Source organism: Phodopus roborovskii, unplaced genomic scaffold (genome assembly GCF_943737965.1).
Source record: "Phodopus roborovskii unplaced genomic scaffold, PHOROB, whole genome shotgun sequence".
Classification (NCBI taxonomy): Eukaryota; Metazoa; Chordata; class Mammalia; order Rodentia; family Cricetidae; genus Phodopus; species Phodopus roborovskii.
In genome coordinates this window covers 774771-918949 of record NW_026125281.1, presented here as the reverse complement: position 1 = coordinate 918949, position 144179 = coordinate 774771, and the positions used below count along the sequence as shown (strand labels likewise).

The following is a 144179-nucleotide window of genomic DNA, read 5'->3' as shown; positions in this document are numbered from 1 at the left end:
ACCTAAAGGTAAACATGTTTCCTTAAAAAGACAGCTCCTTTTTAAAACACCTAGTACCACCCCATTTGGTACCAAATGCTGATGGGCTGTGTTGGGAATTACCTTGCAACACAGGAGCATCTTTGCTTTGCAAGCATGTCTAATCTGATGCCTTCTTAAGTCATATTCTGAAAAGACTACAAAGTGCTATAATCCATTTGTAGAATCAGTTTCCAGAAATTTTACTTATTGACATGTCTTTCACCTGGAGTATTTCTTTCAACCACGTAAAAAGCAAGCGTAATTTGGAGTTCTCCATTCACAAGAATAATCAGGAGCCTTTGTTTAGTCTGTTTTTAAGTGATATGTATATTCCTCAGCATGTGTGTACTGGCTCAGACCCTGAGACAAGTTAAAGCATTCTACTGCTGAGAATGTCACCTGCATTCAACAAAAGCAATGATATTCTATTTCCTTAGGTTGTTAGTACTGTCACTGAGTGTCAAAAAAAAATAAATGTGTAAAAATAAGACATTGTGGAAAGAAGTTCTGAAAAAGATGACTTGGGTTAAATGTATTAGTTACAAAAATGAAGCTACATAATTGGTAGTAATTGTGTAAACTAAGGTAAAACAACCTTACCTAATTTGCCTATACATCTCAATCCAGTAAAGAATGTTAAAAGGAATATGTTAGTTTCAACGCATAACCCTGTAAGTGCTCAGTTCTTAATGCCTTAATACCCTAGAGTGTTTTCTTTCTTCTTTCAGATTTAGAGACAGAATGAAACTGGATTCTGACACCCTGATTGAAGCAGCAGATGGAAGTGGATTACCTTTGGATGTCCCCTGCAGTCCGTGTTCCTACGACTCATGGCAGCCTAGCAGAGATTCCCCAGAAGACTCTCCTGTTGACTGAGATATTAAACTTGACACCCCCAAAATATACAAAGGAAAACAAAAGAAAATTTGTTATGACACCAAGGAGAAATTTTCCAAAGTTTCTCACTTCTCCGCAAAATCCTGGGATCAAATTAATAGGTTGATTTTCTTTGACTAGAAATTGTGATTTTCTTTTTCCTTTCTCTCAAGTGGAAAAACAAGCCTTTAGAACACAGAGGCGAGGAGATATATATATATATATACTTACCCTATAACGATGTCCTCAAAGTCATGTGTTAATCCAATTGGTGGTCTCATTTTGGTGCCCTCCTACTTGAGCTTTTAAAAAAGACACACAATTCATTTAACAGAGACCGCCTGGCTCTTTTCCTTTCAAAGTATTTGATACAGAATCATAAGCCATAATTACGTTTCATGACCATCAATTCTAGGTAACTCTTTTCATGCTGTGTCGATGTGAAAATTCTACAAATATCTAATTCAAATCAATATGACCAAAATGCAATTTTGAAGTTGTCTAAATTCCTCTGCTTAATTCTTACCCCATTAGCTAGCCACAGCACTTACTGTTGGCTCCCTAACACCTGAAATTGGACTACTCCAGAACTCCAAGCAGGAACTCTGTGAGCACATAGGATACCAAGTTCTCAGGAACCTGTCATCCCTAACTTCCACAAACTTTCTGGATATTTATGGAGAAACTATGCTCTGCTGAAATCCTGCCATGGCCTCTCTGTGCTAAAGCTACAGAGTAACAACAGAGTACCTGAGTAACAATAACCATGTGTCATCAGGAGAAATAAATCCCCCCAAATGTAAGAAATATAAATTGCCCCTTATTTATCTGTAATTAGCTTCCCATCTACTTGAAGATCATTTAATCTTGCTCAACTCAAAGTCCAACTCTTCAGAAACCGCTAAGTAATTTGGACTTTTGTCTCTTTGGTTGGTAACAGTGGTGACTCCCTGGGATGAGGTTCTTGGAGACTAATCTCCAGGATGTGAATGATAACACTGCGCAGGAAACAGCCTGATGCTAAGAATGAAGGCTTCTCAGCGGATACTGCCACTGAGGTTACCCAAAGAGACGAAATTACCCAAAGTGGTTTCATTAAAATCTCACAAATAAGATAAAAGATTATAGGGGAATGGCTGAAAAAGTATGCATGTAATGTGCACTGTGTGATCTCTAACTTAAGTATATGTTGAAAATGATGAATGTTGTATTAGTTACTTTTCTGATGCCATGACAAAGGACCATTCCCAAGGAAACTTCTAAAGGAGAAGAGTTATTTTGGACTCACAGTTCCTGAGAGATAAGAGTCCATCACAATCCTTGTGGGGAAGCCTAGCACCAGGCAGACATGGTGGCTGCAGCAGAAGCTGGGGCCTTGCGTTTCTTTTAATAATACATTTATTTACCTATTTGTTGTACATCCAGGCCACAGTTTCCCCTCCCTCTTTTCCTCTGAGCCTCTCCCCGCCTCAACCCCACTTCTATTCCCTTCCTTGATCTGCTCCTCTGCTATCTCTGCCCAGGAAAGGGCAGGTCTCCAATAAGTATCAAATAAACATGGCATATAGGGCTGCAGCAAGACTAAGCATACCACTGTAGGGCCCTGCATGGACCCCCGAGGTCCAGCTGTTGGCTGGGCCATTCTGCGGCCTCAGCTGGAACATCTTGCCCCAGAGTTGTTACTGGTGCTCTTCCTGATTTGCTAACACACATCTGCTGGGGAGGAGCTAAGCCTGAGAACATACCCTCTTGACTCTGGATTGTTTTCCCACTGTGCTGTGAGTCAGTATATAAGCCATCAATAAATTGCATTTGGCATTCCTGTTGCACAAATGACCCGCTGTCTTGTCTTTTATTTAAATCTCTAGGCCTTTGGCCAATTAATGGAACAGATTGTAGCACGGGCACTACACAGCACCTAGCCCCTACCTCTACCCTAAAAGCTGGGCAAGGCAACCCAGTATGGGGAGTAGCATCGCAAAATTCAGCAAAAGAATCTGAGGCAGCCCCGTTCCCACTGTAAGGAGTCCCACTAGGGGACCAAGACCACTGATTTAGCAAGTAGTAGATTATGACCATCATAAATCAGAGGACACCCACATTCAAAGAAAATTAGGAGATCTGAAAAGAGTGTGCTCACTTTTTTTAACTTGGAAAGCACTTTTAACTGCCTATCACTGTCATCTTTTAAAAGAAATGGGAAAGACCTTATTTCGAGAAACAAGGATTCCTACAGTTTTGTATGTGTTATGATCTCTACATGCACTGTGATGTATGTACCTGTGTACACACACACACACACACACACGGAGGGGTAAGTAATGGCTTAATTGTTCAGAGGGAAATAGTTAAACTTCGGAATGATTTAACCTATCAACAATTATTGACATCATTATAATGTGTATTTGTAAAAAGATAAAGAGAACTCCCTTTCTTTTGCTTAATGGCAGAAGTCATACTCGGTTGACATTTAAGGGAGCCAGGCAATAACTTCCTACAGGCAAGAATGTTGTTTGGAGCTCTAATTGTGCCAAAAATCTAATTTGCGTGCTAAAGTTTAATATTGGCTTTTGTGCCAATGAGGTGGCAAACATAATTAATTCCCACTTTAAAATACTCAGAGGCCGAACCAGCAGAGTTTCACGCAAAAGCCACAAATCATTAACATAAGCATGGCAGCGAGGCTAAATGCCAATACTACAGCATAAGGCCCTAAGAGCCTCAACACTGGATGCTGACTTGATCACACTGAAAATTGTATTGCTTACAAAAAGAACAAGAAACAGAGCCTTGGAAAAGAAGAGGCAGGACTGCTCTTCTTAACGTGTGTGAGACAAAGTTGAAAATAGAAAATTCCACCAGGAGAACAATATACCCAGAGATACAAGATAACTTGTCTGTCTTGGAGTAGGTCTGTGCTAGAGTGAAAGAGGTTTCTATTCAAATACATAAGGACAGACCTGTTCCTGTGTAGACTGGGTGTTAAGTTTAGGCCATTTGAGTACAGATCAAGGAATCCTCCTCTTAATCCCTAGTTCAAACGTGGCTGCAACCCCATGATAACCCTGGAGTGCCTCAAAAAAGCAAAATACCCCCAGCAGAACATATTGTCAGTCTGTGTTATGAATACTTCCCACAAGAACAGATTACCAGAAAAGCCACAATAATAGTTAAATTCTATAATGGAATTTCTTTCAAGGAGAAAGTCACCATTAGAAAAAAACTATTATTATTAATGTCCAGCCAGACAGGATGGCACACGCCTCCGTCTCCCATCCTAGCACTCAGGGGACAGGTAGGTGGCCTGGGCTACACAAAGAATTCCAGGATAGATAGGGAAGCTTAGTGAAGTTCAAAAAAAAAAAAAAAAAAGACAAATAATTCCCCAATAATGCTAGGTTCTCTAAATCCTCCAAAATAAATACATCAAAAATCATGGTACTAGAAAAATGAGTTGGAAAAGGTTCATTAACATTTGAAAACTTTTTAAATATACTCTATTGACATTAGAAAACTCTTCATTGAAAATAGCCAAGTATGATTTCTAACTTTTAAAAAAAATCATTTTTATAATGTTGAATTCAATTATTTTTTAAGGAGACCAAGCATATAAATAAAGAAATCTTGGAAAGCACAATCTGGAAACATACTGAATAGATTTTACAATTAATGAAGAATAAATTCTCAAAGAAAAACTGAGGTAGCAAAAACTTTAGATAGCATTAATTTAAAAATATTAAAAAGAAAATAATTAGAGAGGATACAAGACAAAATTACAGAAATTTTGTAGAAAATTTCCCTTCACAACAGAAAACAACAGTCAGTACTGAGGAGATGGTCTGCTCTTCCAGAGGTCCTGAGTTCAATTCCCAGAACCCACATGATGCTCAAAGTCATCTATAATTGACTGGCCGGCACAGGCATTGCATGCACATGGCATGCCGGTGTACATGTAAAAACACTCAGACGGGTAAAATAAAAATAAATCTCAGAGCTGCGGAGATGAGTCAGCAGGTAAGAGCACTGACTGCTCTTCCAGAGAACCTGGGTTCAATCGCCAGGATCCACATGACAGCTAACAACCATCTATACTCAATCTCTTGTGGCCTCTGTGGACACTATGCACAGAGAGAGAAAGAGAGAGAGAGAGAGAGAGAGAGAGAGAGAGAGAGAGAGAGAGAGAGAGAGAGAGATGAATGCAGGCAAGACACTGGTACATATAAAAAATAAAAAACAAAAATCTCAGAATCTTCTTTCAAAAAATACATACATAAACACATAAATAAATAAAATCTCAAAACAGGTAAGACAGCAACAGTAATCAAGTTATTTTAATATTAGCCCAAAGATATGAAATGAGTCAATGGAACAGACAAGAGAGCCTACATGTTGGCACATATTTAAAAAAAAAAAAAAAGTGCTCCTGAAAAACAGAAGTAAAAAGATTAATTCAGTGGCACTAAAATAATTGATCTTCCACAGGAAAAATATATCAATTTATAGCTTGACTACCTGTACAAATAAAAAAGAAATCGACAGTGACAAAATTAGGTAGATTTCAGGCCTATTTATGAAGAAAAGAGAGAACATTATGTATTTTGGATGAAAATATTTTATGACATTTTTGTATGGAAGATATCTTAAATCACAAAAAAAGCAAGAACCCAAAATTTAAAAAAAAAAAACTACTAATATTGAATACATGTTCAGGGGATCTGAGTCTGTCTAATGCTGGTTCCCCAGCTGTCAGTCTTGGGGTCCCCCTTGTTCAGGTCAGCTGTCTCTGTGGGTTTCTGTAGTCTGGTCTTGACCCCTTTTCTTATCACTCCTCCCTCTCTGCATCTGGATTCCATGATCAGTCCTAGGATTTTTACTGCAACTGACGCAGCACCTTCAGCAATAGCCTCTGGTGGTCTTTCCTTGTTCCAAGAGTCAGCTGTTCTCTATGACCGCTATGCCTTCAAAACCAGCACCACCCGGAAGACTCCTACACATGATCAAGTTCAGCTGCCAGGACAGGGCGCAGTCTTGAGCATGTCTAGACCACAGCTCCTGTGTGCTGACCCCGAGGAAACATTTCCCAGAACATTTTTGCTTCAATAATGCTGGGCTCTTCTTAATCAACCCCAACAGACCATCATTGATTATTCCAACAAAACAGAAGTCTCATTTTTGGTGACTCTGGCTGACCAGAACCACAGATTCTTCATCCAAAACATTGAATGGATGTTCAATGAAGTTTCTAAGAGCCTCAAAACTTCCCTCTGGCTTGACCCCCAAATCCGGGCCCTGCCAAAGAACGAGGTCTCAGCTGGAGAGCGCCAGTTTCCAGTGAGATCCCACTACCCTGCAAAACCTTCTCAAGTTCCAGCCCAGCCCTCGTCCTCTTCTGCCGGCTATTGGCCAGAGGTGAGTCTGGGCCCAATCGGGGCTGCCTGTCCCCTTCAACCTCTTTACCCCCTCCCCCCGCCTGAACTCCCTGGATTGGCCCCTGATCCTGCTGCTCCTGTCTCCGGTCCCCTTTGAGAGCACCCTTGGAGCTCTGATACACCCCCACCCATCCCAACCTCCAGCCTACCCCCCCACCCTGTGCCCTACCCCACCTACGGTCCTGCCGCTCTGGTTGAGCACTGGGACAGAGGGTGGAGCCAACAGTCCACCCTACTTCGGAGACCTCTCGGAGCAACTCCGAACAAAGGAGACCTGACTATCCACGTGGGACCACCTGTAATTTCCACCGGCTTGGTCCCTGACCCCGCCTCCAGTCCTCTGCTGGAGTCCCAGGCCCCTCCCAGAGATCCGCCTATCTCTGCGGGTCCACTTGGAGTTCCTGCAGGCAAGATCCTTGACCCCCAAATCCGGGCCCTGCCAAAGAACGAGGTCTCAGCTGGAGAGCGCCAGTTTCCAGTGAGATCCCACTACCCTGCAAAACCTTCTCAAGTTCCAGCCCAGCCCTCGTCCTCTTCTGCCGGCTATTGGCCAGAGAGAAGCCTCCTAGAGAGCTTGGACCACACAGAGATACAGACATTGAATCTTTGATCCACATAAGCCCATCTGGGAAGGACCATAGAGAGAGGGAAGAGACACCACCAACACCTACAGGAAGAAACTATGGGAAGAAGGCAATACAAGAGAACACCTAACAACAGAAAGACAAACATGACACCACCAGAATCTAGGGAATCTACACCAACTAGAATGGAACACAACAACAAAGCAGAGGAAGCAGAAGGGTATGACTTAAAAATCACCATCATAAAAATGATAGAGGCCCTCAAAGAAGATATGAGAAAATCCCTTAAAGAAATAGAGGAAAAAACAAACAAAAAAGTGGAAGAAATGAACAAATTCCTTAAGGAAAGTACAGAAAGCCAAGAAAAAACAATTAACCAGGTGAAGGAAACGGTTCAAGATTTGAAAACCGAAATTGAGAAAATAAAGGCAACACAAATGGAAGGAAAGCTGGAAATTGAAAAGCTGGGCAAAAAATCGGAAACCACGGACACAAGCATAACCAATAGAATTCAAGAGATGGAAGAGAGAATCTCAGGCGCAGAAGATAAACTAGAAGAAATAGATTCATCGACCAAAGAAAACCATAAATCCAACAAATCCTTAACACACAATATCCAGGAAATGTGGGACACCATGAAAAGGCCAAACCTAAGAATAATAGGCATAGAGGAAGGTGAGGAAGCCCAGCTCAAAGGTGCTGAAAACATATTCAACAAAATCATCGAGGAAAACTTTCCAAATCTGAAGAAGGACATGCCCATGAAAGTACAAGAAGCATACCGAACCCCAAATAGGCTGGACCAAAGAAAAAAGACCCCTCGACATATAATAATCAAAACACCTAGCATACAGAATAAAGAAAAAATATTAAGAGCAGCGAAGGAAAAAGGACAGGTAACATATAAAGGCAGACCTATCAAAATTACACCTGACTTCTCCATGGAAACCCTCAAGGCCAGAAGGTCCTGGATAGATGTTCTAAAAGTATTAAGAGAACACGGATGCCAGCCTAGGCTACTATATCCAGCAAAACTCTCAGTCAATATAGATGGAGAGAACAAGGTATTCAATGACAAAACCAGATTTTCCCAATATGTATCTACAAATCCAGCCCTACAGAAAGTATTGGAAGGAAAATTCCAACCCAAGGAAGGTAACTACACCCACAAAAATGTAGGCAACAGATAATCCAACTACACCAGAAACCTAGGGTGAAGCAGAACAAATATATTCACAATACCACTGCCAACAACAAACCTAAATCAAACAACCATCAACAATCAATGGTCCTTACTCACCCTCAACATTAATGGTCTTAACTCACCTATAAAAAGACACAGATTAACAGAATGGATACGAAGACAGAATCCATCCTTCTGCTGCATACAAGAAACACATCTTAGCTCCAAAGATAGACATTACCTCAGGGTAAAGGGTTGGGAAAAGATTTTCCAATCAAATGGAAATAAGAAGCAAGCAGGCGTAGCTATCCTAATATCTAACAAGCTAGACTTCAAACCAAAACTAGTCAAAAGAGATGAAGATGGTCATTTCATATTCATCTCAGGAGAAATCCATCAACACAAAGTCTCAATTCTGAACATCTATGCCCCTAATACAAAGCCACCCACATTCGTAAAAGAAACACTACTAAAACTCAAAGCTCATATAAAACCTCACACACTTATAGTGGGAGACTTCAATACACCACTCTCAACACTAGACAGGACCACAAATCAGAAACTCAACAAAGAAACAAAAGAATTAACAGAAGTTATGTCTCAACTGGGGCTAACAGACATCTATAGAACATTCCATCCAAAGACAAAAGAATATACCTTCTTCTCTGCTCCACATGGAACCTTCTCTAAAATCGACCACATACTAGGAGACATAACAAACCTCAACAGATACAAGAGAATAGAAATAGTCCCCTGTATCTTATCGGACCACCATGCTTTAAAATTGGAATTCAACAACAATACAAATAGCAGAAAACCTGCAAACTCATGGAAACTGAACAATGTGCAATTGCACCACTCCTGGGTCAAAGAAGAAATAAAGAAAGAAATTAAAGACTTTCTAATATTCAACGAGAATGAGGATACAACATACCTGAACTTATGGGACACCTTGAAAGCAGTGCTACGAGGGAAGTTCATTGCACTAAGTGCCCATATGAAGAAAACAGAGGATAGTCACATAAATGAATTAACAGCCCAACTGAAAACCTTAGAACAGAGAGAAGCGAATTCACCCCGCAGGAGCAGACGCCAGGAAATAATCAACTTGAGGGCTGAAATCAACAAAATAGAAACCAGGAAAACAATACAAAAAATCAATGCAACAAAGAGTTGGTTTTTTGAGAAAATCAACAAGATTGATAAACCTTTATCCAAATTAACGAAAAAGCAGAGACAGAACATGCAAATTAACAAAATCAGAAATGAAATGGGGAACATAACAACAGACACAGAGGAAATCCAGACAATTTTCAGGTCATACTTCGAAAATCTGTATTCCACAAAAATTGAAAATTCAAAGGAAATGGACAAGTTTCTGGATAACTATCACTTACCAAAATTAAATCAAGAACAGACAAACAACTTAAATAGACCTATAACCCGAAATGAAATAGAAGCAGTCATCGAAAGCCTTCCAACGAAAAAAAGTCCAGGGCCAGATGGATTCAGTGCAGAATTCTACCAGACATTCAAGGAAGAACTAATACCACTACTCCTCAAACTGTTCCACAAGATAGAAACAGAAGGTTTATTGCCAATCTCTTTTTATGAGGCCACAATAACTTTGGTACCCAAACCTCACAAAGACACAACTAAGAAAGAAAACTACAGACCAATATCCCTGATGAACATCGATGCAAAAATACTCAATAAAATAATGGCAAACCGAATTCAAAAATACATCAGAGAAATCATCCACCATGATCAAGTAGGCTTCATACCTGGATTGCAGGGATGGTTTAACATACGAAAATCTATCAACGTGATCCACCATATAAACAAACTGAAAAAGAAAAACCATATGATTATCTCCCTAGATGCAGAAAAAGCCTTCGATAAAATTCAACACCCTTTCATGATAAAGGTATTAGAGAGGTCAGGGATAACAGGAACATACCTAAACATAATAAGAGCAATATACAGCAAACCAACTGCCAACATCAAACTGAATGGAGAGAAACTTAAGCCAATTCCTCTAAAATCAGGAACAAGACAAGGCTGTCCTCTCTCTCCATATCTCTTCAATATCGTACTAGAAGTTCTAGCTAATGCTATAAGACAACAAAAGGAGATCAAGGGCATCCAAATTGGAAAGGAAGAAGTCAAACTGTCTCTATTTGCAGATGATATGATAGTTTACATAAGCGACCCAATAAACTCTACCAGGGAACTCCTACAGCTGATAAACACCTTCAGCAAACTAGCAGGATACAAGATAAACTCAAAAAAATCAGTAGCCCTATTTTTTTCAGACGACAAAGAGGCAGAGAAAGAAATCAGAGAAACATCACCCTTTACAATAGCCACAAGCAACATAAAGTATCTTGGTGTAACGCTTACCAAACAAGTAAAAGATCTATATAATAAGAACTTTGTGACTCTAAAGAAAGAAATTAAAGAAGATACCAGAAAATGGAAAGACCTCCCATGCTCTTGGATAGGTAGGATAAACATAGTAAAAATGGCAATCTTACCAAAAGCAATCTACAGATTCAATGCAATCCCCATTAAAATCCCACCACAATTCTTCACCGACCTTGAAAGGATAATAATTAACTTTATATGGAAAAACAAAAGACCCAGGATAGCCAAAACAACCCTATACAATAAAAGAACATCAGGAGGCATCACCATTCCTGACTTTAAGCTCTACTACAGAGCTATAGTTCTGAAAACAGCCTGGTATTGGCATAAAAATAGACAGGTAGACCAATGGAATCGAATTGAAAATCCTGATATTAATCCATGCACCTATGAACACCTGATTTTCGACAAAACAGCTAAAATGATACAATGGGGCAAAGACAGCATCTTCAACAAATGGTGCTGGCACAATTGGATGAGGGTGTGTAGAAGACTGCAGATAGACCCATGTCTGTCGCCATGCACAAAACTCAAGTCCAAATGGATCAAAGACCTCAACATCAATCCAGCCACATTGAACCTCTTAGAAGAGAAAGTAGGAGGTACCCTTGAACAAATTGGTATAGGAGACCGCTTCTTGAACATAACTCCAGGGGCACAGACACTGAAAGAAACAATTAATAAATGGGACCTCTTCAAACTTAGAAGCTTCTGTAAGGCAAAGGACACAGTTGACAAGACCAAACGGCAGCCCACTGACTGGGAAAAGATTTTCACTAATCCTATATCCGACAAAGGGCTGATCTCCAAAATATACAAAGAACTCAAGAAACTAGTCAACAAAACACCAAATAACCCTATTAAAAAATGGGGTACAGAACTGAAGAAAGAATTCTCAATGGAGGAAATCAAAAAGGCTGAAAGACACTTAAGAAAATGCTCCACATCCTTAGCTATCAGGGAAATGCAAATCAAAACAACTTTGAGATACCATCTTAACCCTGCCAGAATGGCTAAAATTAGAAACACCAGTGATGACTTATGTTGGAGAGGATGTGGAGAAAGTGGAACACTCCTCCACTGCTGGTGGGAGTGCAAACTCATACAGCCACTTTGGAGATCAGTATGGCGGTTCCTCAGGAAAATGGGAATTAGTTTACCACAGGACCCGGCAATCCCCCTCTTAGGCATATACCCAAAGGATTCACATCAATGCAACAAAGACATCTGTTCAACTATGTTCATAGCAGCACTATTTGTAATAGCAAGAACCTGGAAGCAACCTAGATGCCCTTCAATTGAAGAATGGTTAATGAAGATGTGGCACATCTACACAATGGAATACTACTCTGCAGAAAAAAATAATGGTATCTTGAAATTCGCAGGCAAGTGGATGGCACTTGAAGAAACCATCCTGAATGAGGTAACCCAGTCACAAAAAGAGGAACACAGTATGTACTCACTCATATATGGATTTTAGACCTAGATCAAATGATCACCAGCCTATAATTCACATCACCAGAGGAACTAGGATACAAGTTGTATTCTAAGAGATTCATATAAAGTCCCTCACAGAACTGGGAAGGGACAAGTCCCCCAGACCTCAGGTATAGTGGGGGAGGACAGCTAATGGAGAGAGAAGTAGGAGAAAATGAGAGGGAGGAGAGGAAGGCATGTGTGACTAGGAGGATTGAGCCTGGTTAGGAATGGAAAATAGGAAAGAGAGAGAGAGACAGAGACAGAGAGAGAGAACATAAAAGAGGGAGCCAATATTGGTTTGAAGATAAAGTTGAACACAAAGAAAGGTCGAGGGAACTACAAGACTGCTCCCAACTAACAATCTCAGCTTCCGTGGAAAGGCTATCATAAATGCCCTTCCCGGAGAGTGAGATCAACAACTAACTTCTCCATGGAGTCCTCAACTAATGCCTGTTGAAAACAGGAGCAAACACCCATACATAAACACTGAGTCAAACTAGAACCCAGAAGCAGATGGAGAGGACAAGACCATGCGGTAGAAGTACATAGAGACAGCTTACCTGAACAAGGAGGAGCTAAGGGCCACTAGACTGATAGCTGGGAAGCCAACAGAGGTCTGACTCGGACTCCCCTGAATATGGGTCTCAGCCAGAAGGTCTGAGCAGTCTAAGAGACCTCAGACAGTGGAGCCAGGATGTATCCCTGGTGCACAAAAGGACTTTGCAAACATATCCCCCATGGAGGGATAACTGCCTTATTCTAGAGATAGGAGAGAAGCCCTAGTCCCTACTTCACAGGACCTGTCAGATCTACATGACCCCAACTGGATGGCATTCCCCTACATATTGTATTGTGGTGGGGGGTTGGGAGGGGAGGGTGTTTAGAGTGCATGGGAGAGGGTAGAGAGGGCAAAAGGGAGGGAAGGAGGGAGGGAGGGCTTGGGGGGAGGGAGGGAGGGAGGGAGAGGGAACTGGGATCGACATGTAAAATAATAATAATAAAAAAAAAAAAAAAAAAAAAAAACGCTTTGACTCCAAAATTTAAGTTGAAGAACAAGTTACTGGGGAAAAGTATTTCTATTTTTGTTTCCACAGAAAATGAAAAGATGTGGATTCCTTCCAGACTAATGTGGTTTGATCACACCAGACCGCCTGAAACAGAGTACAAGCTGATCCTACATTCCAAACAGCTGGACAAAACAGCCCTACAGACTACAGCTAGGATATCTGAATCTTCTTCGAATCCCCCAAGACAGCGCCCCTTACCAGCAGGAAGTAGTTTGGAAAGAACGACGCCCAAATTCCCAAATATTGTGTATAAATGTTTGTTTTCATTTAATTGGACTTTGTTATATAAAATTAAATAAAAAATACTCTATATGCAAAAAAAAAAAAAAAAAAAAAAAAAAAAAAAAAAAAAACTTCCCTCTGAAACTTGACCAGCCATGTTCCCATCATCTGCAGCTTGGGTTCAATATCTAGCTTTAGACCATTTGTCTGTGTATATAAAGACAAAAATCACTGGGGATCTACCTCTTGTCTTACGTCTGATTTCCAGAGCTCAGTAATTAGGAACAAAAAGGCACTGTCTTTTTTTAGGCGATCCATGCTATGACACAGGTCAGATGAGGACCTGTATGCTTTTCATTAGCAGTTCAGAGAGTTTCATTCTGGAACCCTCGCAATAGGATGTATTTTTAAAACAATCTCAAATATTTCTTATTCTTAACATCCTGGAGATGGTTTGAACTCATTAATATTTATGTGCTAATGTCGAGCCACAAATTGGAGTATTTTCTCCCATTGGTCTCATAACCCACTGGCAACTTTCAATAACCAGAAATATTTATTTCAAGCTACTTTTAAAGATTGCAATAAACTTTTTATGTGATAGCCTAACAAACTGAAGAAAATGTGCAGAGAATTCAAAGTATTGACTTAGGATATTTGAGAGACACGAGGTAGAACTATTTCCGAAAGCCTGGCTTTAAAACTCACAATGGAAACCCTGGCTACCAAGTCCAATGTTAGCACATCACTGAAGATTCGCATTCTTAACACTTGAAAGCCAAAGACTTCACTGATTTTGTTTTTTGAGGGGGGTACTCAAGAATAGCAATGGCTTGTTCTGTACAACCACTCTAGCTGTACGATTTGAGACTCAGGAAGTTAGGGTAGCTAAGGGTGTCCAGAGGAACCAAGTTCTTTCTGTTCCCAGCATCCATATAAGGCAAATCACAGCTGCAAGTAACTCCAGCTCCAGGGAATCTGATTATTTCATCTGGCCTCTGTGGGCACCCCATACATACACACCACTAAAAATAAAATAAATGTTCCAGGGCTTTCTATACCTGAACAAAGCATCTCCTTTCTGATTGGAGCTTCGCATTTGAACTGGATGGAGTGACAAATACAGCTAGTCACAGACTCTCGCTACATGTTGATTTGGAATCGCCACTGAATGGACACGCATGTGTCTTCCAATGGGTTGGTTTGCTGAGACTCCCGGAAAGAGGCCTGCTTGGCTCCTCGGCGTTCATCTCTTACTCCAGGCTCGTATTTATAATACACTGTGCTCACCACCCTGTCCCGGGTAAGAGCTACAGCCCTGCAGATTATCTTCTTGCTATGCATTTCTCAGTGTATTGAGTTCTGTGTCATATCTCAATCCCTTAAAACAAATTCCTAAGAAGTAGTTTGTTCTTGGCTTTTTTTTTTCCCTCCCAGATTATTTTCATGTAGAATGAGAACAGTGTTGTGCTGTTTATTTTCCAATTAAAGAATTAAAAGGCAGAGAAACGTTACTAAGAATCTTATCTTGGCCACTCCCAGCAGAACCATTATGTAACTGGGCACGCCCTCTTTTGGGGTTCTTGATCTCATTAACAAAAGAATTTCAAGAACAAACAAGGATGGATGGTCCAGGACAAAGGATGGATGAAAGCAGAAGTTTGAGGGTAATTTATTAGAGTTTAAAATGGAAACCACCAAGGCAGGCAGGCTGTAAACCTCACAGCTGTCTAGAACGAGGAGAATGGAGATGAGAAGGGACAAAACCATGCTCCTTGTGGACAATGTGGAGGTCAGCCATTCAGGGCTGACTTTAGAAGGGCAACTTAGGAACTTTAAGAGCATACTTAGGCTCTGGCTAGGACCTGAAAGAAAAAAAGATAGAAAACAGTAATGCCTTCCCTACTCAGGCCTCAGAAAGATGGGCAGACTCAGCCGATGGTGGCTCATGGGACCGCAATAGAGGCCTGGGATTCTGAAAAACATACTATGTTGAGGTGAACCTGCCTCCCGAGGTGTGAGAGACTCCAACTTTTTACACTTGATTAACCCTAAAAATAGACAAGGGCAAGTATCTACCCACAGGTAAAGCCTGCTCTTTACAGTATCATGCAACAAGCTAACTATTCTTGAACACATTCAAAGAACAATTTTAGGAGAGTATGCCAAGTAGACAAAAAAAAAGTACAGTGGAATTTCAGATCCATCATAAAAGGATAAGAATTTGGAAGATGCACCTTTGTTTACATGAAGTCATCTTCTTAAACTTCTGCATGAAGCCACTTGTTGACTCTGCTGCTGCCTGGAGACCCGGCAACAGATGCGGGTGATCCCTTTAGGTCACAAGAGCAATTTGTAAAACCATACTTCCCATGGAAGGCTAAGCCTGAGGGTGTAATATGAATTATAACATAATATATCTGAGTTCATCAGTGACCCTTTGCCTCAAAAGTTTAGCCATGTCTGCTAAAGACAAATAAAATGAAAACTCATGCTACATTCCAAGTCCTGTCTTTTTATTGATCGTGGCTATAATAATGAAACCTAGTACAGATTTTTCTATGTAATAGATAATATAATTTAATAGCATTTGATTTAGCAATTATCATAGTTAGGGTTTCTATTGCTATGAAAAGACACCATAACCCTGGGCAACTCTTACAGAGGGAACCATTTCACTGGGGCTGGCTTGCAGGTTCAGAGGTCTAATCCATTATTGCCACAGCAGGAAGTATGGTGGCATGCAGACAGACATGGTGCTGGAGAAGAAGCCAAGAGTTCTATCTGCAGTTCTGCAGACAGCAAGATGAGAGGGTCAGGCAGTGAGCTGGCTTGAGATTAGTAGGGTATTCACTAAATAAAATGAAAATGTCACCTATGGTTTCTAAGGCACACAGGTACCTACATCTGAAGTGGGATTTATTTGATGGAATGCAATAAGTTCTCAGAACATTTGTTGTAACTCGGGTCGAAATAGGCAAGTATTCACATTAGTCTGTATTCCAGAAGGTTATTTCAGCTAAAATAAAAATTTTTGATTCCTCTTGATTGAGACTTCTTATACTTCCCAATCTTTAGCCATATCTGGGAATCCCAGGACACTCTCTCTGTGATACAAAAAAAAAATAATAATAACTAAAAGGTATAAAATTAGGTCTTGTGGCAAGAAGGGAAAACTAGAGAGAACAAGAATTTCTGCCAGTAGATAACCCCTGACTATAGAGTATAGAGCTCACATGCTGTGCTCAGGAGATAAAGAAAAAAGCCAGAGCCCACCACCAGCATCCTCCCTGCCCCATTATCTTGAGAACAAGGCCACTGAGCCTGCCGACCTTGTAAAGAAACCTTGTACTCGATGAAATGCCTGTAACCTTGGAAAACTTGTGAACTGAAACTGGGGTCTCAAGCCTCCCTTTTCCTTTTCCCTTTTAAAACCCCTTCACAATTGTAATTGGGCGCCTTCCTCTACTGATAGTGTGACGTCCCAGCCAGCTTGGTTCTTAGCAATAGAAACCTTTTGCTTTTGCAGTTGGGAGTCATTTCCTTGGAGGTTGAGGAAACCCGGTAGGCACAACACTCTCCACAAGTCAACTATACTAAATCTTCTCTGGGCATTTAACAGAACTCATTGACTTGTATGTGTTGACTTTCTTTGTTTCATCTTCCATAACAGCAAATTTTCAAAACTCTTTGTAGTTTTGTGCAGTTTTACGTTTGCAAAATCCACTGAACATCTTTTCTATGTGTTTACATTGTCATTCTTCCGTTCCTTTTTATGGACAGATTATGTTTAGTATTTCATTTGGCTTAATGTTTAAATTTCATATGTCTACTGTGATTTCAACCACCCCACTTGCTTCTCTTTTCAGGTTTCTATTTTTTTTATTTATTCTTCTCCCATAGGGCACATACAGATTACCGTTTCCCCTCTGCCCACTGCCCCCAGTTCCCTGCTCGCCTCCCCTCTTCCCCAGATCTACTCCTTCACTGTTTCCTTTAAGAAAAGAGCAGGCCTTACGGGGATATCAACCTAACATGGTACAACAAATTACAATAAGACCAGGCACAAACCCTCATATCAAGGCTGGACAAGGCAACTCAGTAGAAGGAAAGCGGTCCCAAGAGCAGGCAAAAGAGTCAGAGACACCCCTCACTGTTGTGGAATAGTGCTTAACTAGGCAAAGATGTGTTGCATTTGTTTATGCTGCATTTGTTTAACTATGTAAAGATGTGTTGCTTTGCCTGGGTAAAGTGCCTAAGGCCTAAGATAAACAGCCAATAGCTAAGCAGTAAAGGGGCAGGCAGGACTGGTGGGCAGAGAGAATAAGTAGGAGAAGGAATTCAGACTGGAGAATGAAAGAGAAGAAAATGAGAAACACACACACACACACACACACACACACACACACACACACACACACCATCACCAAAATAACAGAAATTAACAGTTGTCCATGCCCATTCTTTTTGGTGTTTTATAAGCTTTCTGTACCTTTATAGGCATCTCCTTCTTTAGGTTAGGAAAGTTTTCTTCTAGGATTTTGATGAAGACATGTTCTGGGTCTTAGGAACTTTCCAAGAACTATGGACTTTGGTGGCTTAGGTTTTTTTCCTCATTTTGGCAGGTGTTGCTGCCTACGTGCTAAGTTCCAAGGGTTGCATGGTAATTTCATCATGGAGTCAGTTGTGCTAAGGTTAGGGGGCCTATGAGGTCTGAGTGCCTGTTACACTGCCAAGGTGTCACTTTGGTAATGGCTCTAGAAATGTAGTTCTCTGAGAAATTCAATTTCTCGCTGATTAATGGAATGTGCATATTTTATTTGGTACTTTCTATTAATAAAAGCCAAAAAAAATCCACTACTGTAATTTTTTACTGTTGCCCATCTAGAATTCATAACACTTTTTTTCCAAGATTGCCAACCATAAAGATTATGTCAGCAGACAAAATTACACCATGTTGGTTGTAAGAATAAGCACACACCTCGGTTCAACATGATCAACAGCCACAATCCTGAACTAGTTAGTTGGTCAGTGCTACCAAACACATTATATGAAAGTTCTACCTTACCTTTGAAAGATAAATCATATCTTGGCACATTAACATCAGGGACTTCATTGAACAATTGTTGGCCAAAAAACACAATTGCCACTAGGCATAACGGCACGCTACTGCGTGGGAAGTATAGGTAGGGGATCAGGAAGGCAAGGTCTGCAGTAACTTGGTTGCTGACCTGGAATCTGCTGTACTTGATGCCCTATGTGGGAGGAATCCATGGTAAAAGTCAAGGCTCCGGGATCAACTGGTATGAATTGTGATGCAAATGTCATCACCATCCTTAAGCATCATCAATTAGTATAGAGGTAACACACTATGTCAGTCAGCATTTGGTCTCAAACGCCGACTTCAGAATTTTCTATTAAGTGATCTTAAAAGTGTAGTCAATGCAGCCCTTTCATGTGTGCTGCTGTAAAGTAAAGCAGCCTTCTGTGGCTTTCCTGTAAGTGACCAGCTGTTCATTCAGGCAAATCCCTTGTTTCAGACAAGGTTTCCTGGGTATCACAGCACAGTATGTGAATGCCGGCCCTGTGAGAAGGACATGTGTGTTTATAGGGGCACTCCAAAGTAAAGTCTCAAGCACAGAAAATAAACAGTGTTCTGGGTCAATGTTTATTTATCATTGCTAACCTAGAATGCGTTAAATGCCGCTGACTGTCCCAAATTTTAATTTAGTCACAGATAATCTTCACATGGTGCCAAGTTGCTGAAAAGTCATGTGTACCACACGGATTTTTGCCTTGTCTGCCTTTCAGCATCTTAGAGTTACAGCTCAGCGGCTATTAAAAACAGCATTTCACTAAGATAAATCAGGTGAGTGGCTGGGATGGCTCAGAGCATGAGGCTCTGGCAAGCAGTTAGCTTTGTTTATGCCAAGGGATTTATAACCCTACATTAATATGGTCTTGAAAGCCGATGAGGCTACTGACATTTATTGATTCCAATGTATTTTTGGCTCATTGGAAAAGCTCATGTGGAAATTCTCACAATGTGTATCAGCCCCCCAGACATCTCTTCTTTGCCAGAAAACACCAGTTTCTATCCCAACATCTCCTCTTAATGCTCTTGATGTCATATTAATGATGGGCCTCCAGGGCTAGCGTGCTGAAATTCTACTCCTTAGGATGGATTTCACCCTCAGGACATGCAGTCATGTTTACGTTCCTAAATTTCTCCCCATTGCTGAATGTTAGGACTTACTTTCAATTCTCCTATTTCAACATAAGTTTAGCAACTTATATAATGTGATGTCTAGTCACTGAAAAAAAATTATAAACCCAAGAAAAAACTTGAGCTCATATATCACAATAGTAAATTTGGAGTAAATTAGATCATGACAACAAGTAGGAGATACTATCCAAGCATCCTTGGTAGGCCAGGGCAAGCCAAGGCAATGATAAACTTGAGTTTGGTTCAACAAGCATACTATATCATCTGAACCCCAATAAAAACTCCCAATGGCTTGAGGAAGATGCTGGGAAGAAGAGACAGCTCTGACATTGATGTAAAGGTCCCCAAGGAAAGGGAAAGCTCTCTCTATAGATCGTCTGGCTCAGATGCAAAGGAGTCCAGGTTAAAACCTATGCTCCTTGCTTGCCTGCCTTTGAATTTGTTCCGTTTCTGATGCAGAAGTAGCAGTTAAAACAGTACCCTAATATCCCCTTCAAGTTCTGGAACTGTAGCTCTGATGGAAATTAGCAGTGTTTAGCTACGTATCATCCACACGCTTTATTTCTACCTGACAGGGTGCAATTCTAAGACACTGGTAAGCACATCAAACTCCTCCTGGTGCACTTAAAGCTCCTTTCAACGCTGCATCATTCACTTGTGACTTGGCATATATCCACACCTCTACAACACTGTTCCTTTGTAAGCTATAGTGTGTGCTTTCAAGATGTAAAGTCAGTCCTGGGTGTGAACTGTAGGGGTTCACACCTGTGTGTGCCGGTGGGCATGTGTGTCGGAGCAGGAGAAATTGGAGGTCCGAGAGCAGCCTTCAGATGTTCTTCAGCCGCCAGCTGCCTCATTCTTTTGGGACAGGATCCCTCACTTAAGCTAGAGATCACTGATTAGGCTCTCTGTTGCAAGTGAACCTCGGGGACCCACCTGTCTCTGTTTCCTCTTATGATGGAATTATGAGTAGACACAAGCAGACCAGGATTTTTTTTTTTTTCATTGTGAATTGCGGAGACCAACTCAGATCCTTATGTATGTAAGGCGAACGCTTTACCAATCCTACAGCCTGTGAGTTAGAACCATATACTTTAAATGTTCATTATTCCGCCGACTGTAAAACACTGGAGACTTTAAGCTTTAAGGCACAAATTGGGGTGGCTTTATGGTAACACACAGACATAATTTTTTTTTTTTTTTGCAACACACCATCTTTCTCCAGAGTTGCTCAATAGTTTTTAATGACGTTATATTGAATTTTTGCCGTGAAACTTAATACCAGATGGTGCCTTCTTGATGTAAGGTGTATTTCTATAGGCTTAAGGTTTCTCTATAAACTCCAAATCCACGTGTGGTTCATAGGAAATGCTGGTATGATTCAATCAGCTTTAGAAAACCTAGATAGAATTTCAAGCAATTAGGAACAAGAGAATAAGCGTGTTTTGTTTACTTTAGACCCACTCTGTGGGTTTTGAATTTAGAACTGAACATTTGGGGTTTTAGTTCCATTCACAGGAAAAACATGACTTCCTGATGGAAAGAGGGAAAAAAAACTTGAAGAAAACAATTTTACCTTGGAAAAACACAAAAGTGGTGTATACATGGATCCTGAAGCCCAAACTCATTGGCCAAGAAGTCATCTGAGACGAATTTGAAGAAACTGAGAGCACAGTGTCTTACAGCTGGTTGTTGCTCTCCAGTGAAGAGAACTGTCAGAATATGGAGAGTCATGGAAGCGGCCTTTGTGGGGGATAACATGCTAACCTCAGCCAAATGCTATTGGGCAAAATTCAAATTCTATTTTTTAAAACAAACAGAAGGCCTTACAAAAGTAAGCAGTTGGATATCCAAGCATTGTCTGCACTCGGTGAGCGCACTCCGAGTAAGGAGCTCCCTATGGGACAGGTGATGGGCCATTGCTCCATCGCTGAACAAGCGGGAAATCTGCAATGTGCTGTTAAGGGCAGAAGCCAAGAATGCCACACAGCAGTGTGAGCCTAGGGTCTGTTTGCATGCAGACATCTACAACTACCACTTGGTGAGCTGATTGCCGTAGCTGAAGAGCACTCCTGTGGTCTCAGCTTCCAGCTTATATTTTTTTTTTTCCTTCCTGGAATTTCATAAATTTTGATTGGAATATTTCATGGAAGAAGTAAGCCTCTGCAAAGTACAAGTTTAAAAAACAAATCTCCCTAACTGGAAAACTGAAAGGGAAAGCCTTGTACTCATACAAAGAGTATGGAAAGGAGGCTGTCCGTGAGTGCAGGAGGATATTGCTGAAGAGGTGGTTAAACCTCAGACTGCGGAAGGATGGCAAAGAAGATTCAGAAATGAGATTTCCACCGTGGCTGACGTATAGACTTGGATGGCCTCCCCCTCCCAGAGAAACCTATTTTAAGCTTAGGATAGAAATATGTGTGAAACTTTAAAAGCAGATTATTAAACCTCAAGCTTTGCAAATAAGTTCCACTACTTAAAATACAGCCAGATGCCTCTCTCACAAGAGATAAGAGCGAAAAGCCCAGCATGTCTACAGATAGGTTTGGGTTAGCGAGTCTACAGCCAACGAGTGCATCTGGTGTGTATTTTAGCCTGAGTAAATGAGGCATATCTCTTCCTTATTCTAACTGTAACATTTCAGTCTTAGAGACTTAAATATGCGAAATGAAAACTCATTTGTGTTGTTTCTTTTAAACGGCTTATTACAATGTCCTCAGAGTTCATTCTTGAACTACCAAAATAAGCAAATATACTGAATTATTTCTACATTATGTTAATGCAAGAGGATGGTTATTTTGTTCTAGAAGGAGCTCTAGATATGAGTGCTGCTGCCCACCTTTTATCCATCCTCAGCGATCCCAACTGACAGGTTGATGCCATCCACATCCAGGGTGGGTCTTACCTATCCATCCTCCCTGCTGTAAACAGACCCACACTGTCACACTAGCACCCTATGTGTTTCTTAACTCAATCATATTAACGATCCAGAACCACCATCAAACTAGCTGCAACAAAAAAGGTTAGGAAATGAAATGGTAGCCACTACACCCTCTCAGTACAATCCTTCTCTTAGAAAATACCTGACCTAGCAGCAATGTCTTTGTTGACTTTTGTTTGCCTCCGGTGATCCTAAATCTGTTTCATAAAATAAGAAAAATAGACATATAGTCTCACCTCACAAACAAGGTCCCCAAGATCTGAAGCCAGGCCTTTCCCAGCAAAGTCCAATCCTCCCACAGCTCCCTCTACTGCCCTGCCTCCAGTCAAAACAGATCACCAACTGCAGGTCAATTTGAGCAGTAACCCAGGCTTCAAAACCCAGACAGACCACTGAATGCTGGGCCTGTCCTGAATAAATGCTCTTCCCCTATAATGAGATTGATGACTACCTTAAATACCATCCAGTAGCTGATAGAAGCAAAAGCAGATACCCACAGCTAAGCACTGAGCAGAACTCCTGAGATCCAGTTAGAGAGAGGGAGGAGTGATGAGCAAAGGGGTCAAGACCAGGCTGGAGAAACCCACAGAATCAGCTGACCTGAACAAGGCGGAGCTCATGGACCCCAGACTGACAGCTGGGAAACCAGCATAGGACAGACCCAGACCCCATGAATGTGGGTGTGAATTGTGAGTCTTGGACAGTGTACGGGGCCTCTGGTAGTGGAACCAGTATTTATCCCTACTGCATGAAGTGGCTTTTTGGAGCCCATTTCCTATGGAGGGTTACTCTCTCAGCCTAGATGGGGGGGGCGGCTAGGTCCTGCCCCAAATGATGTGGCAGACTTTGATGGTCCCCTATGGGAGGCCTCACCCTCCCTGAGGAGTGGATGGGGGTGGGAAGGAAGAACGAGAGGGAGAGGGAAGTGAGATTGGTATATAAAATAAAATAAAATAATTTTTTTTTAAGTTCCATGACACAACAACCGGCCCATTCCGTTGGAGGTGATATCCTTCATGGTCTGTTCCACCTGACCATTAAAATTCTACCACTGAGGGGGCTCTATGTCTCTTTAGGATCTACCTTCTCCACACCTCTTTCTACTTTCTCGGGCAAGTAGAACACTTCCCTCTCTCCAGTTCCATTTAGCCTGTCACCAAAAGAAGGAACTTTGACGTTCCGCAGAATGTTAAACTAACCAAGGTCTTTGCTGTATTAAGACACCCCTAAGGCTCTCAACCATTTTCTACTGGTGGAGTTTGGAAGTTACTGGCTGCATTTGAAATGCCAGACACTTTGATATATTTCAATAATGAAACAATTATGGTTAATCCTCACTGGCAGCTTGGCTGGATTTTGAATCACCTAGAAGACACGCCTCCGATGTGTTTAAAGAGGTTTGACGGACGACAAAAGACCCTCGCTACTGTGGATGGCAGGTGCCACGTGAGCCAACCACCTGAACTGAATAGAAAAGGAGAGATTAGTGGCCTGATTAGTGGCAGCAGTTTCAAGACCTGTAAATGTGAGGGGAGATCCAGTACATGCCCCCCACCCTGCTGGAAACACTCCTGGGCCTCTGGGCCATAACAAACGCACATCTTTACAGTGCATTTACTTATTTTGTAGTTGAAGGTATGTGAGAAGCAGGGACTGAGCTCGGGCCATAAGACTTAGAAGCCATTCCCTCGCCAGACCGTAACCGTAAACCATAAAGCAAAATCAGCATTTCCTTTCCAGGAGTTGCTTTTTTGCCAGGTATTTGGTAGCAACACTGCGAAAAGACACTAACCTGCATATCAGATACAATTAGATCTGCCGCGTGGTTAAATTTAGCTTAATAACGCAGTTAGTGTCTAAACAAAGAATCAGGTTCCACCAAGTCTCAACAGCTAATGTGAACAGGGAGATATCGCCTCTGTATTTGTTATGGTTTGGAGAACACTAACCTTTCAAAGTCTTCTGAGGGTGCAAATGGTTTCTGATTTACCATTTGGGCTGTGAGATCGGGGACACCTTGGCCATTTCAGTATCTTCTACTTGGCCATCTATAACTCAGTGGCCCTTATACCACAAACCATGAGATGAGGACTTTGTTTCTCAAAAATTATGACCAGTACTCTTCCCAATGCACACAATTACCCTGGGACAAATGGCAGCCTTGTCTTAGACCCCTTTGAAACCTCAATTTCATGGAATCTTGCTCTGGTTTCCAGTCACAACCTCTCTGCATGACATCAGAACCAAGGGGACATGGATGGGCCCCAGTTGCCATTTCAAATCCATTGCCATTGCCCGGGTAGCAGGAGTATAAGATTCCCTGCACTGTTCTAGAACGGTGTGTTCTGAGTTTGGACTGGCAGATTGAGGTGTATGTGTAGGAGGTTTCAGCCCCCCCCCCCCATGTGAAAAAGGACAGTAGTTCCAGGCCAGGGCTTCCATTTGCATATTTACCTCAAGTATTGTAAAGTAAGGGTAGACCCATCCGTGGAATCATTGGAGAAAAGAAGAACATATGTGTCACAGACCCTTGTATTGAAACTGTTGGTTTTGTTGGGGGCTTTGATTATGTTTGTGTCCTTCTAAAGAACACAGTCTTCCTTCAGGTAACTTCATCTTGGTCTCAAAATTTGTTTAATCTAGAGACGAAGTGGAAGATCATAATTTCTCTTTGTAATAGCTGCTGTCAGTTTCTTTGTCCATGTTTACAAGAGATAACCTGACAGACTGATGGGAGATGCCATTCTGTAAATATGTTTCTCTTATCGGTTAATGAATAAAGCCCTGTTGGGCAATAGGAAGGCAAATTAGGCGGGAATAAGAGACAAGGAGGATTCTGGGAGATGTAGTGCAGGGGAGTCAAGATGTAGGGACTTGGGAGAAGAGGTCTGGACACTCTGTACAGTAAGAGCACATGGAAACACTTAGATTAATATAAATGGGTTAATATTTAAGGCAGAGCTAGCCAATAACTAACGCTAGTAACAGGCCAACATCTTTATATCTAATACAGCGTCTGTGTGTGTTATTTGGGACTGATGTGGCTCTGGGACCAGGCTGTCGGGAAACAGCTCGTAACAGACTGCCAATACACTGCTCATACAAAACACATGATATATATTAGCTGTTAAACTTTCAGTTAAGCTACCAGCATTTCTATTCATGTTATTAATTATCTATAGCTTTCCTCTATCAGTTAAATTCTGTCATCTGGCCTACCAGAGTCCGACTCTCTAGGAACTGACACATGATAACACTGATACTAGTTTGATAACAGTGTCTTCATTGTTAAGCCTGGCCTAACAGAATAGACACCACTGAATTTTTCAACATTTCCTCTTTAGATATTGCTTTGGATCCAAGAAAGCAACCAATGTGTCATCCTTCCTGAAGGGAGAGAGTTTGCTGGATATGCTAAATGGCTTTATATTCACCTGACACAAGCTAAAGTCACCTGGGAGGAGGGAACCTTAATCAAGAAAATGCCTCCATAAGGTATGGCTATAGGCAAGCCTATAGGACATTTTCTTGCAGTCTTAGAAGATAATTGTGGAGACATTCCACTCTGTTTTCTAAAAAGTGTGTGTAGAGCTTTCCTATATGGAGAAATTATCAATGACTATATCTGGGCTTTGAGTCTTCGCAGAAAAAAAAAATAATACTACTATGAGTTAAATTTCTTAATGGATACAACTGAAAATTGCTGTTTAATAAGTCACACATCAAAACCTAAATTAAAAATTGGGGTATGACTTTTGTACTCGCAATTGTAGGTCACAGAAATAGAAAAGTGATCCTGAGAGAGGAAGAAATTATAAGGGATATGGGAAACGGGGCTGCAGCCGAAGCTCGAGGACAGCCCAGTCAGGAGAGTGCCTGGCTGGTGAGGAAGAGGGCCTCGGTTCAATCCATGGGCGGGCCTAAGGGAGGTGTCCCCTGAATTCTCAGGCACCTAAGTACTTAGTCCCCATTGGTGACACTGTTGGGCAAGTTGAGGAGGTAGCTGAAGGAAGTAAGTCAACAAAGACAGACTTTGACACCATTTTTAGTCATCTTAATAAAAATGTTTTATGAACTAAAATTAACAATCAACAAATACAGAATGTTTGCAAATGTCATATGCTTAATGACTGTATGGGAAACTTTATTGACTACCAATTTCTTAAATTCAAAATGTAGTTTAATCTCATATTTAAAAAAAAAACTATACAAACATCCCAAAGCCACATCTCCCCAAAATGACTTGATTGGGCTTTGTTCAGTCCAGTGCTAGAATGTGGGTACCAGTTAGGAGATCTGGGCCATCTATGGGACTTCTAACAGTAGAACCAGTATTTGTTCCTAGTGCACAAATGGACTTTGGGAGCCCACTCCCTATGGAGGGACACTATTTCATCCCAGATACACTAAAGAGGGCCTAGGCCCTGCCCCAAATGATGTGACAAACTTTGATGATCCCCCATGGGAAGCCTCACTATCCTTGGGGAGTGGGTGGGGGGTATTTTGGTGGGCGAGGTCAGTGGGGGGGAATGGGAGAATGAGAGGGAGAAGGAATGGAGGGATTAATATGTAAAGTAAGATTGCTTCTAAATAAAAACCGATGACTTGCTTGGGGATTGAAGCGTGAAGACCAATCAGTTTATATTATATTTCACTCAATGTCACATTTTCATTCATTCTTCTGGTCTCTTGCACTGCAAATCTGAGAACACTATAGCGCTGTGAGGAGCTAATGTTTAAGTGATGAGTAAAGGCTAAAGACGGAGCACACCCACGCTCCCCGATGTGGTTTCCCGATGTGGTTTCCGGTAGGACACCTGTGAAGGAGATGCCCTCTCTACTGGCACAGGAGCCGATCACGGCCCATCACGTGTGTATGCTGTCTCAGGACCTGCACAGCTTTGCCATCTCTTACCAGGGAGTCCGTTCTATATCACTCTCTTCCTTCTCAGCTGATCTTCAGTCTCCTGTCCTCAAAATCGGGTTTCTGCTCATGTCAATGACAAAGGAGACAACCTGCCTGGGTGCGCAGCCTTCCCAACCCTCCAGTGTGCTCCTCTTCTCTGATTCACCTTCATAATGTAACAAATAATTGAAACAAACTATCCGTGTCGTCCATTCAATTTACTCAATAGCTTTAGAGTCCACTACCTCATCTACTAACACTAGCATTCCGAAGCGAGATATTCTTTTGTTAGTGCAGATAACAAAAAAACATTAGCCAACATTTGATATAAATAATATGCAAGCCAAGTCTAAACACTATTTCTATTGCATCAATTAGCCTTTTGAGTCTTTATGGCGGCTGCCTTTTCCATCTCTGAGATGAGTTACACACTCACTTTCCGTGGGTGCTGACTTTTGCTTCGTTTGTGAACTCAAGGAAGTTGAGGACAATGAGACCTCTGCTTAATTTGCTTGGGTCAGGGTAACACTAAAATAGTACTCAATTTCTAGTTGACGTTTAGAACTTTAGCTGGGCTTACTGGGGTTAGAAATGCAGGTGCCAGTTTGTACATTCACAATCCCTACCCAATTAAAGGAAGAGAAGTAGCTGTGTCAGAAACATAAATGATCCTGAGAGCAGTACATGAACCCTACTAAACACTCCATGTTCATCACGGACGTTACCTAGGTGCCCAGCTGCAGAAGACCTATTTTAATAACCAAGACCAATACTGCTCTTTAGGCTGCCAGTCGGTTTAGCCATAATCTCTGTATGTAAATGGACTTGGTGACTTGGAAGAAAAGCATGGCATAGCTGTATGTCTTCAAAGACCACACCACTCACTTTCCTCTGCTCACTTCTAATAGCTTGTGTTTCATTACTTTTTCAGTGCAGGGACTGAGTCCAAGCCTTCGGCATACAGACAGGTGCCCCAACCCCGAGCGACATCCCCAACCCAGATGCTTTCGTTCTAAGTGAAAACATGTCATTATAAAAGATTTTTTTAATTAGTCCTTTCTTTACCAGAAGACATTTATTTTTAAATTGTTTTATTGATCTTACAGACAAAATAATATCTTGATTTACCCATGACAGCCAACAACACCATCTACGAATTGAACATCAATAGCAATAACTACTAAAACTTGAGCAAGCAGTTCACAAGTTTTGAGAATCAAAAGGCATGTAATGGCAATAACAATAAAATACTATGCATGTGTGTCAAGATGGAAATAGATAACATTACTTTTTTAGTGCCTCAGGCATTTTCTAAGTGTGGTATTTAAGCTGTTTTTGTTTTGTTTTTACATGAGAAGCACATTGGCCTCAGTTACCAATGACCCTGGAAAGGAAGACGCCTTACAGTGCATCTCTGGCTAACAGTGGCTCTGCCCCTCCTTAGTTTGACATCATAGGGTGCTGTCATCACTCACAAAACATAAGAAATCAATGCTGCATTTGCCTCAAGCTTTTTCACAGATGAATAATCTTGATGAAGATGCCCTCACTTTAGAAACTAAGGTCATTAACGTTTATCTTCACTTGAAACCTTACAGACATGCCGAGCCGAATGAAACACAGATCATGAGACTCCTAGGTGAATAGCGACACCTAGTGGTCAGGTTGCTACCACTGGACAAATGGTCACCCTTACTTAACATGATACACATTTGCCTCCAGATAAATTGCGTAAGAAAATTATAGTCACTTCCCAGTGGTTTCATAATTCCATGATAACATATATTAAAAGAAAATTCATTAATTAACATCCATGGCTCTTTCATAAATACACTGACATCAATGCCCAGAAATCAGCGAATTGAGACATTGTATGACATTCTATGGGCAAATTAAAACAGCATATAAAGGTACACATATATTCATTGTCAACGAGTTAACAGTGGAGTGTTATTAGTGCTTTTCACAAACAGGGCACATCCAGTCCATGAGGGTTTTCTATCTTCTATCATCTAGATTATGAAATGGGTTTATAAAACAAAAGTGGAATTACAGAACTGTTTTTGCCATCATTGTTTCGCTAGTCATGACATTTTCCTATTAATGAAAATCAGTACATCCTTTGGCCGTGTGCATAGCCTAACTGAGGCCATCAAACAGGCCTTCATTACTCACTGGTATCCGGGTATCGAACTCCTGAATCTGCTCCTAAGGCCTTGACAGCCAGCTCCACACAAACTGCCTCCTTGTTTTAATAGGAGGTTTTTCCAGAGCACAAATCAGGCATTATAGTACCATGGCTGTTCCTTGGTCATACTAGACCTGTTTTCCATATGAACTGAGATACCCCCCCATACTTGAACATACATAGATGAATATGAATGGGCATCATCACTAGCTGTAAATTTTATCTCCCCCAAATTAACTGCCAACCTCTAATGCTCTAATGCTAGACTTCCCTCTTTTTCTTCAAGCTTTGTTGATAATCAAAAAAAAAAAAGCCTGACCAAAAACTTGTGTATCCCAAATAAAAATGGGTATATTTGGCTCTCATCAAATCATACACTACCAGTGATGAGCCATGATATTTACCTGAGACATTCATCTACATATTACATGCATAAAGAAGGCTGTAGAGACTAAGACTCCCAGGACTGGACTTCAGGGTCCATAAGATCATGTCTCGCAAGGTCATGGGAGCCATGAGGACACCTTACTATCCCTTTAGATATTCATATATGTGCTAGACATATATGCTTTAGTGGGCATCCCATGGTCAAGTGCATAATTACCTAATCTTATCAGATCAACATGTGTGGCTCATAACTAAGGCCAAACAGGTGTTTTGTATGTAATGTATAAGGTCCTCCCCAGTACACTATACCCAATAACTTCTCAGCCCTCTCCTCCTAGGAGTCTTCAGTTACAGAGTGGGCATGACCAAGAGAAGTTCTATGTGAAGTTTACCAAGGAGACAGGCAGCCATGAGCAGCCACGGAGGCCACTGGAGTTGCAGCCTACTGCTCTATCCTAGAGGTACTTCATTCTCCCTAATTTATGCCAGGAGCTGGTAGTGGAAGGTAATACAGTACTGTTTCCTGATGCTCTCTGAACCCTGCCTAGTGTAACAAAGATGACTGTTGAGTTCCAAGGGAGGACCTTGTAACTGCTCAACTCTCAGAACAGTGGTCAATCTCAGCTGAGGCACTATGAACATTCATTGGTTATTATTATTGTCTGCTCTTAATTACAACCACGAAAAAAGTAACTGAGAACGTGAACTGACAATCTCCATTAAAAGTCTACTCCCCGCCTGTCAGCATTAACAGATCTTGACCTTTTAACATTCTTGCTTTAGGGATGAGTAGCAGTAGGTCATCTCATGTTTAAAAAAAAAAAAGGAGGAGAAAGAGAGAGGAAGAAAGGAAGGAAGGAAGGAAGGAAGGAAGGAAGGAAGGAAGGAGAAAGGAAGGAAGGAAGGAGGAAGGAAGGAGGAAGGAAGGACCATGTCATTAGTCCCATTCCTCACATGAACTTCCCAAAGAATAATGTAAAGTATGCTTTCTATTAGCTGCCCAGGATAAATCTTCTCTGGGTCTGGGAGAGAGGACGGGGGTCTAGCGCTGTGGTTGGACGGAGTTGCTTCCACGGAGCCCAACAAACCTAGAAATAATGTGGTCTGGGTCTGAGTGCTAATATCATACTGCCAAATCTCCTTCTGAAAAGCATAAATGCAAAATATCCCATTCCTGCAAGCAAACCAACCACAAGGGTGGTGCCAAGAACTTTTGGGGCCCTTTTCTTGGCCACCCTGAATGCTGTTGGCAACACGGCAGAGATTAATATATTGTTGACATGTCCTAAAACCTTGTTAAATGTTTTCCTTTTCAAGACACGCTCATAATAGGCTTCCAAGTTGGGCCTCTTTCCATTTCCCCAGTTTCTCCTTGCAAACCCCAGGAACTTCAGTCGATGCAACGTGACAGCCAGTGAAGCATCTGCCAGGGTAAAAGACTCTCCACAGAGCCAAGGCTGGTGGCCCTCTTCTAATCTCGGAGAAAGGGAATTAAGAATTAGCGACAAGTACCAGACAGCCCCCATCTGCAGTTCTCACCCTAAGGGAAAAGATGACCACACCTGCCTTGACCATCACAGTCATGCAAATTTATCCCACACTGAACTGACAGAGACGTGTTTGACATCTGTCAGCCAAAAAAAGTCCCTCAGTAAACTAGGAAGTGCTAGATCTCAAGGACTCTGTATCATTTTGTAAAGGGCTCAGGAAATAAGTGCCTACAATCCAGAGGAATCGACAGACAGCTACTTCCTTCTGGCTTAGGAAATCAACCAGAGTGCTTTAGAAAGATTCATAAAGTTATGTTCAAAACATCCCTAAGAGGCCACCATTCCTGTCTGCAGGACACCTTCATGCCAAGAACTGAATCCACAGGATGCAAAAGACATGAAAAAACACTCCATTTTTACAGAGCAAGTACTGACTTTGTTTCTTGTTATTATCCCTTATGCACACAGTACAAAAGCTATTTGCATGCCCTTCACATTGTACTATGTATTAAAGTAATTAAGAATAACTTCAAGTATATAGTAGAACATGCAGTACCATATCATTTTACTTAAAGGACCTGACCATCCAAAGGCTATGGTATACTCAAGGGCTCCCAAAACCAACTCTAGTGCAGACCGAAGGAGAGTTACATCTCCTTAAAGTAGAAGGGGAGAGTCATTCTTTCTTTTTCTTTCTTCCTTTATGCCTTCCTTTCTTCCTTTCTTTTGAGACAAGGGCTTACTCTCTAACCCTTGAATGCCTTCAGCTGCTGGCAATGCCTCTCTGCCTCAGCCTTAGAAGTACTGGGATGACAGGTCAAAAAGCCATCAAACACAGCTGTTTCCCTGTTGTGAAAGAAGTTTCTGGGTAACAGCTTCTTTAACTATCTTCTGTTAAGATACACCAAGGGCCCCATGTATAAACATGGAAAATAGCTGGCTGCTGAGGAAAAATCCAGAGTGGGAATAGAGCAATTACTCAGGTTATCCAACCAGACTACTGACTTGTGGAGCTGGGTAAGTAAGCATCTTTCCATCATCAATTAAGAGGTGTGGAAACCTTTCCAGGGTCATATTTCTCATTGATACAAAGTGGATTACAACCAGACACTAGAGTTCTGCGTGAAGTCGCAGACTTTAAACCTGCTGCGAATAGCAGCAACCACAGAAAGAGGCTGCAGGACATGTTCAGTGAGGCCTAAGAATGTCCCTTCAATGCCCCTGGTGTTTCGGCAAAAAGAAAGCGATTGAGAACCTACCTGGAGTTTCTTCATTTCTCCTTTGTAACTCAGTTTCCACCTGATCCAAGACTTTCTCCAGTTCATCTAGAATTTTCTTCAAGTATTTGACATTGTCATGATCAAGCAGCTTTGACTAATTAACAACCAAAAAAAAAAAAAAAAAAGATGCTATGTACGCTTTCTAACAACAGCAACAAAGCTATATAGCACAAAGTCGATTTATACACACACACACACACACACACACACACACACACACTCTCTTATTCATTTTAGACAATCGGGAGGTAAAGAATAATTTTGTAAACCCAGAGCAAAATGAGGAACTATTCCAGCTGTGAGATCACCTCAGGAGCAGACCCGGTATTTACTGGAAACTCCTAAGAGGCCCAGTTTACCAGTAAGGACAACATGAGAAACAAAGATTCTCTCCTAGAATTCACTTGAGAACAGAAGTTGATAAGTCTTGGGGCACTAATGAAATGGTCAAGGAAAAAGCAGGTCTCATTGGAGGTAGATAACTCAGGCTGTAAAATGCTTGTCTTAAAAGCATGATGCCCAGAGTCCGAGCGTCAGAATCTGCTTTTTAAAAGCTAGGGGTTATGGCACACATTTGTAGCCCCATCTTAGGGAGGCAGAGACAGACAGATCCCTGGATCTCATTGTCCAGCTTGCCTAGCCAAATCAGTGAGTCCCAAGTCAGTAGGAGACCTTGTCTCAAAATAAGGGGAGACAGTCCTGATGGTACCCGCGGCCTCTACATTCAAAAGCACACACAGACACACACACATATGCATATACCAAGAAGGAAAAGGAAGGTGAGGAAGGTAAGTGCCGAAGCGTGTACTCTGAGCCCACTCAGCTACGATGCGATAAAGGAAGGTAGGAAGTTAAGGGAGAGTTGGAAGTTTGCTCTGTGTGTGATGAGGGGTCAGCTTCCATGTGTTGTCTGGGCATGGGCAAAGAACCCATGGGAAATGAAAGGCTGTTAGTGATGCCCCTTATGATGTCAGAGCAAATCAGCTAACACATGGAGGCCTTAAAGTGGTCAACTTCCTGCCATGAGAGATTCCTGTATTATGTTAACTGGAACTTACATTTGTCACCTTCCATGGCAACCAGCATGATTAGTATCTGTTGATCAGACAATAATTATCACTGGGTCTGACTATCAAAGATATCAAAGATTCTTTATTAAGAATTTTTTTCTTTTTGGGGGGCATGAGGGGGGACAAGTTTGGGAGTTTGTTTTTGTTTGGGATATTTGAGTTTCAGACAGTATCTCCCTTTGTAGCCTGGGCTGGCCAGGAACTCTGTGACCCTCCAGGCTCATATGCTACTACAATGGATTCAGAGCCTCTCTAAAAGCAGAGCACAGGCCATGGATGCCGCGTGCACCAATGGTCTGCAATAGCAGAAACTTGTTCTAGAAACAGCTTTCTTCTTTTTTCTTTTTTTTTTTTTACAGCCAGCCTGGTCGCTTACCTTGATTCGCTTCTGTTTGGCAATGTATGCCTCTTGCAAGTCAGGGTTCTCTTCAGCGAGTTTCTTCAGTTCGGATTCTGTGTTACCAATCTGGCCTGATAATAAGAACACTTTTGAAATGGAAAACTATTTCCCCCTCATGTCTCAGGCACTGGGAGAAGCAGGGGACGCGAACGTCTTGATGAGAGTATGAGCTCCGTGACTGGTAAGATAGCCCGCTGCTATCTTGGTCATACTTTGTCTACCCTAGGGTTCCCCCATTTAAAATGCAGCTAGGAAACACCTATCACACAGTCTGAGGAATTTCCTGAGCATCTTCTGTGGGCAGCCACAGCAAGGCTCAACACCTTGACACCTTTGTGCTCTCTGCCGCTGCACCGCCTTACCTCTCCGTGGTTCGTCCACTTCCTCTGCTAAAAGGAAGGGAAACCCTCGGTAGAGTTGTAGTCAGACACTGTGTTTCAAATCACATCACAAATACATGGAAGAAAAGGAAGAAGAATACAGGGGGAGATAGGGGAGGGGGCATCGGAGAGGGAAGAAGGGAGGGAAGAAGGCAAAGGAAAGAAAAGATGGTAGAAGAAAACATCAAAAAGAAATTAGGGGAAAAAAGTAATAAAACAAGGCCGAGACACCATGTAAGAGAGAACCGTGGCTTCTGGGTGTAGAAGACACAGGATTCGGAGTCTCCAAACACTTGCAAGTGTGACTAGTGCATCTCTGTCCTTCCTACCAACAGCCAACTATACTGCAGAACAGACTCTCTCCTGATCCACACTTCACACGCGGACCCAACAGATCCTCCTCACAGGAAGCAGGAAGAACTTCTCCACCTCAGAAAATCCCCGGTCACTGAGCACAAAGGTGATGGCTAGACATACTCTAATCCATCTTCCTCCCGTCATGAAAAAAACAATTAAGGTTCAGAAATGTGAACCAAGCAGCCAGCCCATCACCCAAGAAGGTGCCAGCTATTGACTGGCTGAGGGACAGATTAACCTGGCAGGTTACTGAATTGATGCATATCGATGAAACAGACTCAACAATCCTGTTTTCCCATCTTCTCTCAGTGACCAGAAGATAAGTCAAGTCTCAACACCCTCCCCCCCCCCAGCCTTTAAGATTTTTACATACTGCGAATCCTTGTGGTTGCATAAGCAGGGATCATGGAATCCACGGTGAGTTCAGGATGTAGAATGCAGCCATGTGTGTAAGCGTCCATCGGCAAGGAGTCGAGAAGCTCTCGGTAATGCTGCACCCGTGGGTAATACATGCTCCCTTTATCAGGCATTAACCTGGGTGTTCTTTCTGAAATACACATAGAAGATATAAATACAGACACTAGTTGAAAAGCTACATACAAATAAGACACTGCATCCAAAAGCAAAACCTGCAAGGCCTCATCGCTAACATTTCATTGTAGTATTGCATTCTCGAAATAAAAGTCTTTCCAGCCCAGATATTCAACATTTGAAATAGCCTGATGTACCAAAGCAGATTCCAAACCATGACCTACTAGTGTCCCCTTTCTCCACCTTGTAGATTCCTACTCGACCCTCAAGCCCATGCTTCCTCATGAAGCATGCCCTCGCTTACGACACCCAACTGGCTCATTAGTGCCTTCCTCTACATGCCATAAAACACAGATGTACATAGCCCTCACCACTCTGCACATAGTTGTGTATTTTCACTTTGCCAATATCTTTGGGATAAGGAACTATGGTGTAGGTCTTTTTGTTTTGGTTTTTTTTGTGTGGGGGGGGTCTTAAACTGTACAAGTTTAAGACAAGGAATTCCTGTTTATTACAAGAAGGTAATCAAGGATCACTCTTTTCTATGTGTCAACTAACGGCAGGAGTGGCCCCACTGACTCTCAGTGACTATGAAATAACAATTTATACATACCTGTGATTTCCATTGGTAACCAAGTCACTGCATTCTGACTGTTTTGTATTGTGTGTATTGTTAATAAAAGAATGACAGATTCCTGTTAGAGTTAAGTAAAATTATAAACACCTTTTTTTTTTTTTTTTACACCCATCTAAGATTTCAATTCCTCTTCTACTCATGGATCCAAAGGCTTAGTTCTTAACGTGTGAATTGACGATCTACAGGCTTCCCAAAGACAGTTTAGGTGAAGCACTAATTCTAAACTTTTTACAGCAACACCATGATGTTAATGGCTTTTCACTTTGTTACCTCTCCAGTCATGACAGAGCTTTCCAGAGGCCACACAAAATACACTGGCTCCATCACATTCACAGCTAGTGGAATAGTGACAGCCCTACACTTGAGTGCTCTAGGCCTTTATGCTTTCCAGGTTCACTTCTCAGTAGTAAATATTGACCCACATAAACCAATGTTCTCAAGTCTCCTTAATAATTTTTAAGAGGAAGGCATCCAGAAACCTGAAGCACTCACTGCCTTCGCAGTCCAGGAGCCTCAGGTTAATAACCCTAAACAGTTCATTTTTGAACGCTTCCCAAATGACAAGTTTATGGCTCCTGGGTCAGGCAGGTTTCCAGTGCCAGGCCCGGAAACTTTCTCCAAAAGAACATAGCACTTCCTTCCCAGAAAAGTGAAAAAGGAAGAACCGTAATATTAAATTGTTTCCTGGGAATGAGCCATCTGGCTCAGCCTGACTTCTTCAAAGGAGAACAGCCATCGACATACCGCTCTTCTATTCAGCGCTCCATGGGTATCCATTACCTGCGCAAGTTCTATGCCAAGCACAGCATAAGATGTCCACTGCACCCATGTCCTCTTCCCAGCTCCCTTTCCCTAACTAAGCACTTCATGGCGTCCCGGCCAGGGTCACATAGGCCACCTCCTCTCACACCAAAGCACATAGCATTCATCGCCTCTAGAAACTTTTTCAAAAGACAACCAAGTCCAGCCAGTAACACACGCCTGTATTCCCAGCACTTAGAAGGCTAATCCGGGATAATCATGACTTCTAGGCCAGTGTGAGCTACCTGCTGAGTACTCAGACAAGCACAAGACAATCGTTTTCATCCTGAATTACACATCCCCCCCACCTCATCTTACTTTAATTTCTAGCTCTTCCTTAGAGTGTCAAGATAAGAATATTTTTAAAAAATGTTTTTCCTTGGCATTCTACCTCAGTTGAGGGTGTGGGTGTATAAAGCACATGAGTCAGGAAAGGACGTCAGGAGAGTTTTTGAAAGCAGGTGATGAGCGCAGGTACAAGCATTGGAACAAAGGTTACAATAATGCAAGCCAGGTTTAGTGACGACAAATATTAAGTAGGAGCTGGAGGAATGGTTCTGTAAGAATATAGTACCCTAAGTCATCTACCAGGCCCTGGATTTAATCCCAGGTATCTAAAACACTCAAACATATAAAATAAAGTAAATACATCTATAAAATGCTTTAAATAGAACAAAATGATGATTTCAAATTGATATTCTTTTAATGTTATGCTTACATTGCAATGTATGGTGTCAAATTGTGTCGAAAAATGAATTTATATTTCCTAATCATATTTCTATAATATTTTTAATATTATACCAGAGTAACTTAATTCCAAACCAAATCCTACTTTTTAACAAAACTTTAAATGATGGACATAAGACATCAGACATGATTTTCAAAGAAATGTTTTATGTCAAATTATAAAAACACCAATTAACAGCCAGGATTCTGGGTTACTACTGAGCTATTTGGCAATAATGAGTATCATATATTCTAATATCTTCTACTTATTTAATGATTATTTGTTTTTTTTTTACCTAGTGGACAAATTAAATTTTACTGAAATATTTAGGGTATTAGAAGAAATGGTTCTATTTAAGCATCATCATTAATACGTGTATTTGCCTTGCCCTAGCCCCCCCCCCACGTCTAAATATGCTCACTGTCATAGCTCACCTAGCTTATTTAGTGTGTCCCTTTAATACAACTTTCTTCATTATATACCAGGTTGAAAAAAGCTTCATGGACACAAAACACTCTATTAAACTAAATAGTAACAGCATATGCATATGTTAAGGACAGAGTCTTGTCAAACTGGTAGGTAGAAAATATCTGTGAAGACTAATAACAAGTTTCTAATAATTTGAGGCCTTTGAACTATCTCTGCATAGCCCAAGAGCTTGCACCTAATTAATGCCAGCTGCTTGCTAATGGTCCCGTGAGAACCGATGCAGAGAGCGCCCTCAGCCAGTCCTCAGATGAGCAGTTATTACTGAGAACTTCTAAATTCCTCCCTAACCAAAGTCTTGCCCTTGGGAATATCACTCACATCTCCATGAACTTGCTTTCAAAAGCAATAATCATAAAATGTAGCTTAGATAATCACTATTTTAGGATAAGACTTTTAAAAAGCGCCCCGATTCAAATTTCTTCTGTACAACTGCTGACTATTTAACAGATATCCCAAGGCCCAGGAACAAATATATGAGTGTGAAGACACAAAATGACTGAGCAAGACACTATTTTTAACACAATCCTCGATGACTAACAAAGGAAACTAGCAGCAAAGACACCAGTTCACAACATTCTGGCCTTTAGTAAGATAGCTATGCCTAAAGGGCTCTTAGCGCAACCATTGAAAATGATGCGCCTCATAAAAACCTCTCTCATGCTTCTACTCCTCTGAATCCCATTTATAGAGAGACAAAATGGCAAATATTAAGACCAGCTCAGGATGCAGAGCACTAAAGTTTGTGCAGTCTGGATAGAACCAATACTTAAAAAAAAAAAAAAAAAAAAAAAAACTCTAAGCCACTCTAGTCTGGCAACTTACTAGCCAACAGGTCTCTCACCCATTTTAATTGCAACTAATTTTTAAAACCAAAATTCACATGTTACATTAGTCTTAATAAACTTCATCTACGTCTTCTGCCTTATTCTTCTTCCACAAGAAGCACTTCATAAGATAGCTATCATTTTAATGGCTTTAGCTTTCCATCACTCATAAATATGATACGATTTCTTTGATGTCTTTAGTCATCTGTATGTTAAGCTCAAGTCAGGGAACAGGCTTGGGAAAGAGAACACCACTGGTGACTGACAGTATAGCTTAATGATAGAGTACTTCCCTACCATGAAGCCATTGGTTATCCCTAGAACTTCAACCAGTCAATAAAATACACTGGAGAGCCCCATCCAGGTGAACAGAGATTTCAACCAGAATCACACAGCTACAGCTTTCTTGCAAGTGAATTTGGAAGTTCTGACATTAACATTTCCACCGACTTCATCTGAAATTTGTGAAAGGTGAATATTGGTGGGCTTGTGGAAATGGGGAAAAGGTTTTTAAATCACTGAACCACCACCACAAAACAGAGAGGAAGAGGGGGAAAGAGAGGAGGAGAGAGGGAAGGTTGAGGAAGCAGCTCATGCTGAAAATAAAACCGAGAAATCACAAATAGCCTTAACATTACCATCCAGGAAAGTCTGTTCGAGATAATCAATGATCTGGGTGGCCTCACAAATGATGTTCTCCCCGTGGATAAGGACAGGCACTTCTCCGGTTGAGTTCAAGCGCATAAACCAAGGCTCATTGTGCTCACTCAGGGGCAGGCTTACATCATGTTCCTGGCACTTCAGTGCCTTTTCTGCGATTACCAAGCGCACCTGGAAGAGTTCACAGAGGTCACCACTGTTCTCCGTTCCAAAAAAAAAGCCTCCTCTGGATTCGGCTAAGCCGCAACGGTTGGCTTCCTGAGCTGGCAGCACTTTTTAAACTGTCGTTTAATTATGCCTGTGGCTAGAAGGGTTACATGAGCAGCACTCTGGCAGACTATAGATTATAAAAGGCGAGGAAGGAAAATTACGCTGTCTTCATTACAACCTCTGTGTGTGTGTGTGTGTGTGTGTGTGTGTGTGTGTGTGTGTGTGTGTGTGAACCAAACCATGTGTCCTCCCCAGACAAAACCCTGAACTAGAGGGCTGGAGAGACAGCTCAGCATTTAAGGGAACGTTTGGGTCTTGCAGATGTACTAAGCTTGGTTCCCAGCACCCATGTTGACTTGCTGACAAACGCCTGTAACTCCAGCTCCAGGTGAACCCACACAGGACCACCTTAATTTAAGTACAGTACAAATATACGTTTGGACCTTTGCCAAAGAATGCAGGCATGGGAAAATAAAAGTAATGTCTTTCCCTTGGGGTGGGGTAGTGTCTTTACATGATTTTGCCTCCCCCCCCCTTTCTGATGCTAGAGATCGACAAACCCAGGGCCTTGAGCTTGCCAGGCAAGGATTCTATCTCTGAGCTGAATACCTAACACCCCCCCCCCAAAGGAACAGCTAGCATGGAGACCCAAGGCTGCAATCCCAACAGTATGGGTAGCCAAGGCAGAAAGGTTGCCGAAAATTCGAGGACAGCTTGGTCTACATAACAAGTTCCAGGTTGGCCAGGGTTGCCCTTCGAGGCTGGAGAGATGGCTCAGTAGTTAAGAACACCAGCTGTTCTTCCAGAGGACCCAGCTTCAATTCCCAGCACCCACAGGGCAGCTCATAACTGCCTGTACCTCCAATTTCAGGGGATCAGACATCTTCACACAGACAAAACAGGAGCGTGCATGAAATAAAAATATTTTTGTAAAACTGTATGTGTGTATATCGTACGTATAACATATTTCGTGCGCATTTATTTATGCAATCTTTATTTATTCGCAGCAGGAAAGCAGATCAAGGCGGTTGCAGGAAAGCACTTTTTTCCTGCCCTACTCCCCAGGGCCCAGAGCTCAAGAGGGCAAAACCTCTGGGCCAAATGCTGAATGTGACGCTTCTTAGTGTCGCCTCCCGAGTGCCAGTGCCTGCGTCACTGCCTTCCCGAGTCGCCCACCCTCAGTGCACCCCAAGCAGGGGGTCAGGCTGCAGCAGACCCGCCGCCACCCCGGGGAGCTGTCCCGGTGCTGAACCCGAGCGCGGCCCTGGGCTCCCGCCGTTACCTTTTGAGAGCTGAAGGAGTGCGTCCAGTGGTACAGAATGAGCTTGACCTCCGCGTCCGGCCGGCCTTCCGCCCTCCCGGGTGCGCCCAGCCGCGCCTCGTCCTGCCGCCGAGACATTCCGGGGTGCAGGGTCAGGCAGCCTCGTCAGTGGGCACCCTCGCCCGGGATGCTCCCGCAGCGTCCTTCGGTTTCCCAAGGCACCCTGTTGCAGGAAGGGCGCGCTCCGCAGACGAACTCGCTTCTGGGAAATGTAGTTTCTCCCCGGGAAGCTAGGGCACCTGGTCTGCAGAGGCCCTTGAGAAGTTACTTGAGACAAGAGTAGATGATTTTTTTTAGGCAGGGAAAATTTCTAAAATATGACTGTCTGGTTTGGAGGACGAGGAAAAATTTTGATAGCAAATTGTTTGTGGGCTTTGGATGTTGCTTGGACATAACAGCACCAATTTTGTAAGACACCCAGGGGTTTTACTTTGGCGGAAAAGTTATAGTGGGCAAAGTAATTGGATTGAGTATCAATAAATCTTCATTAGAAGATATTACTGTGGAGTCACAAAATATGTATCTCGTCAATAAATCAACAACGTCAATGTAAAGTTGCCGTTTGGTTAAATATGGACATTTATAGCGGAAATACCTGGGATTGAGTCCTGCTTTTTCTATTTTTGGTGTAAAGATCATTTTATTTCACTTATAGGGACTTTGTGTAAACTGAGTGCATATATTAACATAGTACAATCAACGTCAATACTATTCACACAAACCCAGTTGCCTTTTACGAACTAGATGAGATCTCCTGTATAAACCGGGGGTCAGGGGGTCAGTAAGAGGAGGCGATGGCGGATGAGAACATGAGGGAATGGGACGGTTGAGTAGAGCAAGGAAAGATAGAGAGAGTCACTGTGGGGTTAGGAAGAAACCTGGTGCTAGGGAAATCCCCAAAAATCCACAGGCTAAGACTCCTAGCAATAGTGGAGAGGGTCCCCTGTAATCAGATTGGAGAATATATACCCCAGCTACCATCATAGAGCCTTGGATGGAACCAGGTTCGGAGAGCCACGGCAAAGCACCAGGCCGAGCTCTGGGAATCCAGAAGAAGAGAGGAAGGAGGGGATACACGAGCAAGGGAGGTCAAGATCGTGATGGAGAAATCTACAGAGACAGCTGAACCAAGCTCGTGGAAACTCATGAACTCTGTAACGACAGCTGTGGAGCCTCCGTGGGACCCGATGAGGCCCTCCGTATGTGGGAGGCAGGTGTGAAGCTTGGACTATCTGAGGAGCCCCGACAGTAGGATCTGGATCTTTTCTGGTGCTTGAGCTTGTTTGTGGAAGCCCTTTCCCTATGGTGAGATGCCATGTTCAGTCGTAACGCAGCGAGGAGGGACTTGGTCCTACCCCAACTTAATGTGCCAGACTTTCTTGACTCATCATGAGAGCCCTCGCCTGTTGGGAGGAGTGGATAGGAGTGGACTGGGAGAAGGAGGGGTGGGAGGAAGAACTGTGATTGGAATTGTAAAATAAAATAATAATAATATGTACAGTAGTCTTTTTATAACCATGAGCAGGACTTCAGACTCTATATTCTAACTCTACGTATAACTGCATAGCTCTTAAAATCTGTAAAAATAGCAAACTAATAAAATTTCTCTTCCCAGAAAATTTGTACAAATATGGCTGTGAAGTAAATTCCTTTATAATTAATTATCAAATATTACTTGAGCACTATGTTGTAGGCATTTTGCTAGATACTGGAACTACAAAGATTTGCCATGTAAGATCTAATGACTGGCATACAATATAGCTGACTAATATGATGCAGAAAAGGACCATGCCTGGGGGCTATCACCTGCTGGAGTAATAATAGTTGGTTGTGAGCCACCTTGTGGGTGCTAGATTTGAACCCACATTCTGGAAAAGCAGCCAGTGCTCTTTAACTGATAAGCCAACTAATTCTCCAGGCCCAAACCACCATAGTTTTACTTACCGAGAGACAGAGAAAGAGTGACTACAATTACATTTAACACACTGTCTTTAAATCAACATGGTGTTCTAGATGCTACTTAGCATTTATTATCTGTCCTCTCTAACATATCAAGCATGTAAAATATAGATGGTCTCTCTGTCTCCTCCCCCCTCCCGTTCACCTTTAATTCTTCTCTCCCTCTCTTCCCTTCAGTGTTTTAGTTTAGGTAGCTTTGGCTGACCTGGATTTCACTATGTCAACCAGGCTGGCCTTGAACTCATAGAGATCCAAATGCCAGGATTAAAGTTATGCACCACCACATCCAGCTCCTTTTTAATTTCTTTCAACATTTTATATCCTAAATATCCTATAATGAATGTTGTTTTTACCTCTTAAAAAGTAAACATAAAAGAATACTATTAAGTGATAAGGAAAGTTGTGAGATTTGTTCTGTTTTGTTTTAGGTGGCAGGTATAAACTACTGTTTCTAAATTCTATGATCCTAAGATTCCTTTTAGTTTCCAGACTAATTAAGGCCACTTCAAAGTAATAAAATACTTCATACCTGTGTACATCATTGTATTACTGTGGCAGCTGGAGGACAAGGGCCAGATCCAGGTAAATCACTAGGATAGATAAAATGGAAGAGAAAACATAGCGACTTGTGGACAAAGCAGGAGAGTCAGGTCAGTCAGTCAAAGAAAATGTTAAATCTAAAACAACAACAACCAAACGGTGGTAGCACACAGGCAGGCAGAGGTAGGAGGCCAGCCTGGTTTACAGAGGAATTTCTAGGCCAGCCAGGTTTATATGGTGAAACCAAACAATCAAACAAAAAATAGTATATGCCTTATAAACTCTCAAAAAATAAAACAGAAAAAAAATTTAAGTGAATTCAGAATGATAGTCCTGTAACCTGGCAGTCTCTGGTGAATTATGTCTGAAGTTCCTAGCCACTTAATTAATCCTTAGTGAATGAGGTCCAGTTGGATTTGATATTGTAAAAAAAAGTACATCACACAATTTCTCTGAGATTTAGTCACCTTACCTATAAATTATAATGAAAATTTACCATATATCCTGGTACACAATTATACAGAACTTGGAAAAGTTCTTTAACAAAAGTTATTATTTCTATACTTTCCTGTGTTTGATGACTTGATAAAGTTTTAATGTATTAGACAGTATCCCTATCACTGGAATATATGTATTTCATTCACACACATATGTACACACATACATACATACATGTTATGAGTGTAGAACCCTATTGCTTCTGTGATGTATTTTTGTGGGTTTTAGGCAATACCTCTATTCTTAAATGAACATTACCTAAACCAGAAATCTGGAAATTTGACAAATTTGAATAAATCTGTTTTTAAAGTATTATTATAAATGACCACAAGAGGTCTCTAGCTTTTAAGAAAACAACATTCCTTGCTATTTTTCTTTCTGGATAAATTAGGAAACAGATACAGTGATATTCTCCAGAGAATATATTTAATCAATTAAACAATTAAAGGCAGATTTTTTCCAAATTTAAAAAAAAAAACATGGATTGTACATGTAGGAAAATAAGATTCTTTCCACTCTCTCTTGAGGGCAGTACCACTAATAAATAGGAGGCACCCAGGAACTGGGTTGTCTAGACCATGGGAATCATGATTTGCAAGTGAATTTGCACTTGCACTTGCAAGGATTTGCAAGTGAAGTCCGCACAGGAAAAGAGAAGGGAGCATTCATTCACGCTGACTGGCATGTAGGCACAAGCAAATATCACATGACCATGACATTAGCTGACCAAAGGGACTCTGTGCACAAGGTAAACATTGATGAGTGCCGGGGCAAAGCTGCTGCACACCAAAGGGATTCTGTGAAGAATTCAGTTTAATATTAACACTACTAGTCGTTCCTGGAAGACGGAAAATGAATCAGATCCACGGCAAGTATCAACAGTCACTTCAAACTAGGGCCTCTTGAATCAATAAACCATAGTGGGGAAATAAATAGCATTTGCTCTTGGAGGAAAAAAGGATCAGAGGAAATAATTTAGAGATTCCCTCCAATAACAAATCTTACATAACTCACAGGGACCCAGTTAATGGTGCCGGCTAAAGCAGAGCTTGGGCAAGCCAGTCCCTGGGTGTTCAGTTGGTATTGATGCTGCTACTGTCAAGAGAAAGTGGAGATAATCCTAATTTTCTATGTACATAACAGATTTTTAATTTTTGAAAGTCTGCTCTTAAAGTTGCATAAGTTTTATCTCAGTAAGATGACAGAACACATTGATTTCATGAAGAATTTCAATGGTTTGGCATAGGGAAGCTTCCATATTTCGTTCATCACAGCAGTTCTTAAAGAGCGGTCCCTCTGATGAGCTGTTCACCTGGGAATATGCTACCTGTATCCATTTCAATGAGCCTTCATCTCTGCCAGCAAGACTCAGCAAAGGAACTGTAGCAAGCCTCCACGTTTCTCCCATTAACATCAAACTGGACAACTACCTTCCTGTCTCCTTGGTAGAACTTACAGAGCAGAAAAGCAGGTTAGAGGCAAAAGACTGACTTCATATCAGTCATAATAGGCAATAACTTGGAACAGTTTCAAAACGGATAGAAAAAGCCACCAGGTAGAGTTCTCAGGCTGTGGGTCCCAAGAGCCACCCTGGAAAAGCACAGAAGTTCTCTGCCTGTCACCTGTGAAGCAAAAGCCATCCTAACTGAAGAATAATAATAGTGGATTCTGCTTTGGGGTTGACAAACTGTCCTCTTTCAAGGGTCCACAGGAAACAATTATATTTACCACCAAGTACAGCTTACCAATTCAAGAAGCCCTGATTTTTGAGATTACTTCCTTTATAATAACCTAATTTTCCAGTCTCCCAAAGAGTTGTGTTAGTAAGTCACTAACCCCCCCCCCCGTTTTGTTTTTTTGTTTTGTTTTGTTTTGTTTTGTTTTGTTTGTAGAAAATTCACTCTGACTTCCATTTCTGCTGGGAAGGATTGGGTTTCTCTTGTAATGGTGGTCGTTTTGTTTTGTTTCTGTCAACTTGACACAAACCTAGACATATCTGAGAACATAACTGAGAAAATACCTCCATCAGATTGGCCTGTAGGCAAGTGTGGTGGATACCATCTCGATTCACGATTGACCTGGGAGAAGCCAATTCCCCGTGGGTAGTGCCACGCCCACAGGTGGTCTGGATTGTTGGAGGAAGCAGGCTCAGTGAGCACACCATCAGGAGCACCGGTCGGTGGCCTGTACATCATCATCAGCTCCTGCCTCCAGCTTCCTGCCCCGACTGCCTTCAACAAGGACCGTGATCTGTAATGAGCATGTGAGCAGAAATTAAACTCCTCCTCGGCTTGCGTTTAGTCGTGGTGTTTGATCACAGCAATAGAAACTCTGAGACATTTCTCACCCCCCTCTCTCTACAGTGAAATATGATGCACATGCTCAGAATAAATGCATGGATATGAACAACAGGAAAATAAAACAAGGAGATGTTTGCACTGCTTGACTGTTAATGATTGTGTTATGTTCACCAAATACCGAGACACACTTCAGGGGCTTTAGACATGGTGGCACATACTTGTAATCCCAGTAGTCATGAAGCAGAGACAGGAGAATCACTGCAACCTCAAGGCCAAATACAGAAAGATTATCTCAAAAGGAGACATTGTTTTCAAAATAAACTTCAGGCATTCATAATTTTAAAAAACACGTTTGAAATAATCATAGTCACTGGGAAGTATTAAAGTTTCTATCAAAATAGATAACAAATGATGATTAAAAACTCTAAATGCTATTCGTAGCTCCTCGTGAGTTCCTTCATGCTCGGTTTAGTAGATTATTAAACAAGCACACCTCTGGTGATTGTGTTAATATTCTGCAATGTCATTTATAATGTGAAGATAAGAGACACCAGGGTCATGTGGAGAAAGGAGTGTCTTTCTAATGTGTTCTATTGAAATAAAACCAGTAAGTTCATCCATCCACCTTCCCTTTGTTGGTGTTCTGGGAGTAAAGAGGTCTATTCACAGATGGGGGCAACTGTGAAATCTCTGGGATACAATCTTGCGACAAGCATATTCCGTAGAGGCTACTTAATGCCTGTGTTGTAAACTGTAGCTTTTAATTGGTTGTTTCCCAAAGTGTTTTCCTACTAATTTAAAACGTGCTTATGCATATTTTAACTATCCTTCCGTAACTGCACAATGCCAGCAAAATGCCTATGTCTTACTATTTCCCCATAAGTGATTCGGGAGTCTTCCAAGGTACTTTATCATTTCTCTTCTTTTGTGTTTAAAGGAATCTTTTCAGAGACTTAAGATCATTTGTGCATGTCTCTGTAACTCAAATTTACACTGGAGTTTATTTTTCAAGCATCTGTGGAGTGTGTTCTTTTCATTGCTAAATAGAAAGCAGAGGGCTTAGTTTGTGTCTGCACAGTCTCTAGGCACAAGAAGGAAGGGAACAAAATTCAGAGACGCAGCTTTACGGAAAGAGCTAATGTTGTAAGCATTGCTTGATTTTCCTCTCTGAATATAAAAATAGGACAAGATAAGATTGTTGGAAGAGCAGAGTCTGGGCATCAAATGGTCATCTTGGTTCCTTTGGCATGAACTACAACATATTGGCATGATTTTTTTCTTATCCACCTAACGTCACGAGGGATGTTGACCGAATAAGCACAGGGGCTGGTGCTATCTAAACCTACTCCACTCATCTTCTGGGTCTTAAAAAGATCCTGCAGAAACTGAGTTAACCATTACAACAGAATACAGTGCTGATTTTGTGCTAACCCTGTATCCAAACTCTTTGTCCTTTTAAAAAAAAAAAAAAAATTGGTATTTTCCAAATAAACACAACACTGTGGTCTATAGAGAAGACATGAACACAAATGCTCAGCACATAACAGAGGCACATGACAGCCCAGGGTGGAGCCTGCGCCTATAAGAGAAGCAGGTAACATGTGTCCAAGATGAACCTACTTCCAGCACTCCCCTGTGGGGAGAGATTGGAGGGATCAATGAACTGCAAAAATCACACAAAGAAGGAGCTTGGCTTTATAATTTCAGAGCAAAGATGTTTAACAGACAAAGAGAAGAGGTTAGATTCAGGTTACGCTTTGATTTTGGAAGCACAAGGTGAGAACCGGCTGCCAGGCTTCGCCTAAAAACTGCAGCCCAGACTCCTCTTGTGTGCTGGTTATGAAAGCGTGAGAGCCTGGTCTCGACAATTCCAAGGGGCAAAAGAAGGTGAGGTTGGCAAAACCACAAACACAAATGGCCATGCCACTTGTGAGAGTGGAATAGTTATGAAAATGGGCTCATGAAAGCGAAGCATGTAGGTCCCAGAAACAGCTGGCGTCCACTGGCTTAGTCTTGTCAAGGGAAGAGGAGGGACTTTCAAAGGAGAGAGACATAGTCCTCCCGGACCTCCCAGGGCAAAAGGTGCTGATTCCGTTCAATCAAGTGGCTGAACTCCAATGGGCTTTCTTTAAATAACCGATGACCAACCAGCAGGAGTCCTTTTTCCACCGTCCTCATTACGCATGTGCCTTGATGGCTGGGGCAGCTGCAGATAACAGCAAGTTCTCAGACCAATGGGCAAGGAAGTTCTGGACTCAGGTCTCAAGAGCCCTGAGCCAGCTGTCCCAAAAGTCAATTCAGAGTGTCCCCTTGGGGCCAGAAGGGTGCTGGCATTTCCTTTAGCCCTGTGGTGAGCTCTGTGCTCTGCGCCCTCCTCCTTTCTGTACTGAGTAACCACTCGGAAAACAAGCGCCTAAGGAGTCTTCAACTTCTGTGCTTGATTCTGACAAACCCGAGCCACCCATTACAGCCAAGCAAGACTACTGGGTGTGTAAATGTGATCCGACCTGCCTTTCTAGCCTCAGCAGCAGAACTGCATGACCATATTTATTGCTGTTGCTATTCTAAGGGCTGGATGACGTTTTTTCTCCCCTTGTGGCTGAGCGCTGCCCGTTCATCTTTCACCACACCCTCCAAGTCTACAGGGCTAAACCCGGAGATACAAATAGATCCCATCAGGAGGAGAGTTAGAATGAGGAGTTCCTAAGCAATACCAAGTGAATGTGGATTGTGCCATCAAAAGCTTTCAATGTGGCCACCCTGGTTTTCCGATGTGTGCTGTTAGCACCCCACTATTGACCTACACAAGGGTTTTCAGAAAGGATTGGAAACACGGTTACAGAGGGAAAACAACTCCGTTGCTCATCACAGCTTGGGAAACAGGCAAATGTTGGCTTCTGCACTGCGGGGTGCTGGGAATGTTCACATGTTGCCAGAAGGCTTCCAGATTTTTCCATTCACTTATGTGCAAGCACAGTCTCTCCTCTCTTTCTATGATATCCCTACGATGCGAAAGGGACTAACCAACAAGCCACAGACCCTCTAAGAATAAAAGGATACAGGGTACAGGTGACGGCTCCTGGAAAGCAACTCTATTCAGGTTTTCTAAAAGAACTTAAGACACATAAATAACCAGATCTAACATGTACTTTGTGATACACAAGGTAAGAGCTGTTCTTATTTCACCACCGACCTTCCTCACTACCAGCTGGAAAATTATCTCTCGTCGCTCTTAACCCTTCGTGCCTGGATTCCCCTGGTAGATCATTTCAGCAGAGTTGAGATGCTTTTACGGATTTCTTTTACTTTCCAACAAAACCCACATGAGTTGTGCACAGAGCAGCCGGTTGTTGAAGCAAAGAACAGAGGCTCTGGGTTTGAATCCCTGCTAGGCCACATTCCAGATAAGAGTTGTGATGAGCCTTTGTGCCTCTATGAGGTTGAAGTGATAACAGCAACTACCTTGTAGGCTCCTTGGCCCTGTGACTCTGAAATATAGGCATGTCTTTCCTCTGCCCTTCCCTTCACATGCCACCGCCACAGGCTACCGATCTGTCATTCTTATCCATGTTAGGTCAGGAGAAGATCTGTCACCGGGCTTCTCCATACTTCAACTCTAGGACTCAGGTGACCCAAGGAAGTTCCCGGTAATGCTCCCCCACACAGAGAATGAGATTCGCTTATAGGTTTATTGGTAGATGTTCTCCTCAATGCCCTGAAGGCCCAAAGCTGATTCCTTAGGAAATTCTGGAACTGCAAAAACCCAGTGCCCAATGGAGAAGGGTTTAGGTAGTATTTTAGGCCCACTACAAGGGTACCTCAGAGACTGTGACCTGTTTGCCCTGAGCTGGTGCTGATTATTTTATGAGGTTGATGTCACCCTTCCAGACGTCCAGGAAGGAAATAACTGAGACACTTCTGCCCTCAAGCCCTTACTATATCCAGGGGTAAATCTGGACATTTCTATCTATATTCAATCTGTCCCAAACCTTTCCAAACTATGCTGACGGCAAACCCCATGTCTTCTCTCATTTTTCCTATTTTTCCATCTGATTGCCTTTACAGACCCATATTTTTTTTTTTTGCTTGTTTGTTTCATTGTTGTCTTAACAAAGCCTAAACCTTCTGAATATTAGCCTTCATCTCTTGTGAATCATTTCTTCCAGGAGTAAAATCTGTCTGCAAATGTGCTCCTTCATAGATGGTCTTCTCCTGCTTAAACAATCGCCGCTACTGATGGACTACAATGGTTACGCTAATTCAGAACCCTGAATGCCAGCTCTGTTTGACATTTCCAGTTTACTAACCTTAACATGATCAGCGTACGGGTGAAGACTATACTGGCCCCCTCTTTTTTTCTTTTTTGCATTGTCACAAAACACGCATTTCTTTTACTGGCTGCTTTCTACAACCGTATAAAGTGTTGGGAACTCTTGAGTTTTCCAGATCTTCTTTAAGAACTGTTCTGTATGTGCCTAAGGTCCAAACACTTTCTATAAAACCTGTGAAGGGTATTGGAGGCTAGTGGTCAACACCTTTTTCAGCCAGTTGACCAAAGAGGCAAAGACATCTCCATCCCCTTTCTAATCTTGTCTGTCCTGGGTACCAGGGGCAAAAACAACAGGAAATTGTGACCTCGCCCATGGTCTGTCCTTACACTCAATCTCCTGCTCCTCCCAGGTTCTAATGATCCTTTTTGGAGTGCTAGAAGAAACAACTTTACTTGTCACCATAGCGCTATGTGAGAAGAAATAGTTTCCCTTTTTACTTGTAGGGAGTCTGGAAATAATCTGTTCTTTATTTAGGATTGCTTTCCACAAAGGAGAGTTGTCTCCCATGGAAATTCATCCAAGGGTCTTAAGGGGCCAGGTAGATCTTTCTTGGTTTTTCCCCTCTGGGACTGACCATGACTTGGTTTGCAGGACTGATTATGCATTTATTCTCAAACAGACCTTAGCACTGAGTCTTTACTGTTTCTAACTAATGAGAGGCAGGCTGACTATGAATTGTCACTAAGCCATAGGCAACTAGGTGAACTAGAACACTGAAAACAAAGGCTCCCTGAAGACCATGTGTTGGAGCCCGCAAACATCCAGAAGGATGCAAGCGCTGGGCTTGGAAGCTGTGCTTCTGTGCGTAGTGCCCTAACATTTGAAAATGCAAAACATCATCTGTCACATTAAATTTGGGTTCTTACTTTTAATATCAACGTTTCAAATTATTCTGACTTTATATTGACAATAAACTAAAAGAACACAGAGGCAACGCTTATTTTGTTTAGGTATTGAGGTCACATACACAGTGCGTGTATATTGAAACAAAATTAATAATTTTAAACCACTACAGGAAGTGAATCGGCATGCATCTTTTTCTTCCCCAGCTTCTCCTGTTCTAGAGGAAGGGGTCTCAGCCTGGTTCAGGGTAAGTATTAGACTCAAGAGAGAAGGTGGGATGCAATGCCTACCTTTCTCAAATTCTCATAGTACTTGCCTTCTTCCGCTTTGCTTTCCTGTGCCCCACTTCAGGCAATGGGGAAGGTGACTAATCAGGTTTCTTACTGAGACCTTACAATAAAATCCCAAACAGGCTCTCATCTGTGCCTTCCTCCCCAGCATCATCCTCCACTGAGACCTTCTCTCCCCTCCTCAACGAGTCAGAACATACACTCTCTTTCTTCCTCCCTTCAATGTACAGAGGTCTTTTTCACAGTAGATTTGGTTCTCCTCCAGCTGGTCTACCTACCAGCTCTGTCTACTCATCCTTCAAAGCTTTGCTTAAGTGTCCTGTCCCTGGAGAAGCCATTTGAGTGGCATCTATGGGAAAGAATAAATGGAGGTATATAAATGGTTGAATAATGAGTGGCAGATGGGTGGCTGGATGGATGGAAGGTGAGGGGGTGTATAAATGAACACATGAATAGCGGGTAAGTGGCTATCCATAGATGGATGGATGGGGAGGTCTTTCCCGATCTTGCAATTTAACAAGACCATTCCTTGATTTCTTTAATGATCCCCTCACTGGACTGTAGGTTTTTTTGGGGGACAGATCTTCTACCCATTACAGGGCACACCACTCATAAGATACTCGATATACACAGCAGTGCCAAGCAAATTAACAAAAGGGGAAAACCTCAAGACTATAGTCATCCCTGATTAAATGCAAACAAAAGGAAAGACAACTTTTAACATTTTAAAATATTCACATTAATATGGAACAATCTACAAAACTTTTAAATGGGTTGGGGTGAGATGGCTCACCAGGTAAAGGTTCTTTCTACCAACCCTGGAGATCTGAGTTCAATTCCCCATAATACACATGTGGGAAGCATGACTCCCACAGTTATCTTTCGACCTCCACATGATAGTAAATAGGGTAGAAGCAGCTAATAGTTGAGAGAAAGTAATGTGTCCATTAAGGTGAAAGAGAATGACAGACTAATGCAATAATTTGCAGGCTGGGTATGTGGTTCCGTTGGTAAGGCCCTGGGTTCAACAGCCACCACTACATAAAACTAGGCATGGTGGCATACATGTGCAATGTTAGCATTCGGGAAGGACAGAAGTTCTAGTTCATACTTGGCTACACAACAAGTCCAAGGCCAGTCTTGGCTACATGAGAATCTGTCTCCAAAAATAAAATAAAACTACTTGCAGGCAGTCCACTTAGACACAAACCATCAACAAAACATGCCCATAATAAAAAGGGAATAAAAAGGGAAATTACTTCAAAGACTAAAACCTTTTTAAGAACAGAATCCAGCCAGTTACTGTTTAGACAGAACAGCTCTTGTGTAAATAGCTCACTGGTCAACAAACAAATTCCTCATAATAGTAGCAAAGACATTTTTAAAAATAACTTTAGAAGTGTGCACAGGACGTGATACCAGGAATCTTGAGATGCATCTCCTTCTGTGTTCAGAACTGAGCTTCTTTTATTCCCAAGCTATCCCACGCGGGTAGCAGTGATGGAGGACAAACGCCTCTTAGGACTGGTGGTTGGCAATAAGGAAGAGGGGATGGAAAATGTGCCTGGTGAGGGCATAGCCATGAGAACCTGCCAGCCGGATCAAAGCTACAACTGTCAAAATTGATAGGCGTTCCAGGAGCTGGACATCGATACATTGTTCTGTGGTCACTCAAGGGCAGAGTTTCTCTGGGCCTGTTTTCCTCCAAAGTGGATAAGAGACAAACATGTGAAGACTTATCAATGCCAAGGGAAGACACACTTGAGGTCAGACCTCAAGTGTTCTAGCCCTTTTGGATTTTGCTTTCAAGGTAACAAGAATGAACTAAAGTATTTTCAGAGATAATTCATGCTAAAATTGATGAAATTGCATTAGGACTCACATGAGACAATCTGAATGTGTCTGATCGGTGCATGAAGTCATAAGACAATACAGCAATGTTTCCTTGGAGAATACTACAGATTGTTTACTCAAAACCAGTTCGTGAGCCCAGTAGAGACCCGGAATTCAAAAAAGGACAAACCTAAGCATTTGCACACCTAACAGGTGCCACAGGTTAGCAAAGAATTAACGATTCATCAGACACATTCGTGAGGACCACGTGGAGGCTCCTTTCAAGTGCTCACCACAATGATTTACATTCACCTTGATGAGCAGCCAGGCCTAAAGGACTATTTGAGGGACGTCTAAGGTATAGAAATGAGGTATAATTGAGCGTAGGCCATTACTGGGAAATGATGGTTCATACTTACTTCTAGGAAAAGCAAAACCCATTTCAAACCAGAAATACGGTTGGGCTGACATGTGAGTCAGCCTAGAGCTGAAGGATTCTGTGTTCACTTCTGTCATCGGGAGGCCCACAGTCTACGAATGGTGAGTCAGGACCCACTTGTACGTTCTGGACGGCCTGGGAAGTCTTTGTCCACTTGGGACAATTAGTTTGGGGAGGTCCTGATACTCACCACGCATACGCGTGGCTTTACCCATGTCACTGGAAGTTCTATGCAATCTTGAATACAGGGTTGACCTTTAAATAAATAAAACAGTAAACTGATTCTCTGAAGATCCACGTTTCAACTTAACCGGTAAAAAGCAGTGCAGCTTCAAGGTTCAAAGTGAAAGCAGATGAGACTGCTCTTCAGAGAAGCTCCCCTTGCCTCTTTTTGTTCCCACACACACACACAATCACAACAGGGACACCACACTCCATACACACTGTCTTATTCCTTCCCTTTCCACCTAGTACAACGTGGGGATCCGCCCCATCACAGTACTCAAGAGAGCTTTCCCATTGTTTTCCAATAAGCATATGTCATTTGAATTGGGTTTTATAAAGTTTTGCATTAGACTTTTGCATCGTTATTTTGACCCAGATGCACCTGTGAATGGAGGCGTGTGTGTGTGTGTGTGTGTGTGTGCGCGCGCGCGCGCGCTAGAGTGTATTAAAAAAATCACATGGCATCTCAACTCAGGCCTCCAAAAGGCAGACACCAGAGTCAAATTAGACATACAGGAGATTTGCCAGCAGGAATACGGGGCCAGCATAAAGGCCACATGAAGCAGAAATAGGCAAGGGAGGTCTCACACCCTGATGCGTGTAAAGGGAGAACGCTGTAAGAGTCTCAGGCCACAGCAGACCGTATGAAGGTCCAGCTAGACCGATGGGACACTGAAACTACCCCGCATAACAAGGCCTGTGTTGAAATGGAACGGCCCAGCTCCCTTATGATCACACTGTGCTCAGTGACTGGCTGTAGCTTTGGAAGCGTACGGTCTTGGTATAAACACCGTTAGAGTTGAGAGGCAACAGCGAGACCCACTCACTAACCTCGCCACTGCTAGCTCTCGAAGGTCTGAGTGCTGTGCGTCCGTGACCACAATCTTCTCTTCCATTGCAGAGATCTCCTCACATTGGGAGCAGTTCTCAAGGAAGCGTTGGAAGGGGGACTTGAGGGACAGCAGCCCCTGATTGCCAGTTGCTCCTGAAGCTAAAATGGCTCTCATCTTGTCCCTCCTTGGCTAGCACATCAATAGGTCCTGACTGCTTCTCTGGTGGTTTCCAGAGTCAGACCCTTCTGAAAGCCTTACCCTTCTCAGACCAGGGTGGATGCACGTATGCACCCATATTTACAAAGGGTCAGGGGGATGCCCAAAGCGTCTTTCCATGCCCACATGTCCTCACATAGTCTTCTCTGCCTTCCTCTCCTGCTCATGAAGACGGACAATCCCAGTACAGTGAGTGCTCTTTCATAACGCTGGCCTGAAGACGCAGGCAAGGGGGATTTCCAGGCAGCAGACAGTGTCTGAAGCTCAACAGTGTTCTTCCTTTACCCTGTGCCAGAAGTACTTCCCCTTTGGGGGGCCCAGAGTTGCAGGACTGGCAATGTAATTCATTGGTAGACTGCTTGCTTATCATATGTGAGGGCCTGGAAGGAGAGTACTCCTGAGAAGCTCGCTGAATCTGATAGTAAGTGGAATACTGTTGCTTCCGCCTCTCAGTTCCCCAGTGTACACGTTGTTACCACTGGGGACGAGCCCGAAGAGTAGCTTGATTGAGTGTACATACAGCCCAGCATCCAAAAGGGCATGACATCTCTGCAGGTTATTACCATCAAGCTGGACTTTAGTTTTTGCCCTTTGGTCCTCGCAGCTTGATACTGAATTTACTAAACATGAAACGGACTGCTTTGAGTCCACAGGACTTTTTTGTGGCAGGTTCAACAAGATCCCAATCATGAGGGGCATTTGTTCAATAACGGCATTGGGTCCTGTAATGAAATGTTCCTTCAAATAACTCACCAAGAACTGTTTCTCGAAAAATGTGCAATTCTCTGTTGCAGATGATCTGACTTTTGCTTTAGGGCCCACTGTAAGGATTCGGGCATTACGCTGGCCTGCCCCTGTCACCTGGCAGAATGCACTCAGGCAGTGCCCTGGGCAGCCCAGGGTTCCGTGAGTACTAGTCTGCAGGCAGGGGCAAAGGACCCTTTAAAAGTCAGGCCCCTGCCCACTTATGATCTCTTTGCTCTTTCCAGCTCTTCTCTTCTCCCTCCCTCCCTCCCTCCCTCCCTCCCTCCCTCCCTCCCTCCCTCTCTCTCTCTCTCCCTCTCTCCTCTTCTGTTCCCAGTGCCTCTATGTCTCTCCCCCCGCACTCCCCTTTCTAAATAAACTCCTCATTCAAGCTCTGTCTGCCTGGCCTGTTATTCCCTCTGCCTCGGTCGCCCTCACCTGCTATGGAACCTGCTATGCTCTCCCACGTGGTCCCTTACTTCGGGACCCCTGCTCGGGACCACCCCCCACCCCCGCTTCTCCAGCTTTAACCTATAACTGTTAACAGAAGAACAACACCCATCCCAACCCACTCAGCATCCACACTGTGCCAGGTATGTATGTTTTAATACTACCAATGTGCCCAACACCTCTGAATTTAAGAGAGCACGTGGCCTAAGAGGCAGAGCAGTTTGCATCACAGCCTAGGCCTCAGGTTGCCCCAGCTAAAATCCCGTCCTTCCTAAGTGCTCTCAAGGTTAGATAGCTCCTTTCACATCACTTGTCACGAAAGCTAGGTTCTAAGTGTGGCTCCAAAGCCCGGAGGCTTGCCTGGTGCTGGACACCCTTTATGTGTTAAGGGACGCAAGGTGCACCCAGTTCTCTTTTCTGTTGGAGGGATGTTGTGGGTGGAGCATGGCCTTGATAGAAGTACTTCAGCAGACTGCTAATGTCCTCTCACTGTAGGCTCTCTTGACGGGACAGCTGAGCAATGAGCCACCCAGGCTACACAGGCAGTTCTGAAGCCTGTGTGAGCTTTAAGAAAGCAATTTAAAACAAAGCATCATGCTACAGCATGACGGATACAAGGAAAAGGAAAGTCGGCTTTTCTATTTGCCTGACGAGCCCCGTGTGGGCTCTGAGGTGTCCATGCTGTGGAGACAGTTGGAGCCATGATGCCCAGTGAGTATGAAGCAGCCCCTTGACATTCAGCTGGAGGAGAAAGCCTTCTCTATGCTTGTCCAGTGTTTCAGATCTCATCCCAAAGCTCTTAGAGCCATTCATTCCTCATTTATAATTTATATTTTTTTTACTGACTAATAATTGATTTTTTTTTCTCTCCTTTAGCTCTGAGTCATTGAGCTGACTTACTCCTGGGTTGCACTTTTACACGATATTGTAAGCCTGCCTTCTTTAGTCAGCTGCTTTATGAAAAGGTTATCACATCAACTTTCATTAATTTTAGTCTTAACACCAACACTCGCAACAAATACACTTCTCCACTCCTTTATTTGTGGTATTTGCAGAACCAGCTCTGTGATTCTATGTGCTAAGGTCTTGTCTCCTCAGGCCAGGCATCCCTTTGCCCAGCAGCTCTCTTCTCAGAATCTCAGACATGGGTTCTTCTCATGCCTTACTTGGTATGGTGTCTATGTTTCAGGAGTTCATTCCACCACAGGGTGTCGAAGGATGAACTTTGCTATATCTAAAGGCTAAACAATGCACCGCGATTCCTAAAAATAAGTTCTACCCAAGGCCCAAGATCACACTGTTCTCTGAAATCTTAGGTATGGAGCTCGTCTTGGCTACTTGCAGCTGTTTCCTGTATGCTTTTATTATTTTTCTTTTTATCCCCTGTGTCTTTAGAGATATTTTCCAAGTCTGAGACATACATGTCTCCAAATCCAAGGCAGAGAACACAGATGCATACACACACATACACACACACACACACACACACACACACACACACACACACACACACTTAATGATTTGATTCGGGTCTTCATACGACTTGCTTACTTGTTTGTTTGAAGCAAGGCTGCCCTGGCTAGAATACATACCATTTATCATGAAAATGTCTGCCTTTGCCCTGTTTGTAAGACTCAGCTATTGTTTTTATTCAGCAGTCAGACTTTCTAAATTACACTTAGCTTCTCCTACAGGAGACTGCCTGGCTGTACCAGCCAGCAAGTATGTGGGTTGGCCTCAAGCTTACAGGAATCCTCTTGCCTTTGCTGCAGGAGTACTCAATCACACCAAGCCGCTTCTGGTCTTCAAAACAGACCCGAGAGTCACTCCGACCTTCAAGCCTACTACTCCCACACATTACCTCCCTCTCTGTGTCATTACCTTTTTCACTGCTAGAGTGTTCCCGAAACCCACCGTGAGCTTTGCTGATGGATACAGTTGCTGTTAGGTAGGCCTCCACGTAGTTTTCCCCGTTAGGAAGGACAGAGGGCCACAGGGACAAGCCATGGGAAGAAACCAAAGCACTGCCCTTGAGATTTACACGTGGCTCAGCTGGTGTTTTTACATAGGAATTAAGACTGTTTCTAAATTAGACTTAGCCTCTAGGGGCAGGACTGATAGATACTAGCCAACAAGGATCCAGCAACTGCACTGAAATTCTGGGCCCGTGATGTTACAGGTTGGAACATAGCAACTAGCCTAAGAGTAAGGAGGTTAGTAAAGGGTGAAAGTAAGGTCGGGAATGAGCTCGCTGATGGGGCGGGAGAGGGAAGGGGAGAGATCCAAGAAGGAGGGGTTTCACAGAAGCAAGGGCCTGGGTTCTCACAGAGGAGTTTGTAGCTGTCACGGACAGGTCAGAAGATCAGGCCATTCCATCTGGGAAACAGAAGACTAGTGAGATTACAATCGAAATCAAGTGCTCTGAGAGTCAGAGATGGACAGATCAACAGTGTGATGTACACCAAGGAAGTCTGAAGTATTGAGAAAAGCCAGCGACCTTGAAGTGTGTGGGGGGGGGCACAGGATATAGAGGGAACCCTAGAGAACGTATTCTGACTAAGGAAGAATCTAGAGCAAATGCAGAAGAGACTCGTGTCTTGGAGTAGGAAAGGAACCTCTTCCGTCTGGGTCTAGGTGTAGTATATGAGGAATAAGTTAGGCCCCCCCAAGGGGGATAATGACATCTGGCCTTTCCTCATGAGATCACAGGTTTCCTTCATCACACATCCCTCATGTACTTTTGCAAAGGCAAAAGGGGCCACGGAGCATGGGTCAAAACTAACAGAAACCGAACACACATTTAGATAAGTTCTAAAGATAGGTCACCCCTTTCCTTTGTAAAGGAAAAGACGGGTCCTTTTTAATTGCAGAGGGTCATGGCTCACAGTGGGTGGGGGACAGTGACAAATATCTGGACTGGCCTGGAAGAGATCTGCCACCAGGCATGGGGGTAGGGTCTCTGCATAAGGCTCACAGTCACAATCTACCGGAGCAATCATTAAATGGTGTGGCTGTGTCCACAGGGGCTTCCAAGAACAAGGGACAGAAAATGGTGGCTCGGGATCAAGGAAGGAAAGACAGACAGACCAGAAGCCACCGTGAAAGGGAAACTGAGTGCCGGGACAGTGAGGTAGACAGGATTACAAAGGCTTCGAGGCAGCCCGGACTCAAGGGGTGGGGACTTTGGTAAGAGTCACTGGTTTCTTAAGGAACGGGTAGGAGATGAAGGAACACTGTCACTGAGTGAAACTATGAAATTCCCACTGCCAGAACCGGCCTACATCTAAGTCAGCAGCGGGTCAGAGGCTGTGGGCTCTAAGATGGAGGTCAGAGCTGCAAAATGTGAGTGCCACTCAGAGGCTGGAGTGATGTATAGGACGATGGGGGGGGGGGGGCGCACAGAGGGTGAGGAATGGAACAGCCACTGTGCTCTTAGGAGCAGGGCAGTGACCTACAGATGCTGACAAGCACAGGCCTCTGAAGTCATGAGCAAATAGTTCCAGTCTCAAAAGGAAGCACCCCTGGAAGGAGGAAAACATGGACTTACTTCCTATTACTCAAATGTCTGCTAATCACCTGCTGTATGCTTTTGGGGTTTTGTTTGCAGTGAGGGCACTGAACACAGAGCCTCATACATGCTAGGCAAGCACACCCCTGTGAGCTACCTCAGCTGCTCCTTGTGTTTGCATGATCTGGGGATCATCCTCTCCTACATGAGTACGTCCTTCCACAACCAACTCCTCCAATGTGCTCTCCTTTAATCTATCTGTCCTTCAGATTCTAGACAGTAGCACCATACATCATTCAGCCAAACAAGAGACAATAATCACCTCTGCCATCCATCCTAACTTCACATCCCAGGCTGTTTCCTCCTCCCACTGGAGGCTCTCAATGTGCTCTTCAATAAAAACCCAGTAACAAAAGACCTCTTGGAAGCCATTGTGCCCGCACAAGCCTTAAAATCCAAACTTGGGTGCAGTGCCTGGGGGTGGGGCATGGTAATAGCAGGAGACTTGTATGTCCCACGCCAAGACAGCAAAACCCTCTTTCCAAACAAAATAAAGCAGGGCTGCGGATATGTTCGGTGGCGGAGTGCTTGCCCAGCACACCCCAAACCCTGAGTTCAATCCCTATTACAGAAAAAAAGCAGATCTGAAAAGTCTCAGTGCTATACAGTAATTGCCCTAAAATATTTGAAGGTCACTAACTTTGGAATTCTTTTGATTTCATACTGTCTGAAGGCTCGGATTTCCTGATTATTTGTTAAGCACAATTTGAAAGTTTATGAAGACATTACAAATGAATCACTTGGACTGCTTGACTTTATAAATCAGGCTAATATCGTTCACTTTGAATTACATGACTCATCTTATTCTATGTATTTCTTTATACACGTCAATCCACCCTCCTTAAACGAGAAACACCCATAACTACCCTTTTGTCATCTGTAAACTCTTTATTAAAATTCTCAATAATTCTAATGACAGCAAGTCACTAAGTAAAAAAGAAATAGCATCACTGAATTCTAAGCAAAACATCCTTACCCATGTACGAACTGGATATGCGTCAAAGCAGCTTAAGGTTTGTTATACATAATTTTTAGAATTATGTGTACATAAGTTTTAATATACATAATCTGTCAAGGCCAGGCTTTGTGCATAAAGGAAAAGAAGCTGCTAAGAATGGTAGTTGTTGGCCCCTGGGCTCCACTGACCTCCCTCATCCCACCTGTCACACCAACACTCACATTCTCTTCTTACTAATCCGGTCTTAAAGCTAAATTCAACTCCCCCTTATCCAGGGCAAAGGTTCAGAGAGAGGGAACATAAGGACATCGCCAAGGCTGACTGTGAAACTGCAATAGTATTCCCCTGCTAGGAAATGCTTGCCCTACACCTCTTCCTCTTCCCTCTGTACTCTCCTACCACAGCCACCAAACCTGATACCAACCTTCCTGTGAGAGGGAAACGATTCTCTGTGGTACCATCAGGAAAACGGAAACATGGCTTATACACTTAGTTGCTCGAAAACTTGTTTGGAAGGCAGTAAAAGTTCAATGCTCATTTTCTTCCAAGAGGGTCGGTGACGGTTCGGTTAGGAGTAAGCAGCACTGAAATTTAACAGTTCATATCTAACACAAAGGTTCTCCATTTTTACTTAAGTTTCTTTGCGAGGAAAGTTAGCTGTTAAGAACAGATTAGGACGCAAACAGCAGTGTCAGTGTAGATTTACCATTATTTTTCCTGCATCATGAATGACTACATAGGGATGCCAGAAAACTGTGATGTCCACAACACTCCAAAAAGTCATCATGTTTGGAGAATTGGGGTGGGGAGAAAAAACCAGTTACTTCAAGGGGGAAAAAGCTCCTAGAGAACACATAGATCCTAACACATAGGGGTATGTCCTAACCAAAACCCAACTAAACCAAAACATAAACGCTTACTCTGGGGGAAAAAGCCAATCGAAAGGCAAAGAAAAAAAAATATCAGTTCGAGAAGCCTCACTTCCTGTCCTATCAAACAGAACCTCAGAACAGGTGGGACTCAGCTACTCTGTGTGAGTCCCGATTCCGGTATTCCTCATTAAGGAGTTGTAGGTGAGCGGTAAAGCCCTGGGCCCTCATTTTCCCAGTGGCCTAAATCAACCCCCAGTCCAGGACAAGATGCTGAGCAAGATGCCTAATTATTTCAGGCCACTAGGGTAGTAGGCACTATTCCTGGCTGCTCTGCAGGCAGCCCCACATAGAGGGCTTCTAATTCTCTTTTGGTGATTTGGCTCAGTGTAAACAGATTTTTCCGTTGGTCTTTCAGACAGATAGGCAGGAAAAAAGGCCAGCTCCAGTTCTGTGAGAGACAATGCCGTCCAGGAAATACTCTTTTTTTTCCCTTACTGCCCCTCTGACACCTTTCTCTACGGTTTATCAGCTAGCTAGTGAGAGCCCCGTGTGTTCACCTGGTCATGCAGAGGTCTCTTAGCCCAGGGAACAGCAGGAAGGCACCGCTGTTTCTCTGAGAGGCCTGCTGAGACTCCTGGCTTGTGACTGGAGAAGGCTCTCCCTACTGACACTACGAAGGTCTCCTCAGGAGAGACTTTGCTAAGTGATCCAACCGCCTGCTGCCAATTCTTGAAGTCTTCACTGGGCACAGCCGTCACAACATGCTAAGTCATTAGGCAACATGGAAAGGGAAGGGCAACCTCCGTGTTTCCATTCAGAAAACGGTGGAAAGGTTGGAAAGGTCTGGAAGTTGCAGCAGAGACAGCTGACGTCTGTCCCGGGTTTTGTAGGTCACGGCTTCCTTGTACCTTCAGACGAGTGTTTTACTTACCATATTTCTCCTTGAAAACTTCTGTTTACTTTCTTAAACCGTGGGCACCAGTGGAGAGGTCCCAGGTGTACATTCCAGGCACTCAAACAATTTACACGGACTGAGCCTGTTTGGGTACACAGGTCCAGGCTGAGGAATTTCTTAAGTTGAGAACAAGTGAGGGGACAGGCTGGAACGAAAAAGGCAATGCCCTACCTATGTGCCAGCAACGCCAGATAGAAACCCTGTCAGTATTACAAAGAAAAACTAACCGATTTACGCCACGCTTTTTCAAACTGCGTTGCTTGCTCGCTCTCTCTCAGAATCTTCATTAAAGAAACGCAAACACGTGTGCCCTGAAATGGGTAGGTGTAAAAGAACATTCTGCACAATTATATCTAGGCTGCCACAGATTTATCACATGCAGACATATATTTGGAGCATATTAATTCACGATGACAGCTGCGCATGGCAAATCCAACAGTGCGCAAGTTGGAATGCTGGAGAGGAAAAAAAATGCAACTACAACCCCCCCCACACACACACACGAGTTTTCCACCTCATCACACACGTGGCCTCACTTACAGAGATTTAACACAACTGAAAAAACCCCAAACACCTGAGGTCCCCTGCAGCCCAAGCCCAGAGCTTGCCCCCCTCCCACACCACCAGCCGCGCTTGCATCCACAGGCTTGACCGTGGGTCGCACGTCCCGGGGTACACTCGCCCTCCCACCCACGCCCCACTGCGTGGACACACGCGCGTGCAGAGCTCGCGCGCCAGCCACCCAGCCACCCAGCCGGCGGGGAAGCGCGGCTCCGGGGGCTGGGGGCAGGGCCCGCGGGCGGGCAGGCGGGCGGGCGCGTCGTGGGGCCGGGCCTCGGCGCCCAGGGAGGGGACTAGGGGCGGGCGCGGGGCGGCGCCCGGCTCACGTGGGCGGGCGGGAGCAGCTGAAGGTCCGCTCCGGAGCCTGGGCTGTCCTCTCGCGCGCGGCGCTGGCCGGGGCGGCGGCGCAGGAGGAGGAGGAGGGGAGCACGGGGGCGGCGGCGTCGGACTGGAGCCCATCGGCGGTGCGAGCTGCCCGGGGCGCAGTCGTGAGCTCGCCCGCCGCGCCCCCACCGCTGAGCTACACCGTGCCGTGCCCAGCTCTGCCCGCGCCCCCGCGGCGAGCGCGCCGGGGCTGCCCCCCGAATGACGGGCGGAAGGTTCGACTTCGACGATGGCGGCACCTACTGCGGCGGCTGGGAGGAGGGCAAGGCGCACGGGCATGGCATCTGCACGGGGCCCAAGGGCCAGGGCGAGTACTCTGGCTCCTGGTCGCACGGCTTCGAGGTGGTCGGAGGCTACACCTGGCCCAGCGGCAACACCTACCAGGGCTACTGGGCGCAGGGCAAGCGGCACGGGCTGGGGGTGGAGACGAAGGGCAAGTGGATGTACCGGGGGGAGTGGTCACACGGTTTCAAGGGGCGCTACGGGGTCCGGCAGAGCGTGTGCACGCCCGCCCGCTACGAGGGGACCTGGAGTAACGGGCTGCAGGACGGGTACGGCGTGGAGACCTACGGGGACGGAGGTGAGCGACGTCGCCGCGGTTCCGCGGGCTGGCGCCCTGGGTTCTCCCGGGCGGCGGGGACGGACGTGGGGAGGGCGCGAGGCGCACGTGTCCGGAAACCCGCCAAAACACCTGGGGAGGTTCCCGCACCTCCATCCTCTCCCACCCCCCCACTCTCGGCCCCGCAAGAGTGCGTGGGTACGCAGCTGGGGAGCGAGGGTCTGTCTGTCTGTCTGCTCCGACGTGGTTCCCTAGGCGAGCGGGGTGTCCACGCTCCGGGAGTTAGGCGTGCAGGCAGGCATGAATACATGCATGCATTCACCTGGCGAGGGCCAGCTCCGCGCTGCCACCAGGAGGGTTGGAGGGTTGGGCAGGAGAGGGGACGCTGCCTGTCACTTGAGCCCAGTCACATTACGTTCCTGATCCCTCCCTCTCCCTGGGCCGGGTTTGAAATCGCCACTCTGGTGGAGTTAGACTCCTTGGGCTGCTCTGCTGCTGCTGCTCGCTCGGTGCTGCTGACCGCCCCGCGGTTTGGTTTCACGTGGAGTCTCGTATTTCGCTTCTAGCTAGCCTAAAGATAGAAAGAAGCCAGAACCCCATAAGTAGGATGTTGGGGAGTTGGACCTTATGGAGGGTGTATTTTGAAGAGTCCTAGTTTAGTTATGGGCAGCGAAGCGACCACACAAAGCAGGTGAATTTTCCAGTTTTCTCCCTAACATTCACTTGGCTCCTTAAAGTACTTTGAGTCACAAGAACTGTAATCTTTGCTGACCTGGAGAGCTTTGGGCAAATTACTGGGGAAATGATTTAGGAAAAGGCAACAGAGTTGCCATTTTAAAAAGAAAGGAAAGAAAGAAAATTAAAGAGAATACTATATCCCTGATATACATTAAAGGGTGCGGCCTAAACACACCTGGATGCTATTTAACGTTTACCGTATAATTGTGTTCATTGTAGGCCAGGATTCATTTTTCTCTCTAGGAAGAGCATACATTAGTGAAACAGGTGTCAGAACTTGATTGATTTCTTTGAAAACAAACCGAGGGAGACGAGTGGCTTATCCTTTAGCAACGAACACTTTCTGATAATAAACATAATCATATTTAATTGAAAAGGAGTGTAGGAGGCTATGTCACCTTTTGGAATTAAGCCGATTCAGAGTTGGAGGATATTAAAGGGATCCAATTAAAAGTTTCTGCAGCCCACTGAAATCCCGTTATGCGATTGCTTATATAAAAGCTTATACAATCTGTACACTTCACTTGCTCAGAACACTTGGGCCGTGTTTCAAATCAAAACAGCAGAATGGTAGGATTTATTTTTTAAAAAAAAAATCTTTTCACCCTGCAATGTAAGTACAGGCCATGGTTCTCATGGATTAAAGGGAGGGTCTTAATACTTTTCTATGGGCCGAGCCCTGCATGCCATGGTAGTTAGAAGAGGGCCTTAAATGTTTGGAAGCAGCTGAAAACGCTTTGGTTGACAGTCTTACGAATGTTTGTTCGAGACTGGATTTGATTCGCAGCTCTAGCTCTAATATAACAAAGTACCATGCTCTACAGTGTTTTGTTTTTTAATGTGATCATTGTATAGGCCCCCCCTTTTTAAAAAAGATTATGAAATAGACTTGTTTTTATTGTGACTTAATTATAGCATAGGCTTCCTTTACAAGTGAAAACCCATTAAATGAACCCTGGTGGTTTAGAGTGTTCGTTATGCCTAGTAATCAAAACATAGATCATGGCAAAAGCCATTTTTTGTGCATGTGTTTGTAGAAGGCTAAATCCACCTCCAAATGACTGTGGATAATCTGCCTTCTGTTTTCAACCAACTTTGAAATTTTAAAAAGATGAAATTTGGCATCATCATAGCACTGTGGTTTTCTTTTTCTACAAACAAACAAACAAGCAGACCCTGTTGTGCTCTAGTCAGAAAGATTTAAACATGTGGGTGACTTTTGAATGCCTACTCTGTGCCAGTCAATTCCCTGGTTTCTCTCCTGTCATAGCATCTTATTAGAAAGTCTGTACTTTTTAAAATGGCCTAAGCAGAGGTATATTGCTACAGTTTATTCACACAGAGGCTTTATCCCAAGTGGGAGCATCAGCTTCTTTATTCCTAAGAGTTAGCTTAATTCTGCCTCTCTTCCCATGTATTTCTGAAGACAAGAGAATAGAAAGTTGTAATTCTGTGTGAGAAGAATCACTTTATTTCACCAGAGATTTCTGTGTAAAGTGTAGCTGAAATAGAAAATCCCTGCATATTAAGAACTAAATGCATCATATTCATGAAATCCAAGTCTAGATTCCCATGTTCTTTTGTACAAATTTGGATCTGCTAAACTTTCTTTTTAAAATAATCTGTTATAAAACTATGGAAGATATCTAGGAAGACCCACTATTCTATTTATGTATTTGAATTGGGGTCACTTGTAGCCCAGGCTAGCTTTAAGCTGGGGATGACCTTGAACTGTAAACATTCTGCCTCTGCCTCTCCAGGACCAGGTGGGGATGGAAAGCAGGCTTCATTCATGCCAGACAAGCACTCTGCCTCTTCTACCTCATGCCTGTGTTTTTGTTTTCGAGTTTTTGCTTTTTTGTTTTGTTTGGTTTGCAGAATTACAGTTGCTTGTAGCCTTTTGAAGCATGTACTTAAGCTTGGCACCACAGCCATCCCAAGTTTGACTAAAATTCATTCCAGTCTGGGTGCCATTCATCACAATATTATGCAGTTAAGATGGACAGATCTTTAAAACCAGCTCCCAGATGAACACAATTTAAAACAACCAGAAAAAAAAAAAAAGAAAGAAAGAAAGAAAGAAAGAAAGAAAGAAAGGAAAACCACTTTGCTTTCATGTTAAATATGCACTGGAATTTAGGGGTGGAGAATAGTGAATCACACCTCCTTTTGAACAAAAGAACAAAAGAACTTGGAGACTACCTGCTTCATAAAGAAATAGGTTCTGTTTTCTAGTTCATTGACTAAGCCAAACCTCTTTAAACCTTAAGATCAACTATGTAAATTTGAACCAACTTGTTTCTAGTGGTGCTTTGAATGTCCTGGAAGGACCTTTGTTCCCGGTTTCTGTCCTGTTTCGTAGTCCCAAAGATGTTTAAACTGTCTAATTATTGCTGTTTTTTAAACAGCCTGAATGTTGAAGCAGATCTTTGGAAAGTCTTAACTGCTGTTTGATGTTGGAGCTGTTAGTTGGAGGAAAGTGGCCATTGGTTTCCCCTAGATGTTTAGGATCTACTAAAATGGGATTGTTGTGTTTTAATAGCGTAAATACTTACATCTTTACAAACTGTTTTAGCATACTCATTCCGTGAGAGCTGTGTTCCTCAGAAGTTTGTAGGTATGAAGTTAAGACTTCACATCTACTTAGACTGTGGCAGTCATATTACCAGAACCTAAGCATTTCCTCGATACCCCGTTGTCAGTTTATAAAGAAGAAGAAGAAAAAAAAAAAAGATAGTCTTGAAATTGATCCACACCTTTGACTTGGGAACAGTTCCTATTAAAACCACTATCTTGGACAGGCATGGTGATAGGTGCTTGAACCCCTGCATTCAGGAGGCTCACTTAGGATTGAGAGTTCCAGGCCAACCTAAGCTACATAATAAAATACCATCTTAAGAAATAACAGTACCCCAAATGGAATTAGCACTTGTTGCATTAATAAATAAATATATCCCAATCACTGGAATCCTACAAGGTGTTGTGAAATACAAAATATAATAAAACACAGAACAAGATGAACAGACTATAATCATGATTTATTTTCTGTGACACTGGGAATTGGTAAGAATAACACCAAAGTAATTGCACTTAAAATGTCTTCCAGATAGCTGCTCTGGGGCCATAGTAACAATGCAAAATTTGCCTTTAATTAAAGAAAATGAGCTTGACTTTGAAAATTCTAAGTGCCTTAGTTTAGCCTTCCTTTCCTCCGAAGAGTATTTAAAAAAAAAAAAAAAACCACCAGGTTATTTTTTAAACTTCTCTTCGGTTATTAAGTAGAAAAAGTCACTGAAAGTATTTTTTACAGCTTATTCCTTTTTATGTTTATATATTTACATTCCCGATGTACTATATATATTTATATTATTAAACTTTTTAAAGTATAGTATTCATTGAAAAAGTGATCTGGATCAGAAAAATGTTAATGGACACAGCCAAGTTTTCTTCAAAAATTTTTAAGTGTCTTCCATCCCATCAGTTCATTCAAGCTCTATAAACATAGCCTCCAGACAGCCAGAGACCACAGAGACCACAGGACTCAAAAGCCAAGAATGAGTTTGAAACATTTGCCTGCCTTTGAGAATCAGGTCCTGCCCTCAGGTACTTGTGTGTGGTAAGACTCTCAGTACTTTGGAAGAGACTAGGGAGAGCCATGCAGGGAATTGTGAGGAGAAAACAAATAACATGCTACTAGACTGTCTCTCTCTCTCTCTCTCTCTCTCTCTCTCTCTCTCTCTCTCTCTCTCTCTCCCTCTCTCCCTCTCTCCCTCTCTCCCCCCTCTCTCCCTCTCTCTCCTATCAACCCTCAGCTTCCCTTCCCTGAATGTAGGATATGTAGGATGTTTCACATCATAGAAAAGCCAAGACAGCTTGTTAGACAACCCATGTCCCAAGTATCACTGTTACGAGTGTTAAACATTTGTGCTTTTTAGAATGTTGTACTGGGCAACAACCTCAAAGCCATTTTTCTTAAGTTTGAAACCATGACTAGAATACATTTTTGTTTTGCTTTGACTGCCGTGGCACTGCCTCACTAAGATCTTTGGTGCTTTCAGAAGGGAAAAGGTAACTTTCAATGATCACTCTATTTGCATTGAGAAAATACGGTTCACAGCTCTGGGTGTATAGCCCACTGGTGGAGTATTAGCTATGAGGTTTTAGGTTCCTATGCATGCCTGCCATTCATAAAAACTTTGAATGAAAAGCAGAAGTCTGGCTATCAGAAAAGTTTATAGGTTAAAACCGTAAGACTCCAAGTCACCAGGTAGCCACCCACGGGTGAATGCAAAGTGTCTTGCCCCCACAAAGTGTGTTGAATTTGACCCTGGCCCTTCCTTCCTTCCTTCCCTGGGGACTGTTATCTCAGTGTGTGGATGCCATCCCCCAAAACTCACACAGTCTTGCCGATCTGCTCTCTCGAAGGTACCTACCAGGGCCAGTGGGCTGGAGGCATGCGGCATGGCTACGGCGTGCGCCAGAGCGTGCCATATGGCATGGCCACGGTGATCCGCTCCCCGCTACGTACTTCACTGGCCTCGCTGCGCAGCGAGCAGAGCAATGGTAGCGTGCTACACGATGCTGCCGCAGCCGCTGCAGACAACCCGGCTGGCACCAGAGGTGGCTTCGTGCTCAACTTCCACGCAGACACGGAGCTGGGCAAAAAGAAGGGTGGCCTCTTCCGACGGGGCTCCCTGCTTGGCAGCATGAAACTCCGCAAGTCCGAATCCAAGTCTTCCATCTCCAGCAAGCGCAGCTCGGTCCGCAGCGATGCAGCCATGAGCCGAATCAGTTCCAGTGACGCCAACTCCACCATCAGCTTCGGTGACGTCGACTGTGATTTCTGCGCTCTGGAAGATCACGTGGACGCCACCACCACGGAAACCTACATGGGCGAGTGGAAGAGCGACAAGCGGAATGGCTTCGGCATCAGCGAGCGCTCCAATGGCATGAAGTACGAAGGCGAGTGGGCCAATAACAAGAGGCATGGGTACGGCTGCACCGTCTTTCCCGATGGCTCCAAGGAAGAGGGAAAATACAAAAATAATATCCTAGTCCGTGGAATAAGGAAGCAGCTTATACCAATAAGAAACACAAAAACTAGGGAGAAGGTGGATAGAGCGATTGAAGGCGCACAGAGGGCTGCCGCCTTGGCCAGAACCAAAGTGGAAATAGCTAACTCAAGGTATGTGAATCCTGGGTGGGTGGTTTGGCTTGAGGCGGGATGGAGGTTCTCCAGCACACTGCCCTTTTCTCTCTGTCTGCTGATGGTGTCGCCAAATAGGCGCCCAGGACATGTACAGGGGGAAAGGCTGAAAATGGTTGATTTCAACAGAATGAGAATGAGAAACCATTTTCAGAAACTGTTAAAGGCACATAGGACAACCTTTCTCTTCTAAATTATGTCCCTACTTAACACCCTGATGGAGTTCATTCAGACATCCTTTTTGTAAATTTTTTATTGGTTTGTTTTGCTTTGTTTTTTGAGGCACGGTTTCTCTGTGTTGCTTTGGAGCCTATCCTGGCACTCGCTCTGTAGATCAGGCTGGCCTTGAACTCACAGAGCTCTGCCTGCTGGGATCAAAGGCTTGCGCCACCAACGCCTGGTCCATTCAGACATCCTTCTAAGGCCAGGAAGCTAATATTGTTTAATGTGCCTCTGAGACACCGTCACTGCTTTGTGTGATGAAGAGAAAGTATCCCTTTGTGTAGAAACATACCCACAATATAGGTTACACACCTTTGTTATGATATTAAGTTGAACACGGTTGCAACTCCCCAGTAAAATTATTAGAACTTACGGTGTTGAAATTATGCTTGAGGCCTTTTGAATCAGCTTTGAGAAAGACGCAGAGGTGCAGGAGGGAAAAAAAACCATAAAGGAAAGAGGTGAACTCAGCATGGGTGTTGAAAAGGCCGGAGCTCCTCCACAGGAGCAGACCAGACGACGGATCATCCCAGTCTGTGCAGGACAGATTAGATCACTTGTGTATTAAAAGAAGGGGTGGAGAGAACTTGACGTGGACAGATGGGACTCTTAGTGTGCCAAGGTTGGAAGAAAGTACAGCGGTCAAGAGGAGGGTGGCATAAACAGGATAAAACTGGTAAGACGTGGACAAAGGGATGGATGTGGGCATGGGAGAGTTCGGCGCTGGAGGTTTTACTCCAGAAACCAAGCTCCGTGTTCCAGCACAAGGGACAGAGGAGACACATGTAGGGATGGAGTTTTGCTAAGGATCAGTTAGGTAGCACTGGCTCTTGCTGGGAGGTTTTAGTTTTAGGGGTTAAGGACTGGCCATGGTTATGTGTGACTTCAGACATAAATCTGGTGTGCAATACTTAAAATCCTGTTTCTGCTCCAGTAATACCCATCTGCCTAGGTAAACCTCCGTCTGAAACCACAAAATAACTAGCATGTCTTCGGGTGTTTATTCTTAGTACTGAAATCAGTGAGTAACCCCACCCCTTTCGGGAATTTACTTTTTTAAAAAGATTTATTATGTGTAGGTGCCTACTTGAGGTTATGTGTGCCACGTGCCGGGTCCCCTAACCGTCAGAAGAGGTTGTCTAGTACCCTGGAGCTGCAGCGTTAGGCAGCCGTGAGCTACTGTGGATGCTGGGAACCAAACCCTGGTCCTCTCCATGAAGTAGCAGGTGCCCCCTAACCACTGAGCCATCTCCCCAGCCCCAGTATTTGAACTTTTAACACACAACAATGTGGTAGCTTCGTAGCTGTCCTTTAACACGCGAAGAACTCTGGACCTGTTTGCTTTGTGTCTGATGTCCCGGTTTTAGGCGCACTGTTGCATCTGAAGCAATAATTGGAGAGCGAAAAGAAGTCATATTTTGTATTATTTTTCCTCTCATCGGACTTCACGAAGGGTTTGTCCTGCGCCCTTTCCCGAGGACCCTCTGGTGCAGTGGTTTTCTTTGCTAAGCACTATGTCTGCATGCATTTCAGGGTACTTGGCTCAGTCTCTCTGGCTTGCCTGGCCCTCGGCTCCCTTTTAGAGCTGACGCTTCATCCTTTGCTTGCTAGGCCCCCAATCTCTAACTTTAAATGCGCTCCTGGAATCTTCTAGTCCTTCCATGCTCTCCTTACAAGTTAGTGGCACACTACAGGCAAGTTCAGGCTTAGTGGGTGGGAAGTAAGCCTGTGCAGGACACTCTTACAAGGGATGTATTCTAGCTACTGGTTTTCATGATGCGTTTAAATTATAGGAAACCAACTAACTGAAGGGCGTGCTTGTGGCACAGAGAACAATCTCTGACTATCCTAGCATCACCAAACGTTTTCCCAAATCGTAGCCACATTCTTCTGCTAGAAGACTTGGAGAGAGTAGCATGCGGTTTTGGGACACTGTGTCATATGTCGATATATTGTATCTTATAGCCAGTAGCCCAGACATATTTAGGCCTTAGACTTTTCAGCAGCTGAGATTTCATTTATCAGCTTGAAAATACTCAATGCATTATGCGAAATGAAACAAACTAGTGACAGGAAGGCAAATACTGTTTGGCCCTACTTAAAGGGGTCATCTGGAATGGCCAAACTAAAAAAAAGGAGACCAGAATGGTAGCTGTCAGGGAATGGGTGCGCTCAGTAGTCAACTGCCCGTGGGTTCGGGGTTGAGGATGTGTGAGATGTGTCGCTTGCCATGCCTGTGCACGGCAGTTTCTCGTTCTTTTTAAAAGAAGGCTGGAGTTGCGTGAGACGGTTTCATGTTTCCACAGCATAAAGGTAGTATTCGGATGACGTAACAGACAGAAAACTAAGAACACTCAGCTAAACTTTTCTACCTTCTTCATTTCCCAGTGCCCTTGATGCCGTAGACACTTTAACACAGAGTTTTTATTTTATCTTTGAAGAAAGTAGCCGACTGGCTGGCATTCCCCATGAAATAGCTGAGGCTAGACTTGCTGATGTAAGTAGGTATTAAACATCGCAGGGTAGGTATACAAGGTGTAGATAGCTTCCTAGCAGATTCGCCCTTTAAAAAGTCAAAATTAGAGCCTGGGAGATGGCTCAGTGAGCTACTGAGCACTAACCTGATGTCCTGAGTATAATCCCCCAGACCCACAATGGGGAGGGGAGAGAGAGCCAATGCCTGCAGGCTGTCTTCTGATCTCCTGGTACGTGCCTACATATGCACACATTGGTAAATGGAATTTATTTTTTAACTTAAAATTAAAACTAGAAGGGATACTAATAATTTGTTGACCCATAGAATTTTTTTCCCCTCAGATTTCTGCTCTGATTCCAAAAAGTATTATAAAAAAAAAAATTAGATTTTTATTTTTATTTTTTTTTTCTTCCCTTCTGGCTTTGACTGAGGTAAAATTCATCTTCAGTGACTAACACGGGTTTCAGCTTTGTTGCTTAAGAAATCTTAGATAGGAGAGCAGCTGTGATTATTTCAAGAAGGAAGCATGCCTAGCCATCCCTAAGCATCCACGCCAATGGCTGACCTCAGCCTCCCTGTTATGTAGATGGCGTACTCCCCGAGAGACTTCTAAACCAGGGGGAATATGCCAGCACCCAAACCCAGGCCCCTTGTCTTTCCTTCGCCCGCGTTCGCCCTTTGATGGGACCTGACCAGATGGAGATATTGAGGGCATTATACCTGAGAATGGACCCTATAGCAATGTGCTGCTTTATAGGAGTCTGTTTGGGTAGAGAAGACTAAGGGTCACAACTCCAGAACTTGAATGGCTCTGAGATCCTCATATTCAGATGGATGGGCGGGGGGAGGCTCCATGCAGATCACCACCCACCGTCCATCTGAATGACCTGCTACCAGCACTCATGGCCATTCCCTTAGCAATTTCTCCAGTACTTCCTTCCGTCGTTGCCCTGCCGATCCTGTCCCTCCCTCCGTCACCATTTACTCCATTGTGGCTCCGGTAATTCCTTCAGTAAGATGTTCAAGGAGGTTCCTCCTACGTGGGAAAAGGTGTTGTAAGGAAGAGAGAACATTTAGTTGGAAGAGCGAGTGAGGAGTCGCCCTTACAGAGCCCGACTTTAGAAACGCGTAGATAACCCAGGGAGGAGTTGGGTCGAACGCAGAGTGCACCTCAGGGAGGAGTCATCGTAGAGGAGGGGCGATAGATACCCTCTGAGGGACAAGAGCCGACCAAAGGCACTAAGGACCTGAGACAGTGTGTATGCTAGGGTTATCCTTTAATAGCCTCGAGAAGAGGAGGCGGTGGTGCATCAGTTCACAGCAATCATTCGTGTGCACATCCATCCCTGCTATGTTTCACTGGGGCTCTCTGCGCGGCTCTCCAGGCTTCAGTAGTGAGATGGACGGCAGGAACCATGGACCAGGAAAAGTAGCTATGAGGGACTAGTACCTGCCACCATCAGCCCCACCCAGGCCGCCCTCGCCACTTCTAGTGACAAGAGTGTTACCTGCCCAGCATCTGGACAGGTGTAATGTCCCGGGGAACGCTCCTGTCCGCCCTGCTAGCCCCAGATGTACGGCCGGTGGCGGCGGCGGCGGAGTGGATGTGAGGAGTGTGGAAACAGAGAGCGTCTGTAGAGCCTTGGGTTCAGGTGATTGATTGGTGCACAGGTCAGCTGGCTGTGTCTGGCTTCAGAACTCTAGCGTGGACCCCACACTCACTAGCTGTGGAATTAAATGGGAACTCGCCCCACACTTGCCTGTGGAATTTTGAAATAAGGCTGCTGTCCATACTTTTACAGCCTCCTACCCCCTCTCCGCCACCAAGTGTCTCTCTTTCAGAGCTTTGCCCGGCTCCCCTTGGCCAGCTCTCCAGTCCCCACTCAGATGCCAGTAAGTGTCCCCCAGGAAGGTACACAGGACCCTACTTTCTTTCCCTCTTCCCCTGCTCAGCCTGGATTAAGTGTCCATGTTAATCTGGGTGCCCTAATATGGCAAGCAGTTTGTGTTGGCTCTCACTTCCCAGCTGGATTGGGAGGAGCTGACCCCACTGGTAGCTCTGGTCCGGTTTGTGTCCCCAACATGAGCTATGTCAATTAAATTCTCATCTCTCAAAGTTTGAATACTGCCGGGGTTTCTGATACCGTGCTACGGAGTACGTTGACAGGTGTCTCCAGCCTCAGTGGGCGTGGAGCTGGTCCAATAGCAAACGGGAATTCCTCTACAGATTAGGAAGCTCCAGGAATCCAATCCACAGTGACTGCAGTAACGCTGGTTCATTCTGTGCGTTGGTCAGCAACAAAGTAGGAGTGAGCAGAGGGAGCCTGTTCTCTCCTAAGGGTCAAAGCCTCCCAAATATTCAGCTGTGGTTTTCCCCCTGAGCCTAACATCCATCAGAAGTTGTCCAGGATAGCCAGGCCAGTCCTTTATAAAAACAAAACAAACTTCATTTCATTCACACTTTAAAATCCGAAGTCACCCATGAGTCAGTGCATGTTATGGGTCCGAAATAAACGGATTACTCCTGACTTTAGATGGGGGGGGGGTGGGGATGGGGAGAGGGTTCCTCGTTCTGTGCCTGATTGTGGAAAGTCGAGTCATTGTAGGGTATTCTTTCTCTGGAGAGCCCAATGAAAAGTTTGCATCCGCTTGTTGCTTTTTTTTCTGCTGTCTCAGTGGCTTTCGATTACTTCGTGTTTTTGAGACAGCCTTGCCGCCTGTCTTGGCCACCCTGGACTTAAAACCAGTGAGCCTCCTGTCTCAGACTTCGCAACCTCGGCACCACAGGCTACTTACTACAAACAGTCTCGTGTCATATTTTTAAGAAAATTTCGTGGTAATTTTTCTATGATTTTTGTTCTTCTTCCACTGGGTGTCTTCTTACGTGTGAGCAAAGTAGCTTTTTGGTTTGGGTTTTTTGGTTTTGTTTTGTTTGCTTTTATTGATTTTTTTTTTTTTTTTTTTTTTTTTTTTTTGTGGATTTTGCAGCATGCATTCCAATGCCACTCACCGCATGTCCCTGTAACCTCCCCCCAAAACAACAACGACGACGACAAAGGAAGACTCTTTTGGAACCTGTAGTGTAGCCTGTTGAGACACACAGATTACCCTCTAGTCCATTCATCTTTACTTGCAAGCGTTAGTTGCCACGGGTTTTGGTCTAGCTCAAGGCTCTGGTTTCCACCACACCACCAATAACGGGCTCTCACTGGGGCTCCTCCTAGACACCCTGTCCTTGTCCTGTGTTATGGAGGTCCTGCTGTTTTGGATCTGCAGATTTGTTCCCTGCACGTGTCCCAAGAGTTTGCAGATGGGGTGAATGTTAGATGGGCCAAGTCATAGCCCTGGTTCAGCACTGTCTCTTTTTTTTAGCATGAAGATGAATTGTTTCCATTGCCTTAGAAACTCGCTTACCAAGGAACCTACTCAACAGAATGCACAGGCATGTCCCCCTGAGCGGACATTGTCACATGGTTCATCTCCACCAAGCTGGACCCTGTGTGCACAGTCAGTGACAAGTGCCAGTCTGCTTCATAAGGCTGAGGACGTAGCTCAGTGCAGAGCACTTGTGTAACACGCACAAAGCTATGGGTCTAATCCTCAGCATCACACACACACCCCATTTCCTGCCTCTTATCGTATGGACTCAGCACACAGTACATAGGCAATTATATTCCAAAGAGGCAGGGGAAATAATGCAATTTAAAAAGATATATCCCTCTTCTTTATAAAGAATGCCCATTCCTGTGGGGGCAAACAAGGAGCCCTAACTTCTCCCCTCTAAGTTGTCTGTGGAGTATTTAATGACAGATGTGGCTTCTCCATGTCAGGGCCCAGACGCTGTCCCTAGGATCCTGTCTGTGGGCAGAGAGAAGAGCTGGAGCCAGAAAGATGACCTCCCAGGGACAGTCCTGCCCTGCCCCCAAGCCAGGAGTGAGGTTTGGCTGCTGGAGTGCTGGAAGCCATAACTTGGGGACACAGAGAAACTACTGTGGCAGTTCTATCCCCTACCCCCATGTTACATCACTCACTCACTCACTATTTAACAGGCCATTACACACAACTCAGGAACACAGTGTTAGCAGAGCCTTCCGGTACCTCCATTAGGCTGTCTGCCTTCTGAGGACCCTTCTTTCAAAAGCTCTTTCTCTACCTCCCAAATCTGGGCTCATTAGGAAACTCAGACAGTGAGGTAGGCCTGTGTTTTGACGAAGTAGACGTAACCAAACACAAATTTAGTTAAAGTGGATGTTAGGCTACGGTCAATGCCACGCTCTTAACCAGACTTTCAGATTGTTACGAACATTCTTCTTAAAACCCAGAGCCATACCGGTGTGGCTCTCAATTTGACTAAACAAGGAAGGCAAGGAGAAGATGTTTTATGTGGCGTGAATGGGATTTGAGGCGATAATTTAATCCTGCGTGGCTTTGTGTGGTGTGAACTGGTTTGGAAATGGGAGGAAAAAGAAGGGGGCTGACACCTGTAGCAGTTGGGGCAAATTCCATCCCATTTAGTGTGAACACATTTCCTGATAACACAAATTGTGAAAAATTGTAGCAGCAGTATCTTTTAAGTACGGCTGCTTTTATAACAATCGCCACAGGGACTAGTCTGTTCCCTGGGAAGCCCCCTCAGAATCGGGATGGCATTCACAGCTCTGAGGCAGAGATGCTCTGTCTTTGAGTACAGCTGTGGGCTCCTCCCAGCAGCAGCTGCCAGCAGTCCCTCACAACTTTCCATTATGGATTAAGCTGACTCTGCCAATCTCCTTTTACTCAAGACACCAAACTGGACGCCTGCAAGACCGGTGCCTTGCAGATCTTTGAGATGCTTTTCTTATTATAGATGAAATATGAACATTGTGTTTGGGAACGGGATCCAGCAAATGCCAAAGGTATTTATGTAAGTCACTCAGCTTTAGTACAACGGCCTCCCGAGAATAAAATCAAATCAGCTTTTCAGAACTTTGACCTTCTGTTTCGGTTGGTGTTTCACATTTGTTGTGTAATATACTAAATTCAAACTAAGCTGCTTTCTGAGAAATTTAATTAATATGCAAGGAGTCAAGATTGGCTTCAGAGTGCTGTACTCTTTTGAAAGCAATCTCCTTAGGTGTTCTGTATGGGCCAAGAGAAACTTATTAAAGGCAACTTGAATATATACATCATATATATATATACATATATATATATATATTCAGTGACTTTCTAACACTTTTTAAACAGTGTCAGAGAGTAGTAAATAATTTTCATTTGATGCCTGCTAATTTGCTGAGTTAAGGTTAAAATTAATTACTACGTAATGGTATCAAATAATCAAATTTTAGTTTCAGTTGTTACAGGGTTTGTGTGTGTGTGTGTGTGTGTGTGTGTGTGTGTGTGTGTGTGTGTGTTTTGCTGCATTGGTACGGAATGTTTCTTAATTCGGTTTTGTAATTTCAAGGTTTCATACTCCTGTTTTCATGTGCCAGGGGTCTGAGATGTATGTGAGGAGCCATTTAGTCAGAATACATGGAAGAGATCGACCACTGAAGCCAGCAATTCAGGGCTCGGGTGAGGAGAGGGCGCATCGCATATGTCATATCGTCTCTGTGGTCCATGTTCCCCATCCCATCCCTGCTCAGCACAATGACTTCAAAACTGGTGAATTCACTACTCGCCCTAAAAAGACACAGATGCACTGAAGGGTCGCATTTAACCCTCCCTTGCCTCCCATCCCTTACTATGCTCGGTAACGTTTTTGTGTGGAATCTCAGAAAAGATGTTGTGGTAAAACACTGGCCAAAACCACCTCGGGGAGGAAAGGGTTTATCTTATCTTACAACTCCTTGGTCACTAGTCCTTCAGTGAGTGAGGTCAGAGGACAGGAACCTAAAGGCAGGAACTGAAGCAGAAGACCGTGGAAGAATGTTTACTGTCTTGATCCCCACGGCTGCTCAGTCTTGTTTGTATACAACTCAGGACCACCTTCCCAGTGGCCTGGGCCCTCCTCCATCAGTCATTAATCAAGAAACTGCCCTACACACACACACACACACTCACACAAACACGTACTTAGGCCAGTTTGAAGGATGCAGCTCTTCAGATGAGGTTGTCTTTCCTCAGGTTGCCCAGGTTTTGTGTTGACACAAGCTTAACCAGCACAAGACACACATCAGCCAGATTTTCTAAGACTTGGTTCTTAGTGCAATGTGCATTTTCATCGTTCTGTGAACCTATCCGTTTTTCAAGTTAAGTGTGCAATCAATATTGAGACTTTTCCTAGTAGACTCTAGCTGGGGCAGTTTGAAAAGTATCACCCGTGGAATAATTGATTCATTGCTTGAGTTAAGGTAACATGTGTCTACAGGTGGCATCTAGGCTGAGTCACAGGATGAGTGGATATTTCCTCGAAGGGGGAATAATTGAGGAGGGGACACAGCGTAATAATCCACTGACTGCGTGGGCAATGAGCTGAGACTATTCTGCAGATAGGGGAGTACTGTTAACTGTTAATCGAGGTTCAGCAGAAGACTCACGATCATTTAGAGAGCTCACTCCAGGTGCTGGTAGTATGGGATAAGCAAGGGGCAGAGGAACCAGGAACAGATAACAGATCACCTGCTAACTGCTGCCCAAGACGAGACCCTGTCATTGAGCTCCAGGGCAGTGTGGGATGGTAGAAAAAGCCCATGGGCGGACCATCCAGGAGTGTGTTAAGTGGGTGAGCATAGCTCTGGTTCCTGGGTTCGGCTGACGAGATGGAACATGGCTTACTCAGGATATTGGGTTTCATCTTTTTCTCTCATTCTTAAAAAAAGTCTTTCCACCTGCCTCAGGCATCTAAGCTCTTTAGTTACAGTCATTCGCCACCAGGCCTTAACTGGATCTGGATATTTGACTTCTCAGTACACAGTACTTCCACAGCTCAGATCCCAACTTTAAGGAACCAAGATGTTTATCTACAGGACGTGCCGAGAAAGAGAGATTCTGTGCGTGTGTTACTACACAGAGCTCTCTCTAAAAGGAATGGGTAGGACAGTTCTCACATGAGGTGACTAGAAATCTGTTTCCTTGTGACAAGTAATGCAGGTATTTGGATTTGTGGGACTGTGCTTTCTAGGATGTGTGCTCAGGAGAGACCTGCACAGTGAGCGAGAACTACGACACAAAGCCCTGGAAATACGAGGATGAATAAGAAAAAAAAATGTGTTTGTAAAAGCAGACACCCAGCCCAATGCAGAGCTCTGTTGTGTACCTGGTAGGTGCCGTGGAACAGTAGAAGATGACCCTGTGAGGAGGTAACTGTCACAGACACTTGGCTTGGACTCTACACAGGCAGCTTTCTCTACCCACAGTATCTTCACATCAGGTCGTCTTTCATTGCCTAAGCTCTCTTATGTTTGTGGTTGTATCCCACAGGTGGTGTAGCCAAGTGAAGAATCTGAATTAGCCATCCCCACCTTCTCTGTCTTAATTCGTGTGTGTGTGTGTGTGTGTGTGTGTGTGTGTGTGTGTGTGTGTTTGGAGGGCGGGGGTCTCGTTGTGTGAGACAGGGTCTCACCATATAGCTCTTGCTGTTCTGGAGCTCACTGTGTAAACCAGGTTGGCCTCAGTCTCACAGAGATCCGCCACCTTCTGCTTCCCGAGTGCTAGATTAACGCCATTACACCCAGTACTGAAAACGTCTCTTAAAATAAGTGAACCTGATGGTAATCTTGATGGTAGGATTTCATGACATGTTTGGGAGAGAAGACACTGGCTGACTTTTGAAATTCACTGGACAGAATTTTGAGAGGTGGTGGGAGGGATCCTCTTATCTGTATTTGGATTCCGAGATTTCGAAGGCAAGCTGTTTGATTTGTAAATTAACTTTTGGCACTGTTTCCAGATGAAGCAGTAGAGACAACACTAAACATGTTCCCTAAGCTCACGATGAACAAATGCATGGTCTTTGTCTTTGAGGATAGTAGCCTAGTTGATTCCATTTGGCCATAGGAAGAGCCCGCAAGTCTTGAGCGGTTGGTTACCTGGTACCTGGAGTGTGACATGACCTTGACATTTACCATCTCATCTAATCCCCACAGCAACCACGTCTGTAGGGCAAGGAGAATTAGAAGACCACAAAACAATGTGTGATAGATCTAGGGGCTGAGGCCCCTCAAAAATGTGACATTGGAAGCTAGGCGTTTCCATCCTCTGACTTTGGAAAACGGGATATATATATATATAGAGAGAGAGATAGATAGATAGATAGATAGATATAGATATAGATGATATATAGATATAGATATAGATATGTATATATTTGTTTGTTTGTTTTTCTTGAAACCATGTCTACTCCTTGGGTTCAAAAAGGCTGGCCTATCCAGGAGCATTCGTATTGCAGCGCAAAAAAAAAAAAAAGAGATCTCACCTCAAAGAGAAGAGATTATTTATTCTGAGCCGAATATGAGTGGCCGTAGCCCAGAAACGCAGGTTCAGCTTGCCTCGGATGGCATGGCCCACTGCGGGAGAACTATTAATTGCCAGGGGTAAGTCACAGAGCACTCACCAAATACATTAGTGGAAACTACAGGTGAGAAGGTAGCACCCAAGCAGCCCTGGGCTTCGGGTGCTGTCCGGTGGCATTCTTAGCTTCTGGGGTGATGGAAGCTAGTGGCCTGCTAAGAACTTTCCAGACTTTACTGAACAGTTGTACAGATGTTATGACAGACTCAGAGGTGAGCCATGAAAGGCTAATAAGGGCACTAATGGTAATGTAAGATAACTTGATTCTGGGTCTACAGTGTCCCTAGAGTCTACAGCCAGGAGGTTGTAGTAATCGCACACTCAGCGTTGTAGACTTGTAGACTCATCGACATAGATAAGACCCCCCACCCTCTGTCTCAGGAACTTAGTTCCTGGTTTTTCCTCATCCATTACATCTTGCTACTGTTTTCTTGAACAGATAATAGTCTTGGAATAGACCCAAATCGTGCAGGTCAGTGTAAGCAGATGTTAGCATTCCGTGGTAAATTCTAAGGAGGAGGAAATGCTGAAAATACGAGGAGAGAGAGAGGGGTGGCACTGAGGGCGAGGGGGACTGAGGTCTGAAGAGAAAGGGGGCTGAAGCAGGAAGCAGGTGGAGGCAGAGATGCCGGAGATAGACAGAAGGTGCAGGCAGATGCAGTGGACGGGAAGTGTGTGCAGTGGAGGGTCAGTCACACGGGCAGTGTTGACAGTATAGTCTCCACAGGAGTGGTGTTGCTCCTGAAGACATTGTTTCTCCGCCCCTGCAGCCTACCACGGGGAGGTGTTGGGAGTTCCTCCCCTTCTACCGAGTACACATGAGCATTTCTTGACATGAGGCGTAGACAGAAATTCGCACTTTTCAAGCTTTCTGGGGTATTTCAAGGCACGCAGAAGCGTGGGAAGTAGGGGCCGGGTTATGTTGAGAGCTGTGTCTTGGAAGGTTGCAGACTGTGGGAAGTCTTTGATGGGATTTAAACAGAGCCATCAGCCTGGGAGATGGGTGATCTCACTGACACAGAAGAGAAATGAGATCGTCAGGTAGAGCCCTTATCTGTGGAGGAGACTTGAGGTATTATTTTTCCTTTTAAAAAACAGTATTTTTGTGTTTATGGTTATATTTTTTGTTTTGTTTTGTGTCTTAGAGTACAAAATGCCTTTTGTTTTCACACATGTCACTGTACCTTGGATATTTATCTCACTGGGCTCACCCCATCTTGCTTCCCCCATAATACTGTCCTGTGTGTGTGTGTGTGTGAGAGAGAGAGAGACAGAGACAGATTGAGATTGGTTTTTATCTCCCATCCTCATCACGCTTCTGTCCCTTTGGGATTCTTCTTCCCTCTCCTGCTCACGCACACGCGCACTTTTACTTCGTGATAGACGCATTTGTGGAGATTTTGATAAACAGTCTGGTGTTGTTGGATTTTCTTTACTCTAGCCCCACGTTGGAATGCCAAAATGTTTTTTTGTTTTGTTTTTCTCTTACTCTTAGGGCTTTGTTTTTATTCTTACTATGTTTTTAAAGACTTTATTATTTCTAATCTCTTCTTATGAATGTCTATACCCATTTTCTTTCCTTTCTTAAACCTATGCACATTGTAAAACACCCTGGAACCTGTCTACAAGGTGTTTCCGACTGGTCCTCTTTTTCCTGCATGTCTCTAGTCATTTTTGACTGCAGGGCCAAACTTTAAAGGCTAAGCTGCTCCTGGACCCTCTGCATGGCTCTAGCTGGCTCTGCCTGCTTCTAGGTTTGTGGGAGCTAAGCTAAAGCTCCGGCCCATTCAGAGGTTCGTGACTGGGGACTGCGTTCACCCTTCCTAGCTGTGGAACCCAGTATCAGCCCCACCACGTGGGTTTTTACTTAGCCCGCCTTTTGCAGCGACCAGCAACGTCGCTAAAGGGGCATGTCTTCTTTCTTTTCTTTTTTCCTCTTTTATTCCATGTGTCTCAGGCCCTACATGGAATACCAGGCCACGTTGGAATGTTATAATGTAGTTGGGTTTCCTTTTACTCTAGCCCCAAGTTGGGCACCATTATGTTGTTGTTTTAATACTCTTTTTGGCTGTTTTACTCTTTGGGGGGAATCTGCTACCCAGTTCCCACATAAACCAGACATGAAGTCTTACTCTTTTTTAAAAATGCCTGGTTTGTTTCTGGCCATCTTTTCTTACATTATCCTATGTTCCTGTTGCCTCTTGACTTTTTCCTTTTCTTACTTCTATATAACTTACTTTCACTCTTACCCGTGGCTGGCCGAGTGGCTGCGTGGCCCCTGACATCCCCCTCTCCTTGTTCTACTTGCTCCTCCTCCTTCCAAGATTTCTCCTCCTGTTTATCCTCTCCACCTGCCAGCCCTGCCTATCCTTTCTCCTGCCTTGCTATTGGCCGTCAGCGCTTTATTAGGCCATCGGATGCTTTAGACAGGCAAAGAATCGCAGCTTCACAGAGTTAAACAAACGCACCGTAAAAGAATGCAGCACATCTCTGCCATCATTAAACAAATGTTCCACAGCATAAACAAATGTAACACACCTTAAAACAATGTTCCACAACATTCTGGTCAAGGGGAAAGATGGTAACGCTGCAGGATAAGGCTAGAAAGATTTGGTAGACCGTAAGTAGTGAGCAAGACACAGAGGCAGCTCTTAAGATTCTTGTCCAGTATGCTGATGCCTGTTAGGTTAGCAGAAAGATTTCCAGGATATGTGTGGCTTATTTCAAACATATGAAATGGTTCGTTTCCCTGATTCTTTTTCTTATCAGTAGCATGAACCAGATCACTAGAGAAAACTCAAAACTCTCCCCTGAAATGTGGATCCTCCCTCCTTTGTCTGGCTTTGAACCAAACTTAACACTTCTTAATGAACTGAGTAAAGCAGTATGACATTCTCCTTTCTAATTCCAGATCTGTCCTCGGTCAGAGTTGGCCGAGTGTAAGAGAAAGGACCGTATTGGTTAAACGTTTTTCTTTTTTAGGGATTACTGTGGTTTTTAGTCAACCTGAGAACCTGATTGAAATAAAAACAGTGAGACTTGGCAAATATTGCAAAGTCACGGCATCATCGATACAGCTTTTACGCTGATTGGATATGGGGGTGGGGGGGTTACATTAAATTTAAGGCAGTAAACGTGCAAACCAAGCACATTACCCTGACAGGGTCCTTAGTAAAAAGCTACTCTGGTTAGGCATGATGTTTGACAGTTCTGCATGCAGGGCTCATTGCTTAGAAGAATAAGCTGTGAATCGCTCCCTCTATTTGTTAAAGAACAAAAGCCCCCTCTCGCTGGCCAATAGTGGCCAGCAGCAGCTGTTTGTAGTTTCCATTCGTCATTTGCAGCCATTGTGCACAGGGTCGGTCCGCTGATAGTCTGTGTAAACATCCGTTTATCTGAATAAGGTCAACCTGGCATCTGGTAACCACAGTCGGGACCAGGGTGGGGTCCTGTGTGCCAGCGCCTTTCGTGGAGTAATAGATGTAGTCCCTCTGACTAAGGGAACGCTGCAAGGATGGTCTCCAAACCACTTTCAACACGTCCACAAAACTCTCGGCTCACTGCATGTAAGGAGACTCCACTAGCCATCCTGGGATAGGCCTCCCAGGTAGCTTTCAGCTGAGGGAAACCTCTTGTGCTGAGAGCCATGTGAAAGCAGGACTCATCTTTCTGCTGCCCCCCTCGCCGGCCTGGTAGAGGTGAGGAGTGTCTTCCTGAGCCATCCGGTGCTCTGCGCTGTGATACCTGTCGCCGTTTTCCCCGGCACATGCGCGTGAAGAGATATATACAAAGTGTTCTGGGGGTTCTGGCCCAGTGTCGCCTCGTACAAACCCTAATCTGTCTCGAATTTCGTGATGTGTTCTTGTGCACGATCACTGTGTGTGCGTGTTCTGACGTCCTGCTGCCTGCATTGCTCTCTGTAAACTCCAGGCATCACAGCGTGTAGAAAGGCAGGGCAAGGACGGATTCCTCCGTATCTACACTCGGCTCTGACTGGAGATCTTCAGTTACATCTTTGCCTTACATGGTCCTCTGCTCATTGGAACAGTTGGACACAGCATCCACAATTGCTTGCTCATCGGTCCCCATCCCCTTCATTGAAAGGGAGTTTCTGCATCTCTCTCATGGCATCAAATTCCTAGGCTGGTTCGATTGTCCCCAAGTCGTCATAGCGGGCACTCTAGGGTAAGGAGTTTGTATTCCAGGGTTCTGAGAAAGCCAGGAAAGCCATCTGATATGAATTCAGGCCTGGTCCATCATCACAAGGCTCTGCAAGTGGCTAATTAAATATCCAGAAAAGCCTGTTCCATGCGTGGGGCCTTCAGGATAGACTTGAGAATTGCCTGGCTGTGGGGCATCGGGATGGCCCCCAGGGGCTGGGTAACCTCCAGGTATGGGGTAGTCTAGAGCTCCTGGGTAGCCACCACTTGGAGCAGTGGGTATCTGCCATTGGCAGAAAGATGGGTCCTGACCTGCAGCAGGCGTATATTCAGCATTGTGAGCAGCCTGCCCACAATGGCCTGCGTATGACATCCTGAGCCAGGGAACAGCATCCCATATTGTATAAAGTCTTAGGGACAGGATTATAATTAGAGATACCAAAACGAGAAACCTGTTTGTGAAGTTCCCGAAGTGTGGCCCCAATGCTAGTAGTTTGTCAGCTCAGAAATTATTATCGAATACTTACATGTTCCACATCGTATTAGACCTCAAGGGCGAGTGGGAAGTGTGAGCGTGACTCCCTGCCGCAAGCTTAGAGTTAACACAGATGAACTGAAAACGGTTCGTCCAGCCCCTGTTTGTGACTGTTCTGCCTTGTTCTACAAAAAGTCCCAAGACAGTTTGCGTGAGTGCCAGCAAGTTTGTTATCACAGGAATTAAAAGTGAGTGGATTGACTTGTTTGAGTCCGTTCTAGTAGCTCCTTTTTACTCAGCTACGTAGCCTAGGTTTTTTCAGATTACAATATGAACTTGGCAATACGAACTTTTTTATTTGTTGGAGTGCTAAGGATTAAATCTCGGGCCCAAGTATGACAGACAGGTGTTCTACCACCGCGCTATACTCTTACCCAGGAAGTTTCCTCTCTACTCTGCAGGAGAGAACAGTAGCTTTCAACCTGTTGTTGGATTTCCTAAGATCTGACTACCCAGTAAAGGGACAATCACTAATATTTAATTCCATAAGTAAAAGCAAAAGTGAGAAAATCATGCTTGGGAATTGATTTGTTTAGGTGGTTTTTTTGTTTGTGTTTTGTTTATTGCGTCAGCCATTTTCTAGGCTGTATGATTTTGGGTCTTAAAGTTCAGTTAGTAAGCTTTCATGTTTAAAAGTTTTATTTAAATTGGAGCTGCTGTGTTTGTCGATGAGCCTTCACTGCGTATCACAAACATGTCTCAAGGGAAACGGGATAAACCACCGAGAGGAAGATGAAGACAGGCAGCCTCCTACACCAACATAGGTGGATGCTTACCCCAGAGAAATGACCAGTAAAGCCGTGTGGATACTGGGAAGTTTTCAGGTAGAATTGGTTGAGCGTGATGTCAGAGAGAATTTGGTCAGGACAGAGGCCAGTGGTACGGGCCTAATGATCAGCACTCAGAAGGCAGAAGGAGGATCGTAAGTTCAAAGCCAGCCTGGGCTGTGTTATTGAGACCCAGTCTCAGAGAAAAAAAAAAAAAAAAGTTGATCAGGAAGCAACATTTTAGAGGGAACTTGAGGCATGAATTATCAGCGATGAGGGGGGTAGTGCTTGGGAGGGAAGCAATAACTGTACCTGATAGCCTAAGGAGAAGGGCACATTCAAAAGCAGCGAGCTCACCTGTGCGCCTTAGTTGTGGAATGGCTCCGGGTCTTAGTTTCACAGGTTTGTGGTTTCTTACTGTTTTTCTGAGTGGCTCTCACTGCCAGTAGCAGCTGGAAACCAGGATTTTTCCCTAAGCACACTCCTTCCTCCTGTGCTCATCCTACCACCAGGCAACATGGCCCAGCAAGTTCCCACGTATTTGGGGAATAGTGGTACTACTTCCAGAACTTCCAAAAGTCAAGGCTGCTGGTGTGTAGCAAAGGATGCTTTGATTTGAAATGGGGAACTGGGCTAGAAACACTGGATACATCCTTCCTGTGATATTTAGGCTGGAGCTTCATCCTCACTTGAAAAGTCTTGGTCACAATGCACATACAAGATGTGCCAGGGAGCCGGCAAGATGGCCCATCCGTTTAAGATGCTTGCTACGAAAGCCTGATGACCTGCATTCAGTCCCCAGAGCCCTTGTGGTAAAAGGAAAAAACCAATTCCCACAAATTATCCTCTGACTTCCACATGCATGCCCGCATACAAAGCAAATCAGTGTTTAAAAAAAACAAGAACTATGAAAGAATGCACCAAGCCTCTCTTGGTTCTGCATCCTCTGCAGCACATACAATCCCATACTCCCGTGCTTTGTTTTGCCGTGGTGTAGAGCACAGCCGAGCGATAATGAGAGAGGAGGTTGGTTGCGCCCAGGGTGCCTGCTAGGTGCAAAGGCTATAAAGGCATTGGTCAGGCACTGTGCATCACACAAGCTCTGGAGAGGCTGGTAACATGGGCAAAGCAGTGTCCCTGGAGAATGAATGCATTTAGCTGCTGTGCAGGAACTGGGCTGACGGCGGCAGCAGCCGAAGATACCCAGACAGGAATCAATTCAGGCAAAATGAACTAGAGCCCTGAAACTGAGAAGGGAAAGTCAGATAGACAGCCGTGGACAAGTTAAAGTACTAAGGGCGTGAGTTCCCGGGGACACCCGGGGACACATGGTCCTGTGGGTGATGCTGGGGCAGTAGGATGCTAGCTCATCTTTGACGCATGGCGGGCATTCACGAGACAATGCAGCTATGGGGCCTGGACATTTAAAACATGAAAATCAGAGATTCGTGTTGCCATACGCAGTAAACGTTTGTTTGGGGAGTGTGTAGAGGGGTCCGCAGAAGAGAAATTTCTGAGGCAGATATAGTAAAGTGGGAAATTAGTGTATACTGAGGTGTCAAAACAATCTGTGGTAGTAAAATAATTTACATAATACCACCTAAAAAGTCATCAAATTGGCATTTCCTTTTCCTGTAAGCCATCAGTACGGTGGCTCTCTAAGCTCGAATCTTCATGCTGCCTGGTCTTTTGACTAAGAGTCTATAGGAAGGGATAAAATTCACACTGTGATTCCCATGCAAAAGGCCTTTCTTCAGAGGGTAGGGGCATGCTTAACATACAGATAATTGGCTGACGGTTAGATGAAGAAGAAAATGTAGACTGGCTAATGCATACTCCTAACTCTATAGCCCAGGATTGAGCCTCGGAAGGATGTCCTGAGGTGTGGTGACTGCATACAGAGGCTGGGATGAACAGTGAGTTAGCGATTCAGTCTGAGTGGAGCTGAGCATCTCTCTGGAGTCCATATCGCCATCCCTTCTCTAGCCCTGTGAGAGCTCGCTCTTTGGCCTCCCTCCCAGGCTGAGGACAGAGAGCACTCTGAGAGCCGACCTGGCAGATACCTTCCCACAATTCCCCGGTACTAGCAGGCTGACCTCTTCATGGAAGCAGGAAAGTACTAGGAGAGGGCAGAGGTCTCCTTCAGGCATCCTAATTGTTTCTGTCAGGGAGATAATAACTGTAAGATCTTCTCTAGCCCAACAACAGCATTTTGAAAAGTTCACAAAGCATGAAAAAATGAGTCAAAATATTAGTTTTTATCAAACTCCCCAGGTTGAGTTACTCTTTTATTTCATCATAGATTGCATCGAGTCATGCCTTAAACATTTGGTCTATATGAGAATTTTGAATTATCCAAAGTTAATAGAAGTATGCTTTTAATCCATGGAGGTTAAGAAGGGGTTTCTTGGATATATTAATTTGGCTTAATCATTCCACAGTTTGTATGGGTAAGAAAATACATTACCTGTAAAGACAAACAGTTTTCATTCGGAAATTATCGTTGAATAAAGTGCTGTGGGTGAGGGGTTTATTTCTGGCTGAGAATAAGTGAACCTTTGAGCTTGAGAATCGCTGTACCTGCAGACCTTCTCCCAAACAGATGAAAGGAACTGTAGAAATTTTAAATGGGCGGTAGAGGACTGGGTTTCCTGTGGACATCTCCAGTACTTTTTTCTTTCCCTCCCATCCACTGTTCCCATGTGAAATTTTGTTCATGTAAATACTGGATAGTTTTTACAAGTCCGAGTCAATAAATGCTGTGGTAATGTGCCATCAAACCAGATAGAGGGTTCCAGAACTTCCCTCCTAGTGAGACACTGAAGTGAGCCGGGTCCTTCTCGGTGAGGGCTGCCTGGTGATTAACAGATTGGCTTCCACAGTGCTGGGCTAGAGAGTATTAGCCATGCTGCTGAGATGGACACATCGTACATACCGTAAGCCAGCAAAGTCTTCCATCGTGTCTTCCATCGGCCCTAACACAAATGGCAAAACATTGGGGCCCTTTAAATACTTGGTTTTGACTGATTTCACTTCTCCGAGTGACTGTTCTTTGGAGGTTTAGAGTACTCAGCATGGGGCTAAGACTTGAGGAGCTGCCTACAGTTCATAGGGCTCCAGTCCAGCACTGCGTGCGTGTGGTTATTTTTAATCTCCTTATTGAGGTTGCTGCAGAAAAGGTGGCCAGTTTAGTAGAAGAAACTGTTCACCCCCAAGTCCTTTAGTGGTCAGTGACACTGAATTCTTTGGACACTCAGGACCCTTGAATGGCATGAGATGAGCAGATGGGAGAGGTCTGACCCCAGGTCTCGGGAACAAGAGCCCAGAGGCTCACCTGCAGGAAAACTACATAAGAGCATCCAGACCTTCCCTGGAGTGCTGGCCTTGTCCTGAGTCTGTGGACAACGATGCCACTGTGACTGTACTACCCTGAGCTAACGTGAGAAATATCCCATCATTGTTTGTGGCTATGTGTCTTAGTTAGGGTTTCTATTGCTGTGAAGAAAACCGCAACCACTGCACTTACTACAAGGAAACATTTAATTGTGGGGAGCTCGCTCACAGTTTCAGAGGGTCTGCCCCATGTCATCATTGCAGGGACCGTGACGCCTAGAAACATGTTGGTGTGCAGGCAGACATGGTGCTGGAGAGGGATCTGACAGCTCTACATCTTGCAGGCAACAGGAAGCAAACTGACAGTCACACGGAGGGAAGCTTGAGCAAGACCTCAAAGCCCGCTCTCACAGTGACACGCTTCCTCCAACAAGGCCACACCTTGATGGGGGATGACCTTCTGTACATGCTCCTCTTATTGGTTGATGAACAAAACACTGTTTGGCCAACAGAGGTAGGAAGATAGGCAGGGCTAGGAGATGAGGAGAATTCTGGGAAGGGTAGGCAGAGAGAGAGAGAGACCGCTGAGAGACACCATGTAGCGGGGGGAGGAGTATATAACTCTTCATGTATTCATTTGGGGCACAGAGACTGTGGGGATCAGACTGGAAAGAATCTCCAGCAACAAAGCCTACTTCAACAAGGCCATACCTCCTGATGACTGCCACTCCCTGTGAGCTTATGGGGGTCAGTCATGTTCAAATGACTATACCATGTAAGAAATAAAACAAGCTTACCCATACCTTGGGGAGGTCAGGAGAATTCTACGCTACTGAGTATACATGAATGTCCTTACAGTAAGCAGCAGTCACCATTACTGACTAAAGTATTAATAAAGCAAACGGTTGTTGAGTGTGTCCGGACTAAGTTTCATGAAAAGAAAGGCCTTGCTTGAGAAAAGCTAGCGGCTGGTTGGTAATAATGAGGGCATGTTGGAACAAAAGGCTGTAGGTATATCAAGGAGCCCAGCACATGGTTCCTAGCCAGCAAGAGGAGCCTAAGAAACCTGCCAGGGACAGTCTCAAGGAGGAACTTGAGGATAGAAGCTTTTCCAGAAGCAGAAAGGGCCAGAAGAGTTGTCCAAGCAAAGGGACCCGTATTGGCAGAGCCTGAAGATAAAGAGATTGTTTTTCCTCAAAAACTAAAGATGCCATTTGTTGTTGGTCACCTCTATGTGGAATTCCCATTTAGGAACACACACTCCAGTTTGGTAGTGAGCTCAAATCCTGGTACCGCCAATGATGTGAGATTGAGCCTGAGGCATGGCTTAGCGTTTGATATTTCACAGTGCTCTGTTCTGCAGATTGGGAGGAGAGTGCTTAGTGGAATATTGCATAGGTCAAAAAGAGTTAATAAACTTAAAACATAAAGAATATAGACACTAAGTGTCTGCACTGGGGCAAATTTTGTAATCACTTCAGCCAACATTTCCCAAGTGCCTCTTCATGGGAAGGAAGAACGCAGCCTTGGTAAAACCCCAGAAGAAAAATGTGCAATCTGGTGGCAGCGACAGTTATAGAAACACATAGCAATGCGCCATGAGACAGAGCTACCTGGATGTCAGGCCAGTACAGGATCACCATGAGAGGGACCTCTGCTGTGAAAGGGGTTCTGGGGGAAGGGGGCTTAAGGCAGAATGTTTGCTCGGTCTTCGTTTTGGCTTCATCTTTCGGGAATCCGAAAGATCCATCCCAGACCTGCTCTTGGCCGTCTTTCAGTCCCTGTGGCCAACTTAATCTTGGCTCCTCTCTAGCCACCTGGATATGTTCACATGGCTCTCCTGTGGATCTGAGGCTGTCTGCCTAGTAGCCAGAGATAGGAGCATAGCTTACACGAACCGACGGCAGAAGTGTGGAACTTGATCCTCAGAGAGGTCCTCAGGCCCTGGACTTGGAGGCTCATTGGTAGTATTCCCCAGCAAGCTTAATCGTGCTGTTTCCGCTAAGTAGCTGTGGGTTTCCATTAACTTCCAGCCTGGGTTGAGGCTCAGACTCTCCAGCAGTTCCTGACCCCTATGTTGTGGTGCTTGGCAGCCTCCTCTGAGGGCTTCAGAGAGGGAGCGTCTGCTGGTCACCAAGATCTTCAAATTGTGGGATCCAAGCTGTCCTGGTTCTTTCAGAAATGTCTCACATTCTGGCGCCATGCCCCCTCTAATAAGGTCCTTGCCCCTTTTTTTTATCCCTCTGGTCTTGGAAGAGAGAGTCTACTCTGGGTTATTTATGGATGCTGGGATAAGGGAAGATGTAAGGTCACCCTTTGTCACCAAGACGCTGACAAACGACATTGTGTTCAGAGAGACTTGGGGGGTTAATTTTAATATCTTTCTGTACTATGTGGTGGTAGTGGGGACAGGAAACGGAGGAGCCAGGACACCTCCAGTCACTGAGAGCAGAGCAACCTCAAGTAATAACTGACTTCCTAAGCTTTGTGCCCCTTCCTCTGTACCAAAACGTGGTGGTTGATGGATGGAACCTCACGGAGCTCGGAGATGGCTCCCTGGGTTGAAGTGTGTGTGATCTTCTGAGAGTGTGGTTATCCATACCAAGACATTTTAGGTCAAGTGTGCTCTCGTGCTGAGCACGTCTTGGAATATGGTGATTTCTCTGAGGCATTATTCAGTTAGATATGTATTCAACTTCAGGGCCAGTGGGATTTTATCAGCACTCACAGGTCTTTCAGGAGGAAAACTGAAGATATTCCCACCCAAATCCTGTCGGGGTAAATTACTTTCTCCTAATCCATTGCAGGCAAGAATGAGCAAACGCCCCAGCCTACAGTACACATGGCCACACCTCTGTTTGGGAGGTCCTGAAGGCTGCTCCGGGGTGTGTGCAAAACTGTGGCTATAGAGAGTTACTTTCATGATGCGGGTTTCTTTTTTAAAACATGGGCCAGCCTGCATTGCCACTGTAAGCCATCTGCTTGTGGCTGTTTAAACAGCTTTAAAGGAAACACACCTGTGTCTTTGTCCTGGCAAGACTCCATTAGGCCTTGACCTCTTACACATCTGTGTCCCTCTCTCATAGATTGCTACTCAACCTGCTCAGAAGAAATAGACAAACTTTAAAGCGTGAAGACATTCTCCTTATTCTGTTTTTGTTTTGTTTTTTAAACAGTTTATTAAAACATCTTTTTTTCCAAATGTATGAGCTTAGGCTTTATAACCAGTAACTAAAACTAGTTGACATATAATTGGATAAGCTTACAATCCACAAAATGACAGCAGAAATTTCCATTTAAAAATCAGGAGGTAGAAGGTTGAACTGGCTTTTTGGAGCCCATTCTCTTTAGAGAGACACCTTGCACAGCCTAGATCCAGGGTCTTGGTCCTGCCTCAAAGTTACGTACCAGACTTTGTTGACTCCCCATGGGAAGTCTTACCTTCTCTGAGGAGTGGATGGGGGAGGGGTGAGGTAGAGGAAGGTGGGGAGGAGCAGGAGGAGGGGAGGGATGGGGGACTGAGATTGGTATGTAAAATGTGGTAAGGTTACTTTAAAATGAAAATGATAAAACAAAGTAAACAATACAAGTCTCCCTCAAAGCCATAAATGAACAGCCATGAAGAATAAAAGACGGAAACATTATGGTTTAAAACTAAGTCCGGAGGTAGTGGTCACTGTAGGGACCCCTGTGTCGTGTATTACGCCAGTTCTTAGAAGCCCAAGACCCTGACCTGTCCCTCACTGTCTCTGGTGCTCCCGTGAGCAAACAATGCTGATGCCGAGCACTCAGGGGCTTCAGTGTGGAATGCTGTGCATCTCCGCGATGCTAGGGGCGCAGTATGGGACAGGTGGGGTAGAGTACCCTGGCTTTCAGAATGTTTGTGGAGTGTTAAGTTTAAATGAGCAAAGTTGGAATGTGTCAGGGGCGGGGGAGGGGGGATGGGAACATGGAGAAGGTCTCATGGGAAAAGAACACGAGTCAGATCTTGAGGCAGAGGAAGATATGGACAGACACGTAGAGGAGAACTTGTTCTAGCTAGAAAGGACACCCAGCAGGTGTGGGGCATGAGAGAGTCCAAAGGGACCCTGGGGACTGACTTGGGACACCCCCGCTTCTGTGGTACGGCGGGAGGCCGAGATTTCCTTGCATTCAGTTAGACACCTTGGTTGCTACTGGAGCTACATCTAGGTTAAACTACCTAATTTGCTTCTTTTTAACCTTGGAAAAAAAAATAAGATCAAATGATTTGTTCCATTTTTCCTGACGGAAAGTTTAGTAGAAAGAAATTCTTTTAGGGCAGGTCAGATATCGTGCGGTCCTACGTTTTAGTGTAGATGCATGCTTCTTTGGCCTAATACGCTGGTACCTGTCATTTTCCACACCACGTACGGTGTGGGCTCGTGTACTACTCTTTGTACCGTGCACAAAAGTAAGTAGAACTAGGGTGGTGTCTCTTTGGATGAACGGGCTTCACATGCAACCCTGAGGGCACCCAGATACGGATTAAAATGTGGCAGGCCCTCCTGTAGCCCTTACTGTAACCCCCCCGCGTTGGTGGGAGGGGCCAGAGACAGACACGCCCCTGGGGCTTGCTGACTTGCCAGTCTACAGTGAGCAAGAGACCCAGTAGCAGCAAATACAATGAGAGCCTTCATCTCAAAAGATGAGGTGGAGCAGGAGAGTGATGGAAGAGACCCGACGTTGGTCCCCGGTCCCTATGTACCTGTGCACATGAAGACGCAGCCTCAAGCGTGTGCACAAACACACAAATAACACGGTGATGTCTGTCTCCGGTTCTCTTCGCCCCCGCTCACTTGCTATTCTCCAGTGATGACGCACAGGTTCCCTTGTCCTGAGATGTTATCCGTTATCCGAGTGAGAAAGTTCCTTCGCGCGCGCGGTGTCCTGGGGCTCTTCACCTGGTCCTCTCTCTCCTTCCCCCGGGCCTCATTTCCCTTGCTCTGACTGCTTTCTATCCACTGTCCCCTATGCTGCAAACGTCCAGCATCGACTCGCCCATCGACTCGCTGGGCCCGTGGAATAGGCGTTGAGAACCAGCTTACACATACTGTCCGAGAGACGGGCGGGCATAGGCGGTGACACACCTGAGGTCCTGCTGATGGTAGCAGGGGGCTCCAGAGACCCAGGGACGATGGGAACGTGGGAGTGGCCAGGGCGCTTCACACCCCATCTCCCGCCTTCTCTAACAATATTTGGAGTGGGTTTGGTTTCGAAGCATTGAGTGCTGTTCTCCGAGAAAATCTCACCAGTTCTTTTAATACCTGTACCTCTATCTCCCTGACAGCACAGCCCGTGAGGGTTTCCCTGGATATGGTTTTCTCACCTATAAAGTAAAAACAATGATTTTAAATTGGTTCTAAGAATTTTCTGGCTTAAAAAAAAAAAGTTCAAGTAAACCATACTTGTGTCCTATGTCGAAATGCTTGAGTTTCTTTTGTTTTTACAAAGTCAGAGTTGTAATGTGCAACGCTTGGGTGGGATTAATTTCCAAAAGAAAACAGTGTATCTTGGTTTTTGTTTGTGTGGGATGGTTTTGAATACAAGGGTTTATTTGTTGTTGTTGTTGTTGCTGTTGTTTTTTACTTGTTTGTTTTGTTTTGGTGTTTTTGTTATTGTTGTTGGACTAGAATGAAATCTATAGTCAGGGGAAATTTTTACTGTGCCAAGTGGAATTTTATCCTGCTTTAAAAGTCTCTGCTTTTTGCCTTAAACAAACCTACTGGCTCAGAAATTTGTTAACTTGAGTATGGATACTGAAGCATTAATTGCACATACATTAAGTTGCATTTGCATGGTGTTATAATCAAGTAGTTAACCAGTTGTTAAGTTGCATGTGCATGCCCAGACAACTTGGTGACTTTTTCAAAAGTCATTTTGGGGGCGTGTCCAGGGGTTCTAAGACATGAAAGGATTTAGGTTGTGTTCTGAACAGACTAGCCCAAGATCTTGGAAAGATTTTGACTCTTGATAACAACTACAGGATTACTGTTTTTCTTTACTATCCCAGGGAGAAAATGCAGTTTTTAACTCACAGTAACGTAACTAGATAGCCCTACCTGTCCAGGTGTTTTGGGGCCTCAGAATGTGACTGGATTTCCTCCACAGAAAGTATATGTATTAGCACTTAGGCGTATACAGCTCCCTCGATGCCTAGGCTCATCGTCTATACGTGCATTTGTAACAACAGGTGGCAGCTGAGTCTTCAAAAGCCTGGCTTGATTATTTTTTCCGTTTTATTCTACTTTGAAGCTTTTGTGGGCCATGGCTATGTTTTATAAGCTTGGTTCAGTTTAGCAACTATCACTGTTTGGGCAGGGTTATTATAGAATACCAGATACACACACACACACACACACAAAAAAAAAAAAAAAAAAAAAAAAAAAAACCTGGCAATGGAAAGGGGAAAAAAAAAACTGTAAAAGAAAAAAATCTTAAAGGTGGGATGTTCATCTCTGCTTCCAAAAAGATGGAGCAAATGAATAAATGAATGGGCATATGTCTGATGGACTGCCATAAAGGGTTACAGCCAGAGCTGAAGTGACCTCAGGGAGGTTAAGGATGGGAGAGACTCTACTGCAGAAGTGGATGGTGCCTTAAAGCGAGAGAGGGAGCCAGGAGAAACTAGAGTTGGGCTGCCCTGGACCACTGGCCAGAGATTCCCAGCTGTGGAAGTGCGGCCTTGTCTGCCGGAACCGGCTGCATGGTGCATTGTGGGGTTAGGCTCTCGCCAGAGGCGTGAAAGTAGCATTGCTTTGAGTTTAAATTTTCCTTATTCTTTGAAGATGAGTAATGTTCATGATGGACAGTCTTATCAGATGGCTTAGAATAAGTATAAGTGTGCCCCCCCCCCCCGTTGCTGACTCCGGCTCTCCCCAAAGGCAGCAAATGTTGTTAGTAATCTTGTATGCTTTTTCCTGGTATTCATACCTACATATTTTTTATCCCCTTTATATAAATAACAGCATACTTGAAGTCCACAATTACTCTCCAGAATTTTGCGGGGAGGTGCCAACCTGTCATCTTAGGCTGAGGCAGGGATGTGGAGATTGCTCAGCCCACCTGGACTTGTTGTATCCCAAACAGATACCCAGTACGGTGTACTCTTGTATGAACATTGTAAATAATAGTCAAAATGGAAATGGAGGTCAGTTTAAAAGAAAAGAGCTGGAAATGTAGCTCAGTAGTAGAGTGCTTGCTTACCTGGTAGTTACAAGGTCCTAGGTTATTAAATTCTCATTGCTGGGACATAAATGAGCAAATAGGTCTTCACCTAAAAAAGAAAAAAAAAAATACTTCGTAACTCTTGTGTTTTAGATGCCACACTTCAAGCAATGTGGAACATGTACCACCAATTCCTGCTGTGCTGTGACTGGGTCAGGTGGAGGGGGTGTTAAGTACTGCCAAGAAATCAAACACATTAATTAATTCTCCATGGAAATTTACACCGGCACTAAGTGGGATAAAAGAGAACTATAAACACCTTCGTGTCACATGGCAGTTTGGTTTTTAAAGCTTTTTGTGTTTTAGAACTACAGCTAAAGGGTGGTAGCTCAGAGCAAACACCGGCTGCACGCTGGCTTTGTTGTTCTTTGACAATGGAAATTGCAATTCGTCTAATATTAATATACAAACAGCTTCAACTTTTTATGTATTAAACAATTAGGACCGACTCGCCATGGGCTTTAAGTATGTAGTACATGTCCAGCATGCACGAGCCCTGGGTTCCATCCTCAGAACTGGTACCAAAAGAAGAAAATATTTGCTAGGTTAATCTGTCGGGGGAAGCTTTAAGAACGGGGGCTTGGTCGGTATTACTGCTCCTGGTGAGGGTTCCATTGACAAGCGGCATTATCCAGGTTGGTATGCTGTGTTACTGTCGGTCTTTGTGGGAAAGTGGCAGTCAGAGAGGCAGTAGGCTATTTGGACCCGATGGGGACACTTTTTCTAACTGGTGTGTCAGCAGATGGCTGAAAGGAACTGTAATAGCATACGCAGTTGTCACCGTGCTCCGTCCTCCGGTGTTGGGCACAGAAGTCTGACTAAATAAGGCAATGCCCTAGTGAGCCTTATCAGCATTTGACCGGAATCCGGGTGAGCAGCTGATGCTCCGCTCCTGTCCGCGGCCCCCGCTTTTCCATCACTTCTTAACAGAAGTTTGTCACAATCAAAACTTACTCCCCCCCCCAACACTTAGAGTTGTCTGTTTTATATAAAGTTGACTAAGAATGACACCTGAGTCTCCAGAGGGGGTAAAGGAAGGAGTCGGTTTAGTGTTCCAAAAGTGTGTTCTGCATGTAAGCATACTTATTTTTAGTCATGTGTCAGTGGAGAGTTTGTTTAGGAGTTCATTCACCAGCCCTGGCTGGCTCGTGAAGTCCTCCCTACCCCCAAGCCATCACGGTGCTGCCTGGCTGGCTTGAGGTTAAGGGCTGGGACAGCTCTTAAAGCAGAGGTTCGAGGTAAGGAATTCTGCAATCATGTCCGCTCCCTGGAGTCACTGGGTATGGGTCGGGGGTTGGGGGTCGGGGGCAGAGGCAGCCAATGAAGAGAAAGAAAAGGGGATTGGTGAATCCTGGCCACTCATTAATGCAGCACTATTCATTTCCTCCACCTCTGTGCTGCCCGTCTGTATTTACGAAAAGAAAGAGTAGTTTGTGTACACTAAAATCCAAGGATTTTGTGACAGTGCCAACCAGGACCGTTTTCAAGGCAATATGGTAGCTATAACCTGAGCTTCCAGCCAGGTCTTGGGAGGGATAAGAGCTAGATGTTCATGGGGATGCTGTTAAAGAATTTATAGGAGTAAGGTTTCTATTTGACCATTGCTAAGTATAGATATGGCTAACAATAAAATGGATGTGTGGGTCCAAGCTCTGGGCCAGCCTTGCAGCTTATATCCATCTTCAATTTTGCCCCTCGCTGGCTTCCTTCCATGTTCTCTTTTCTTAACCTTCCCTGTGGAAGGGTAAAGCTTCACAACCCTCATTTCCTGATCTGTGTAGGCAGCCATCAATTTAGAGCCCATTTCTTTCCTCTCTCTAAGTGCTCCAAGTGGTAATATATATCTGTGTGTCTGTCATGGTTCCTGGGAAACAATAGTGGTGGTTCCTTTGTTGCATTTATATAAATGCACAACACCGTGCTATCCAGCTCACTTTGATGGTAATTCTAAAAATATTTCAATAACGCTTCTGCATGGACACATACTCATATGTTTGCTACGATGCGGTTTAAGATCTGCTCACCTTACCATGTGTACTCCCGATCCACTGAGCTTGCCTGTCACATGCTACAAACTGATGTATACCAAAACCACTTAGCATGTTTACTTCCAGTGGACCCACAAGTTCCCGAATATTCCTCTAGCACAAACTGTACCATTGCATATACCTTTTAAAAATGAAGTTGCTATTCATGAAAATGCCTTCTGCAAAATGTTTACACCAAACATATACATCGCAAATGTCTTTATTTGAAATGTTTTCCCACAGTAGACTGGCACTCAGAGATGCCTTTGAAGTTTTCAATCCCCAGGGTGCAAAGAATTATTTAAACATTCTAAGAGAGTGTAAAACATATTCTGTGGTTGGACAGATGGCTCCTGGGTGTTCTGTTTTTGAATCAAATACTCACACGTCTTCCCTAATCATAGTTTTGGGGAAACTTGGTGGAAGATTCTAGACTGATAGACAAAGAGAGACCTGATGCACACTCTGTGATTTAAGGTAATGGGACCTGGAGCGATGAATGCTTTGAAATAAAAAGTCTTGACTGCACCTTGGGCAAGTGATTTAAACCTCTCTTGCCTTGGTGTCTTCGCCAGGAACATTATGATACTTGTAAGAGCCCTCATTATAGGAAATGAAAGGAGTGAATGATTTTGAGGAATGGATCTTGAGTAGCACTGGTCACATCGTGAGCCTTTAAAGGCAGCGTCTAGAGAACGTTAGATAAGTCCCCTAGCCCGGGCTCAGTCGGATGGCCTCACAAGCACAGTTCCGAAGTCAGCTTGGTTGTTTTGGTGTTACCTCCCCCGGTAGCCCTGACAGTTAGTTACACTGATAGCAGCGGCTGGCAGGGGGCGGCTGGGTGTGGGTGGCACCAGCGGCCTCATGAAGAGGACAGGCTGTGGGAGGGGGAAATCCAAGATTTATCCTGTGACCTGAGAGCACTAAAGTATGGACGTGAGGGGGTAAGTGTGGGATGAGGTAGGGCAGGGTTGGGAAAGCTCCCACCACCACGCTGGGCAGAGGCGAACAGGTCTGACCCTGATGCTCCGATCCAGGGCTCGGTACTCATTCGTCCTTTCCTTCCCCGCAGTCACAAAACCTCCTCCTTAGCCAGTTCCGCTTAGAAAGACGTTATCAGTAGACACTTCCAGAGAAGTATGGGCCTCACTTCAGTGTGCTAGATGCTAAGGGTGGGTCTGTTTGGCTGGAGTATTCAGGCAACGCATCTGCCCACTTAGTATTTTCAGCCCTCTTAACCAACTGGGGTTTTGCCCCTACTATATTAAGGCAAGACTTACATGCCCAAGTAGCCACCGGGGACATTCTCATCCAGGGAGGGTCTAGCAAGCAGAGTTTTTAAATGCTAATCAATCACCGTCTGTGACTCTTAGAATTGATTCAAGTCCTCTTTATCTGAGTGACCAGCATCATGAAAGCTCATTTGGGGGGGGGGGGGATTATAAGACCTAAGTTCAAAAGCTTAAGATGTTTAAGACTAAAATGCAAAAGCTGCTGTAAGCAAATGAGATTTGCCCCGTAACATTCTAACTCTCTCCAACACATAGGATGTGTGGCGAGAACAGGATGGGCTTTGTATGAAGCATGTGAGTTCAGACCTGCTTCTCGTGTTACACCGCTGCCTACCGGAGCATGTTTCCACACACATGGAATGGAAAAATACCTGTCGAGCGTTCACTACGATAGTTTTGTTCAGAAGGTAGTAGCAGACACTGCAGGGTTGATGCCTAATAAACACGGCATAGTATCCTTATACTATTAGAGTATGCGTGACTTAGTGAGTGTTACGATGTAAATACCGAATTTCTAATCGTGTTTTGCGGTCCTCAGTTTTTCATCATTAAGTTTGGCAATGTTTTCCAAGGTTGGTATCCCTTATCCATGCTGTACTCACAGGAGACAATAAGTATCTCTCCCCCCTCCCCATTAGTTTCCTAGCCTCCTTTTTCCCCCTAGACCTAGCCTTCCCTTCCTTGAGTCTGCACATAGGTTATCACTAACAAGAAAGGCAACTATATTAGTGATAGAGTTGAAATAGAACAAATAATTGGGAAGCACTTGTGTGCTGAAGTACAGCCTGGTTCTCGGTAGTCATGTAACTTTACTGGCTGGCCCTGGTGTATGAGCTTGCAGTACTGGTGGGGGGGATTCCCCCGCCGCAAGCTTTACTCCCTGTGGCTGAGGAAGTGGTACCTTCACCCCAGCCCACTAGTCACCTCTGCTCTGTGGTGATGCTCCCATCTTGCTGTCTGTGGATGCCGGAGCTGCAATGCCTGTGTGCCGCCGGCACAGACCCTGGTAGTGTTCGCCAGGAAGACTGTAAAGCTTACCTGCCTGGGCCTCAGCTTCCTGGGCCACACAGTAAATCGGAACTAAATAATTTCCAAGCTCTCACCAATTTTTTTAGACCGTGTTTATTAATTAGTAACACTTGTTTAATCAGAAGGTTACAAAGATACAGACTTTGGCTACTGTCAAAGACATTTATCTAAATGATAAGCTGTGATTGTTCTAATGCGGTGTTCATATACGTAAGCCTCTGTTGTGGAGCGTTCCCTCTGTAGTTTTAAAATGTATATAACTTCATTTTTATTTACCACATTACTTGGTTGTGTGTGGGCTCATCGTAGGGTTTTTATTCAAGTAGGAAAGTTTCAAGTAGAATGTATATTTGCCTCTCCCCGCCTAAAATGCCTCTTACTTAAATAACTTACTTAATATGAAGATGATCATTTAAAGGGGGTGTCTAGTTCGTGTTTATATAATCATTTTCCCTAAACACGAAGGGATTGTCAGTACTTTTCCAATGTTCTCATGGTTTGTTTTTGGTGCCCATAAGCGCGCGTGCATGGGTGCTAGAAATGGCGTCCAGAGTAGCAGGAGATGGGCTCTAACTCCCTGGAAAGCCAAAGACATCCTTGAACGTATGGCCTCCTGCTTCCCCCTGTGGGGTCCATGATAATTCGGAACCATTAGGCACCGCCCCCACTTCTTGTCCCTGAGAACAGTTGGTTAAAAATTAAAACAAGACCCCAGATAACGACAGACGCGTGTAAATGAGCTTTTACAAACCCCGTTAGGCTTGCACAAACACCATGTTATTACAAATTGTACTAATAGTTGTAAGATGTTATCACGAGTTGTAAGTTCCTAGAATGTAACCTTACCCTCATCTGTCTTATCACACACACACACACACACACACACACACACACACACACACACACACACGGGCGTTTGCTTTAGAAGGGAGCTACTCCCTCAATTCTGGGTCACATTGTCAGAACCCTACCTGCCCATGGCCCTAACTAGTTAGTTCTGGTACCCCGCCGTGATAGAATAAAGTTGCCTCTGCTCTTCTAACTTTGGTGGCATCATCCTCAATCCCAGACCCAGCACTCCTTCCAAGTGCCATGTAGTCGTCGTCGGAGCCTTCTTTGAGCCTCTGGGTGTGTGTCAGCGGTTGCCAGGAGGAAGCAGGGTGAAGGTAGAGGAACGTTTGTGAGCCACGGTGGCGTCTGCTTTTACACTGAGGGCAAATACTATGGTTCAGCTCACAAGAAACAAACTAGAATTGTTCTGATTCTAGACACATTTTTCAGTTGCAGAATAACAGGTAGGTGGAAAGTCTCCCATAGTAAACAGAGGAGTGAGTGACAGGAAGATCCCTAATCTAAACCTCTGAAAGCCCCTGAGCAGAGCTTCCCCATGGACTCTGACCAGAGCAGCCTGGAAGTCTTTGGTGAAATCTGCTTTACTGGCTGTTCTTTTCCTTTGGTTTATTCTCAAACCTTACACTAAAGTCAGATAAAACTTAGGGAGTTTCCAAAGAAACTGTACCTGCATTTAAAACATAGACCCCGTGACTGTAGACAAGGAATATCTCCTAGCTAGCCAGGCACAAAGCTGGGGTGCTTGTCTAAAACCGGAGTATCCTGAGGAGAAAAATGCTCTTGTGGGTTACATACCTTCTAACTGGTATTGCTGTGTGTACACACAGACATGAGCACATGCCTGTCTGCTTCTTGCACATGTAATTTATTATATTCCCACAGGAAATAGACTGATAATACTGATTTCATACCTCTAAGATGTAAATAGCCTGCCCAGTGTTGTGCAGCTCACAAAGGGCAAGGCAGGACCCACATCCAGATTCCCTATTCAGCACCCCAACTTCATTACTTCCCTATTGCCCTCCTTACCTGTGTCCCTAGATTGACAGTTACCCTTTGTAAAGGAAAGGGGGTCACGGTTGTCATAATATATTATTACCTTAGCCTTTGCTTATTCACAGTTTTCTGGCTCCAGCACTGATTAGCTGTGGCTAGGTAAGTACTAGTGAATCTACCCACCCTGTTTTGCTTTGTTTTTGAGTACATTCTTGAACTATGCAGTAAGTAATTTGTTACTTATCTAGGAACTTGCTTTATGTTTACGTTGGTTGATCAAGGGGTCCATCCTCTGTATGAGATGTTGGGGGCCTATATTCCCTACCCACCTTTGTCTGTGTGGTCTGCTGCATGTAACATCCGTGATCCTTGTAAAAATCTGCAAGGCAGATTCTGCTGCTATTTACATCGCCAGATGAAGACTCAGAGCCAGTGAAACTGAGTAACTGGTGTTGGTTACAGGCTTGTAAGTGGGGACAGTTCTGTCCCGTCAGACAGAACTATAGGGATGAATCAGACAAGCACAGCTCTGGGTGTGTTCCAGTATAAGAGGTATTTTTAGTTTAGCCTGTTTTCGAAGTCTGTGCATCCTAAATAATGTGTCTGCGTCTACAGAGCAAACCTAGAGAGGCTGTGGGATTCCCACTGTGCAAATCTAGCCCCCGGATTACCTGTATGCTGTGCTTATAACGACATATGGTAGTTTAAAGGAGCTAGGCTTGCAGTGCCGTTTAACAGGTCCAGACACACGCGTGGGGCAGTAGGTGGGAGGGAACGGCAGACCAGACCTCAGGGTGGCCTGGCAGGCACAAGGCTTCACATGCCACCCCAAGGGCATGGAGTGTCTGCTGCACACTGGCAAGTGTCACCTGCTGAACCCCACAGGGAGAACAGAATCCAAGCTAAGAGCACCCTTTGAAGCCAAAGGGGGTGCTCCCGCCATTGAGCTCCTTACCCCAACCCAACATAAAACCCCGTGAAGAGTCAGTGTAGCCAACAGTCACCCATTTCTTTGTGCTATCTGCCCCCTTGGAGTTTTCATTTAAACTGGAAACTGCTTATCCCTGAAAGGTCGTTGTGTGAAAGAATCAACTCATGCAATAATGATAATGGCTATGCTCATTTAAGAAAAAAAAAATTTTTTTTAAACCATACCTAAGAGAGACTGTTCAGCTGTCAATTCAGATGGTACAGAAACCCAGGTATCAACGGGTCGAGGGGAAAGAAAGATCAACGCAGACCAAGATAGTAGGTGCAGGTGTGCAAGCGAAAATGGTTTCTTCAAACCCACTCCTGCCCACCCAGCAACTGACAGAACAGGCCGATTGCAAGAAATTCCGCATGCAAAGTATGTTTCCTTTTTTAAAGGTAACCAACATCATCATCACCAACATGTGTGTGCGTGTTAGTTGATACAAGGATGAACATGAGGCTAGTTGAAATAATAGAAGTTACCAGAATCAATTTGAGACATATATATATACACACATATATATAAATATGTTCTAATGGTAATCATTCTAGGTTTTTTTGTTCCAGACTAGAATTAGTCTCCATCTGCTTCATGTCTGATTGTGTCTTTTTTTTTTTAAGTCCCTAAGCCCTTTTCTTAGAAAAGAATAAGGGGGGGTCTCTTGCATCTTGGTAATTAGAAGAAAGCCTGATGGCCTGTTGACGGGATTACTTTGAAGTCTTTTGAGGTCCCTTTAGGGCTCTTATGATCCCATCGTCTGTTGTAATGTAGCCTAGGTCATGTTCCCTTAGCAGCACCTCCGTGGTGAGTTCTGGGTCAAGACTTTAAATGTGTGACTTGATCTAGATAGCCAATGCTACTCACAGTTCCGTGGAAGAGTCCCACGTACTACAATGCCTGTAATAATGAACCCGGGGCTGGGTGTGTGGGTATGTGGCTCAGAAGTAAGTGGTTGCCTGGCAAGCAGTTGCCTGGGTTTTATCACCAGCATAAGGGGAGCAGAGGCTGGCATGGTACCTTAGAGAAAGAGAAAAAGAACACTGGTCATTTACTTATTGGAAATGCACTCAGGAAGAAGTCGTGGCATCTTATCTATTAAAATTTTGGAATTAGCTGTCTAAAAGCTCAGGGCACTGAGGAATGTATGAGATTTATTTTGAGTTGTGTTTTGCTGATATCCTAATCATGATTATATTTAGTGCCACTTACATGCCTTCCAGTAAAAACAGACACCTCTGTTTTGATCCTTTTTCTTGCTCTCTGTTTTGCCACTGTAGAGATGAGTCTGAGAGTCTGTGTCCCTGACTACAGGAACCAAATAGTCTGCTAATGGCTCTTCCTTTATTAAGGATTGTTAAAAGTGGTTTCGAGTTAATTGATGGGTCTGTGTGGGTGCAAAATGCTTTTCCTGCTTATTTCAGGAGACAGAGCATAGACTATTGTTCACTACCTGTTAGGGTAGTAAAGTGGTTGGTTTTTATTTTTACATATATATTGAAGATTATACCCAGGCATTATTCATGCCAGACAAGAGTTCTGCCTGTAAGGTATATCCCAACTTGATTGTAGAGTTTACTCAGCAAAGCCAACCAGATAGAAACTTGATTTACAGCAGGAAAGCTCTTATAGCCCAAGCAGTTGAAGTAGATAGTGCCAAAGTAAATAGGCAGAAACCCTGATCTCAGCCTAAATGCCTCTAGACCAACCTGTCGGTGGATCTGATGGTCATTTCGCCGGGATTTTCATCTACTGCCAAGTAAAGTGACATTATCAGTGCCTGCCATCATATAGTTCGGGTCTGACCAAAAAAACCTGGGTCTGTGAAATAATTCTGAAAAATTAGCTTGTCTTCTGATTCCCCAGGATGGTCTAAATTTAGGCTAAGGTGGACTACTGCAGCTCAAGACTTCTCCACAAACAACAGTGCTCTGTTTTACATTTTCTTTAGCTCTTAATTATCTGAGGACACTCCCCAAGTGGTTTTTCCTCTGCAAAGCAATAGTGTGACTTCAGGTGAGACCTCCCAGCTCCTTCCTGGCTAGCACAGAAGTCTGTTCTGACCTCCAGTCTGACCAAACGCAAGGGGGCGGACGCTGAGGACCAGGCTAGAAATGACGCTTCTTATTACGGCCCCTTCTCAAGGCTTGGGTACTTGAGAGAGCTGGCTTCGCGTATGTGTGCAGTGTCCTTGAAGGTACTCCCAATGGATAAATTAGATTTCATGAAATCCATATCTGGAACTTGGTCCTTGGGAAATGATTCTGCTGTTGTTCCCGCCGCTCGGCCTGGAGCCAGGGAGTCTTTGCTTTCCCTTTTATTATTGCCTGTGTTCCTCTGTTTACTCTTGGAAGCAGTTGGTGACTGCTCTGTGGGTACCTGTCATAGCTCATCTTTCCAGGAGACTCCCACAGCCCTCACTTGAGGGGCTGATGCCTGGGGAGCCAGAAGTTGGAATAGAGGTGGTTTGTGTGACGGGGAGTTATAAGGTACAGAATCTCACAATTTGATTTGCAGCCAAAGCACAATTGGATTTTGTCAAAAAAGGGAAACGGTGCCGCGTGTATTAGCTGTTTCTTCACAGCGCAGGCCAATTTAAATATAGCCTACTACCACAACTTGTCCAGAGTTAAAATAGCTCAGAACAAGTGGCAAGTGGCAGGGAATGTGGCTCTTTGCCAGGAGACGGCAAAGAGATGGGAAAACAGGCTTTTGAGCTAGATCGTAGGACTCGAACGCAGTAGGATGGGATCCCGCTTATGGCTGCCATTTCTGGTCTGCTTGAATTCCCAGGGCATATAAGAACTTTGGTTACATGCTTACACACCCACAAGGATGTTTCCAAAGATGAGCAAAAAGAGGCTATATTGTTTTAAAAAAAATAAGATCTCCTGAGTGAATCCGACTTCAATGATTTCACGTCAGAAGTCAGGGGCCTTGATTGCCACTGCAGTTGTTTCCAGGCACAGGAGACATGTTTAACCCGTGAATTGAATTACATAGTGGCCCTGTAATGAAGACTCATTTGACGAAAGGATCTGCTGCTGCAACTAATGAAATCATAATCTAAAAGTTGGAGCAGCCATGACTTAACGAGTTGCCAGAACAGTACAAGAAGTCATCTCAGAATCTAATATGTTGGTCTGCCCTATACTACTAAAGGGTTTGTGTTTAGTTGGTGGATTTTTAGTTATTCTTAATTCTAATTCTATTGGTACTCAACAAAAACAAAAGGCAGCTTATTTGAGAATATATACAGTCAAATATTATCCCAAATAGGAGACAGAAAACCTTCAAATACCCATAGTAGTGGCTTACAGTTGTTGCTTGTCTAATGATAACAAAGAATTTATGATCTTACGGCATTTAATTGGTAGTTCCAATTAATGTACTTCAACCTGACAGGATTAATCATTCCTTTTGATTTCTTTTGTGTATTTTTATTTTTTTGGATTATAATTATATCGTTCTACCTCCCCTTCACCTCCTGCAAACTCTCCCATAAATCCCTGTTCTCTTTCAAATTCATGGCCTCTTATTTCACTAATCATTGTTAAACACACATATACATACGTATTCTCAACCACGTAAATATTACTTGTAGATATGTTTTCGGGGCTGACCATTTTGTATAGCATGACCAATTGGTACGTTCTCCCTATTGAAGGCTGTTTTTCCTGCTCCCAGTACTCTGTGGTTGCCTGTAGTTCTTCGTGTAGGGTTGAAACCTTTACCTGTCCACTTTGGAATGTCTGTTGTTGGTTGTCTTCGTTCAGCTCGTGTTTAAGCAGTCATGTTGGTGAGGCTGTGGGTTTAGTTTCTGACACTATTAGGAGACACAGTCTCAGAGCAAACTTCCAGATTCTCCGGCTCTTAGAATCTTCCCACCCCCTCTTCAATGATCCCTAAGACTTAGCTGCAAGAATTGTATTATAGGTATGTCAGTTAGGGTTGGACTCCACAACTATGTGTTCTGATTGGTTGTAGTTTTTTATAATGGTCTCCATGTTTAGGGGTGACGACTACACTTATCTGTGAGTGTAAGAACGAATATTTAGAATTAATTTAGGGATTATTCTGGCTCAGTAAAGGGAAGGTTGTAGATTTTCCTTCAAAATCCATACTGTCACTAGCTCTAGGTATTTGGCTATGTTTCCAGTACCAGGCATGGTTTCCCTCCAGTTGAAGAGTTCATGAGTCCAATTAGAGATGTGTTGGTTAATGCCATGGTGTTGCAGGCCAGTAATGCACTTTTAGGGTTATGTCGTGCTGGTTATTTTTGTGATTCATGGGCATCATCGCTGAGTAGAGCTGGTGGTTTCTACATTCCTTTTGATGCTTGCATGTACTTTCTGGTACTCTGAAAGCTAATTCTTAGGGAATAGGCTTTCAGACCAGTTATGACTCGGGAGCCTCTGGGCCAAGTGTTTGAAATGCATGGTGTCTTCAGCAATAGGGACTCATGTTACACCTCAGGAGAGCAACCAAGTGCAATAACAGCAGTCTGTAATGCTTGGGGACTCTCTTGGACAAGCCAGATCAACAACTCAAAAGAGGGCTTCTCTTGCCTGATATTGGGGGGTTTCATAGATGGTTTTTCCACTCTTGGAGGGAGCGAGGTCAGTCCACATGAGAACATTGCATTTAAACTGTGTGTGTGTGTGTGTGTGTGTGTGTGTGTGTGTGTGTGTGTGTGTGTGCAGACTTACATTGTAGTTTTTAGGTAAATAGTTAATGCTATGACTCTTGTGACTTTTTTAGGTATTTTCAGGTACTCTTACTTTTGTATTACTCTCCATTTTCCGTACTTACCCCCCTCCCCTGTAGTTAAAGCCCCCACTCTTTCCCCCATTTCTCTTATTAGACCATTTGTTCCCTGCTGTCCCTTTATCCATTGGTCCCCCTGACCTGGCATTGGCCACTTTTTTACTTCCTTGGTCTCTACAGTTATTCCGGGAATGTACACACATCAGAAGATTCGGAGCTAGGAGTCTGATGAGGGAGAAGATGCGATGTTGGACTTTGAGTCTGGACTACCTCATTCCGTACGATCTTTCCTAGTTCCATCCCTTCAGCTGCACAGTCCGTGGTCTCGGTTCCCTTTGCAGCTGAATAACATCCCTTACCGTATGTGAAGTGTTCACTCGCATCCATGGGTCGCATGACACTCAGGCTGTCTCCACTTCCTAGCAGCAGTGAGCGTGGTGAGAGGGTCTGTGGAGGAGGAGTGGTGTACATTTATTTTTAGCTTTTTCATTTGCACAGTGGCTACACCAGAGAGCAATCCTGTCAACAGTGAATGAGAGCTCTCTTTTCCCTAAGCCTAAGCATTTGTTGTCAGGTGGTTTTTTTTTTTTTTTTTTTGAACTTTGTCACTTTTACTAGGGTGAGATGAAATCTCATAGACATATAGACATTTTGATTTGTGCTCCCTAATTCCTAATTGCTAGAAAAAAATAACTTTTTTGTTGTTGTTGTTCAGGTCCCAGGCTCATGTTTTGAATGGGACATTTGGTCTCTTGTCACTTTATTTTTTTTTATTTAAATTAGAAACAATCTTTTTTTTTTACATGTCATTCCCAGTTCTCTGTCCCCTCACCAACCCCCCATCCCATCCCCTTTCTGCTCCCCAGTGAGGGTGAGGTCTTCTATGGGGATCTTCAAAGTCTGTCATATCATTTGGGGCAGGGCCTAGGCCCTTACCCATGTGTCTAGGCTGAGAGAGTATCCCTCTATGTGGAATGGGCTCCCTAAGTCCATTTGTACACTAGGGATAAATACTGATCCACTACCAGAGGCCCCATAGACTGCCCAGGCCTCATAACTGACACCCACATTCAAGGCGTCTGAATCAGTCCTCTGCTGGTTTCCCAGCTATCAGTCTGGGGTCCATTAGCTCCCCCTTGTTCAGGTCAGCTGTTTCTGTGGGTTTCTCCAGCCTGGTCTTGATCCCTTTGCTCATCACTCCTCTCTCTCTGTAACTGGATTCCAGAAGTTCAGCGCATTGTTTAGCTGTGGGTGTCTGCTTCTGCTTCCATCAGCTACTGGATGAAGGCTCTAGGATGGCATTTAAGGTAGTCATCAATCTCATTATAGGGGAAGGGCATTAAAGGTAGCCTCTCCACTATTGCTTAGATTGTTAGTTGGGGTCATGTCTAGTTCCAGGTTTCTCTTTAAACCTATACTGGCTCCCTCTGTGATGGTTTCTCTTTTCTTGCTCTCCTCTATTCCTCCCCCTACTCAATCTTCCTGCTCCCTCATGTCCTCCTCTCCCCTCCCCTTCTCCCCTTCTCTTCCTCCTAACTCCCTCTCCTCTTCTCCCCTGCTCCCAATTTGCATAGGAGACCCTGTCCCTTTCCCCATCTCTGGGGGACCCTGTATGTCTCTCTTGGGATCCTTTTTGTTTCCTAGCTTCTCTGGCAGTGTGAATTATAGGCTGGTGATCCTTTGTTCTATGTGTAATATCCATATATGAGCGAGTATATAGTCTCTTGACTCTTACAGCACAGATTTTTTTTTTTTTTAAATAAATCATCCGAGGTCTTTCCCTTGCATTTAGAATGGAAAAGATTTTGATTCAAAATTTAAATCTCAGGGGCTGGAGAGATGGCTCAATGGCTAAGGGTATTTATTGGTCTCGCTGAGGACCCAGCCCCCACATGCTGGTTCACAACCACACAAGATCCCCTTCAGACTCTCCAGGCACCAAGCATGCATGGGCTATACTTACGTACATTACAAACAAAATAGGTAAATCTCATAATAAACTTATACATAATTAAATTTCAGGCCCAGAGAGGTGACTTAGCTGGAAAGGGCACTTGGTATCAAACCTGAGAAGCTGAGAACTCCCAGGACCCACATTGTGAAAGGAGAAAACAGACTCCCTCAGACTTCCACTCACATGTAACATTAACACACACACACACAAAACTCGCATATGCATATGCATGCACACGTGCGCGTGCGCTTTTTTACAAATCTTTCCTGAGAAAGATCCATTAGTGAGTAACTTGCTTGCAAGAAGAGTTCACAGTGTTAAAATGTGTCACTTATGGTGACTGTAATGTCTAGGGACCCAGGCCATGGTGAGGGGTGCCCATCTCAAAGCAGCATCCAACCTTAGCCCATCTAGTTCTGCAGTAGGGGGCCTCTCTGTGCCAGCCATTAATGGTGGCATCTAAGGAAATCAATGCATAGGAATATCCTGTCGGCAGTCAACTGTTGGCAGCAGTGGTCATCTGCCATAAAGGTGAGGGCACTCTCCTGTCACTCTGAGAACTTCAGGGGCAGAGCACCCTGCTGTGTAGGCAATGCAAGAAAGCCTTCTTACCATCAGTTCACTTCTTGTGACCTCCGTCACCTACAGGCAATGTCACCTCAAAAATCGTTACATGGAAGGCAACAATCCAAGAGCCACTAGAGTCTTGTTATGGTGCTTTCTTATGATTATTATTAAATTATCAATTTGTTTCTGTGCCTTATTGACAGACCACGGATCCATGCACTAGACAAACAGCACACACAAGATTGGGTTCTAGACATAACAGTAAAATCTGGGCAGAGCAGAAAGGAAAGTGAGTGTGATTTAAAATCAGGCTGAATGACCTGTGTACCTCAAGTAGCAAATACTGTGAAAGCACTGGTAGGTGTCCATAGATTCATTGTGTCAAGATTTTGTTTGAGGTTGAAAATGCCAGTAGCTGATAAAATGAGTAGGTAATAAAATGAGTAGGGAAAAAACTTGAGGTGAGGCTGGCCAGAATTGTTACTTTAGGAAACATCAATTCAAAAGTACCTAGAGACATGTCAGCAGAAAGATAGTAAAGGCAGGCACTCCTAGTGGCAGTAAGAGCTCTCAAGAGTGTGTGTAGTAGGCAGCTCACAGCCTCCTGTTCCTACACACTCTCCTGCCCCTTGTCTCATAAGAAGATACTTCACTCTCCCTGTTCAGTGGAACACCTGCTCTTCCCAGAATTCCTTCTCCTCCTTGGAGACAGCACTGTCCTCCTGAGCTGTGGGATCCACACCTCCCACTCCAGGCTTGGATTCTCCACCAGTCAAGCCTCTTCTGGACTTCACTGGCATGTGACTCTTACTCCCCTTTCCTTGATGTCCCATTTCTTTGCAGGATAACTGGTCAGCCCCAGAGGGTTTCTTACTGGAATAAAAGATGAATGAAGTCCCTTTTTCCATCATAAACATTCAAGTGTTTGGGTCCAAAACTATAAATGGGTTTTACAGGTTTCTACCAGGATCTTTTAAAAGCTGTCATGGGTGTACTTTAAGTACAAGGGTTGTGTGGGTGTGTGTGTGTGTGTGTGTGTGTGTGTGTGTGTGTGTGTGTGTGTGTGTTTATGCCTCAGATGAGACAAGGCAGAGGCACATTCTTTTGTCACCCAAGTGTGCTGTTATTTTAGAAGCATAGATTATTGCCAGCACTGGTGGCTGACAATAATTTCATACAATGAGAAATTCTTAACATGGAAGTTGAACTGGAGGGTGTAGCGCAAACGAGAGACCCAGCCTGAGCAAAGCTGTCGGGTACCACATGAAGCATAGGCTAACACTGGACCTTGATGCTCGGCAGCTCTCCTGTCTCTCCAGGGTTCTATTTGACTCTTCCAGTCATTGAAGGATAACATAGGTTCCGGATCCTTACCTCAGTGGAAAACACTGTCTGTACCCCCTCCCCCTTTGCTCCTGGGCATATAGCATTGTTCTGCGTCTCGAATTCTTCTTGAGCATTATGGGGGCCTATGGCTGACTCTCATACCGATGAATTTTAATTCTGTTTGTGAGCCTACCTCTCACTTTGGCATAGAGTCTATGAATACAGGCCCAACGTTCCTCAGTGGCTGCACCAAGGGATCCACCTGACCCTGCTGGCAGGTCCCAATAGTAGCCAGAACCCATGAAGACATAGAAAGATAAAACGTTGCCTTTACTTTCATCGCTATCTTTTAAAAGGTAGCATTCATCTTCAAAACTACCTCGGTCCCCACAGTACAACCGAATGTTTGCTTGGAAGACTGAAGAGCAAACCGGCCCCATTGTTCATGTGTCCCTTTCCACCTCCTTTTCTCATTGACTTGGGACAAACTTAGTTTTACCTGTTGATCATCAGGGTAAAGATTGCGTCAGGACAGTAACATCAGAGGCCATGGAAGCAAGTAGAAAGAGCAGCAAGTTGATGATTTCCATGAGAAAAAGCAGAGAACTTTTAAAGATTCCTTTAAGGAGGAGAAATGGGAGGATCATCTGGCATTTGCTTTAAAAGTTAAAGACATTAATTACTAATTTGTTGATTTGGGGATGGCAACTATAAGTTGACTGTCTCTGTAGTATTTTTAATGCCACTAAAAATGTTCCTGCTGAGGAACAACCTTGCTGAACACCAGGCCCATCTTGTTCTCTTCAGTAAGATGTTTTTTAAGCTGTATTATTTCATTTGAAAGTCAGCTAGAGTTGCTCTAAAAATATGTGTAGGAGAAGAAACCTTACAATTTGCCATAAATCTATTAAAGATTGATAAGGGATGAGGGCAGTAACATACTGAAAGAGAAATCATGAACATAAGATGTTATGGAAATGAAATCTTAAATGAGAAAGAGAACACGTAACTGACTGGAAGGTGAAATATAAAGTTTGTTGAGATGTAGAAGTCTGTTTCACAGTGTACTCACTAGTCTTTGCTCAACAGGTTAAGAGACTGGGTTTAACCCATTCCTTAGACTCTGGATATCCTGGTGAATTTTTCATTACATTTATTTATTTTGGAGGAGGATGCATCTCTCCTACCATGTGGGTCCCATAGATCGGACTCAGGTCAGCAGACTCGGTGGCAACCCACTGAGCAATCTCCCCTGCCCTGGCTGGGTGAATAAATGTGTGTTTTAGCCACTCTGAGTCTCAGATTCCAACAGAAGGAAAAGTAATTACCTGGTTGCTGGGGCGGAGCCACAGGATTCTCAGATGTCTTTCCAATTTCCAAGTGTGTTTCTGAGTGTGTCTAGTAAAACAAGTTTAGAGCACTGTTTCAAAAGCAGAGTTAACATATCTGAATAATACCTCTATATTGTTTTATTACTTTTCATGACACTTATTGCACCAAAAGGATAGAGGTTTTAAGCAAATACTGTCAAGGACTTCTTGGTTAAACTGCTGTATGATCCCTTTTCAGGGACCAGGTGTGAAATAGAAGTAACAGAACTACAGTGCCTACCAGGAAATGTAAAGTGGAAAAAACAACAACAAAAAAAAAAACACCTTGGTAACTTCTCACAACTGCAAAATGCATGCCTTGGAAACACTGAGAGCTGAAATGCATAAGAAAGGTTTTATGTAACTAATTCCAGTAGCTCATGTTCATACTCGGAGTGCCAGATGCTCAGGAGAAAAGATCTGTTTTCTGTTCCTGTCTCAGTGGAGCCAGATAAGCTCGGAAATTGGGCCCCTAGATTTTATTCACTGAGAAAATGTCTGAGCTGTGAGGTCAAGATATTCTCAAACATTTGTGTTGTTCTTAAAGAGTAAAGGGAGGCAACTCACCGTGTGTGTGTGTGTGTGTGTGTGTGTGTGTGTGTGTGTGTGTGTGTGTTTCATGTGGAAGCCTTGGGTAGATGTTACATATCTTTCTTATTAAAAAGTTTTGTTTTCATTATTTTTTATTATTGGAGTAGGGGTGAGACATGGCTGCCTTGAATTCTGCCTGCCTCCGCCTCTCAGGGGATGGGTATTTTTATTGTTGTAAAGTGGTATGGGTAGAGGGAGAATACGGGAACATACGCAAGCAAGTGCTCACGTGTACCCTTGAACGTCAGAGTCCTTGGCTCCTCCTAGAGCTGGGATTAAGGACAGTTGTGAGCTATCTGATGTGGGTGCTGGGAATTGAACTTAGGGCCTCTGAAAGAGCCGCACATGCTCGTAACTGCTGAGCCATCTCTCCAGACCCCAGATATATTTCCTGATTCATGTTCAACTTGTAAATTAAACCCAGAGCTCACTGATCTGGCTAGTCTGCCTAACGAGACTAGACCCACAGTGCAATCCCCTCCTGAAGCTAGGGTTACAGGTGGGCCACCAACCACTCCCCGAACTCTGCTCCTTGTGTTTATATTTTACCTGATGAGTCATTTCCCAGCCCGGCAGTATTTTAATATATCAGTGTTTATTAAATAGCCTCATTTGAGCACTGCAGAGTGTGCATGTAGAACCGTTAACAGGAGCAAGTAGGGACCGGGCCAGTTGTGACCTCATCACTTGGTCAGGTTCATTGCCTCAATGTCTCAGATGCCAGCCTATGTTCCTGACCTCTGTAGTCTTCAATTGCTCCCTTTCAAACAGTGTTGACGTTTTTAATTCCCAACTGCTACCTGCATTCTGAAGGTTGCCAGGCGCATACCACGGATATCCAGATGTCCGCAGAAAGTGCCAAAGAGAAATTGTTTTTATGATTCTGTGTGGTTTGATTTTTATAGAACATGCACTCACTCATTTTTAAAATAATGTGGTTCGCCTGTTTCTGAAGGCCTCCTGACTGAAAATTTTAACTTGCAACATAAAGACTTCAAAAGAAAGCCACACAAAATCTACCATAGGAAAGGGCAGAAGCAATATCGTAATCAGCTGAAAACGCCCTGACCTCTTGGTATTTTTATGACTTAGTTGTCTTCTGTAACCCTTACTGTCTCTGGCCTCGAGGCTGCTGCTCTTGGCTGTGCATGGGTGCTCCCGCCAGGACTCCAGGGTGAGGTCTGCACAGTCTCTGCTCAGGGACCACCTTTACCTTCTGTGCCTCTCCCTGAGGAGACGGTCTTGCTTGGGATGAAAAGTACCCGCTGACCTGAAGTTGGTTCTCCCGGACTCGCTCAGCAGTGCTGGCATTTTGTAGAGCACTGATTCCCAATCTTCACCTCTTTAAACACCCTCGACTCCCCGTGCTTTCCCGTAAATTATGCAGAACGGGATAACAGGCACTGAAACTCTGTTAAGTACAGTGGGTTGTTTTCAGAGTTGAGATAGCTCAATCCTGATTCCGCAGAAACTGTGAAGTAATATTGCCCACCTGTAAAGACAGGTAAGGAAGTGGAGGCTAACATGATATAAACTGGACTGGGAGATGAAGTCCAGTTCCAAAGCCCAGGGCAATAACTCTCTTTAAACCTTAAAGCCCCCCCTAAAAAAAAGAAACCACTTAAAACGTTGGACCAGCTCACCCCTCGTTTTCTACCTCTTCCATGACATGAGTGCTCTTGTCTTCTGGCAGTTTCTTCATGCATTCATTTAACAGCTTTCTGCCCACCTTCCAATAGCTCTCATTTTGTAGGATTGTGGTTCAGTCATCTTTCCCCTTGACCCAGCTAATTCCTCCGGTCACTGTCCAGATTTTTCCCCTTCCTTTCTGGGTCAGACGTGTCTAGCATGTGGCCCCCACCTGCTTCTTCCAGTCCCTCTGCCCAGTCCCTTAGCCATCCCTTCCATCTGTCCTCAGCAGTGGCCTCCTTACTCAGCCTGCCCTCTCGAAGGGGTCTCATCAAACCCAGCTGCCTTTGCCTGACCCCCCCCCTACCAGCACATGCCTTGATTGACATGCCTTCCTCCCTGGGGGGGTCTACACTTGTCCCTGAGCATACACACTAATCAGTCACTCAGGCTGAGAAAAATACTGCTGCCCCAGAGAAAAGACAGATTTGCCTCTGGCCCAGTGAATTCCGGAAAGATGTACAGGGCTAAACAAGGACCTTGAGGGCTTTCCTTAGAAATTCACCGTCTCATTATGTGCACCCTCCTATCAGTGATACTGTTCTTTTACTCCATCAGGTCCCGAGGTCAGTTTGAGTTCAGTCTCAGCTTTTTGATTCACTTTTTGGTGGGTCCGTCCACCTCCCATTGAAACCCTCGTAGTTCATACTTCTGTTAGAGCTTAGACCTTGAGTTAGCGTCATGGCCGTGTGTTTGCAACTGTAAATGCCTATGTCGTGTAAGCATAAGCTTGTCTAAAACACAGCTTGTCGTCCGTCACCTTCGGTAGATGGTCCTGCACAATGTCTCCCTGCCGTAAAGGCGTTCATCTGAGCACCCAATTGCTCGTCTCCTCACTCCTCCAACCCACTAATGTTTCTTAAGGTAACCTCTATGGCAGGCTCTCTGTTAAAAGCCAGCTCAATGGACACGTTTTAGAGCTCTGGCATGTCTTTCTTAACTGTCCACTAACGATTCCTTCTGATCGGAGCCGTTTCCCTCTCTAGAATTTTTAACTGTGGCCGGGATTGGCACAGTGACTCCTCAACTAAGAGCAAAACCGTCTTGAAGTTTCCTCTTCAGCTTTCTGGACATGTTGGATTCTCTCTAGCTAATCACCCAACCATTGATTTAATTGTGAAGTGTTTATAACATAAGTAAACCTCATGAAGTGCAGCGTTCGATAGTAGCTCAGTCATGCAACCAGTCCTTCATGCTTTTCGTCCTGACTCATTATTTCTCCCTTTCTTCAGCTCTAGTACCTGTCTGTCATTTCTGTCTATGGACTTGTCTACTGTACGTACCTCACATAAAACTTTGTGCCTTAACTCCATTTAGTTCAAGATCTACAGACTTAGACACACAGTAGCACAGATGCGCATCTCTTTCTTAAAGGCTAAGCAATATGCTGGTGCTATTTACTTTTTTTTAATTCAACCATTGATACAGGGGTGGCTTCTCATGAAAAGGATGCTCTGATCAAACAAATGTCTGAGATACTGCTGTTAGTGGGACATATTCCTGACAGTAGAAAATTAGTATACAGTAGTATCGTTTAAAATACATGCTGAAAAGCATGGCCTTTCCCCCATGTTTAATATCAGCATCTTTACATATGTCTGCTGGCCATTTGTACATTTTTTTGTTGGAGAAACATCTCTTTAAGTCCTTTACTGGCTTTTAAATTTCCTGTGGTGACTTGAAGGATGCTTTATAGAATCTACATACCAGCGCCAGTTTTTGGTTTGCTGTGGATTCCTTCACCCAGTGGTTTGCAGGGAGTTACATTTTAAAGAGGTTACATTTTAGTGTTTTTGAACTTGAGTGGTCTTCACTAAAAGGAAATTTCTTCAAAGACAATTTTAAGAATAAAACATCCTAATTTCTAGTGATAAATCTTACATAAATGTCACCAAAAACATTTTTTTTAAAGAGAACCAGGTATGGCTATATCCAGCGCTTGGAAAGCGAAGGCAGGATTGTTAGAGACCAACCTAGGCTGTATAAGCAAGAATGAATATATATATATATATATATATATATATAAATAAATAAGCAAGGGCACTTACCTAGTATATTCATGGCCCTGGGTTTAGTCTCTAGCAACAAAAAAAAAAAAAAAAAAAAAAAAAAAAAACAAGGTAGAAAGATTTGAAATAGTTGTAAGAAGTAGAGAGCAGCTTTTTGACCTGCCTATCAAAAGTGTAGACTCTTACAGGGTGCTGACGAGAAGGCTCGGCAGGTAAAGATGCCTGCTGCCAAGCCCTATAACCTGAGTGCCATTCCTGGTAGGAAGAACATGGCAGAAGAGAAACAACTCCACATAAGATGTCCACATGTTCACAGAAGCAACAAGTAAGTGGGAAAAAAAATTACAGCCTGTCAACTAATTTTTAAAGAAAATATTAGGGAATAAAGTTTTTAAGGTACTTAATAATGGGGACTAATCTTCTAAGTTTTAAAGTGTTCTGGAGATTAAAAAAAGTCTTACAAATGAAAGCTGAACAGTAGACTCTAAGATCCCCAAGTCATCACATCTGTCCCCAGGGAATTTGCACAATGTGGGAACAAAGTTGAGAAACCTTAGTAAGAACAGCAGCATACATATTGGTCTCAGAATTGGCTGTTTTGATTAAATATCCTGCCAGTTTGCAGAAAGCATGTACATGGATGGTGACAAATATGAACATACCAGCATTCCTGGTCTGGGGAGTCTGGTTAGAGCCTTAAAACTACAGAAGGTACCTGTGTGTAGGCTGGGGATCATTTTACTCTTGAGTTTCCTGGTAGCTTTAACAAAAAGAGAAACAGATTATGTTGTTATGGTTGTATGATACTAGGAAGCAAACCAGTTCATCATCAGAGACCAAATTGTTCCTGTACCTACACAATAAGAGCATTGTCTCCTGTGGCTCTTTATAAAAATGGCAATGGTAATATCAATGGTGTGTAAATATTTTTCAGATGAATCTTAGCTCTACTTTCCTCTTGACCAGAAGCCAGGGGAATGATACTAATTACTGCAGTGTGTAGGCATTTCTTTGGTAAGAACGGTAGTTAAACTTGTGATCTCATTGACAAAGATCACTCGAGGCTCTGAAGAGATTTGGCCTGGTCATTGACTAGATGTTTTCAACGCCTAACTTCTAAAACATGTGCAAAGGTAGGAGCTCTGGAAGTATCAAACACCAACCTTCACTGGCAATAACATGCCCGGTCATGGCCATGTTACAGCTAAGTAGCTTGCTATCACTTTCAGACAAAAGGAAGCTGTCAACTTCAGCACTGAAAAGTGTGATTAGTGACTCACTGTTAATACCAGTTGTTTGGAATAAGAACTCAGCCCTGAAGTTACCATCCTAGGTCTTGTTGTTTTATTCGTTCTTAAGGCATTTTATGGAGAACGCTAACATTCAGGAACCGGTAGGTGGAAGACGCCTACAATGTGGTCTTCTGAACAAGGTTTACTGGGAGTAAAATAGTAACAGAGTCTTGTTCTGAGCTGAGATCTTCATCTGCTATGTCAGTTAGCAAGTGGATACAAGATGGAAAGTTGTGGCTCTGAGTGTCGGCACGCTGAGTCTGTCTGGGCCAGTCTTATTATAGGATCATATCAAGACTGAAGCATGGCCTTCTTACTCGGTACCGGTGCCTCAGAATCCAGCCTGCAATTGTGCCTTAGTCTGCAGAGCCGCTCGCCTTTTGTCCCTATCCAGAGTGTTCTGTAGACTAATTTCTTCTTTACAAGGGCTGCGACTGTCTGTGTGAGATAATTGGTTTTCTCAAATCTAGGTCTCACATAAATGAATAATGTCACAGTCCAAAAGAAAGGCCAACAGGTCATGTTTTGTTTTTGCATTTTATTACCCACAGTGCCATAACCCCCCCAAAAAAATTATTTCTTGTTATCGCCAGACATTTCAGGACAAGCAGAGGGGAACAGGATTTGTTAGATGGTAGCCTTTGCCACCAAGTTCTAAGAGTCAGATCACGACCTAACCATGACATAATATATAATAAAATTTAAAGGATACCAAAAGCAGCATTTTAAAGCACTTTATTGTTGGGGAGAAAATGGATAAGATGTACGAGTAGCAGACTCAGTAGATGTCAGGTGTAGTTTCACCTTTAACAGAGCCGTCTGTATTAGAATTTCCATCAGCTCTGTCCGTGAAAACCTAAGGACAGTGTACATTTCTTTCAGGAGTGAACCTTAAGCCTGTCTAGGTTACAGTTGAGTGTACTTTTTGCAAAAAGCATTGTCAAATGTAAGGGCCATCCTTGAATTATTTTTTTACGCATTCAAGAAAATTGAGGAAAGTAGCAGATTTTCTTCAGAGTAAAAATGACTTAATTACTTGTAAAATAATTCAGTGGTTAAAGGGGGAAAAAATTCAAGTTGGTGAGAAAAACAATTTTTGATGCCTTTGACTACAGTAATGCGTAGCAGCCAGGTGTTCCGGTTACTCCTGTGTCTGCAAGAGAGGAGCCAAGACAGGCCTGGAAGCTCAAACCTGCTCCCCTGAAAAGGGTGAAGCTTTTAATGTGTGAGGATGGAGCAGGGAGGGGATAGGAGACCAAAAGGTCCATTCCACCCTCGCCAGCCAGCTCTGTCTCATTGGGTCCTATCTGTTTCATACAAGATCCATGTCCGTGTGTCCGTCCGTGTCCCCCCCACCCCCGCCGCCCAGTGAGAGGGCTCAGCAGGTAAGAGCCATGTCCCGAGTTCAGACTTCAGAGCCCACACTTTAGAAAGAGAACCCGTTCCCAAAAAGATATCCTGTGACAGCTCCACATGCGCAGACAACCTTCTGAGAAATTTAAAGGCAGAGAAGTTTAATTAATTAATTAGTTTATGTTTTATAACCAAGTCCATTTAAATGAAAACAAACATTTATAGACAATATTTGGGCATCGTTCTTTCCAAACTACTTCCTGCTGGTAAGGGGCGCTGTCCTGGGGGATTCGAAGAAGATGCAGAAATCCTGGCTGTAGTCTACAAGGCTGCTTTGTTCAGCTGTTTTGAATGTAGGATCACTTGGTAAGTAGACCGCTCACTAGCCTGCCCTACGGTGCTGGTAAGAACCTATAGTGTGTGTCTCTTCCTGGTAACACGTCCAGTAGCATCCTGATGGCCTGAAATCGGCCACAGCAAGGGTTTGAGGGTAGTGGTTTGTGCTCATTTCTTCCCCTGGGCAGCCTTTCCTCATTCAGATTCTTACCTGGGTCTACCAGTAGCTCTGGTCAGTGAACACTAAGCTAATTCAGAAGGTCAAATCCTACTCTCCATAGTTGGTTGGTTTTTTTGGCCCTGGGGGAGTGTGATGCAGAGGACTTGGTTAGTCCACTGAGTTCTGACAGCCAGACACAGTGTCCCACTGTAGCGATGTTGCACAGGTTTCCTGTTCCCTGGAAAGGACTGCGGTGATTCACAGGAGGTTTTCATCCATGCTCAGAGCATTGTGACACAGAGAGCTGCTGCTGCAGGTGCTGGGCCATGATCATAATTGACATTCCTCTCCCTAGACCAAGGTTTGCTTGTCCATGGGGGATTAATGTAAAGCTTTCTCTCCTCCCCATTCTTGTGCCCCTGTAGGACTGCACACGCCAGAGCGAAAGCTGACGCTGCTGACCAGGCTGCACTGGCTGCCCGCCAGGAGTGCGATATCGCAAGAGCCGTGGCCCGAGAACTGTCGCCTGATTTCTACCAACCAGGTAAATCCTGTTTCCTTCCTCTGCTGGGAAAAGTTGGAGTCTAAGCTTGCCATTTCCTCTGCTTTATTTGTTGTGTCTTTTTGAGAGCTTCATTCATGAGCAGGACCTCTACTTCGTTCCTGCCCCCCAAATTCATGACCTCTTCGATTATTATTACCGTAGGTGTATAAGTGTGCGTTACCCAGAGGCACTTCTACCCAGTGTAGAAGCTACTGCGTCTGTTTGGCTTTGCATGTTTGTCCAGGGCTTAGCACCTGGGATTGGACAACCTGTATGGGAGCTCATCCATGGAGGAAACTTGTTCTCCCCAGTCTGCCCAGCCGTTGGCCTCCTGAAGCTTTTCATCTAGCTGTGGGCTTCTTGGTTGTTTCCTCTGCTGTACAAAAGCTTTTTAGTGTCATCCGGTCCCAGTTGTCGGTTGTTAGCCTTAGTTTAGTGAATGCCTGTTCACCTGTGTCTTGTGGGCACTGCCTGTCGTCTGATAGCAGTTTTAATGTCCCCAATTTCTCACTGAGGCTTTGATCTGTGTGGAGTTGACCTTTCTGCAGGTTAATAATAGATGGGCCTAAATGCGTTCTTCTACATGTGGACGCCCAGTTTTCCGAGCACTAGTTTTGAAGATCCTGGGGGTTGTTTGGGATTTTTGTTGTTGTTTTGTCAAATACTGGTTGACTGTTGTGTACTCATCTGGGTCTTCTGTCTGGTTCCATTGGCCTATATGTCTGTTTTTTGTGGTGATGGCCTGCTGCTTTTATTACTGTGGTTCTGTAAAATACCTTGAAATGTGGAATGATGATCCTAGCATTGTTGTCTTTTTCTGGATTGCTTTTGGCTATCTGGGGTCTTTTGTTCTATATAAATTTTAGGATGATATCTTTCTATTTCTGTGAAGAATGTTGTAAGAATTTTTGATTGGGAATCCATTCAATCTATAAATGGCTTTAGGTAGAAAGAGCCTTTTCCCAATATTAATTGTACCAATCTATAAGTATGACAAGTCTTTCCATTTTCTTCCATCTCTTTTTTGAGAGCTTTAAAGTTTTTGTTGTAAACTACCTAGATTAGGCTTATTCTTTTTTTCTTTTATGGTGAATGAGTGTCTCCAAGATCATCTCCTCATTGTGTTTGTTGTTAGAATATAGTTTTTAAAGTTGATTTTTGTACCCTGCCATTTTGCTGAAATTGTTGATCCTTTCTAGAAATTTGCTGGTGGGATTTTTAGAATGTCTGTAATATATAATCTACAAGCAGAGTTAATTTTACTTGTTTTCTTAATGTATCCCTTTCATTGGCTTCTCTTACCTCATTGCTTTTGCTAGTGCTTCAGGTACTGAAAAGGTGTGGCAAGGAGGGTGGATAGCTCTGTCTTTTTCCTGATTTTAATGGTATTGCTTCAAATTTTTCTCCGGTTTGTGTTTGTCATAGATATCCTTTATTAGGTCGAGGCATGTTCCCTTGAGTCCTACTGTCTCTGGCACTTTTATCATGAAGCCATGTTAGATTTTTGTCAAGTTTTTACTGACTTACATGCTGAGCATCTCTGGGATAAAGCCAGCTTAGTCATGGTATATAATTTTTTGAGGTATGACTGTGTTGTTTCCAAGTATCTTAGTGAGTGATTTTTGAGTCTGGTCATCAGGGATATTGGCCTAGAATTTCCTTTTTGCTGAGTCTTCACTTGGTTTTGGTGTTAGTGATACTGTGTTTGTAGAAGGAGTTTGGGGGTACAACTTTTTGATTCCAAGTTGGTTGACTCTTCTTTGACAGTCTCATAGAATCTGCTGTGAATCCATCTGTGTCTGGGCTTTTTTTAGTCAGGTTTTTTTTTTTTTTTTTGGTCACTGTTTGAGCTCCGTGTTTGTAATGGGTCTGTTTAAATTGATCTCTTTTTGGTTTAACTTTAGTAGTTCAGGTGAATCTAGAAATGTTTCTTTTAGGTTTGCTAACTTAATAGATTTAGGCCCATAAAGTATTGTCTTATGGTATTCTCCATTTCTTTGTCTGCTGTAACATTTCCCTGTTCATCTGATTCTGTTAATGTGATAGGGATTTTGTGGATTTTGTTTTTGTCTAATTGGACCAAAGGTCTGCTCTGTCTTGCTTTATTTTGTCAAAGGACCAGCTCTTGGATTTCATTTTTCTTTTTCCGTATTGTTTTTCATTGATTCTATTTCATTTTTCCCCCTGTCTACAGGGTTTACATTTTAATTTTTCCAGATTAAGTTATTCTTTTTTTCTTGGGTTGGCCGAGGTAGTGGGAGTAAGACAGGGTCTCCCCACATAGCACTGGCTAACCTGGAACTTTTTACCTAGACTAGGCTGACCTCAAGCTCTGCCTGTCTCCAGAGTGCTTGGACTAAAGGCCACCAGTCCCAGCTCAGGTGTGTTCTGGTATCTTAACGCAGGCAGTCAGATGTATACATTTCCCTTGTAGGACTGTATTTAATGTGTCCTGGAGGTTCCGTTGTGCTGTGGTTTCATTTACTCTCCATGACTCTGTACAGATTCCTTTGTTGTCCATTATAGTTCAAAGGGATACATGAATTTTTTCTGAATTTTTTAGGATTTGTATTCCAGGCTACGTGATACATTTTAGATAAGTTTCCATGGGCTGCTGAGTAGAAAGTATATATTCTTTGGTGTTGGAACAGAATATCCTGTAGATTTGTTTGATTATATAATGTCATTCAGTTCCAATGTTTCTCTGTTTATTTAAGAAACGTGTATTGGTAATAAAAGGGGATCTTGAAATCACCTGTTATTAACTCATACTTAGTCTATGTCTTTAACTCCCTAAGTATGATTTTTATGAAGTTGGAGCTTTTACGCCTAGGACTGTAACATCTTCTTGGTTAATTGTTCCCTTGATTAGAATGCAGGGAACAAGGGACGGGGAGAGGGGACAGGAGTATTTGTCCCAAGACACAGGACTGCCTCTGGATAGAGGGGAGACAGACATGGCCCATAGGAAAATGGAAGTTTGTAAAGGTCAAATGGGAGACCCTGTTTACTTTTAACTGGATATGTTAATTAGGTGAGCTAAAGAGGGCTTTTGATGCTTCCATAGCTGGACCTTGGTAGTCATCCTTGGGCTGGGGAGGGGAATGGCTGAATAAGGGAATAGATTTTGATGTCTAGCTTTAAGAATGTAATGTAATAGTTTTTAGCAAGGCGGAGGGGATGGGGGAGAAGGGCCGGGCCTGCCAGAGCCACATGCTCACCATACCTGAGCTGGCCAGAGTCCCTTCACTTCTTATATCCAACTGGGTTAGTCTTCCCTTGACTTGGGGTTGTTCTCATCTATGATTGTATTGAAAAATCTGAACTGTGCCACTGACCTAGGGTTATTCTTCTTACTCTATGCCTAGAATTAGAAATTTTGGCCTTTTTGTGGGGTCCCACACTTTCTGCAAGCTTCTTTTCACGGGTTGGTTTTTTTCCCTATTTCTTGCCTGATTGTTTTAAATCCTCCCCTTTACCCTCCCACCCCAGTACTGGCCAGAGTTTTCTAATTGAGCTGTTGAGTTTTTCAGTCCTATCTTCATCTCAGCTTGTGACCTCTTCAAGGATTCAGTTTTTAAAGCCTGGATTGCCTTTATCATTTCCTACTCCAGCAGTTACTGTTATCCTCATTGAGTTCGTTGAGCTGTTTCTTTGTGTCTGTAAATCACTCCTTGAGTGATTTGATGAAGTTTAAGATTGTTCTGTGTCTCAGGCATCATCGAAGTAGTTCCCGACAAATTGGTAGATCTGGGGTCAGATAGCCCGTGCTGGTGCTTCACACTGTATTTTTACGGCGTGATATGGGCATGTGAGCCTCTTTGGTTGCTTGTGAGTTTAAAGTGATGTGTTACGCTAGGTTGTTCAGACTATGCTGACAAAGCAAAGCCTGTGGGTTGGGGATGGCACAGGCTGGTTAGGTTCCAGAGACTTAACATGCTTGATCCATGAACAGATGTGTGGTCCATGCCTGGAGGCTGGATGTGGTGCAGGCAGACTAGTGTCTGGGGGACTCAGCAGATGTGTGACAGGGGCCAAGCCTGGGGATGAAGATGGATGAAGTGGGGGTGATCAGAATGGGCCAGATCATGGTCTGGGTACTGGAGAGGCTGTGGGCAGGCTAGGGTTCAGAGAACTCACCGGACTGGACCTGGACACAGGGGGTGTGAGACCCAAACAAGGCCTGGAGGTTGGGTTTAGTTCAGAGAGCTGGAGGGGAAGGGAAGCCCAGTCAGCCTACCTCCAGGTATCAGTAAGGCATGTGTGGCCACTGGGTCCCTGGAAGGAGTCAGAACTGGGATTGGTGAGTCTCAAAAGAAGAAGATGCTGCCATCCGAGCAACTGCCAGGGAAAAGGAGGATCCGCTAGCCTGCCTAGGCCAGTACCACGCATAGCCAGGTGTAGGACCCCTGCGAGCAATCAGGGCCGGATCTTTTCCTGTTGTTGGTTGGTTTTGATTTTTTTAAATCTCAGCAATACTACAGAATAAGTAGGACAAAACAGGAGGCTACCTGAGGCTTGCTGGCCATCTGGTCATGCTGAGATAGCATGCTCCAGATTCAGTGAGAGACACTATCTCAAAAACAAAGGCATGAAGACCAATTGAGGAAGACATCAGAGTGTCAGGCTCTAGTCTCAACACACAGGAGCACAAATGTGCTTGTACACACACACAGCAGTCTGCAGAGAGAGGACAGGGAGGGCGAGGGGGCAGAGAGAGAAGACAGTAGAATAGTGACTGGAGGGGCCCCCTGGGTTGCTGAGACATGAGTGACTGCTCAAGAGTGAGAATGGGTGTCGCATTTGTGTATCTGATTTGAAACCGTTAATACATGCATATTTTACTGAGAAAGGGATCTTTTGAATATTTTGAAGTGAGCTCTGATGAATAAACTCCCACTTTCTTTCCTGGTATCTAAGGACCTTGGTGGATGAGCTATTTCAGGGTGTGAAACCCACAGGAAGAGCTGGGCAAGCAGAGGGAGTTTTGTCCTCTGTTCCCAGCTCTACCACCATCTGGAGAAGCTAGGCACTCTGGAGACCATGGGCTCAAAACGCCTTGCAAGCCAACAAGCTTACCATTGTTGTCTGCAGATGCTAATTCTGCTGCAGAGTGGGGTCCCTGTAGACTTCTCTTAGGTGTTAGAAGAGCTAAACGAGACTGAAGGCCATCTCAGTTTCCCAGACCGAATGCTTTTTAAAAGCCTTCATCAGGTAGAAAAGCATTTGAGGCAAAAGAAATATTGTGGGAAACTGTAATTCCACCCTTCCTTAGTTCAGACAGACTCATATAGGCAAGTTGTTCATCAGTAATGAATACATCCTCGTGGCATGAGATGACAGTGAGCCTCTTTGAGAACAGAGCTAAGGGATCAACTGCAGTCCCCTTTGACCTACAGCCAACACTCCCTCCAGGAACCGTATAGAAGGCCTGTTCTGTGCTGGGTGTGACGGATACTCTCAAGGGAACATAACTCATGCTTTCCAATCTCCATTTACAGGGTGAGCAAATCAGATAGGCATTTGCAAAAAGACTTTGAGTACCACAAGCCTGCCCACTAAATGTACGCATCTCAGATACACATACCACCATTGTTTGAAAGGCATATGCTGCAGGCCTCAGAAGAGCTGTGTCTGGTGGCTTACATTTTTGGATGCTTTCATGGCAAATCATTTACTTCTAGGAGCTGGCAATGTTTTCATTACTGTTAAATCTCTCAGCTTTAGTTCAAAAATCTAGTATATGGATCAATTAAACTGCAAGATAAAAATAGACCTGTATAGGGATATTAAGTCCTCTAAGGGCTAAGTTCTAACCACCACATCACCCTAAGTAGATGTGTGTTGCATACACACGGAGAAACCCAAATTGGAAATCATTGTGAAATAGTAGTGATTTACCCGCTGATAATTTGGCAAGAACTTTGCCCCGAGAAGGCTTTACTTGAAAGTGAGCCATAATATTGAAGAGATCAGTCAAGAACTCTCAGTGATAGTACATGGCTGGGCACACAAAAACCTCTAAAGGATCAGTCGGCATAGGAAGTACAGAAGTAAACCGAGTCACAGAGGCAAACACTGGCATTGTCCATCCAGATCCTGTCTAGAGAAGCCTGGACCAGAGCTTGAACTATTGCAGTTGCATTGACAAGGATGGTTGTGACTATAGGGCAGAAGGCAGGGAACCATAGCCAAGAGGCAGGTAAAGTCTCCAGTGCATCATTGTCCTGACTGAGGAAATAGATGCATCAAGCTAGCCCACCTGGTCCCACTACATGGTTAATTCTCATATTCCCTATGGTGAGAGTCTGCCATCTCATATTCCTCCTCCTCATCCTCATTTCACAATGGCCAGGAAGTCATGAAGCTCCGCCCTCAGGAGTGACAGGTCCTGGTGGTGTCAATGAAAGTTGTGTAGCTTATGTGACCTTCCCATTGCGCTCTGTGAATCAATGAGTTGGCCTTACAGTATGGCATACCAGTCGTCGTAAGAGTTTCATAAAGGGGAGTATGCCGATGATTCGGGATGTGCTCCAGCTCTTGGGGATGATCAGGAAGAAGTGAAACGATTAGAGAAAAGGGGGAACTATTACCGCGCCTTGTCAATCCCACTGTTTGAGTTACTCAGTCATGATTTTTTTGTGGGCAAGTATGTGTGTGCTTGTGCATGTCGGACATCTCCCTCATTCACTCTCTGCCTTATTTTTTTGAGACAGGGTCTCTCATGGAACCCAGAACTTAACACAAATTTGGCAAGATTAGCTGGCCAGCAAGCTCCAAGGATCCACCTGTCTCTTCCTTCCCAGTGCTAGGATCACAGGCATAAACCGCCACACCCAGCTTTTTGTATGGCTGCTAGAGATCTAAATTGAGGTTCTCATACTGGTGTGGCAAGCACTTCATTGAGTCATCTCCCCAGCTGCCTCCATAAATGCCCTCACCTCATTTTTTAATTCCAAGTCATTAAGTGAGGCATAGTTTATCAGTGAGTCTGAGAATTGAGTTAAATAAATTGAAACACTGCCTTGGACTGTGGTAAATTTATTACTTTGAGCCCTTTCAGGAGAATGCCAGTCTGCTTCCCTAGGCAACATCCTCAGCCAGCCTTCTCTTCCTGTGTTGAAATGTGTGTGCTCACACAGCACCACTAAGCATTTACAACTAAGTGTTACCTGCTTGAATTTCTCATGAATTGGAAGTCCAAGCATTCTTCATTCCTGAAGGCCAGGCAATCGTGTGGATAAGTAAATGGAAGCTTCCAGGAATGGATAGATGGCTTCTGAGTTCATCTTCCCAAGCCTTAGATTCTGAGTACTTTCTTGTTTTTCCATGGAGATAGGAAAGTGATGATTCCTCAGCCTTCTGGTCATCCTGACCACTCACTCCCGCATACTCAGTTTCGCAAACGTATCTTGAGTGACAGCCACTTGCAGGGTACCAGAGAGGACACCCACAGTTCATAGATCTCTGACTGTGGTCACAGATGCTGCAGAATTGTTAAAGACGGAGCCATGAGGTCCTTTAGGGAAAATAGTGTTAGTGTTATTTCCACCGGTTATGTAATCTCTTTAGAATATTTCCGTATGCTCGCTTTGTTCTTGAGAAAAACGATTGATTTCTGTTGCTGCAGCTAAGCATTTGACAGGGGCCTTGCCCGTGTAGATGACTGTGTGTGGGGGCGGGGGGCTATCTTACTGGCGTTCCTGCCCACGACCAGCCCAGTGAGCCTCACTTGTGAAGTTCAGACTGCATTCTCTGCCGCCACCATCTGCCAGTGTCCACCCAAAGCCTTTGTGCCAACTGTGAGGACTTACCTTTCTGTGGTGTGGTGCCAGGGACAGGCTGACTGTTCCTGTGTGGAATACTGTAAACCGGGTGACTTTTTCTCAATGTGAATCCCAGGGTGCGGGTGAAAATCTCTCAGGATTCATAGATCCTGCCTATAAAAACATGATTGTCTGCCAAGTCCAACTGCCAAACTCTCAACATTTGTTATAGTTTCCCTCCCTGGCAATAATGGCTGGTCCTGATGGTGAGCTGCCACCACTCACCAGCTTTACGTAGCTGGCATTACACTGTAGCACACATTTCTACGCAGAACGGGTAGCAGGCACAGTGTGTACTTTCCAAGACAAAAAAGAGTCCAGGAAAAAACCTCTGCCCACTGCATTACATTAACTGTCTTGTTTAAAATGAATTGACTCTTGCTCTGGAAAAATCTGTGTATCCTCACATTTGCCCAGCTCTCACAGGATGGTGCCAAGTTGGCACCATTCCCCATTTGGGTGTGGCCGTGTAAGGTGGGCATTAGTAGAGGTCTGTTCAACACCCGTAATTTTCGCGCTCTTTCAGTCACTTGCATCTGGCATATAGAATCACCTGGAGCATTCAAATTCAAATGTCTACGCTTGGATTTCTGCTTCCATTGCGTTGAAAGCGCTGGGCTGTGTCTGATCGGCCACGAGTATAGGAACCATGGCGTGAGATCGCTGTTATGTTTTCCAGTGCATAAAGCGAGGCGGTTTTCGATCTGAATGTCGGTACCCAAATATAACACCCACCGTCCTAGTGATTTCTTTGAATGCAGCAGGTGTTCGGCAGCATCAGCGACCCAGGTGATAGACATAGCTCAGTGTCTCCAAAAAGGCTTAGAGTAGTCCTGAGGGACCACAATAGACACACATTTCCTACCACTGCTAAGACAAGACAACTACCCAAAGAAGCAATATCACAGGCTTCTAAAGGGGACAGAAGCGACTTGTCTGGTATCTGGGAGTTAAGTCAGGAAGTACATCCAGTGTAGTACAAATTTGAGTTTCACAGTTATTGTAGCTTCCTCAACTTAGCCTCCTAATAAGATTCCTAAACATAAATTCAGTATAAATGCAGAGAGGTTTAGGGAGAGGTTGCTTCTGGTTTTTTTTTTTTAAAGTGTTTATAGAAAGCATTTGAAAATGTGTTCATATTCAAATGTTATCTTGTACATGTGTGTATTCATGTACACACAGAGAGAGAGACAGAAGCTGAAGTATATAACTAAGTGTGGTCTTGGGTCAGTTATTACCAAATAGGCCAAGTTTCTCCCCAGTAAACAGTCTCTTGCAGCTGTGGATGTTGGCACCACCCCATCCTCAACAGGGAGTCATTTTTGCTGGGAACTGTCAGGGAAACTCCCTTGCCTACTTCTGGTCAGCTCCCCATGACAAATGAAAAGTAAGCCAGTTCTTAGCGACAGGGTCAGAGCCTCACGTCTCCTAAATGAAGCATGCGCTTTTTGACGCCTTTACCGCATCTTTTCCTCCCATCTTTCAGAATGTGTAACTGAAGCTTGTCAGTATCTATGGTGTCTTCCACTCTTTCCTGTAAAGACATTGCCAAGTTTTGTAGGGTTTTTCTTTTTGTTTTTAAACATAAGTTTGTGCTTATCTATTGGATTGAAGTCACAAGTACTTAGTCATTCATATAATCTATTCGGTGTCGTGTAGATTAAATTAGAACTGTTAGCCCCAAGAATCTTGACTATTGTAATTACCTTTGCATGGTACGTTCACGGCGGTGCCTAGAATGGTGTGTTCAGGGACACTATAATGGGGTCACTGGGAAGCACAAATAAAGGCATTCTAAAGACACCGAACAGAGGACCGTGGGGATGGTGAGGGGAAAGCAGGTAATACGCAACAGTCAGATTGGCTCAGCACAGACCACAAAGGAGGAGGGATGGTAAGAACACATTTACAGTAGAATTGTAAAGGGTTCTCCACATACGACAATACAGGTGAGCTCACAGGGTTTCAAAAAGAGGGCGAGCATTGTGGGTGTGGTTCTGCAGTACAGTATGAGGCCCTGGGCTCAGTTCTCAACAGCTAAAATAAACAAGAGAAGCAGGGTGAGTCTGTCGGTGAAGACTGGAATTTCTTGTGCCCATGATACTGTGGCTCCCTGTAGGTGCTATGCCCAGCACAGCACCAAGGATGAATTCAGAAACAAGGACATGGCCTTTTGCAGGAGAGGTAAAACCACCAGCTTAGAGAATAAGGTGCTTAATAGGCATAGTGTTGCACAACTTTAATGCCAGCACTCAGGAAGAGGAGGCAGGCAGATCTATACAGTCTCCATGTTAGCCACAGCTACTACATGGTGAGACATCTCTGGGAAAGAAAAGAAGGTATTTAGCAAATTCAGAAAGGAAATCTCGACTGTTGACAAGTTTGGGGACGCTTGAAGGCTGAGGGGTGGCTCTATCTTCTGGAGAATGGAGGCTGGGGTGATACCTGTTGTGTTCCTTCGTGCTGAATCTTTGTGCAAGAGCGCATTCTCACAAAATGTCACCAACATGAGCCCAAACCTGAGCTGAACAAAGAGGCCATCAGTGGGCATGCCAAACTGGAAGGCAAAAGCCCAGGAGGGCCTCAGCCCTACACAAAGGACTACAGACAACTGAGGGATGCTGGGAGCCGGAGAAAGGGAGGAGGAGCCCCCCAGGGAAGAGCATGGCAGTCGGTTGTCCAGTGTCCTGAAAACGTGCACACAAGTAACATTATACAGACTTAACAGGTTGCATATATGCTGGCAATAACTGTGTGTGTGTGTGTGTGTGTGTGTGTGTGTGTGTGTGGTGGGGGGTCAGGGTCAGTGTCTGTGCATGTTGAACCCAATGAACAGCATCCTTCAGATGCTGTTCACTTTCTTTTGGGACACGGTCTCATTAGGACCTGGGCCTCACCAGTTAGCTAAGCCAAGCGTCAGGAACCGGTCTGCCTGTCGTCATGCCGCTCCGGTGCCGGCATGGCAGGTTCACACAACCATACCTCCCGCTTTTGTGACGTCACTTCTACCCAGGTCCTCACGCTTTCCTAACAAGCACTTTACCTGCTGAGCTCTCTCTAGTCTTCCAAAAGTAAATAATTTTAAATAGAGTCTTCTTTTTAAAAAACGTGTTATAAATAATGTTCCTGAGGTTTACTTTTTAAAAAAAAGTTAACACAAAACCTGAGCCTGTAGAGCCAGAGGCCACTGTCTTGTGGACAGTGCTGTAAATATGTCTCTGCTATGAATGAAGCACGCGGAAAGTTATTCCAAAGTGCAGACTAAAGGCACAAGTTGGTCCTGACCAAAAAGTTTCAGCAGTGGTTAAAAATGCCTCCTCAGCAGGCTTTCCTTGTACAGTGCAGATCTCTGCAAACTTCTGATCAGACAAAAACAAGCTTATTTCTTTATTCAAGTTAATGCTGCCCATACTTTGATTATACCACGTAATTGGGGTAAATAAATTGTTGGTTAGAAGTTCTACCAACATGAGTTCTACTCCACACCAAACAACCATGCCCTTCCAATAAGAAATAATAGAAATATTAGAGAAGTCTAAAGTTCATTTTTTATGGATGTCAGTAAAGGATAAATAGTGACAAGTTTTACCTTGAAAGCATTTTCCAGGAGTAATCTTTTCCTTAGACATGGAAATGTGCTCACACCTTGTAAGGATGAGACGTGGATCTCCTTTAGCAAAATTTACTTTTTTTTTTTTTATCACTTCCTTTTCTTTCTGTTTCTGGTTTCCAGGCCCTGATTATATCAAGCAAAGATTTCAGGAAGGGGTAGATGTTAAAGAAAATCCAGAAGAAAAGGCACCAGAAAAGCCACCATCGCCAAAGGAATCCCCACATTTTTATCGCAAAGGCACGACACCCCCCAGGTCTCCTGAGGCAAGTCCCAAACAGAGCCACTCCCCACAACCTCCCTCCCCGAAGCCCACGAAGAAACAAAACCCCGGCTCAGGGGCAAGACTCAGTCAAGATAAACGGAGCGTGACTGAGGAGCAGGTGACAGCCATTGTCAATAAGCCCTTGACGTCAAAGGCTCCTTCCAAGGAACTCGGAGCAACAGTGTCCAAGTACTCTGGCCGCCACCATGTTCCCAACCCCAGCAACGGGGAGCTGCACTCTCAGTATCACGGCTACTATGTGAAACTGAACACGCCCCAGCATCCTCCAGAAGATGGGGAGGATGACCTCCATGGAGCCAACCAGCCTTCCTCAGCACTGGTATACAGGCCCTCGCCCAACAAGTGGAGTTCCCCTAGATCTGTGACAAAATCAGCTGCCAAAGAAAGCAGAGCTGAGCCAAAAGCCAAGAAGTCTGAACTTGCTATACCAAAGAATCCTGCAAGCAGTGATCCCTGCCCTCCTTCGGAAAAAGAAGCCAATTCAGTAAGTCTCGCAAGAACCCTTCCCTTGGGTTTGTCCGTGGAGCAGCGCGGGGTGGGTTATTTTCCATCTTGACCACAGCTAGGCCGACAAGGATCCACTATGTTGTTAGAACTGAGCATGACATGTTTATAGCTCATGATAGCAAATAGTTCTCTGGTCAGGAATTCTGAGCCTACTAAGGCACCCACTATACACAGTTCAGATAGGGCTAAGGCCTGGCCAGCCAAGGATGGTCTCGACAGTTAGGAAGTATCAGTGTGTCTTAGTAATTACCTACTCAGTGGCCCCTAGAAGGGAAACATGGCCACTGCCCACAGCTGGTGCCTCTCTGCTTAGCAATGAGGAGCTCCGAACCTCCCTTGTCTTCACACAAAGGACTATCATCAGCAGCCACGGTAAATTCTCATAAATGTGTGATCTGTATTTTACTTAAGTTCTGCAATAAGAATATTTTTATCCCCAAATGAGAAGCTTTTTATGACAATGTAATGACTTTATAACTCATCTCCAGGGTGTGTATGCTTCTAGATTCAGCTGTCTAATAGATACTAACCATTGATGTGTCTTGGGCAGGTGAGATTATTTGAGGGGGGCAGTAAGATGTGTTATTGATAAATGTCTACTACATGGCCCTTGACATGCCTTGATTTGGTGAGTACCATATAGAACTTGGATTTTATCAAGTTCAGAGAATTTATGGGATCTGAAGTTTTTTAGAATCTCTTTTCTAAAGGGACTGATTTAAAATAAAGTGACACGTTAGCTTAGTCCTGCATGCCTCTGGGTGGTCAGGTTCACTATGAAATACGTAAGACATGGCCTCTTAATGGGTACTGGCAGCTTCAGAAACAGGTATATGAAAGGCTGAACTGTAAACTTGGCCAAGTAGATGGATTATAGACTAGCTTAGCTTAGCTTTGTTCCTTTTATTCATGGAGTTAAACAATTAAAATTCATTTTTTGAATAAACTCATGTTAACTTTTGCTAATATATGTACATATTAACATTGGTTATTTTTTCATTCTTCACTTTTTCATTAGCTAAATATAAATTAAAGACAGACCACTATAAGGCATTTTGATTATTTAGTAAGCATTTGGTTTTTAAAGTGTTTGAACAACGATAAATCGTTATCTGTTATTACAATTCTACCTCTATCAGTCCATTGCATGAAACAACTAATTCTCAGACATTCAACTTGAATATTTATGAATAAGGCTTCATGGAAATACCATCTGCCTGATTAACAAGGGGCAAATCTGAACAGTACCATCATTCCATCAGTGTTATGCCTTTGCCTGCCCAGTAGGGCATTTAATTTTCCAAATACCACAAGGGAAGAATGTGCCCATCATCCCCCTCATCAGCCTGTGATGGGGGGGGGGAATCAATGCTGTAACCCTATAAACCTTTCTCTGTAGTAGCACTGTGTGTTTGTAAACACGTCTCCACTGTATTTAGGAAAAGCATAGGTTTTACTAATGTGTAGAATCTGCTGGTTCTTGAAGTAAGCCAAGCAACTTCCAACTCGGGTTCACTGATCAAAATGCAAGCTACATATATATGAGATGGTCTCAGCATCCATTCCTCTGCCTTGAAGTTCAGGCTGCCCTGGGAATGACCATCCAGACCTGGAAGGCAGGATCGACTTGGCCCTCAGTGTGAAAATTGCTGCCTCTCTAATAGCAGCACGGAGCCCTCTTCGCTGGAGTTAGGGAAGTAACACATCACTGTCAGAGTAGCCAGTGGGTGACCATGGAAACGGTGCAGTGATATCTACTTGTCCAAGGCCCTGCGCAAGTTCCACGCTTATAACGGTCTACAATCCATAGAAATGTTCACACCAGAGCAGGCTCTAGGGAATGCCCATAATAAATGGGCCAGTACTCTCGGTGATTAGAGGTTATGTTCCTAATGCAATTCTGGAGAGAGTAAATGCTCCGAGGGAGGAGTTATTATCATTATCAGTGACATACTGGTTGAAGTGAGAATTGGGTACAAGTGGCTCCATACACTCTGTTTCTTCACCTTTACCCTGGACCAGAAAGTCTTGTAGAACACATACTAACAGAGGAAATTAAGTAGGCGGTAGGCTCCTTCCTGTAAGAATTGCAGCCCTCCAGGAGAAACTTGTAGCAGCCTGTAGGGTCTGCAGGGTCAACTTGAGCTGGATATCTCCTATTTTGACTTCCTCTGTTTTTATTTTCCTAACTGCCTGAAGGTTTCTCCTGGTCTTTACTTATCGTTGGCCTTGCTCCCTGTCACACCTGTCCCAGTCAGTCTGAGCAAATAGGACTAAGCTTTTCTTCATTTTGCTATTTTAAGCCACCACTGGCCACCACAATCATATTCATGGGACTTCACCATAGAGCTTTTTCACCCGGTGACCTGCCTACGGTGTCTGAAGAAAACCAAGGCCACAGCTTGCTACCCACCTTTTAAACACAGCGTCCCCAGCTTTTCATTTCCACCTGGCGGCTGCTGCGGCTGGGGCCTCCCATTACTGGTCTCTACGCTCGTCTTCCCCGAGTCGTCTTTTAAAATAGCTCCCTGACTGCAGCTACACTGGCAGGGTAAATATGCCTGCATATTGGCACATGTACCGGATAAATACATGTGTATGTGGTAAAGCATCCATTCATCATTCCTTGGTGCCAGATTAGAGGTAAAATGAGATATGGGATGAAAGACAGCAAATAAGCCCAACCCGAGACAACTTACAAACCCAGGGTACTAGTCCATTCAATAGACTTCATGTAAATGCACAGAACATTACACCAGGGTTTGTAAAATGGGAGTCAAAGATTCGCACAGAGCGTCAGTTTGTTTTGGTTTCCCTTTTGCTGGGATCAAGCCCAAGGCCTGCCTTATGTGAGCCAGGTGGGTATTACACACCCAGCCCTGTCTTCAGTTTTGGATGCCGGTTTCAGAGGCACTCGCTGGCTGATTCTGTCCTGAGTCCTCTTCAGACTCTGGACTCCACATGGTTTTGTTCTAACCCAGTATGTTTTTCTCCATCCTTCATGCACCCATTATCTATGAGAGGAATCAAATGCACTAGCCCGGAATTGAATCCCAAATTGTGGGCACTCACGAATAAAGTCTAAGCAAAGCACAGAGTAGGCATAACATTGCTGTGAAAGGTTATCACTAGGATTTTGAGTTCTGAAAGTTTCTACTTCTTAAGCTTAAGCTTGCCTTGGTTTGGTTGAGAAGTTGCGAGGAACAGAACTCACCATTTATTGCAACCAGCCTCGCTCCATAGTCCAGCCTAGCTCTAAACTGATGGCATTTCTCCTGTGTGCTAAGATTCCGGCGTGACCCACCATGCCTGGCTCACCTGTGAACCGAGTAGTTGGAAGTTAGTAAGATTTTGTTTCCCTGATATAGATGAAAATGCTACCTTGAACTGTGTTAGAAATCGCTTTTTAAACTAAGGTCTGAGCTTTAGCAGAGTTAGCGAAAAGAGCCCAAAGCACCCAAGTGAAAGCCTGACATTTAACCCTGGTTCTAAAGAACCTTGATTCGTAAATAGCCTGTAAATATTCTGATACACTTATCCTCTTGAAGCCCTCTAGACGGGAACTAATAATCTCATGTGAAGAATAAATAAGAGCTAAGTGATAATCTACTTAGAGATGCTTGGTCTACTGCCGAGCATTTAAAACATGTTTTTTTCTTCCATCTACGTGCGGCTTAAGAGATGGGGGATGGCTTCTTCCCCGTGTCCCTCCCTCCCTCCCTCCAAGGCCCTGTCTTCAGTCCCCATGACCCACTTTACTAACAAAGCGTTTGCTCTTTAATGCAGTGAGTTCGCCTGCTTTGTTCAACATCCAGACCACCAGCACCTAGGGATATGCTAGAAAGCGGTGGGTTGTCCTTGAACGCTGGCTCCGTGGAGGATCTGGATGCCCCAGGAGTCAGGCATGAGGGACATAGTGAGGACAAAGTCAACATTGTTACCGTGGCGCCGAGTCTGTGTGGAGAGAGTGTGCACCGAGAAGGGGGTTGACAATAAAACGTGGCAAGGGATACAACGGAGAAAGCCCAGGGCGCCCTGACCTCCACCAGATAGCTGCCATCCACAAGCACAGGGTAGGGATGTCCTTCGGTCAGTGATAGGTGACCTAAACCAAGCTCCCACCTGGAAGATGAACACTTGACCAGACTTCCTTACTATTGAATCCTGTCACCAGAGAAGGTACATGTGATGCCCCCCGTCACCTTGTTTTAGCACAGACGTATTTGGTACTGGGCGTGTGGCTGGTTCCTTTTGTGTAAACTTAATTAGTAGAATAATTAACTTTGACTGGAGAGATGGCTTGCAGTTAAGAGCACTGCCACTCAGACAGAAGACCCGGGTTCAGTTACTAGCACTCACATGGCAGCTCACATGGCAGCTCATACCCACTTGTAATACTGGTAGATCCAAAGCCCCCTTCTGGTATCTGTGGGCACGTGTAGGAGGCGCAGAGGTCCTATGTTCACAGATAAGCACTGGGGGACACAGGAATGGTAAACACAGAGGGTTGTCTCTTTTAGTGGAGAGATATAAGCTATTTTCTGCCCAGGAGGCTGAGTGGATGTGACTGAGAGCCTGGTAACTTTTCACTATCTCGTGTAGCTGAGACCACACTGGATCTTCCTCCAGACCCTCGTCTTGAGCTTTTCTTCTCAGTTATCTACTGAACCCATGTTTTAGGGCTGTACAACGCATTTTTCAATGTGGTTAAGTCTTAAGTTTTGCTATACTACAAGACTGAGTTAATTAGCACCAGTAAGCTGCTTCCAAATTGCACTGTGCTTAAATAGTCCTAAAATAAACTACTCAAGGTCAGACTCTCAAACTTTGAACCAACACCGACTACTGAATCCTGTTGAGCCAGACTGCCTTCTTGCCTCTCACAGATCAACACTCTATAGGTCATGGTATTTGCAGAGACTTCCCACACACACACACACAAGCACATACATCCATTCAGGAAACATGTTCATACACATGAAAATAAATTTTCCAAAAGCCAATTCATTTACCTACAACATAAAGGCAGTCTAGAACAATACTGTTTTATACCAAGATCTTATACTTCTAATAAAGATGGATTCTTCAGGCTGAGCCTGTAACTCATCTGGTAATTTTCCTAGCATGGGCAAAGCTGTGTTCAATCCTCAGCGGCACATAAAGCAGGCTTGGTTGAGATACGCCCCTAACCCAGCACAGTGGGATGTATAGAAAGGAGGATCAGAAGTTCAAGGCCATCCTCAGCTACATAATGAGTTCCAAGGCCAGTGTAGGACACACAAGGCCTATAAAAACAAAAGCACCTGAATGTTTTCCTGGATTTCTCTAAGGAGAGGAATAATTTCCTATAATTTTATTCTCATTTTCTAACGCCTTGATGAGAGACTGCCCTTCCCTTCTGAATCTGTCACACCTGAACAATAACTATGTATCCAAGTCCCACAAGCTCCCAGCTCCTTTCCAGTGACCTTTCCCAAATGAGGCCACCAATTGCGTGGGATGAATAGAGTAAGTTATGTCAGAAAGAAATTTTTGAGATGAGGTCTCACTGCGTAGCCTTACTGTCTAAAACTGACTCTGGAGACCAGACTGACTTCGAACTCACAGACCTCTGCCTGCCTCTGCTACTGGAGTGCTAAGATTAAAGGTGTGCGCCACCACACCCAACTTAAAAACAGTGTTTAACTTAATTCAGATCTAGATTTTTAGTGGAAGTTGAACAGTGACCCCATCTAAAGGTAACCTCGTCCCTGTTTTTAGCTCACACCTTTTGGGAGGGCTGTTGACTTTCATGCCTTAGTTTCTTCAGCCATGTTTGCATGCTTTTATTTCTGGTAATCGCTTCCGGTGCTGGATTGGTGTCGAGTAGCCATACTGACGTGGGAACACTGCGTGTTCTGTTCTGTTTTCTCCTTCAGGGCCCTAATTCCGTCATGATTGTCCTGGTCATGCTGTTGAACATCGGGTTGGCCATTCTTTTTGTTCACTTTCTGACTTGATTGGAATTAGGAAAGGTAAGCATAGCCTTAATCTCCGTACAGAATTACAACAACATTGTTTTCTCTGATTCCAATTTACATTTTTTTTTTTTTTTAAACAATGACATTGCCTTTCACTTTAATGCTGGCTGTACCTGAATGTCACTCAGTACGGTTATTTAATGATGTAACTGTTGACCCGTCAGTGAAGTCTGACAACTAGTGGAGTTAGCCCACAGTACTGCCATGGTGTCCTCAGCCATTTAAACAACATACCCCAGGCAGACTCAGGCAAGGAGGCTGGAATTGGGATGGGATCACAAGAGAGATGAAACTTGGGAAAAGGAGCCAGAGGACCTGTTCAGTTCCCCCAAGAATGCTTTGTGTTTTTCGGGGTCCCCTGGGAGCTGAAGCGCACAGCCATGGTGCAGAGCAAAGCTTAATAATGATTCTTTTTTAAAATCTGCTGAAGCAGCCCTATCCGGTGAAGTTCTTGGCATTGGCTGCTCCATCTGTCCTAGCAGAGTGCGACTAAACTGGAAACGTATGGACCGGCAACTTTTTTTTTTCTTCTTCTTGATGGAAGTCAACAGCTGCCTTACTATTTTACCATCTGACGTTTTTAGTAGGGAGCTGGGGAGAGAAGACTGGCCAAGGAATGCGGGCCGAGGATTGTGTTGCGGTGGGCGCGGTTCCAACATTCACTGCTATCTCATTAGAAGAAGTAGGCGGTGGTAGCGTCACTCAGCGGTCTTCTGCAGTGACCTGCTGCTTTTAACGTCTCCTGGAATGTTCTGGGGGGGAAAGTTACATTTGCTTGTGCACGACTCTGCTCATGTTTGCCGTTTATTTAAATAGGATGTATAAGTCATCTTCCACCTGCAGTCCTGGCCGGACGAAAACACACAGGTTGCATCTCAAGGAAAAGTAACAAAAAAAAAAAAAAAAAAAAAAAAATAGCGCTGTTTATTTTGATAGCAATACGTCATCTTTGTGTTGTTTATTCTTTCTACGCCAATAAAGAGCTATTTATCTTTAAGATGTAGAGGTCTGAAGGTCTCATATCTTCCAAAGAAATAATTTAATTTTAAATATTTTTACCGTTGCTGAGGTGAAGGGTTGGCGCACTCAGGAGGTGCTTGCTTCGTTTTTTAACGCTGAAGAAGAGAAGTGTAGTCAGAACGTTGCATGGATTGCAGTAATCAGTGGCTAAGGGTCCGGTTTCATTGCTGACGTACGTTACAACCAAATAAAATCTGGTCAGTGGCTGTGTCAATTCCCATGAAAGTTAAGCAAGATGCTATTAATAGCTCCTCTCTTTCTCCTCCCTGCCCCCTGACCCAACCACACATTTTGATTGAATGCATTCAGGTAGATGATGAAGCTCTGTTAAGTCCATGCCCCCCCCCCAAATTCTCTGCCTTCAACACTTTTCAAAGTTGCTTTGTAATTTTAAATTTTAAAGACATAGATGGTTTTACTTTAAATATCTGTCTTTTGCTGTCCTGTTTCGTTCTGGTGTTGCTTTATCATTATTTTATTATTATTATTATTACATAATCTACTCAGAAGCATGCTTACCTAGAGAAACTATGGGATATTATATTAAAAAAAAAACTTATTCAAAAAGAAATCAGGGGAAGAAAGGTATGTCTGAGTCTCTTGAAGGCCTAACTGCTCTAGATCTCAGCCTTGACGTCATGGTGTCAGCCGAGTCTCTCACCCTTAGCTACCTTCTCAGTACAGGAGGGACAGTGTGTAATTCCAGTATCAGCACAGGTATGGGCTGCATGCATCACCACCTGCGAGGTAGTAACCCAGTGGTGGTTTTGTTTTTTGTTTTGTTTTTTTTTTTTTTTTTCAGTTTTTGCAGAAGTGCAATATATTAAGACTCCTGGGTGTGACCAACATGGATTAAATAAGGCAGAAAGAGAGCAATGGAAATAAAATTACGACTTGTATATTTATTTTTTACATTTTGCTTTGACTTTTAAATTTAGAAAGTCCATTTTTACTCAAGAACAAACTAAGTCCCTGTGTGGATCTCCACATTCTCTTTGATCCTTCCTACCCCTGTAGCTCCTTATGCTCGGAAGTTGAGGGGTTTTGTTTTGTTTTGCTTTTCTAAAGAAAATAGAATATTTAATCTTAAGTGTTTATTTAAATGTGTAATGCTTTGAAAATAATGGGCAACAGAGAACTAAAGGATGTTTATAAAGTGAGCATGTTGGCTCCATTTATAAATATATATATGATTTATAAGCTTTTTTAAAACAAAGCTCAAATTGTGGGTATTTTTCTAAAATGTGCACAGCTGTATTTTCCATGAAGGATCTTTCTAATAGGTTGTTATACTGTACTCTACATTTTGGACAGCACATGAAGTCTGCCAATGTACTTAATAAAACATGACTTTGCTATTTAAAGTTTCTTGCTGTGAAAAAGAAATCCCTGCCAGTGAGTTCCTTAATTTATATAAAATCCTTGACACCAAAATGTTTAATGTACAGTTTCCACAACTGGAACTGCTCTAATAAAAAAAAATGTTGGTTATTAATAAAGTTTGTGGTGTCTGCCTTTCCTTTGTGAGTAAATTCTTGTCTAAAGTGTGTGGATTTTAGTGATGATGGTATTAAAAGACACCTCAGATAGGGACATGGGCTTAGCAGGTTTAGGCGCTTGCTGCCAAGCCTAACGATCCGTGTTCAATCCCCAGGGCCCACATGATGGAAGAAGAGAACTGAATCCTGAAAGCAGTCCTGTGACTTCCACACACAATGCCTTGGCATGCCTGTGTTCACACACATACATGCCAACAAATAAAGAAGTGTAATGACTCTTGCTAATTTTTTTTTTTTTTTAACCAAGTGATGAGAGTTTTGTTGGAATGTTGGTGGGGGTCGTATTGAATCTGTGGCTTTCTGGGTAGCGTAGACAGTTTATTATGATAATTTTATTTTATGCCATAAGTAAGGTATATTCTTCGATTTATGACGCGTATGTAGAACACTGTATTGCTGTCCCCTTTCTGTAGGACGTGGCCATCACCATTTTGAATCAAAGTAGCTGTGGTCACCATAGCGCACCCACAAGTTCAGGAAGAGGAGGGAACTGTCACAGCCTTCATGGACCTCCTTCCATGCCCAATATAATACAGAGGGCAGCAAATGCCTGGGTGGGAACTGCTCTGTAACATAGCTGTTAT

General features: G+C 44.0%; 2 protein-coding genes across 3 annotated transcripts; one reads left to right on the top strand and one right to left on the bottom strand.

The window, feature by feature from the left end:
- Positions 1 to 30996: 30996 nt before the first annotated feature.
- Positions 30997 to 41214, bottom strand: Gdap1 (ganglioside induced differentiation associated protein 1). The gene is made up of 6 exons (XM_051196532.1): positions 41075 to 41214; positions 39561 to 39753; positions 35287 to 35460; positions 34153 to 34247; positions 32686 to 32800; positions 30997 to 31407 (listed from the first exon to the last, which is right to left on the bottom strand). Exons 1-6 carry the CDS (start codon positions 41189 to 41191, stop codon positions 31025 to 31027), a joined length of 1077 nt encoding a protein of 358 aa, XP_051052489.1. The 5' UTR covers positions 41192 to 41214; the 3' UTR covers positions 30997 to 31024.
- A 22753-nt stretch (positions 41215 to 63967) lies between these two features.
- Positions 63968 to 141991, top strand: Jph1 (junctophilin 1). Of its 2 annotated transcripts, none has more exons than XM_051196511.1 (6): positions 63968 to 64492; positions 69635 to 70394; positions 122649 to 122767; positions 134327 to 134973; positions 140915 to 141010; positions 141450 to 141991. In XM_051196511.1, exons 1-5 carry the CDS (start codon positions 64114 to 64116, stop codon positions 140993 to 140995), a joined length of 1986 nt encoding a protein of 661 aa, XP_051052468.1. In that variant the 5' UTR covers positions 63968 to 64113; the 3' UTR covers positions 140996 to 141010; positions 141450 to 141991. The 2 variants fall into 2 exon arrangements, with proteins under 2 accessions (XP_051052468.1, XP_051052477.1); XM_051196520.1 differs by lacking the exon at positions 141450 to 141991 and adding an exon at positions 141181 to 141267.
- Positions 141992 to 144179: the final 2188 nt, after the last annotated feature.

Excerpts from the sequence above, each read along its gene's own strand:
- Gdap1 (XM_051196532.1), bottom strand. The coding sequence starts at position 41,191 with ATGTCTCGGCGGCAGGACGAGGCGCGGCTGGGCGCACCCGGGAGGGCG. Across the intron at positions 35,461-39,560 it reads CGAACAGACTTTCCTGGATG|AAAGAACACCCAGGTTAATG; the intron begins GTAATGTTAAGG and ends TGTGTATTTCAG. Across the intron at positions 34,248-35,286 it reads TGCAACCACAAGGATTCGCA|GCCAGATTGGTAACACAGAA; the intron begins GTATGTAAAAAT and ends TCTTATTATCAG.
- Jph1 (XM_051196511.1), top strand. The coding sequence starts at position 64,114 with ATGACGGGCGGAAGGTTCGACTTCGACGATGGCGGCACCTACTGCGGC. Across the intron at positions 122,768-134,326 it reads GCCTGATTTCTACCAACCAG|GCCCTGATTATATCAAGCAA; the intron begins GTAAATCCTGTT and ends TCTGGTTTCCAG. Across the intron at positions 134,974-140,914 it reads CGGAAAAAGAAGCCAATTCA|GGCCCTAATTCCGTCATGAT; the intron begins GTAAGTCTCGCA and ends TTTCTCCTTCAG.